At 44.3% G+C, this 134,667-nt stretch overlaps 2 protein-coding genes across 5 annotated transcripts; one reads left to right on the top strand and one right to left on the bottom strand.

Annotated features, from left to right (window-relative positions):
- Positions 1-13,115: 13,115 nt before the first annotated feature.
- On the bottom strand, positions 13,116-20,963 carry LOC134409126 (nuclear cap-binding protein subunit 2-like). Its single transcript, XM_063141707.1, has 4 exons — positions 20,842-20,963; positions 15,172-15,353; positions 14,274-14,412; positions 13,116-13,605 (listed from the first exon to the last, which is right to left on the bottom strand). Exons 1-4 carry the CDS (start codon positions 20,926-20,928, stop codon positions 13,507-13,509), a joined length of 507 nt encoding a protein of 168 aa, XP_062997777.1. The 5' UTR covers positions 20,929-20,963; the 3' UTR covers positions 13,116-13,506.
- Positions 20,964-24,387: 3,424 nt separating this feature from the next.
- On the top strand, positions 24,388-85,446 carry KLHL13 (kelch like family member 13). Of its 4 annotated transcripts, XM_063141610.1 has the most exons (10): positions 24,539-24,555; positions 33,391-33,449; positions 38,412-38,483; positions 54,858-54,992; positions 64,869-65,010; positions 67,728-67,860; positions 68,099-68,295; positions 74,501-75,296; positions 81,311-81,424; positions 84,240-85,445. In XM_063141610.1, the coding sequence occupies exons 2-10, from the start codon at positions 33,430-33,432 to the stop codon at positions 84,725-84,727; spliced, it is 2,097 nt and encodes a 698-aa protein (XP_062997680.1). In that variant the 5' UTR covers positions 24,539-24,555; positions 33,391-33,429; the 3' UTR covers positions 84,728-85,445. The 4 variants fall into 4 exon arrangements, with proteins under 4 accessions (XP_062997683.1, XP_062997680.1, XP_062997681.1 ...); XM_063141613.1 differs by lacking the exons at positions 24,539-24,555; positions 54,858-54,992 and adding an exon at positions 24,388-24,516; XM_063141611.1 differs by lacking the exons at positions 24,539-24,555; positions 33,391-33,449; positions 38,412-38,483; positions 54,858-54,992 and adding exons at positions 51,104-51,257; positions 51,838-51,951 and having other exon boundaries at positions 84,240-85,446.
- Positions 85,447-134,667: the final 49,221 nt, after the last annotated feature.

Genomic DNA, 134,667 nt, shown 5'->3' with positions numbered 1-134,667 from the left:
CGCCCCCCTGAGAACAGCGGCACCGGCTTCCGAGTTAACGTGCATGCACGTCTGCAAGTGTCGACGCACCAGGGAGTCAATCCTATTCATTCAACGCACCCCGGGGCTTGCTTGTGAGTAAAAAGCTGCACAACTTTCGCACGGCCTCCCCCAGCCTGGGCTGTAACACTGGGAATGATGGGAATTGTAGTCCAAGACCTTTGGAGGGCATCAGGTCTGGGGAATGATGCTAATTGTAGGACTTCTTTTCCGTCTAAACTAGGGTGACCCTATGAAAAGGAGGACAGGGCTCCTGTATCTTTAACAGTTGTATTGAAAAGGGGATTTCAGCAGGTGTCATTTGTATATATGGAGAACCTGGTGAAATCCCCTCTTCATCACCACAGTTAATGCTGCAGGTGCCCTGCCCTCTTTTAAATCTGGTCACTCTAGTATAGCTCCTGCAGCTTTAACTGTGGTGATGAAGAGGGAATTTCACCAGGTTCTCCATATACACAAATGACACCTGCTGAAATTCCCTTTTCTAGGCAACTGTTAAAGATACAGGAGCCCTGTCCTCCTTTTCATATCATCATCCTAGTCTAAACATGCCTAACATTGCACCCCAAATTTATTAGCCCTGAAGGAGCCGTAACACTCTTTGCCGGTTGTGCTGCAAAAGAAATGTCTCCTGTTCCTATATATAATATTTTAGGGGCACGGAAACCATCCAGTGGGCGCAAGTGTTAGTTCACCATTGAAGTGAATTGAGGTTTATTTCACTGGACTGGGCAGAGCAATTCTACACTCCCCAGCAGTGGCCATGCTGGCTGGGGATGATAGGGATTGCAGTCCACCTCTGGAAGGCATCTGGATGGGGAAGAGAGCCATTGTTCTGATATGCCAGGGCAAAAGCGATCCCAATGCGATACGAGTCTCTGTGTGCAGGTCCTTCCTAAACAAGGCAGGATGGGTTTCAGAGCATTGCTGATGGGAAACTTCTCCCATGAACTTCCTTACGTTATTTATTCATTACATTTATATATCCTGCCTTTTTCCTCTTTCAAGGAATCTAAGGCGGCATCACATGATCCTCCTCTCCGTTTTATCCTCCCAACGACAACCCTGTGAAGTAGGTTATGCTAAGAGTCAGCTACTAGTCCAAAGACACCTAAGTCAACTTCATGGCCCAGTGGGGAATAGAACCTGGATCTCCAAGTCCAATCTGACACTCTACACCACACTGACCCTCTATACCACAAATTAGGTTAACTTATTTTAGGATCCAAACCACAGGCTTTAAAATGGGCTCTACACAAGACCCCCAAAAGTAACATTTTAAAAAGTATGATTGCACATCATTACAGAATTGTATTTCAATTCGTTTATTTTTTATTTTAAAATACATTAAACTAAAAAAAGAAATAAAACTATACACATCAATGCTTATTCTACGGTATATCCCTCCCCACACTTCGCCGATTATAGAGTTTTCCTTCTCACATCTTTCATTCCATTTTCTTACCCAGGGTGGTATTTTAAGTTTCCATTTCATTTATTGATTATCTGGTTTTTATGAGTCCCACAGATTTCTATAGGCTTCTGCCAAAGTCATTCTGTTTTATTCCTTTTCATGTAGTCTATATATTTTTGCCAGTCCATCCTGAAATTATCTCTTTTCTTTATCCCTGTGTTCTTAACTTCTGTGTCAACTTTTCATTTATTGCTATGTCCCAGATTTTCTTTTTCCATAGTGATACTGTCAGCATCCAAGCTGTCTTCCAGATGCTTGCTATTAATTGCCTCGCAGATGTCAATATAAATCCAATTAACATTTTCCCTCTTATCTCTCTATTTTCTTTAACATACATATTCAGTAAAGCTAGCTCTGGTGTTTTACAAATGTCTTGTTCGGTATTTTTTCTTATTTCTTGAAAAACCTTGTCCCTAAATTTCCTACATTCCCACCAAATATGAATTTGTGTCCCATTGATTTTACATCCCCTCCAGCACAAAGGTGATATATTCTTATTGGTTTTTTGCCAATTTTATTGGTGTCAGAGACCACTTCTGTACTAATTTTAGTGCACCTTCTCTTATTCTTGTAGATGTTGTTTGAAAGAGGAATCTGTTGGGGTGGGGAATCCCCTTCCCCTATTTCCTCAAGGGCTCTTTCCCATCTATGTTTAACAGTTACATTCTCCCTTAACTTCTGCTTCATTAACATTGTATAGATTTGCGTTATTGTACTCTTATATCCTAACTAGCTGTACCCTGCCACGCGTTGCTGTGGCTCAGTCTGGTTAAATTGAAAAGAAAGAAAAGACAAAGCGGATGTTTCTAATATGCTTAATTTCACAATGCTTGTGGATATACAATATTTTTAGTTGTTCCATTGTCTGTGTAGATATAGAGATTGTCTGGTTTGCCGACTCTAGAACACGCAACATATAATTGTCCATGTGAGAAGCAAGCTGTGTCTAGATCTAAACCGAACAATTCTAAAGATTGGCCCTGAGCTTTGTTGATGGTGATTGCAAACGCCAATCGAATTGGGAATTGCAATCTCTTAAATTGAAATGGCATATCTGTTGGAATCATAGGAATGCGAGGAATGAGGACATCTTCACCTTTGAAAGGTCCTATCAAGATTGTTGCTTCTATGACCTATAAGAGCAAATAGGAGAGAACATGCAAATAGGAGAGGAGGCAGAGGCAGTGGATTGGCCTACTGTTTGGTTTTTAAAAAAGGATGTTTTTATGGTGAGGAGGTTAGTGGAAACTCCTGGCAGTTACCTTTCTTCAGAACATGTAACTGTCACAGGTGTGACATCTATATTCACTCAGCCAATTGTGAGAGAACATGCAAATAGGAGAGGAGGCAGAGGCAGTGGATTGGCCTACTGGTTGGCGATGTCACAATGACCTATAAGAGTAAATAGGAGAGAAGGCAGAGGCAGTGGATTGGCCTACTGGTTGGCGATGTCACAATGACCTATAAGAGCAAATAGAAGAGAACATGCAAATAGGAGAGGAGGCAGAGGCAGTGGATTGGCCTGCTGGTTGGCGATGTCACAATGATCAGCAGGACTGGTTTTGAGGAGGCCTATTTCTTTGATTATAAGACAAACTTTTGTCCCCATATAGAACATAGTTACATAACAACGCTCGCGTATTCGAATGCAACGTTGTGTCAAAATTTCAAAGCAATCGATGAAGAACTTTCGGAGATATAACGTCTGTTTCGAACGAACATTGACATTTTTATTTATATAGATTGATATTTATCTATGATTTCCCCCCATTCTGTTAACTCTCTTGTAGTTTGCCTTATTATCTTTCTAGTCCTTATAAATTTACTGATTTGCATCCATGCTATCTATGACATCCCCATATTTTGTATACGATGATTCCATATTTCTTGTGTTACTGCGTGCTGCTGTTAATAAAAAAATCTCATTTGTATCAATCCTATTCCTTTTAAATTGTTTTTTTCCTACGGCTTTCCTTTTGATATCAAAGTCCAGATGTGCCCAAATTGGTGTCACGGGTGAGATCCCTGGCATTAATTTCTCTTTCCTAAAATACCATGCTTTCAACAATCTTTTTATTGTGCCTCTTTTGTTTTTCATTTGTTGTTTAATTTTTTTATATATATAAAACACATCCTGTATTTCTTCTTCCTTCAATTCCATCAATTCTTGTTCTATTTCTATCCACTTATTCCTTTATTATTGTTAACAAATGTCTTGATGTCATAGGAGGTTTTTAAATGTCGTGTACCCCAACCTCCTTGTACCGATCTATATCTGAAGGTCTTTGCTATTTTTGGTCTTTTAATCTTAAAGATATTTTTTCTATCTTGTTTTGCCATGTTTTAAATCTTTTAAGTGGTATTCCTTGCGGTAATACATTAAATAAGTGGATTTTGGTAACAGCATCATTTTTATAGTCATTATCTGGTCCATGAGTGATAAGTTTATCCTTTCCCAACTGGCTATATCCTTCTTTAATTCTTTCCAAAGTTTTCCATAATTTAGTTTCAGTACATTCTTCTGTCTTGTAGGGATCTGAACTCCTAAATATCTACATGATTTTGTTAAAAGAATACCTATCATTTCTGAAATTTCTATTTGTTCTTAGGGTCATTACAAAATTGTATTTTATTTATTTATTAAAATCTGCAATTTGTTCCTATATTAGACTTTGCTTGGCTGATCACATGACAGTTTATACCCAAGGTAACCATATGTTTTAAGTTACATTTTTCAGACAAATTTTTCTTTGTTAATGGAGGCTTCAATGGCTGTCCAATAAAAACACACCAAAGGCAGAGAATGATCTCAGGATGCTATAAATGATTTTATTAATAAAAAGTCTGATGTATTTTGGCCTATTTCTTTACTGCTAGCCCTTCAAAGGGCTGTAACAATACATGTTTAGAACATAGAGGCGACAACAAATAAATACATAGTTTTTGAAAGGAATGTGCTCTTCTAATTTCAAAAAAATGCTTCTACTCAGAAGCTGCTTTGAGTGCCATTTTTTGGAGAAAGGCAGGGTACAAATAAAATAAATAAATTCTATTGAGTTTTGATGTATCTAAATGTTATTATTATTATTATTATTATTATTATTATTATTATTTATTTATTTATATAGCACCATCAATGTACATGGTGCTGTACAGAGTAAAACAGTAAATAGCAAGACCCTGCCGCATAGGCTCAATGTTTTTGATTTATTTGATTGATGTATCTAAATGGTTTTTTAAAAACATACTCTCTGGGTCAAGAGTAAGCAACTTTAGAGGCTCCAGATATTGGTGTACTGCAAACCCTGAAAACAGCAAGGGGGAAGGCACTTCGGTATCTCAAGACAGAAGAGAAAATATTCTTAGGTGTCTGAAAAAACTTTTATTGTGCCCAACACATTCCGGAAAGGTTTTTCCTTCCTCAGGGACTGTAACTAAAATATCCATTGCAAAACATTATTTACACTCCTAAAGTCGAGAAACATGACTAAAAGGTGACGACAAATACTATACCAAAATGCATTCACAATTTATTGCATTTATAAGACGTAACAGTTACGAAACTTTTTTTGCTTTGTTATTTTACACAAAACTTCCAGTCTTTATCTGTTGAATACGTTAAGTAGTTTAAAGGCAGTAACTTAGGGAGTCCACGTATTAGGAGTGTTTGAAACCATAAGTACTATTTTACAGTCCTTTCTGAAATGCATTGGGCATAATAACGTCTTTTCAGGCATTTTCTCTTCTGTTTTGGGATTGCCGCTCCCATGAGCCCCAGATAGCATAGCCAGTGGTGATGGGAACTGTAGTCCAACAGCATCTAGAAAGCCACATGTTGCTCACCTGTTCTAAGTGGAAAGATTGGTGACTACAAAATTCCTCTAAGTTGTGTGGCAGGTGCAGAAATTCATAGGAAGATTGCTTCCTCATACCGCTTGCTCATCGCCCCACTAGGGGGCGCTGCCCTTTTGCTTTTCAATTTCCATATGGAAATACGTGGTTGAACAGAAAGTCTGAGTGGACAAGTGACCCACAGAATTAGGGTAACCCAGGCACATAATGGCAAATAGAGGGAGAAAACGTGGAGGCAGTGACAGACTTTGTATTTCTGGGCGCAAAGATTACTGCAGACGCTGACTGCAGCCAGGAAATCAGAAGACGTTTACTTCTTGGGAGGAGAGCAATGACAAATCTTGATAAAATAGTTAAGAGCAGAGACACCACACTGACAACAAAGGTCCGCATAGTTAAAGCAATGATATTCCCCGTAGTAACCTATGGCTGCGAGAGCTGGACCATAAGGAAGGCTGAGAGAAGGAAGATAGGTGCTTTTGAACTGTGGTGTTGGAGGAAAATTCTGAGAGTGCCATGGACTGCAAGAAGATCAAACCAGTCCATACTCCAGGAAACAAAGCTAGACTGCTCACTTGAGGGAATGGTATTAAAGGCAAAACTTTGGCCACATAATGAGAAGACAGGATACGCTGGAGAAGAGGCTGATGCTAGGGAAAGTGGAAGGCAAAAGGAAGAAGGGCCGACCAAGGGCAAGATGGATGGATGATATTCTGGAGGTGACAGACTTGACCTTGGGGGAGCTAAGGGTGGCAACGGCCGACAGAAAGCTCTGGCGTGGGCTGGTCCATGAAGTCACGAAGAGTCGGAAACGACTGAACAAATAAACAAGGCACATAATCATGTGTAGTTTAGAATCACAGTGCCAGAGACGTGTTTCCAAACGTGTCCATCTTCCATGCAATCATTGCTGCCTTCCTGAACTCCACAACCAAATCCTGCTAGGCTGGCAATGTATCCTCTTTTATGGAGGGCAGCCCTCTATTTGAAGGTGTCCTCTATTTGCACGGTTGTCCGGGCCACATCTGACTTAAAGATAAAGACCCATCAAAAGGAAGGGCTGAACCGTCAAGATGTCTATCAGTAGTTAGCACCTTGACAGCAGATAACTCACCTGTTCACAGTCTTCCATGCTATGCTGAGATGTAGTGTATTTCTATTTAAATCAGAATAATAATTTCTAAATTTGCAGCTATACATATAAACTAGCACATGCGCATTTCATGCAACTTGGAACACCCTTTTTTCCTCTTTTTTGGCCGCTCTACTCAAGCCGTTTAGGATTCTGGCACCTGGTAAGCATGGAGCAATACCTCACAGAGGAGTGGATGGGTCAGGGATCGATAAGTTTTGTTGGAGAGTTGCAGGCCAAGCTGTCCGGGCCCTTTTAGTGGCCGCAACGCCTGTAGCACCTTGTGTTTAAAACATCACGATCAAACCTTGCTACTGGCACTCAAAATCCAGAGGGGTCCCATTTTGCTCTGACTCATCGCAAGCCAGGCCTGAGATGAAAGAAAGTTGGTGGAGGTTGGAGTTCCTTCATCCCTTGGACTGAAGCTGGCCGCCATCCCAGCTTGCTCATTTCAGCAGGTGTTAGGAAGGAAGTGTGAGCGATGATCGGGTTATAAGGATGCAGCTGGCTCTCTCAGCCTATTGAATTGCAAACCCCAAGGTCAACTCACCGGACATGCTATTCACCCAGTCCGGACTCTCCTGCTTCCTCCTTTTGTAAGTTCATAGACCTGGAGAATGATCTTCATGGGCTTTGCCCTTGGACTTAGCCTACACATGGGAAATGATTTAAAATGGATCTGGGGTACAACTCATCATGGGAATTTGCCTGGAAAAGACTCTGGATTGCACCCCGATGGTTATGGCTCCCTCCAACCTCTTCCCCAAATGTTGGCTCTCCTCTCACATGGTTGTTTTCACATGCCTCTAGCACTATTTACCAACGGGAGAAAAAGGTGTCTTTTATGGCATGCTGGCGGGGCATGGTGGGACTTGTAATCCAACCAGCCTGGGGGAAGGCTGGTTTAGAACAACCCCTCCTTGTCAATGCAGTAATAGAAATCCTCCTCAGGTAAATTGGTGTTGCTCAGAAATGAGGAGACATCGTGCCTCAAATTTGTCTGAACTGGAATTAGTTTTGAAAGATGCTCTCAGCACCTAAATGCTTCGTTTCATCACCCCATCTCCGGTGGTGCTGTGGAAAAAGATGCCCAGAAGATATACCTCAATGGGCTAAGGTAGGGTGACCATACAGAAAGAAGGACAGGGCTCCTATAACCTTAACAGTTGTATAGAAAAGGGAATTTCAGCAGGTGTCATTTGTATGCATGCAGCACCTGCTGAAGTTCTCTCTTCATCGCAATAGTTAAAACTGCAAGAACCCTGTCCTCTTTTGTATCTGGTCACTTTAGTATAGCTCCTGTAGCTTTAACTGCTGTGATGAAGAGGGAATTTCACCAGGTGCTGCATGCATACAAATGACACCTGCTGAAATTCACTTTTCTATCCAACTCTTAAAAGATACAGGAGCCCTGTCCTCCTTTCCGTATGGTCAGCCTAGCTAAGGATGCTTCCGGGCAAGACTGTTACTGTGCACTTGCCCTGCCTCATCTGCATAATTTTATGCAGGGGACGGGAGACAATGATGTCTCCAGTTTCTAACCTGTGTTTTCCTACTTTGCTTCCATCTTTATTCTTGCCAGAGGGGGAAAAAACACAAATGCCAGCATATCTGTACAATGCCTTTTGATTGTACGAATCCTCCACCAGAAGGGAGTTGTAGAGTAAAGCATCAAAGCTAAGTCCTTCCCCACCGCCGCAGTTGCTGGTGAAAAGCAGGCATTCTGTAATCTATTTATCTGCAATAGAAATGTAGATAAATTTGTCCTTGATGAGGTAGGGGTGTGTGTGGGGGGGAGAGAGAGTGAGAGTGAGAGCGAGCGAACACACCTAGATTCCAGCTCACCTTTATCCACCAAATACCAGTGACTTCCAGAATTCTGCTTCCGTCCGGACCCCGTCATTAGAAGGTCAACAAAACCAAAAAATCCACACATGGAAATAAGTCTTCAGCTCCATGTTCCATCTCTCCGACCTTATGCAAAGGTCACAAAATACCAACATTTGCAAAAGGGGTTGTGCTAATGATGACTTTGCACTCAGCCTGCCCAGCAGGGGTGTAGAAGAGCCACCTGGCTCCGCTGACTGCTCCAAAGCCGGAACAAGCGTCGCTCTGCGGCCAGCATGGAAAGGAAACGGGTTTCCCTTAGTGCAGCTTGTTGCAGAATGCAAGTGGCCGGGATGAGGGCCTCTGGGGGCATTTAACTAAAAGGCCAGGGGAATAGGAAGACCCTGAAAGAGACAGACAATGGCTCTTTGGGGCATTAGTTGCCCTTTTCTTCACTTTTTTCCAGCTCCGCAATATCTTTTCTTCAGTGTGATCAGAACCATGCCCGTTATCTATAAATCTATAGGTAGCCAAAATAAAATCAATAAAACAAGAGGGCATATCACTTCATGTCCTGACCGATATAGTAAGTGTGCTCAACTAGTTTCCCCAGGACCTCCACCTCTGAGAACTCCGTATGCTTGGACCTAGTTGCACAAACACCACCCTTGTTGACATCTGACACACACGGCAACGTTGATGTCGGGAGCACAGTGACGGTGCACGGAGGAGGAGAGTTCTGTGATCCGGCATGACAAGGCTGCTCCACCCTGAGTGATGGCGCTGTCGCTCTTCTCCTGGCATCACTGTCAGGAGAGGAAGTCTGGGACGGACGTCAAACGTCCACTGGAATAAAATAGCTCTGTGATGAGGGAACAATGCGCCAGGCTGCCTCCGTTGCAAAGCCTCAATAACTCAGCGCCACGAAGCGAAAACAAAACCGCCAGTCAGGAAAGATGCTCACAAGCAATCCCTTCGGGCCATGGGATGCAATTTTCCTCTGTGGGGGCAGGAGAGGCTATTTCAATGAGCTTCTGCCTAAAATGGGCCAAAGAGCAACAAGGGAACTGGCTGTTGTCTGTGCCACTTCCTTGACACGCTTCCCAACAAAAGGAAGTTGGCGTGGCCTTTGCAGAGTGGCCCCCGTCCCCCTTTCACTTACTTTCTAGCTGTTTAAATTGGCCATTGTTTGATGTATTTAAATCACCTTGCAAAGGTTGGAGCCATAAAAAGTAGGATATAAATCCAAACAACGAAAGGGGATGTTCCACCCTGGATCAACCTGGATTATGCGATGACTATTTAGATGGTGGAATTCATATTTATTTTGTGCATGCACTTGTGGATAAGTATTGGAGAAGGGTCAACTTGGAGGTGACGTTCCGACATCAAGGTGGACGGTGCAACCGACACACCCTCTCAATGGAAGGAAATACTGTCCTATTCTAGAAAAGAGCAGCACTTTTTAGTATATGTGGAGAGAAATACTACTCGCCCACGAGCATCGTCAGCTACTATGGTCACTGATAAAAGGCATATTGGACACACACAGAAATGGAGGCACCAGTGTGCGGCATCTAACCACACAGGAAGAAGGATGGCCAGGTTTCAGAATCTGTCCTGGCTGAGCAAAGCTTTGATGAGATACTGTCTGACTTCCTGCATCTGGCGTGGTCGGACGTGGTCTCAGATCCAGAGAGACCACGCAGATCCAGCAACAGCGCGTGGCTGGATCTGCAAAAAAGAACCTTGAAGGCTCCCTGTGGTTATTTTGCACATTCTTTTAAAAATGAAAGAAAGATGCATGTGCTTTTGGGGTGGGTGTCTCCCAAACCTATTCGGGGATAGCGCTGAACGCCCTGGATAGCTCCTTTAGAGTTCTTGCTGGTTTTGACTGAAACCCAGAGTGGATTTACAGCCCACTGAAATCAGCACCAACAGCCTCCACGGTGGGTGTGAATCCTGTTTGCTAAAGCCCCGGTATGCTTACCACCTTGGGCACTTGCTGTGGAAAAACAGCCTAAGAATGTTTGCAAAACCCAGATGAAATAAAATAGCACGTGGACTTCCTTTACGGCTGTGGAACTCCCCTCCACCAGATGCTAAAAGTCAGAATCATTTTGCCAGAAGAGTCCTACCGACCTTGAAACTTTTGCCTGCAGCTCTTTCTCTTTTGATTTCACCTGCCTCCCTGCACATCGGCAACAATCGCTTATCATTGCCTTCACCTTGGGACATCAGGAGTGATGGCAGCGCATGGATATTAAACTCCATCCCTGTTAGAGTGACAGAGCTGATTAATGGGATCTCGCAACGCCATGGCACTTCCTTTCCCCGGTGTGCTCAGCACCATTGATCTGTCTCTCTTCGGACCCAGGTTTGGGTAATGTGTTTGCAGGCGGTGATCAATAATTACTTCAGATTCTGTGCAATTCTTAACTGCAGGCACAGCCCAGGCACCAATTGCTCGGCTCTGGGAATTATTGATTGTTGACGAAAGGCACGTTTTGCAGTTAAAATTTCCAGGGTAGGTGAAGGAAACAGGAGGTTCCTTATCTGTGTTACTCTGTGTTGAGAATGGCTCCCTGGCTATGCCCGGCTGCCATGTAGAGCAAAGATGCATCAAACCTGACCTTATAGGATCAGGCCAGAGATCATTCTAGTCCACTGGGGACCCCTCAAGGAAGACATGGGGACAATAGCCATGTCTTGAGTGCTCATTGAGTGGAGCAGGCAATCCAGAAATATTCTGAATAAATATTCTAAATGAATTCCTACTTGTGTATACCCAGTAGGTACCCACCTTATACCAGGACAGGTTTTGATTGAATTAAGGCACAATCCTATACATGTTTAGATAGAAAAAAGGCCTGCAGCTTCCAGCATGGCTGACTGGGACATGCTGTGAACTTTAGGCCCTTTTTTCTTCCATTTAAGCAGGCAAAGGATTGTGCCCCTTTTTAGCTTGCTTTTCAAATTATTATTATTATTATTATTATTATTATTATTATTATTCTTCTTCTTCTTCTTCTTCTTCTCCTCCTCCTCCTCCTCCTCCTCCTCCTCCTCCTCCTCCTCCTGCCCAATGCTGGGCTTCAAGGTGGGATTACAAAATTTAAAACATATACATTAAAAACCTATATATACAAAAGTTAAAAGTATATAAAACATATTCCAATATTTAAACATTTAAAATGACAATTTTAAAAGTTCTTGGCACAGATGGAGTTTTGTGCCGCATCCTAAAGTGTGAAAACGACATGCCCTTAGGTGTTTTCTGGTGGATGAGAAAAATTTCACTCTCAGATCCACTCCAAACCGGTGCCAAAGTTTTGTGCTAGTTTTGTGCCATTTTGTGAAGCAAACCCCGAGTTTTGTGCCGCCACCAACAGCTGTGTATTGATACTTCAAGCGGGGGTTCATAGTTAACACACCAAAAAATGAACTTTGTCATAGAAACTCCAAACCGGTGCCAAAGTTTTGTGCTAGTTTTGTGCCGTTTTGTGCCACAAACCCTGAGTTTTGTGCCACATCCTAAAGTGTGAAAACGACATGCCCTTAGGTGTAGTCTGGTGGATGAGAAAAATTTCACATTCTCAGACAAACTCCAAACTGGTGCCAAAAATCAGTGCTAGTCTTGTGCTGTTTTGTGCCACCCCAAGAAGCCGGGAAACGACATACCCTTAGGTGTGGTCTGTTGGATGAGAAAAATTTCACATTCTCAGATCCACTCCAAAATTAGTGCTAGTTTTGTGCCACAAACCCCGAGTTTTGTGCCACATCCTACAGGAAAGAGCCTCAGAAGAGAGGGGAAAGTAAATTTTGGAGCCATCCAAATTGGTGTCCATTGTATGGTAGCAACTTCCATAGTTTCATTATGTGCAGTGTGATGAAGTATGTCATGTTATCTGCCCTGAATCTCTCAACAAACAGTTTCATGGGATAACCCCACTGGGTTCTAGAATTATGAGAGAGGGAGAGAAAACTCCCTTTCTACTTTCTCCACACCATGTATCATTTAGTAGACTTCTGTCATGTCTTCCCTTACTCATGGCTCCATCACACCAGCTATTTACCGCACACTCCCCCTTCCTGGTATGCAGTTTTGCAGCCCAGTACCCACGTGATGTCTTCCATGTCCTGCACTCATTTTGGATATTATCCTCTATGATTCATTTCTTTTTGGAGCACAGAAAGTCTGGATTAATCTAGACACAATGATGACATTATTTCCCTGTTAAGTCCCTTGGTTCCCATGCTGAAAGGGCTCTCCATGAGTCTGTAAATGGACTCTCCAGAATATGCCCATACAATCCTGGATGCTAATGAGCTTGCTAAATCACGCCCTTCCTTTGCGTGACATATGATTGGAGCCAGTCACAAGGAGGCTTGTGTTCATACATCCCCTATGGAGCTTCTATGGATCTCAGGTTATGTCTTATTCAGCAAAACAAAAAACAAAAAAAATTGTTTTGGGTCCATTGGATTCCACAACGCCTTTTCAATAAAATTTTGTCTAACTTGCGCAATTACTGGAAATATAACGCATCTAACGCTTCTTTAACTCCTATATTTTGGCAATGCCCTTTAGTTGCCCCTTTCTGGGAGGAGTAGGGTGACCATATGAAAAGACTGAGGGGGAGGAGTTCACGATCATCATATCGTGAGATCATCCCCCTCCACTCCCCTGGTCTAATTGGGTTTTTTTAAAATGCAGGGTGGGTGAGGCCCGTCTGGGATGGTGGGGAACTTCCCTCCTTATCCCCAGTCATGTTACTACAGACTACAGCAGATGTTAAAAGGACAGTTTATTCAGTTTTTTTAAAATAAAAAATGACATCAAACACACACCAATACATTGGCTTGTGACCACGCAGGAGAAGCAAACAACCCCTCTCCCAAATGCCACGTTCTCTTATTCCGACAGCACTTACTCTTCCTCTGATCTCCGCATCTGGACTGGGAAAACAGGCACAAGATTGCAGAACAGGCCACCCAAATTAGCCCAAATATGGTCGGGGACAAGCGCAAAAGGTCACTGGGGCATAAGGGGCCTGGAAGTCCAGGTTGCATAGAACCCTGCCAGGCAAACTTCTTGCTCTCTTTGACCCAACGATCCAAGGAGAACCCTGCCTTCCTACTATCCTCCGTTTCCCATCTCTCCCCTAAACTTAAGAAGCTATTAGTAGATCACTGTCTGTTGATTCGTCTTCTGCATCTGAATAACCTTGCCAAAGCCGCCTCTCCCCACATCATAGTCTGTCCGGTACTCATCTCGTAACTGGAAGGGAAAAGAAGAGACAAATCTATAGCAACCAAAATACAGGGATCAGCAGTTTTGTGCAAGTGAAGTCGAAAGGGAAAGGGGCATTGCGCTTGTCTTAAGAGACGTCTCTTCACCAAAGAAAAGACAAGGATCACCAGATGGACGATGACGTGGTATTTTTTTTGGTAGCGGTGGAGGGAGGTCAGGGTACTAGTTGGCTTTGCTTTATAAACCAGCACAATTTGGTCTCCATAGAGATGTTCCTGCAAAGCACAGGCTGAGCTATTTGGCCCGGAAGAAACAGGTAACACAACCACACAATTTTAGTTTTCTCATCTCTGCTGCAGCCTCCAACTCTGGTCTCAGACTATTCCGACAGAACCATTTCTGACAATAGCAGAGACTCACTCTGCTCTTGTAGGACACTAACCAGCCAAACCCATCCTGAGAACCAGCAGTGGGAGTGCAGAGACCATCTCTGCCTTCCCAGGACACTGGGCCCAGCACTCCCAGTTACTACAACCCAGCCTTCCCCAACCTCATACCCAGAATTCTGGGAGTTGTAGTCCAACACATCCAGAGGGCACCAGGTTGGGAAAGACTGGATTATATTACTTGTGTGGGTGGAGCTTTGGTGCTGATCCTCCACTTCATGCTGGATCCGCACAGCCCACGACCCCTACCTGGCCCCCTGTCTTTCCACGGCCAAACTGCCGCCCCTCCTTGAACCCTGCATCCCAGTCTGTTCGGATGATCCGGTCGTCCAGTCGGGTTCCATTGATGAACCGCATAGAATGCTCCGCTTCTGTTCTTGTGTAGTATCTGGAATGTTATTTTTAAGGAAAACTCATGGGATTGTTTGAGGGAAGCCTGTTCCCGGGCTGAGGAAGAGGCAACCGGGGATCTGAGGTCCAATAGCCCACCCCCACTCCAAGTTCAGTTAGTAGATAACATCTTAGTACTACCCAGAGAAGAGGGACAGGACCTTATGACTTGAGACATTGTTATAGTCAAGCAGATCTTTTTGCCTGCAAGGCCCACGCTCGAGGGACTGCAGCTCAGAGGCAGAGCACAACATCAGCATGAAAAATGTCATTGGCTTCATCTCCAGCACCTCAAGTTAAAAGGATCAGAAATGTGAAATACTTCTGGCTAAGACCTTGCAGAGCTCCTGCCAAGCAAGACAGACAACCCTGGGACAGGTGGACCAATGGTCTGACTCAGGATAAGGCAGCTTCATGTGTTCATAGGAGACACCCTGTTTCTTGAAAAGTGGGATACAACTGCAATAAATAAATAGATGTCAGCATAACAAAAGAGGCAAAATACACGATTAGGACAGCTATATGGCAGATTTCCCTTCTCCATTACTTGCTACTTGTATATATGCAGGGAGGTATTGTTTATTTGTTTCTAAATACAGGAGATAAGAGTGCACACATTCTGTCTCACAGCTCATACAATTCAGCAATACAGACATCCTGTGAGGCTGCTGACGGTGTAGCCCAGCTCTGTTATGCTACAATCCACAAGGCCACGTCCGGGACATTGCCTGCAACTGCAAACACAAGCCAAGGATACTCCACAAAGCAGAAGCCACAGGGGGTTTTCTTCACTTTGTCCAGCCCCATGACTATACGTTTGACGTCCCCACACTTAGAGAAGAGTTCATGGATCTGCTCCTCTGTGGTGTAGAAGGACAGGTTGCCCACATAAAGCGTGCAGGAGTACTTCAGGGCTTCCTCTTGCAGGTCAGGGCTCCCCTGGGAAAGGGATAGAGAAAAGGGGCGATGTAGTCAGTGTCACATGCCTATCCAGATATTCCTTTTGGTACCATTTGGCACTAGCAGGTGTTAGATGTTGTACAAACTGGAAGACTAACACAGGCCATACCCAAGGGCTTAAAGACTACAAAGACAACATAAAGGTGGAGGAAAACATCTAGGGATGATGATGATATTTATTTGTATCCCGCCTTTTGCCCAATTCTGGACCTCAAGGGGGCCTTACAAAATTTAAAACATCTATGTTTTAAACCTACTAAGAGAAATGTACAAAAAAAAATTTAAAACTTTTTTTTCAGTATTCAAACATTAAACGTTTAAAACACATGACAATTTTACAAGACCTTAAAATAGATGGAGGACCAGATTTTTCTCCAAAGGCCTGTCGGAACAAACAAGTTTTTGCCTGCTTCTGAAAGCAAGTCAAGGAGGGAGCCAGCCTAGCTTACCCGAGAAGAGAGTTCCAAAGCACAGGAGCAGCCACCGAGAAGGCCCTCTCCCATGTTCCCACCAAGCGCGCCTGTGAAGATGGTGGGACTGAAAGAAGGGCTTCTCCAGAAGATCTCAAAGCACGGGCAGGCTCATAAGGGAGAATACGGTCTTTCAAATATCCTGGACCCGAGCAATATAGCGCTTTATAGGTCATAACCAGCACTTTGAATTGTGCCCGGAAACAAACCGGAAGCCAGTGGAGCTCTTGTAACAGGGGAGTTGTCCGCTCCCTGTAACCAGCCCCGGTCAGCAATCTGGCTGCAGCTCTTTGAACCAGCTGAAGTTTCCAAACACTCTTTAAAGGCAGCCCCACGTAGAGCGCATTACAGTAATCCAATCGGGATGTAACTAAGGCATGTGTCACCGTGGCCAGGTCTGACATCTCTAGGAACGGGTGCAGCTGGCGCACTAGCTTTAACTGTGCAAATGCACTCCTGGCCACCGCCGAAACCTGGGCATCCAGGCTCAGGGCTGAATCCAGAAGTACACCCAAGCTGCGGACCGGTGTCTTCAGGGGGAGTGTAACTCTGGTGCTGGTTTTAACCTATAAAGCCCTACATGGCTTGGAACCACAATACCTGATGGAACGCCTCTCCCGACATGAACCTACCCGTACCCTGCGCTCAACATCTAAGGTCCTCCTCGAGTGCCTACTCCGAGGGAAGCTCGGAGGATGGCAACAAGGGAGAGGGCCTTCTCAGTGGTGGCCCCCTGACTGTGGAATGATCTTCCCGATGAGGCTCGCCTGGCGCCAACGTTGTTATCTTTTCGGCACCAGGTCAAGACCTTTCTCTTCTCCCAGGCATTTTAACAGCATTTAACAACGTTAAGTTTGTTTTTAATGGACCCCAGAACTGTTGTTTTTAAATGGATACTGTTGTTTTTATACTGTTTTTATGTTTTTTAATTTTTTTGTATACTTTTAATGTCTACTATTTTTAATTGTTGTAAACCGCCCAGAGAGCTTCGGCTGGGGGGCGGTATATAAATGTAATAAAATAAATAAATAAATAAATAAATAAATAAATAATAAACCCCATCCAGCACAAACTGAACCCCTATTCCCTGATCTGCCTTTCGACTGACCAGAAGCACCTCTGTCTTATCAGGATTAAGCTTCAATTTGTTTGCCCTCATCCAATCCATTACTGCCAACAGACACCGGTTTAGCACAGAAACTGCTTCCTTGGAATTGGGTGGAAAGGTTGTTTTATTATGGTTTTAATTTTTGTGAACCGCCCAGAGAGCTTCGGCTATTGGGTGGTATAAAAATGTAATAAATAAATAAATGAAGTAGTAGCGTTGGGTGTCATCAGCGTACTACTGGTGGAACCGCACCCCACAACTCCAGATAACCTCTCCCAACGGTTTCATGTATATGTTAAATAGCATGGGGGACAAAACAGAGCCCTGAGGGACTCCAAAGGCCAACGGCCAAGGAGTCGAACAGGAATCCCCCAGCACCACCTTCTGGGTCCGCCCATCCAGGAAGGAATGGAGCCACTGTAAAACAGTGCCTGCAAGTCCCATCCCAGCAAGGCGGCCCAGAAGGATACCATTGTTGATGTTACTGAACACCACTGAGAGGTCCAGCAGAACCAACAGGGACACACTCCCCCTGTCCAGTTCCCGGCCAAGGTCATCCACCAAGGCGACCAAAGCTGTTTCTGTCCCATAACCAGGCCTGAAGCCAGATTGAAATGGATCTAGATAATCCGTCTCATCCAGGAATCCCTGGCGTTGGGAGGCCACCACACGCTTTTTCAATGTAGTCTTACCACTGCCTCCTTCAAGCAGGTTGGCACTCTACCTTGGTGAAAGGAGGCATTGATCATTCCATCTACCCACTCAGCCAGTCCCCCTCTGGCTGCTTTTATAAGCCAGGAAGGACAAAGATCTAGTATACACGTGGTGGCTCTCACCAATCCAAGGACCCTGTCCACATCATCGGACTGTACAAACTGAAAGGTATCCAATAATACTGGACAAGCAGGTGCCAAAGTTACATCCAGTGGGTCTGTTTCAACAATAGCATCCAAGTCAGAGCGGATCCGAGTGATTTTGTCTGTAAAGTGCTGGGCAAATTAGTCACAGCGGTCTGTTGAAAGGTCTAAAACCTCCTCTTGGGGACCAGAGTGTAGAAGGCCCCTGACCACCCGAAACAGCTCTGCTGGATGGCTCTTTGCAGACGCAATAGTGGCAGAGAGAAAAAGAGTAGACCTTTGAATAGGCTCTAGCCCATGTTCGATCGGATTCACTCAGTTTTCTGCCAACGTCGTTCTAGCCTCTGTCTCACTCATTTCATTGTCGCCAGTTCCCTGGAAAACCAAGGGGCTGGTGTGGCTCCACAACGTGAGAGATTTCCACCGCCCTGGCCATTTCTCCATTCCAGATTGACCAGTTCTTCGACAGAATCACCTGCCGAGGCAACAAGAAAATCCCCAAGAGCCATCAGAAAACCATTCGGATCCATCAGCCTCCTGGGGTGGACCATCTTAATCGGCCCTCCACCCCTGCAGAGGTTCTGAGTGCCAGCAAGTCTAAACCCCACCAGGTAGTCATCTGTCCATGACAACGGAACTATAGAAAGTTCCTCTACTCGCAGATCCCTGTCACCCCATCCAGCACAGAAAACAAGGTCCAAAGTGTGCCCAGCAACATGGGTGGGGCCAGATACTAGTTGGGACAGACACATGGTTGTCATGGCAGACATGAAGTCCTGAGCCACTCCTGACAGGGCAGCCTCAGCATGGATATTGAAATCTCTCAGACCAACAAGCTGGGTGGACTCCAACACCAAATCCGAGACTATCCCGGCTAGCTCAGGAAGGGAGACTGTTGAACAGCGGGGTGGATGGTACACCAACAAAATCCCTATTCTATCCTGGGCACCCACCTTCAGATACACACATTCGAACCCTGCAGGCTGTGGGACAAGGCACCTGGTCAGGGGGATGGAATCCCGATAGACCACTGCCAGACCACCTCCCCGCCCTCCAGGCCTTGCCTGCTGCTGGACAGAGAACCCTGGTGGGCAAAGCTGAGAGAGATTAACTCCCCCCCCCCCCCCGCCGCACTTCATCCAACCAGGTCTCTGTGATACAGGCCAGGTCGGCATGCTTATTCAGGACCAAGTCCTGGATAGCCGTTTTCCCATTAACCGACCTGCGTTCACCAGCAGCAATTTCAACCCAGGAGGTCTGTTGCCAGGGCCATCCAGGTTATTTGAATTGGGGGAAAGTTTGGGGACAGCCAACACCCTGACGTTGCACCCTCTCTTTGTTTTGTTTATTCGTTCAGTCGCTTCCGACTCTTCATGACTTCATGGACCAGCCCACGCCAGAGCTTTCTGTTGGCCGTTGCCACCCTTAGCTCCCCCAAGGTCAAGTCTGTCACCTCCAGAATATCATCCCTCCATCTTGCCCTTGGTCGGCCCCTCTTCCTTTTGCCTTCCACTTTCCCTAGCATCAGCCTCTTCTCCAGGGTGTCCTGTCTTCTCATTACGTGGCCAAAGTACTTCAGTTTTGCCTTTAATACCATTCCCTCAAGTGAGCAATCTGGCTTTATTTCCTGGAGTATGGACTGGTTTGATCTTCTTGCAGTCCAAGGCACTCTCAGGATTTTCCTCCAACACCACAGTTCAAAAGCATCTATCTTCTTACTACAGTACAACTCCCCCACCCCGGTATCTCCCTCTGCCCTGTATAACTGTGATGGCTGCTCCTGGACTCCCATCACCTCCTCCACTCCCAGGAAAGCATATATTCATGACAGGCTGGCAGAACCCTCACACGATATTAAACGGAGGCAGGCCAGCAGGCCAAAATTGGGGGAAGGGGGAGAAAAGCAAATGAACAAAAACTATACCAAACAAACGAAGGAGGAGCCTGCCTCTTATGTTTCCAATCCCAAAAAAGTTGTTGCAGCTGAGGGTGAGATGGTTCTGTGCCGAGGTCCTGAGTCTGCTAGGAGGCAGTTGGAAGGTTCCGCAGAGTTTAAAGGTTTATATACTGCCCATCAGCTAGGGTGACCATATGAAAAGGAGGACTGGGCTCCTGTATCTTTAACAGTTGTATTGAAAAGGGAATTTCAGGCAGTGTCATTTGTATATATGGAGAACCTGGTGAAATTCCTCTTCATCACAACAGTTAAAGCTGCAGGTGCCCTGCCCTCTTTTAAATCTGGTCACTCTAGTATAGCTCCTGCAGCTTTAACTGTTGTGATTAACAGGGAACTTCACCAAGTTCCCCATATATACAAATGACACCGGCTGAAATTCCCTTTTCTATGAGCAAACCTTCCCTGTCCAGTTCCAGCAACATCCTGTAGGAGTAGATTGATCTAGATTAATATAGTTGTGCTGCTTTAATTAAACACCACACATAAACAACCTATATTATACAGATTCCAGCATAACCTACATAAAAGGCGCTCCAGCCACATTTAGCAGGGCTACCTGTACGCTTAAACCATGCATTGAGCCAATGTCTACCTGGCCTATGTCTCAGGGATAGCACACAGTCTTATTTTGGGGTTCAGGAGGTAGCTTTGCTCCTCCAGGTTATTTCCTCTACTCAGTAACGAAATACTTGCCCGGATTCACAGCACTCTCTCTCGCCTGGAAGACAGATCATGCGCCCCCCTTTCTGCTGAGGGCTTGTGGTGGTCAGGCTGGGGAGGAAAAGGATCCCCCACCCCCACCCCCTTCGCGTACCTCTTTCGCCCCAGCCCACCTCGAGGGCCCTCCCCACTCTAGCCAGGCCACCTCTTATTTTCGAACATTCTGGCTGGCCCAAAGAGCAAAAGGCCCTTGAGCATGGGCAGAGTGCTTTTCTGCTGAATGGAACAAATAGGCACAAGAGCCTCTGGGCCTATGCAGAGGGCCTTTGCATCTGGCAAGCAGCTCAACTGGGCTTCCAAAAACAACCCTGAGAAGCGGCAGGGCCTCTGAGCATGCACAGAGTGAGTCTCCAACCTTGAAGCGCTTGTCCCAATACTGGCCGATCTCGCAATACGAGTCGCTATTGAGGCCGCTCAACGTCGTACTCAGGATCCCCGACATCTTGGGCGGGCCGTGATGACGTCTCTGGCCTTTTACTAAACTCCAGAAGAGGTCCGGCAGAGCCAATTGGTTTCAATACTTGCCATTCAGAGTAAGCCCCACCTTTGTATCGCCAGGCATCTGGCAGCCTCATTGGACGCGCTTGCATACGCCTCTCCCGAGAGAAATGAACCAATCACTGGGCTGCCTTTGGTGTAGGGGCGGGCTAATCTGCCGCTGGGAATACTGGGAAGCGTAGTTTCCCCCCATCCCTGTCTTTTTCGTTTTCGTCAAGCCGCCTTAAAACAATAGATTCCCAGCTCGCACCGCGGGCGAAAATGAAAGAGGGCGGGGCGAGGTTTGGGCGGGAGATTTTAGCGCGGTCAGGGCGCCACGTAACCCCCTCCCAGTTTCCCTCAGGTGTCAGTATCTCTGCATCCCTGGAGAAGGGCTTTCATTCGATGTTGTTTTTAATTTAAAAGTATAATTTATCTTTACAAAATAATACCCTACGCTTCTTCTCAAAAAGCAAACGGAAACGGGTTAAATTATTTAAACACACACATAGAAAAGAAAGTTAGGTAAAATAATGGGCCTCTTCAGACAACACGCTAAGCCATGGTTAGGCTGCTAACCCTTTTACAGCAAATGGTCAGGGAGGGTGTTGAAACTGTGGTTAGGTAGCCATCATGGTTAGGAATGGTTCACACAACATGCTAATTCATGGTCTGCATGGCACATTAAGCCATAATGTTTAGCTCAAAATGTTTAACCACTGTGCCTTAGCATGGCATTTGAACAGGGTCATTGACGAACACCTAAAACCCCCCAATTAACCTTCAACATAAAAATTATTTCAGTCAGCAAACAGGAATTTATATAGTGTTCAAAAGTTCCCAAAGAGGCGCCTTACTGATGCTCCTGAAGAAGCATATGCTCAGACACTACTTTGGGGATTTTACTGAAATACTTCTGTCCTGCTTTTCACCTGCCCCAGGCAGTTCACAAAGGGAAAAGGATGCAATAAGAGTTTAGAGAGCAGCAGCTGAGGAATATTAAGCTAAGCTAAAACGCATTTATTTATTTATTACATTTTTATACCGCCCAATAGCTGAAGCTCTCTGGGCGGTTCACAAAAAATTAAAACCATGAAGAACATAATAAAACAACCAACAATCTAAAAGCACAAATACAAAATACAGTATAAAAAGCACAACCAGGATAAAACCATGCAGCAGAAATTGATATAAGGTTAAAATACAGGAGTAAAACAGTAAATTTAAATGTAAGTTAAAATTAGGTGTTAAAATACTGAGAGAATAAAAAGGTCTTCAGCTGGCGACAAAAGGAGTACACTGTAGGCACTGTAGGCACCAAGGCAGGTGGCTACCAGGAGGAGGGCCTTCTCTGCTGTGGCACCCCGGTTGTGGAATGAGCTCCCCAGAGCTGGGGAGCTCATTCCACAACCGGGGTGCCACAGCAGAGAAGGCCCTCCTCCTGGTAGCCACCTGCCTCACTTCCTTTGTTATTATTATTTATTTATATAGCACCATCAATGTACTTTGGCAGGGGCTCACGGAGAAGGACCCCTATGGATGATCTTAAGTAGGGTGACCATATGAAAAGGAGGACAGGGCTCCTGTATCTTTAACAGTTGTACTGAAAAGGGAATTTCAGCAGGTGTCATTTGTATATATGGAGAACCTGGTGAAATTTCCTCTTCATCACAACAGTTAAAGCTGCAGGTGCTCTGCCCTCTTTTAAATCTGGTCACAGTATAGCTGCAGTATAGCTCCTGCAGCTTTAACTGTTGTGATGAAGAGGAAATTTCACCAGGTGTGACATGCATACAAATGACACCTGCTGAAATTCCCTTTTCTATGCAACTGTTAAAGGTACAGGAGCCCTGTTCTCCTTTCCATATGGTCACCCTAATCTTAAGGTCTGGGTAGGTACATATGGGAGGAGGCGTTCCTTCAAATAACCTGGCCCCAAGCCGTTTAGGGCTTTGAATGTTATGTATGTTGCCCCTCAACCAGAGGTTAAAGGCTTGCTACCCCAGCGCGTTAGTAGCCAATCAAACACATGAGGCTGGAGAATGCTCTTAATCCATTTACTTCTGATACTGCAGTATGGGGGTGCTCTCCGGTTCTTCAAAATGGAGGCACCCAGAAGAAAGGAATCTTACAGTATATATACTCTGTTTACACAGGGGGTGTTAGTTTCTTTCTAACCCTTTGATTGGTCAGGACGGGGTTAGCAATTTAAGTTACATTCAATTTGCAAGTTAAGGTGGACAATCTCAATGAGTCATAGGTTACATTTGATGCTCCATTGGTTGAAAGTTTTTCCTTTTGTCTGCTAGCATGTGATGTCCACCATTAAGGAATGCAAATCTGGCATGTAGCCACCCTTTGGCAGAGAAGCCATCCTTAAGCCTTTGCACATTACATTGATCAGAGATGAAATCTCTCCCTGGCTCTACTGTTCCCACCAAGTGCGCCTGTGAAGATGGTGGGACTGAAAGAAGGGCTTCCCCAGAAGATCTCAAAGCACGGGCAGGCTCATAAGGGAGAATACGGTCTTCCTTACCCCATAACAGTTGAATTTTTCACAATGCAACTATCTTGACAAAGTTTGACCACTGACCATGCTTTCTAGAGATGATGAGAGTCATATTCCAAAACATCTGGAGAGCACCAGGTTAGGGAATGCTATTGTGCTACTGGTAGCTTGGGTTTTATTTTTCCTAATGGATATTGCCTGCAATTTTTGTTTAGTTCCAAAGTTTCAAACGCTCACAGGTCTAAATCCTCTTGTCCTGCAGCAATAATTCCACCCCTGTGAATTATTTACTTTAAAAAAAATAAAAAATCTCCTTTTGTTAGAGAGAGAGACTCACCTCACTGACACACCTATGTTGTGTTCTTTTCAGCACCGGGTAAAGATCTTATTTTCTCAAGCATTTTAGTCTTTTGATTTCTGTTGTTTTAAATCTGTTAAGGAGCAATTCTGTGTATGTATAGAGAGGAAAAATAAAATCCTACAAGTCAGCATTCCCCAGCCAGCTCTACTAGCTGGGGAACCTGGGAGTTGTAGAACTTTTCTGTCTAAACGTGTATAGGAATGACCCCTTACAATAGTTTAAATCTTTGCATTGCAGCTAGGTTTTATTTTGGTTTTTATTCTTAATTCTTATTGTAGTTTTAAACTTTTATATTTTCTTTTATCATGTTGTATTTTAGGGCTTTAATTGTTGTGAAACATCCAGAAAACTTCAGCTATTGGGCTGTCTGGAAATATAATAAATAAATAATAATTTAAAAAGTAATAATAATGGCAGTACTAGGATTCGAACTCGCGTCCCTCTCTGCCTTTTTCTGCGGCACGCCTCCTCCTGTGCTGCGCAGGCGCAGTAAAAGCACGCCGCGCCCGCCATCTTGGTGACGCAAGGGGGTGGGGCGACAGGGGGAAGGGGGCGGGACTCCCGATTCCGGACTCGGGAGGACTTTTGAAAAGCTCCCGCAGCCGCCGCTGAGGGAAAGAGAAGCAGCGGAGCGGCCTGGCCCCGCGGTCGTCCTGACGGCTGGACCTCGGGACGCCTCATCGGCGCGCGCGGGGGGGACTCGGCGGCAGCAACGGCCGCGGGTGAGGAAAAGGAAGCGCCGGGGGGGGGAGGGGGAAGAAGGACGCCCGTTGTGAGGAGAAAAGGGGAAGGGAGGGGGATTTTGTGTCCCCCTCGGCGATTGGCTAGGCGAAAGAGTGCGCTTGGGGCGGGGACTCGTGAGCCGCGCGGTGATTGGCCATGTGCCCTCCGAGGAGAGGAGGTGCGATGTGATTGGTCGGCGCGGTGGTCTCTAGGCGTGTGGGGGGTGGGGCGAAGAGAAGAGCGAGCTCTCTGAGAGAAACTCTGGCCCCTCCCCTTTGGTAGCATTATGGGGAGGGGGAATGGCCGCCCTCCCCTCTTGTCTAATGAAGGGTGGCCTGTTCAGAGTGTTTCCTAATGGCTGGCTTCCTTTTTGGGGGGTGGGGGGAGTGTGACCAAACACCCCCCTCCCTCCTCAGTCCCCTAAGTCTTGAATGATTGAGGAGGGGGTTTCTGCCAGCTTGGCCTGTGGTTTCCCTGGCCCTATAAATACTGAGTGATGGGTGGGGGTGGGGTGTGTCCGTTGCTTATCACACCCTTGCCCTCTTCATGGGACTGAAGTTACTGTTTTGCGGCCCGGGGGGGGGGGGTGGAGGATCTTCCAGCCTGGAATCTAACCCTTCTCTCCTCTTCCTCGTAAACTCCGAATTACCATGGTGGGTGGGGGGAGGCTCTGCCAAGTTTGATTGTGCCAGGAAGTGGTAGTGAGGCTGCTGTTTTAAATGGTGTGTGTGTGTGTGTGTGTGCAAATTGGTTGTGTGATCTACTTGCACAGTTGCTGAGAGTTACTGACATGAGGAGAGATTAATGATAATGTTACGCCACTAATGAATAAGCTGCTTTACAGAGTTAATATAAACAAACGATGACAAGTCTCTGCCCCAGGGAGCTTGCAATTTAAACTTCTTGCAGGAGGCAGTGGAGGGAAAGGGGAAGCGCTGGTAAGGAGGGATGCCTGACTATTTTGTGCTGTCCTGGTTGTTTTAAATTATTATTAGTATTTCTATGCAGGCTTCAGGGCAAAACCCCTCCCGCAGCAGCTTGCGTACAAAGTTAGAATACAACACAAGGCTAAAAATCAGTTTATTTAAGATTGCAAAGCTTAAAAAAGCTGTCTAAAAGCACTCCACAGTCCAGCACAGTAAATCCAATAAAACAATGTAAAACTGATTCATTAACAGTGTAAAGCAAACTTTTAGGCTGCTCCAGTGTATGTTTGGCAAGAGTATTCTGAGTAATTGTGTGTGTGTGTGTGTGTGTGTGTGTGTGAGAGAGAGAGAGAGAGAGAGAGAGAGAGAGAGAGAGAGAGAGTATATATGCATTAACTTCACAATTCTCTGTGTGCTTAGCTTGGAGTTAGTCCTATTGAAATCAGTGGCACTTCTCAGTAGACATGCATGGGATTGTACTGTAAGCATGCTAACTATTGCTATTCATCTACCTTACTGTGCAGTCTCTATATTCCAAATTTGGAATGAACTCCACTCAAGGAGTTCATTGCTGAAATTTCAACTGGAATTTCCCCTTTTCATAACATATTCTCTAAGTTGATCAGAAAACAAAACCACTCGTAGTTTTGTAGAGATTAACAAAACAAACTAAGAGGAAACCTTGTGTGTGTTGGGGAATAAGTTTTCCTCTTAGTTTGTTTTGTTAAACCCTAGAAAATTATGAGTTTTTAAAAAATAAATAAATCATATAATACACAGTAAAGCAATTACTTAAAAAAATCATGAATAGTGCTCAGGGCTTTTCAAAAACTCTGCAATTTTACTCGGCAACTTTCCTTTTAGTGAGCAGGGGTTGGGGAAATGGGGACTGTGGACTGGGTAGTGGAAACACATCTCATGAGTGTAGTTACTTTCTGGCATTCTTGGGATGCCTGCTTACCTGTCTGGAGAGAAAGCTGTTTCTTCGTAAGCAGAAGACATTCCAGAATACCGAAAAGCAGGATGCGCTGTGCAACCCTTAGTGCTCTAAGATTCCTTTATGGGTGGCACTTCAGCACGTGTCTCCTTGTGCAGTGGGAAAATGAGACTCTATTTCATTTGCCACATACTTCGTGTATGGTTTTGGAACTGGGTGTGAGGTTGTGTTAGTAGGTGTTGTGTTGAATTCTTTATTTATTTAAGCATTTTTATCCCGCCCTTCAGCCAAAAAAGGCTCAATGGGCTGGTTTAGAATATGTCTATTCAGTATGTTTGGAAGCTTTTTAGGCCTGTGAATCTATTGCGCTGTTCACGGCATGGCTATCTGAAATGCTGCCACCTGTACTATTTTGGACTTTCGGACCCTTTCATTCTGAACGTAATCAAAGCCCTGTTGAGGTCCTGTTTTCAATGAAAGTTGAGGAGCCAGTGGTTTGAATTAAGGACTTCTACATGTGTTGAATAGTATGTAAAAGTAACATTAAAAATGGCAGTTTCCAAACAATGCCAGAATTGACATTTTCATGTAGTCAAGCTTTTAAAAAAAGTATTTGTTGCCTTATTTGCAAAATCAAGGTGAATGTCTTTCTGTTAATAATACAGATTAGTATGCAGTATTTCCAAAATAACAATGCTTAAACAGAAGCTATTGGTTTGAGATTAATTGGAAAGGATGAGTGTGTTGTCTCATGATTTCCCAGTAGATTTTGTAAGTTTTGTAATAGCTTTTTAATATCAAAAGTTCCTTTTCCCAAGAAGGTTTGGATGATTAAAAGGGGAGGTCTCCATTCCCCTTTGCCAAAGGGTACGTGCAGACAGATCAACATACCTCATGGATTTTTAATTGGAAACCTCTGAGAGGGTGCATGAGTTTGGTTCCTTTGGCAGAGGAAGAATTTAGGTGACTACGCCCAGTATTCCTTCATTTCTGAAACAGTGATCCATCAGCTCTTTCTGGTAGCAGCCATTCAGTTGGCACTGGTGCTAGGAGTGATCTTTGTGCCAGTTGTATAAAACTCACAGGTGTCCCTAGGGCTTGTCTGACTGAGCTGGTTTGCATGACATAACATCCCTGCATGGGTTAATTTTCCCATTGGGAGCTGGGGTGTCGTGTGTTGGGTGACTGTGGGTGCCCGAGCCAGCCCAGCTGGGAAATACCAGTATTGGGTTCCAGCAGTCAGAGAAGTGGTTTTGCAGTATTGTCGTTCAGTAAGTTCTACAGTCTTCCCCTGTCTTGAAAAACCATAGTCTCGTGCCAAAAATGTGGTTTCCCTCTATAGCAATCCCTTGAGGGCAGAGCTACACCTAAAGCTAACATGTTGTTGCACTGTATTTCCAGGTGTGCCAATTCCAGTAAGCAGGGGACGATTGACATACTCAATAATAGTGACTGAGTGATCAGCCACTCTCCCTCATTTGATAAAATGGGCTCTAGCCCACAAAATCTAAGCTATGATAAACCTGTTTAGTCTTTTAAGTCACTGCAAAACTTCATTTTTGTTGCAATAGATTAATGTGGATACCCCTCTGGAAGTTGTCCCCGTTCCGTAGTTGCGCTGCTCACTAGTTGTGTTTTCTCCTTCATTACCACCCCTTCGCACTCCCCACTATGGCTGGGGAACTAGACTATATACCAACTGTTTCTGAAAGCTCAGATTGGGTAGGGTTTATATATAAAAAGAGGGGATACCACATAAAAGGCGAACTGTCAACCATACATATTCAATTGAAGCAAGTCCCTACTGGATTAACTCCCAGCTTCCAATTACCAGCCTAAACAGAAGTGTGTTGGGTTGTATCTTAAAATTACACATGCTCCTGTTTTTACAAACCATCTGAGGAAGGCAATTGCTAGTATAGCAGCAGCCACTGAAAAGTACGATTGCTGCTACTTAACATCAATTTAGCTCTCATTATTTATTTATTCAAAGCATTTTTATCCCACCTCTCAGCCAAGGCTCCCAGAGTGGCTTACAAAGATTAGAAATAAGACACAATAACTATATGCTAGGAGCTGTACAGAGTAGAATGCCTCTCAGCAGTAGAACTATTAGGAGTTGCCCTCAATTGGTTTCGGGGCATAGGTTGGCTCCTCGTGCATCTATATGTTACTGAAATACTGCTTGTATGTTAGCTCCAGTTCAGCTGGAGAATGTTTAGTTCTGTCAAAAATTGACCATTGCTTCTAGGGCTCACAAATAATCTTTAAATTGGTGCAGAATGCAGAGAGCAAAAGGGTTTCGGTTTGCAGTATTTCATGTGGCGGTTGCCCATTTCCACCAGCAAACTGCTCCGAGGCCAGTAATGTCCGGTGACAGTTTGAATGTTGCTCATAGCACAGGATGGAAGTGGAGGAGGGCTGTGTTGGAGGCTCGGGAAGAAGGCAGATCACACTGGGGTGGGGGGAAAGAAATTGGAGAGAAGACTTGGGATCTTTGTATGGCATTTCATTGCCTTGCACGATATGTGTGACAAGGCTTGGCATTGTGTTAGCTATTTTGCACAGACTGCCTTTCATGAAGACTTGACCATAAAGCCAGCATGGCGGAGGGGAACGTTGACATTAGATCTGCCACCTGCAGAGCCTGCTTCGAACAGGGTGAAAAGGAGTTCACTGCTTCTGCCTTGTTGCTCCAGGCAGTTTCTTGCCAGGGGAAATGACTTGGCGAGTTCCCGCCCCGTTTGCATCGCTGTAGTATTCTTGCCTTTGCTGCCTGTATCGAGGGCATCTGTTTGATAGCGAAACCATCTGTAATGGGATATCTCTAATGCATGAAACTCTAATGTGGAGTGGCACCTCTGGAAAGAAACGTAACTTGCCGTAAGCATGTGTCATGCTTGAGGACTTAATTTCTGTCGAGAGCACAATAAGGCGCTGTTGATGATGGGCTACTACATCTCTCCTTGGCTGTTAAAGCATTACACCAACACCCAAACCTTTTGTCCAAAGCCAGTTTGCAAATGCTAAAAGCACAAGGGCTCCTTTGGCTGGAGCTCTTTGCAGCACTGTCATTCGGAGGTCCCTCTTCCCTTGTAGTGCCTGGTCTTGGCGTTGTTGCAAACCGTGCAGTGGCGTTGGCATGCTGGACGCAGAGCTGGTTGGGGAATGCAGGCAGGACTGCATCAGAAGGGTGATCTTGATTCAATTGTAAGGAGGCTTTCAGTTGCCTGCTTTCTGAGGCAAATGTGATAGGGCTAGCGTGCAAGCTAGACATCAGCTGTGCCAATCCCCAGGCTGAGCGTTGCTACTTGAGACATACTAACAGGATTGGTATGGATGAGGGTGAGGCTCCGTTGGGCTGTGCATTGTGGGCAGGGCTTAAATAACTAACCAGACTTGTGTGCTTTGTAAGAATTGCCCAGTTTTTAATAGGCAGTTGAGGAATAGAGCATATTTTCAATTTTATACTTTAGAAGTCCTGGTGCATTTTTTGTTTGCTGAGAAGGAAGGATGGTTTAAATTAACATTGCTTCCTGTGTGTATCCTGTTGAGTGATAGTTTTTTTTAATCCCCATCTTCAAGTCTAAACTCACAGTGCTGTGGCAAAGCCTGAAAACAATGCAGTCTTTGAGCACTAACCAATACTTTGGTCATGGACAAATGTGCCACACACCCATAGGCAGGACATTGTGTTGGCTCATATAAGAATTGAGCATTGGGTTCATACTCACCACCCCTGCTGATGTGGGGAGACCTACCAGTGCATTTGAGCAACAGAGAGGGGAATACCACAAGGCCCAGGGAGTTGTAGTCTGACACAACTGGTGGGCCCCAGATTGGGGGAAGCTGATTTAGTTTGTGGGGAAATATGGGGAAGATGCTGCTGTGCCATAAAATTGAATTAATCTGCTCGCCATTCTTTGAATTTTTAAAGTAGTTAGACGGGTGCAATAATAGTGCCCAAGTGTGTACCCTGAACGTAGAACTGATATTACAGTGAGCTTTTGCTTCAGGTCATGGCAAGGTTTCATTGCTGTCTTCCAAGTGGAGCTATGGCTTGTATAATGGCAAGAATCAAGAATCGACTCCACTGGAAATGTTGTACCCTGCAGTCCTTTAAATAGCAGCTTACAGGCCTCTTTGGCTATGTAGATAGATAGAGGGGTGTGTGTGTGTGTGTGTGTATTAACAAGATAGACTAACAAAGAATATTTTTTTAAAAAACGAGTTAAACATTTTGACTTCTGACAATGGCAGAAGCCAAAATGTTTGGCTCAAAATAAATATTTTTTTAAAATACTCCCTTGTTAATATATATATACACACACATCTAGTTTTTCTATCTTTCTTATATATTTTACCTTAAGACTGACTGAATCCATAGTGGGTCCAGAACGTCCTTGTCGCTTTGCTGTTGTGCTGCTTTACACACACCCCTCTCTTTCTTCACTTCCCTGAGTTCTGTTCAGTGTATTGGCATTAAGCTGGGCTTCTGGGAATGATATTGTCTGGTACAGTGAGCCTATAATAATCCTCTGTACTAGCATGAAGATGGCTGACCAGTTGTGGGTATAAAAATTCTTACACTGTTACAGGCAAATGTGAACTATTGGGTTCTTTGCTTGTGAGTGATTAATATTCCTTTTTTCTCTTATGGTATGACTTTTGATTCTGTGTGATAGAGATTAGCCTGAAACCTGTTCTTGTGAATGGTGTACCTGGCTAGCCTACTACCATACTTATGTGTACTTGGCTAAAGAATAAAACTTAGCCATTGTGTGGTAGCGAGGGGGCATAGGGCGCCCACACAGCAGAAGCACAAAGAATGACCAAAAACCTCTTTATGGTGGTAAAGCAGAGAGCTTGCCCTTTGATTATATTTTTAAAAGGTTGATTCTGTTATGATCATGGTTTACAAACCATATTCTGGGGGACTAGGGGTTCATTGAAAACCTGCTGGAAAGATCTATCATGGTGCAACTGGCTTCCCTGAACAATATTTTGCTCACCACTGCCAATGTTCCCCTGCCACACATGGCTTCAGGAGAGTGTTGGGCACATTTTGGGGGCAACACTTTTGATTTAAGTGGATCCCACATATAGTGAGTGCACTTTAGAACATGCCTGAGAGCCCTTTGCAATGTTCTGGGGATCTGTGACAGATGTGCAGGGGATCCTCAGTAAATGACTCTGCAGAATGGGTTCCTAGAAGATAAAAAGTCTTAAAACTACTGGACTAAGTGTTGGATAGATCCAAACAACAAGATTATGTTTATATTGTTACTGATGAAATAGAATTTTCAAGTGGTGGGGTCTGGAACCTGGCTGCCTCTGACATACAAGCACAGTCAAGCTTCATGAAACTGAATTGCCCTGTTCTGTCCTAGAGGCCTGTTTTATAATTTTCCCTAGCAGTGTATGATGGATAAATAAATAATACTTTTGCATCCTGAGAACCTGTTTCTCTCCTTTGTGACCTATTGCGGATAAATTAACAACCATGTAAAAAGGCCAGTAAGCCATTTTGGGTAAATGAAAGTCGCTCAGAGCCTCTCATTGTCAAGATGTGATGTATGTTTGCAAACCCGGCATGGCTCTTGTCATGTGTTAACTCCATTTATCAAGGTGCCTGCAGTTAACTTGTTTCAGGTACAAGCATTTGTGAAATAATTAAAACGGTTGGCTACAGATTGAGTTTAAAACTGTTCAGACCCGTTTTCTCTTGCCCTTGTTTTTTGCTGTAGCAACTTGCTGGGAGCGGAACTGTTTGCTTCAGCCTTGTTAAGTTTGAGACGGGGCGTCTGGCGCCCTTACAAGCAAGGCTGTGCCAGTTAACCCAGCCTTGCAAAAAAGTCTGCAAAGGTTGCTAGTACAGCTGCCCATACACAAGCAAGGTTAGGAATAGCTTTGTGAAAGGTGCCATGCCATAGTTCAGACTTCCCAAACTTGGATGCTGGGACTTGCAGTCCAATACGTCTTCACCAGATTGGTGAAGGCTGCCATCGTTAATGTCTCATGTGGTGCCTTGAGAGCCTGCTCTCTGACTGCTGGTCCACCTGGGAAGCCTAGGAATTGTTACAAACCGTAGAACTCTGGCTATTGTCCTTCCATCTCTGATAATGGCTCCGCCATTGTCAAGTCTAAATTGATGGCATGGTGGCAGGAGATTTGGGAAGGGCAGAACAACTAGAAACTCTCTGAGCTCAACACAGTACTCCAGTTGTGGTCATATCTATCTCTCAAGATCTCTGGACAGGAAGTTCTGGCTTGGTTAAGAATTAGAATAGGGGTCCATTTTTGTCAGCACTTACTGGCAAATATGGGGGAGGCCCCACCGGTATGTCCCCCTTTCAGTGTTCCCTCTCAGTGTTAAATGTTTGTGGCTTGTGTATCCATGGTTTCCAGCTGCTCACCAAATGTTTATGTAAAGTCATCCACCTGTTCTGTGACATGTGCTAGCTAGGTTTCTGGCCGAGTCTTTAATCTGCATACTTTCTTCCTGTTTATCAAAACAGTTGGCCCTCTCTTTAAGATTTCCCCCCTGTAATTGTTATGGTTTTATTGCATTTTACTGTATTGTTTTAATCAATTTAAATTGGTTCTATAAGCTGTTCTGTGCTGGGGTGGGGTGGGGGGTGGAGTTTGTTAGAAAGGCAGGGTACAAATTAAATAAGTAGTAAATAAGATCTTGGGAATCAATACGGTGGTTACTGACAAAAGAAAATCGTATGCAAGTACTGAATAGAAACTCAGAAAACTGGGGTTTGGTGCAATATGCCATAGATGTTGCTGGTGCAATCCCCATGCTCCACAAATCTACCATTTAGAAAGGGCGATGAAGAACTACTGAAGAAGTGAAGCCTGGTTCCGATATCACATGCAGAGCTTTCTGTGTTTTGTGAAACCCTGTGAGAGAGCCTTCTTCCTCCTTTTGAGAGTGTCTGTTTTTGTTTTTGTTCAACTTGCAGGTGTGCAAACAGCCCAGGAGGCATATCAGAGTGTCGGAGATGATGTGGAGAGACACTTTGTGAGTAACTAAAGATTTGTGTGTTACATAAAACAGAGACCTATTAGGAATAGAAATGAAGCTCAAATTCTCACCCTGATCCTATGTCCTTGATGAATTGTGTGAGAGAGAGTTGATTTGGTTATGGAAAATAGTGAATCGTAGGTGTGGCTGATGCAATACATTGCAGCCTGCTTTGATTGACATGGGATAGACTATTTTAGATTTAGATTCAATTAATGTTATATTGTCCTGTGCAGCAAGGTACTTAAAGTAGCTCATAATACAGGGATCAAAACAGTACAATTCAATCAAAATATTTCAGTTCAACTGTAAGAAAAAAATGCACCGAACAACCCTACAAAGGCTGTTCAGTGTATGAGCATTGATAGGGTGTGGGACATCAACAGAAGCCCTGAACCACTTATTTATGTCACATTCATTAAGATGGGCAGTTGGCTTCAGAAATGAGTGGGAGACTCATGGATAATTTTTGTGTATCTTCAATGTCTGTAACTGTCACAATGGGGCAATATTTATTTCTATTTTTATTCTTTATTTTCAGCATCTATATCCCATCTTTCTAATAAATATTTAAGGTAGCTTGCCATCAAAATAAAATAAGACCCAATGATAAAACCCAAACATATAAATAAAAGAACAGTAATCTTAAAGACTGAAGAAGTAAAAAAAGGCAGTAGCAGCTAGGATGACCATATGAAAGGGAGGACAGGGCTCCTGTATCTTTAATAGTTGTATTGAACAGGGAATTTCAGCAGGTGTCATTTGTATGCATGCAGCATCTGATGAAATTCCCTCTTCATCACAACAGTTAAAACTGCAGAAGCCCTAGCCTCTTTTGTATCTGGTCAAGAGGGCAGGACTCCTGCAGCTTTAACTGTTGTGATGAAGAGGTAATTGCAGCATAAAACAATCTATGGACGATAGTCTTGCAAAAGCAGATTTTTATAGCTGTATCCCACCTTGCAACCCACAAGATAGAAGCCAATGCACATTATGTATGGGTCTTTGGAAAATATTGTATTTTAATTCAGATAGACCTCTAATATCCAGGTTTGTGGTGCAACAGCCTGTTGTCTCTCGACATTTTAGCTGTGGACGTTTCTCCCAAAGTGAATGAAAAATGCAATGAAACTGGCTGGGCTCAAGCTTAAGTAATCTAAGGCTGCAATTCTGTACCAACCTCTGACCCATTGAACTCAATGGGATGTATTTCTAAATTGACCTATATAGGATTGCACTGCAAATAAATTATTATTTGAAAGGTGGAATTCAAAGCTCATTGCTCTGTTGCTTCTCCTTTATTATCAAGTGGGCAGTTTCTGTTTTCTCAAAATGCCATTTTAGAATTTGCTTGTAGAAGCAGATCAAATGCTTAGTTTAGCTTTTCTGTCATGGACTTAATGTCGTAAGATCTGTGACTGAGACATGCTGAAAAACCTAGATCCTTTAGGGTGCAGATGCTTGTGTACTTAAACAGTGAAATAATCCAATTTTAGCTCAGCACCAAAGGAGAGTGTTGTGCCAGACCAAATGCAAATTGCTCTACAGCAGCTGGGTTTGTCAAGAGCAATTTTGAGCTTAGGGGGTTCCAAGTGCAGGGGGAAAGTGTCCTCTTTCCCCCTCTTGTACTTGTTAAAAGCTTCTGAATATTTGCTTTAGCTGGAAGCATAAGCTTGCTTTACATTTACAGCTGCTGGAGTTGCCATGAAATGTAAATCTTAGATTCTAAATCATGAAATACATTATTTTGTAACAACTCATCAATATAGTAGAAGCACAGTAACAACTCTCAAGAGGGTTGTTAAACGCTAATTTCCGGCTTCCATTTTCCATCCTGGTTATAACACTATGGTTGCAATCCTGCACTCATTTACCTTGGAATAAGATTCATTGAACTCAGTGGGTCTTACTTCTGAGGAGACATGCATAGGATTGAGCATATTTATTGCTTTTCATGGCTGTGGATACCAAGTGTCTCTTGTTATATTAAAGTTGTGCCAGAATTGCTCTACAGTTTTTCCCCCTAAGGACAATGGATTTTATGGCTTTATTTTGCATCAATAAAAGAGTGCAAGTATGGTGTAGCTGTTAGAGTGTTGGACTGGGACTTGAAGAGTGTTGGACTTGGTCTAGAATCTAGTCCCAACTTGACCATGAAGCTCATTGGGTGACTTTGGGCCATTCACTGACTCTTAGCCTAACCTACCACACAAGGTTGTTGTGATGATAAAATCGAGGAGGTGTATTATGAAAGCTGCTTTGGATTCTTTGAAGGTGGAAAAGCAGGATATAAATGTATAAACAAATAAAAATATCTGAATTTTTACAAGTATTTTATGCATAGTCAATTCTCTTCTTTTTATGAAGACACATTACAAAAGTTTTAACATATGTGCCATGTCTGTAACTTGGTTTATACATATGAAGATAATAGTGAATATTATAATACGTTGCTAAACAGAATTTAAGTATGGAGGCAACATATTTGCATGAGCACTATAAAGCAAAATTGGTACATATTTGTGTTTTAGAATGCATCGACAGTGTTAATTGATTAAATAAATAAATAAAACAGTCTCTGCACAGCAATAACCAGCTTCATATTTTAAAGATTTCTTTTAAGTGCCAGTATTTGTCAAGGCTGCCTTTTTATAAGACATGTCTGAGTGAGCCATATGTTTTATGGTAAAGCTGAGTACACAGGTTTGCAACATGCAAATTGTGAATGTGGAGCACTGAACAATATTAACATTGCTGAGCAGGTGTGCATTTTATTATACTTTTTGTTTGTACTTGTGATTGTTTTAACTTGTTCTCTGGACAGCTGACAAGAGCAGCTCCTATAGGGCAAGCCTATACATCAGGGGTGGGGAATTGCTGGCCTTCCGGATGTTGGAATACAATCCCCATCATCCCTGGTTGTTGGCCGTGTTGGCTTGGGTTGATGGGAGTTGGGAGTCCAACATGGTCTGGAAAGCCACAGGTTCCCCAGATCTGCTATAAATAAATAAATGTGGCAGGCTTGTGTTTTCAGCATGATAGGGTGGTAGTGATACTGTGAAGATAATTTACTTTGTAGCTTTCATTTCGGTATCTGAGCAGTGATATTCTAAAGGGGGTAATTTCTTGAGAGCTTGTTTGCCTGAAGAAAGGAAACACACTATAGAGACAGTTTTGTGGAAGACAGTTCGACTAGGGCTGGGGATAACTGGGTTCAAACCCTTACTCAGTGCTGAAACTCATTTGGTGATCTTGGGTCAGTTACACTCTCTCAGCCTAACCTACTTCAAAGGGTGTTTGTGAGGATAAAAAGGGGAAACGCCAGGAACACTGTCCTGAGCTCCTTAAAGGAAGGGTAGAGGGTGAGTAAAAATAAGTAAAATAAGTAATAAGTAAAAATCCAACCTAATGCTGTACATACCAGGCAGAATTGGGATGGCTCAGCTTATGTCACAACAAAGTATGATTGAGGTATGATGGGCAGGCTGTGTGTGTGTGCTTGGCCATGTCCTGCTGCATTCCCTCTCCTCTCTGTGTCCCCTATCCAGTTTCCCAGTTCATATTCTTGCGCAGCATAAAACAATTCTGCTTTGCGTCGGTTTTCTTGCTTCCCCCCCCCCCCCCATGTGGGAATCGAAGTCTTCTCATTTGCCTATAGGAATTCACCCATTGATCTTGTGTGGTATGCCAATGAAAGGCAGCTGATTATTGAGGCAGGCTTTTGCACTTGCCCAGACCGCTGCAAAAGGAGTAAAGAAGTTTTATCTCCAAGCATGTTAAATCCAGGATGGGTTCCAAGCTATTGAAGGGAGAGAAACAAAAGCTTTCTGCTTGCTAAGATCTGTGTTCTTTGGTATGTCTCTTGTTGAAATCTGATCTCTGCTAACGAGAGGAGGAGGAGTTTCTTACAGTATTTTCTGCAGTTCATATAGACGGGAAGTAGCTTTTTATGACTGGCTCCTTTTTGTAACTACTTCTCCTTCCTGATAAGCGTGGAGGGAAAAAGGTGGAGACAGCAATGGCCTATTTTACCTCCACTTTGAACTTCAGATCCATTCACAAGATGGATGTTTACTTGCCAAATACATTAGCAGCAGACAAGAAAAGCAGTTTGAGATAAGCAGAAACTTACTCAGACTTTCCATGGAATATAACTTGGCTTTGGTCCTTCTGGGTTGTATGTAAAACTCCATTTGCAGCAAACTGGAGAAGGGATGTACTGCGTATGGGAAGGAAAGGGTTGTAAGGAACCAATACAGTGTCTAAAGTGAGGCTGGAAAAGACCTGTACACAAAGCTCTTTTAATAACAAAGTCAGTGATACATCAGGAGGGTCGCCACAGGTCTGCTTTGGCAGTAGAAAGGAAACCTGATCAAAGCTCCTTAAGCTGCTTTATCATGTGGATTCTCAGTGCAGCCCAGGGAGCTTTCTTTCTTCAAGGATGACATTCTCTGATCCCGAGTGTTGACTCTTTGCCTGACAGTTATTCTGCTAAATGCTTTTTTTCCCCCAAGGGGATTTTTGTTCTTGGAATAATCTTAATGTGCTAGGCCCTTTTGAGGCAAGAAGAACACTTATTATTTCAGCAGGTCCTCACTTCTAGACCCTCTTGAGAGGAGAAGGCTAATACAAGCACTTGTGTTTTTAAAAAGAAGAAGAAAGGGAGTGGTCTGGAGACATTTTGCTTGGCTTCACCATGTACTCTAGTAGCAAATCTATTAGAATAGCAGTGAAAAGCAAGTCTTTTGTCCAGTGTTTCCTTGTGTAGGGACAAAGGGCTCTTTTTCACAATGAAACAGTGAATTGTCTTGGCAGTGTGACTGACTTCATCTGTAATTTACCCCCCCCCTTCCAGTGGGCTATGCTCACATGATTTGTTAAGATATCATGGCACATTAGGGTACCACACTACCCTTTTAAAAAACAGAACATTAAAGTTTTATCTCGTTTGATTAACAGGGGAGTTACTAACATTGACGGTATGGATCATTCTGTGCTCAGAAGGGAGGTGCCATCAGTGCTTCATGACAGGTATGTGTTTGCCACAAAATGATTTGAGTTTAAAAACCTTAATTCCATTGTCTCAATGCTAACTGATCTTTCTTCCAAGACAAATCTGTGGAGTTGTTCTTTCTGGAGGAAATGAAGTCTCAAGAGCTAAAATCGTTTTCTTTTAAAGTGAACAAACACTGGCTTGACACCTGGTCACCCACTTGTCAGGGTACTAGACCTTACTGCTGAAGGTTGGTGTTTCAGGCATGTCATGTGGTCTTAATGCAGCTGGTCTAAATGGAAAGTGGATCATTGGTTTAGGATATGGGAATTGGTTTGCCTTAGGTGCATGGTTTCAGGTGGCCTGCCACTTGTTTCCCAACCTCTGGTGGATGGAGATAGCTAGTAGAGAAACTCACCCGTAATTTGGATCTGTGCTCTGTACGCCAACTTGTTTTGACTGACTTGTTGTCATTTTTAGCATGTAGTCTATTGTGATGTTCCGGCCAAATCAATTACATTATGTACAAGTGTGTTTGGACTTAAAACAGGATGTGAAACTTGATGAGCTGATGAGAGAATCATGAGTTTGGTGGAAGAACTGTGGCACACGTTTGTAATTTATAGGTCAGGAAGGGCTGAAGGTTATACTTCTATCATTTTAACATCTTTCTGTTGCCGTGTTCAAGTGTTGCCATAGTATTTAATATCAGTAATTTGGGCAGCATCATTGGGAAAGATTCCACCTTTCCCCTTGATTGCATTTTGATTGTCTTTGTTGAAGATGCAGCTCTTATTTGCCAATTATTTCAAGTTAGAATGTCACTGAAATTGCAGCTGTCTGCTGTTTATAAAATGGCGAAAGCCCTCCAAATAGCCTCATTTGTTTTAATCATACCCTTTGCAGGCACATGTCTCTACTCCTTTCATCTTGATCTTTTGCTGATCCACCATTCATTCTTATGGCATCAAGTTCTTGGCTTCCATTTCTCGGCTTCAAGTCACATTGCCATGAAGCTGCTTCTGTCTACACAAGAATTTCCATGTGCGCTCTGGAAGTGTGTGGCGAGTTATTCCTATCTTTTCCTTAACTGGGGAAAAACTGATCTTGACCTAAAATATGGGATAGGAATCATATAACTGACTGAGGAATACCTCATTTGAATATGTTTTAATGGCAAAACTGCAATTTACACGTTATACGGTAGATGCTAAGTTGTAGTTTTTAGCCTTGCAGCATTGTTCCTGTGCTACAGGTGTAATTTCACAATGGCATGAGTAATGGATAGATTGTTCAGAACATGTATTTTTGAAGCATCATCAGTTAGACTTGTTATTTTAACATTATTTTTGTGGTGGTGTTAAGCCAACTTTATTTAATAGAAAGGCTGTATATAAACATTTTAAGTAAATGGAATTCTTGTAAGGGTTAACATGATTAAATTGTATACCTCATATGTATTAATATTTCTTTTGCTGAGATTTTTAATTTACAGAATATTGTCAAAGGTATTACCTCCTTTTCAGTGGGACTTGTGTGCAAAGTTTGTATTGAACCTGATTCACGCGTTAATATTTTAATTGTACATTTAAAATATTAGGTGTACACCTAAAAAGTAATGAGACAAACACATATATAGAAAATGGGTACATTCATAACACCTGGGTTTAGCTGCAGATCCCAGTCAAATGTATATTCATTGCAAACCGAGGTTTGCTGCTGCATGTGGAAAGATTCTTAATGTGTACAGGTAAATAGTGACTTTCTCAGCTGGCTCTTGTATAAAAAGAAGGATGAGATATTTTCTAAGATGCGTCAGAGGATGATCTTAATTCACGTGATGCAGTAATATTGTTAAAGCTATGCAATAGCTATGCAACTGCCCGTGAGCTACACAGGGTATTATTTATTTATTTATTTATTTATTTATTTATATAGCACCATCAGTGTACATGGTGCTGTACAGCGTAAAACAGTAAATAGCAAGGCCCTGCCGCATAGGCTTACATTCTACTAAAATCATAGTAAAGCAATAAGGAGGGGAAGGGAATGCAAACAGGCACTGGGAAGGGCAAACAGGCACAGGGTAGGGTAAAACGAACAGTATAAAGTCCGAGCAACATCAAGTTTTATGTTTTGAGTGGGGATATTGGATGATAAAGGAGGAAATGAAGGATCATTCTATATCTTATGGAGTTCTCTTTGTTCTGTGCTTCAGAAAGCAAGAAGAAGGGAGGCACAGGCATTCTAGCTTTTGCTCTGGTCTTTACTTTTGTTTTATTCTGTTTTTAAAACAGAATAAAACTAGAGGAAAAGCTAGAAAACCTGTTTCTTCCTTCTTGCTTTTAAAGGCTTTTCTATTATGTTTTACTATATTGTTGTATTTTATGATTTTGCGTTTTGTGAACATCCCACAGAGCTTTGGCTATTGAGCAGTATAGAAATGTAATAAATCAATCAAATATGCTTAAAATTCATGTATTGAAATTGATTGCAAATGAATGTGTGTGTTACCATGTAAGTTTGTCAGCCTTTATCATTGTAAATTGTTTGACTCCATCTGTGCTGTTGAAAACAGCCAATTGGTAAAAGCATACCTATATCACGCTTCACAATTTTAATGGAGATAAACATCCTTCAAATCCAATTTTGTGTTTTACCACAGATTTTAATCCAGATTTATATATGTGTGATAGTTAGGAACCTGGAGGGATAGCGGTTAGCGATTAGTGAGGAACTTGATGGCTGGCATTGCTGGCTGAGACATGCTGGGTGTTTAGACAGAAAATAAGTCTTACATGTATAGAATCGCACTTTTAATTTCAATTAAATAGGGTATTTCCATCTTTGCAATGACTTGACAAACTTAATAAGGAAAGTAATGCAGTGATGTCTGCCTGTGCTCTGTTTTGGCATACATTAAGCCTCAATTTATACGGCATATCAAAGCACAGTTTGTGCTAGCCATGGCTTGGAACTTCTTGTTTGCTTTTGTTCCTCATCTGCTCAGTGTTCTGGTATCTAGCTGCAATGGCCTCTGGAGGCAGAACAATTGCTGTGACTGATTTGTCAGTTCAGATGTCCTGCCAAGCTGTAGGGCTAGTTCAGACATCACAATTTCAGCTTAATACGAGCACTGGGTCCACACATTTCCTCCCCTCACATTTCTGAACCAGGAAACTAGCTTAATCTTGGTTTATTAACTTGGTTTATTAATCTTGGTTTGTTTTAGACTACAAATCCCAACATTTCTGACCATCGGCCATGGGAGTTAAAGTTCAAAATATCTGGAGAGCACCAGTTCAGTGAAGGGTGGTGCTATGAAACCAGGTTTAGATTAAGCCATGGTTTTTCTTGGTTCAGATTTAATGACGCATTGTGGTTTGAACTAACCAGGATAGAAGTGCTGAAGGTGGCACATGAGAGGATAAGAGAGAGGAGAGTTGCATGGACCCAATTCTCGTTCTGAGTTTAATAAACTTTTATTCATCAAGCCAAGATTGTTGTATTTGACATGGCCCATAATTATTTAATTAGTTATACTTCCTTAACCATGGCTTGATAGGATATCTGAATGGAGCCTAAGAATTCAGAATTGAGTTGGGCTCCTAAACGATTTGCAGTTAATATTAAGCATTTAAAAAGTAGCTTTCTGGTTTCTGAGGCCCTCGGTGCATGGAAATAGCCTTTAGGGCTGCAAAGGGAAGCTTCAAATACTAACAACTTTTTGAAATATGAGATTATATAAGATAAGTTTCAATGCAGGAACAGAAACATGCCAAACATGAGTTGGCAATGGGGAGAATTTGATCCTCCTGCATGGTTAGGAATGCAAACTTTAAGTTTAGACCTAAATCCCCAGAAAGGCATAAAGTGCAAAACAGATGTGTTCTGAATGTTTCACCAACCAGGGCTTTGATCTCCAATCTGTAGCACCACAGTTGACAAAATAGTAACTTAAACTCACTACTATAGTTTACACTTGAGAATGTTTTTGTTACAATAAGATTTCTCATGCTTATATCTGTTGTTAATGAGGAAATCATCTGTTGACTTATTAATTTATTTATAGTGTTTATGTCTCACCTTTCTATCAGATACTATCATAGCAGGTTACTACACAATTTTTCAAACATTAAAAGTGTTTGTGAAATGGCCAAAATAAAATTTGAGGAGCAGCCAATAAAAGCAATTCAAGTCAAAAGCTTTCTTAAGCCACATTCTAGCTGCTTGCTGAAAGGTGAACACTAAAGTAGTCATTCGGGCCTCCCTGGGCACCACAATTGAAAAAGTCTTGTCTTGCTTTCCCTCTGACCCCCAAATATCAACAGGGCTTATTCTGTTTTTCTATAGACATGCATTCGCTATCTTGAAAGCTATCAAAACTGCTCTAAAACTGATTGCTCTGACCCTGAGAGGTTCCCTTTCCTATGTCTCCCGTCTATACCATTTTGTCTAAAAACGATGGGTGTTCCAGCTCCGTTCTAGTTCTAGAAGAATGACAGATCTTGTGAAATCTTAGCATGCTTCTTCCTAGACTGACTGCCAATTAATTTTTCCAATCGCTTCAACTGCCTGGCTTTATAGTGAGTAAGTAAATAAACTTACTGCCCCACTGAAGATTCCTCTTAAAAGATCAGGCTACAGGATGAAAGAGGAATGTGTGCACTTGTCGCAGGTAAAGGTTCGCATTCATGATGCACGATTGCACACATCTGGAATAGCCATTCCACAGGTATCATTCTAAGTGGTCCCGTTTCTGCTTTCTGGCACAGTGAAGAAAGCCTTGAAATTTGAGAAACATTTACCATGCTTTTATTTCCTCTTTGTTGCGTGGCTTTCCTACAACCCTGCCTTGAGAAAGTGGAACGTTTCAAAAATAGACCTCAAATCTCTACCTTGGGTAGCCCAACTTAATACTCTGCATAGGCTTGAATAATTATGAAACCTTTTTAATTAGCCTCCTACTCCTTAATTTACCTGTCAAATTGATGTTCAGATCTCGAGAGATCTGACTTCCCTGCTAACTGGATAACATCGTGTAACCTAAAGCATTTTCTGGGGGAACAGCTGTTCGTTAGCGGGAAAATGAGTTGTTTTTTGGGGAAAAGAGAGAACAGAATTGTGGTTGGTTGCTAGATGTCATCTTAGTTTTTAATAACTTTAATTTTAGCTTTCAGCATGTCAGAATTGCATGTTTCTGAAGGGTATATTCCCCCATCAGTTCAATTTGAGGTGGTTGAGCTCCTGAAAGAAGGATGGGATACACCCTTGTGTGTGAGAGAAAACCTTCTGTTTCACAATAATCCAGAACTGAATGATGATTTCTCAATCTTCTTATTGTACTTGGAGTACAAATGGAAAGGACCCCCTGAATCTTGCAAGTGCCCATCTAGTCCTGTCCTTAAAGCAGGAATGGCGATGATCCATTTTTCTGTTGAGGGATGAATTGCTTCAGGGCCTAACTGTGGGGAACCTCATGCTGATGGCTGGCAGGACTAGGGCTACTCACTTTTCTCTCTCAATTTATTCCATCCCACGTAGTGGAATGTGAGGAAGGGGCAGATTGTTTTTGTCAGAGGTCTGAACTGATCACATGCAGAGGGCTTCTGAAACTAGGTCAGGGGGCTGCAAGTTGCCCACTTTTGCTTTAAAGGCTCCAATGAAAGAGATTTCTGCAACTCCTTTCAGGAAACATTCTGTTATTAAAACTAGTGTGTGTTTCTGTGCCTGATTCAAAGTGCAGATGGTGACCTTTAAAACCTTGCATATGTTTGTGACTAGCATACCTGAGGGACTGCCTATCCCCATATGAGCCTGTCATCTTATTAAGGTCATTGGCAGAGGCCCTGTGCCCCATCAACACCAGAAGCACATCTGGTTGGGACCAGGAAGAGGGCCTTTTCCCAGGCCATGGGGCGGAACTCCCTCTTGAGGGAAGCTTGGGCTGTCTTTCTTCAATAGTGGTTTTCTGCATGGCAGAAACCTTCCTTTTCAGCATTATTTATTATTATTATTATTTATTTATATAGCACCATCAATGTACATGTCTGCATTATAAAGTGTTTTAAGCTGGTTGGTCTTTTTCTGTTGTAGGCCTTATAGAGATGATATTTTTATATATTTGTGTTAGTAATGATAGGGACTAATTTGGCGCTACTTTAAATTATTTATTTTTATTATTACATTATTTATTTTACTTAGTTATTACATTTATATCCCACCCTTTTTCCTCCAAGGAACTCAAGGTGGCGTACATAATCCTCCTCCATTTATCCTCACAACAACAACCCTGTGAGGTAGGCTGGGCTGAGAGTCTGTGACTGCCCCAGAGTCACCCAGTGAGCTTCCATGGCCGAGTGGGGACTAGAACCCGGATCTCCCCGACTCCCAGTCCATCACTCTAGCCACTGTACCACACTGGCCCTCTGCACCAAATTATGGTGCATCCTGACATATTTTTGTGTTTGGTATTGTTGTATTGGTCTATTGGGTGTGGTTTTTTTTTTTAAAGACTAAGCAAAATGTATATGAAAATAAAAAATTAAATCTACCTGTATGCAGTTTTGAAACCACTGCTACTTACCTCACTGTTCATCTGGACATTTTCTCAAGTCACCATATGCACTCAAGCATGCCTAGTCAAATGTCTGAAGGAGAACTTCCATATTCCCCTTTTTCTCATAGAATTCAATTGGCATTCAACTGCTGCGTGTTGCACATTGCCTATTAAAACAGGAGTCATAAACCACAGTTTAAGCACATACTGTTAATCTGTTCACATAATCGCCAGAAGGTGGCATTACTGATTTTGAGTGAACATTACCTCACTTACTGGGTCTTTTAAAACTTCATTGTGTAATAAATGTTGCCCTTGAGTGCTACAATGTGTGCTACTGAAATACTTCAATGTAGAGGGAGCTGTTGTATTGATTTATTTTTAGTTAAGTTGTTGTCTAATTCCAGTAATCTGGACAAGGCAAAATTTCACATTTTTCCAAATGTGAAATGTTTATAGCTGGGTTAAGAAGGGGATGGACTAAAACACTTTGTTTCCTTTGGAAAGCTGAACTCCTTTAAGGTGACCATATGAAAAGGAGGACAGGGCTCCTGTATCTTTAACAGTTGTATTGAAAAGGAAATTTCAGCAGGAGTCATTTGTATATATGGAGAACCTGGTGAAATTTCCTCTTCATCACACAAGTTAAAGCTGCAGGTGCCCTGCCCTCTTTTGAATCTGATCACTCTAGTATAGCTCCTGCACTTTAACTGTTCTGATGAAGAGGGGATTTCACCAAGTTCTCCATATATACAAATGACACCTGCTGAAATTCCCTTTTCTATGCAACTGTTAAAGATACAGGAGCCCTGTCCTCCTTTTCATATGGTCACCCTAAACTCCTTGCAACTTGTCCACAAATGTGTTTATTTTAGAGAAATCCCCATTGAATGCTGTGGAACATCTTTCTTGATAATACAGTTTATGATTTTAGTATAAACATATAAAGAGAACTTGAAGCTAACCAAAGTAGTAACACCCATTGTGGCTACGCTGGGTTTGGAGGGGCCCTTAATTTGAGGTGTTGACACCATGACCCTCCAGTTCCTTAATAGTAGAAACTGTAAAACTGAGATTCCCTTACATTTTGTTTTGTTTCATTTGTATATGAAATTTATTGCTGTCTTTTTATTACAAAATAGTCCCAAAGAGGGATACAACCAATAAAGCGCAATAAAATGAAACAATTTTGACCAAAAAACCAAAACTACTACTACTAGTATGCTACTTTCATCAGAGTTGTCCTGAAGTACATCAAGGAAATTATACTGTTAAGATTTTTTAAAAATATATATACTGGCATTCCACTCCGATGGGGCTTTGAGCAGTTTTCATTCAGATTTTATGTTTGTGATAGCATTTAATGACATTTGAAACGACAAATGTACCCCGGAAGACTGAAAGGACAGTGATGATCTTTTGCTCAAGAAACGTGATGCTAACTTAACATACATTTCTTGTTCTGATATCCCTGAATAGCAGTGACATGTCCTGAAAAGCAAACTAATGTAATTCTGCCTGGTGTATGTGGGCAAATGAATTGAACAATTTTGTTAATTAATGATTGCCTTATTGAGCAGATTCTGTATTTTGTTATTGCTCATGTTAGACTTAAGTGGTAATTGTGTGATTTTTCAGATATTGCGTATCTGTCTTATTGTTCATGAGGAAGGCTTTTTGGAAGCGAGAACTCAGTAGGTGTATAGTGGCATTTGTTGACAGTGGATATTGCCAGATCTGAGAAGATGATGAATGTAGTTCTTTGGTCCTTAACCATGGCAGGAGCAGCTTAAAATGTCATAAGCCTCTCCCTTTCCAAGCTTTGTCATATGAGAAATTTGAGGAATAAAATATGAGACAAGAAGAGTAAGATATAAGAATAAAGACAAGGGAGCTTCAAGATTGAAACATCTGCACTTTGCAACCAGTTTTTAGGGTTGTGTTTATTTCTGTTTATGTTCTTAGTTCTCTAAGCAGGTCTAGATGGAAAATATAGATTTAGGTGAGCCCAAGGCATCATTGTGTAGAATGGAAAGGAGGTTGTAACTTGGTTATACACAGGCATTGTGCAAATACAATTGCCTTGAGTCACTTTAGTCTGCTTTGAACCTAGCACCGCATTACGGAATGTGTTCTTGGTCTGCAGTGAGGGTACAAATTTTAATTCCCAAGCAAGTATTTTAATACTACAGTATCTTAGTTTTAGGTCAAGGAGTGAAAAATCACAGGTTCAGCCAGAAGTGCTTAAACTGTTTTTAAAATAAAAATGTATGGGTATATCTGCATGGGAACACCCTGCTGCTTCTTTGGTGCCTTGGCATACAAATGCCCAGTGTTAACAAACTAGTTCTGAAAAGAAGACATAGGATGGCTAGGGATTGGGAACCAATCTCTTATCAGCTCTCCATGTATGCACCACATGGCTCATAACATCTGGCATGTTGAAAAGCAAGGAAATCTGTAGGCAATGCATGGGTCGCCAGTGCACTGGCTGTTGATGAGCTTTAGATGACTGTATTCCACTTCAGCCATTATTCTTTTTGGTTGGATCCCCTCTCCCACCATGAGAGTTGCTGAACTTTCCCCTTCTTGAGTAGTCTGTGGCCCTGCGTTTCAAGCATTTCAGCTGTTAGACACTGGAAATAAATGTGCGTCAGTTTGGCATCAAAGTGTGCCACTTGCAGATCTGCTGTGAACTGTTCATTTGTTCAGAGTACAGTACTGCTGTCTGCAACCCCAGTTAAGTATGTGCGTGTGTCTATGTGTTCATTTTAGAAGGATGTGGCGCCATGTAGAAAATGCAGCCCACCATCTGTTCAGACTGCCTCCCAGGAGAAAGATGAGCTAGCAGCTGTCCAAGTTGATGTATCAAAGGCTTTTGTCTCTATTTTGGGCTGTAGGGTTGAAAGGGAGATGGGAGATCATCTAGTCTGATCTTGTGCCACAAGGCAGGGTCATATAATGAAGTTACCTTTCCACACACTATTACCACACTATGGTAATTGCTGTAGCTAAGTGGCAGAACATGGTTTGCATGCAGAAGGTCCTAGGTTTAATACCAGCCGTCTCCAGGTTGGCCTGGAAGTGACTCCCGCCTGAAACACTGGAGAGCGAAGTGAAGACAATATGGAGCACTTTACTGGTAAACTTAATTCTCTAACATTTTTCCACATCTCAACAACAACCTTACATGGAATGTTAGGCTGAGCAAGCATGCTTTGATCCAATGAGCTTCATAACTGAGTGAGGATTTGAACCAGGGTGCTACGCTGTAGTGGCCTTGCCTTGTTTGTTAATAACTTACCATGATATGATACATTCAAATATGTTAGCAGAATTATGCAAAATATATTTTGATCAAGTAGATAGTACAAACCACCCTGTAGGCGGTTTGTATGCCACTAATTGCCTAGTAAAACAGCTCGAGTGTGACAGACAAGTGAGCCAAATCTCATGCTGAGCCAAAGAGTCACTGATGGTCTCATTTGAGCAATACCCTTCAACCTCACAGTTCCCAAGTTGCTTATCAGTTAGAACAAAACCCACCTGCTTAGTCTCCCTAAGAGGGACTGTTCTTGGTGATTATTCAGTATTACTAGCTCCTTTCTCACTGGAAAATGCAATAGAAATGTAACTTCCAGAAGATGCTAAAGAAATGTATTTCCTTGACCTCTTCTACAAGTGGAAAGGGGTCTCATTGCTTCTTCTCCAAGATCAGATTTACGTTTGGTTCAGAAATAGCTTTCTTTTTAGCCTCTGCTTTAGTTGACTGTACAACTTTATTCTTCCTACACACTAGTTGTGCGTTCTGAGGGTAAAGGTCTATAAAGAAAGGGAAGTAGAATTGATGGCTTACTTTGGAGCTAATGGATCTCTAGTACTACTATTGGTCAGCTTGGTGAAATAGCAGTTGTTTTATTCAGAGAAATAGATGAGGATTGTAAGCCTGCAAAGGAAAGAAACAAAGCTAAGCTGTGTTGCTGATTGAGTGAGTGATGGCTTTCTGTGCTGCAGTGCCTTCAAGAGGTTTGGGGATCTCAGTATAGGCTTGGCAATAGGTAACTCTCATTGTGCCCACCGTAGCTGTTGGCCTTTTTCCAGGGGTTGGCTCTTATGGCAGTTTCTAGTGGCTTAACCAGATTCTGACACTAATGGAAGTTTGAAAATTTACTGATTTACCTCCTCACACCCCCATGCTGAACTCTGTACTGATACTTGGTAGAATTAGCAAGTTCTTTCATTCAATAAGTAGAAAATATTGCATCTGCTTGTAAGAATCAGGTTTAGCTTGAACAGCAGATGTCCTCATTGCCCTTCAACTTCTTGGGTGTGGGACAGGGGCAGAAATGGGAGGCATCCTTCTATTATTTTAAGGTTGTTCATTAATCTTGATTTTTAACTTTTTTATGCATGAAACACACTGGCAGAGAGGCAATGAAAATTACATAATGTATGCAGCGTAAGTTTAGCCAATGTCTCTTGGGTGCATAATGCAAAAGATTCACGGAAGGTGGTGAGGTCCAGTCCGTTGAGTTATCTATGTAAATTAGAACAGTTCATGCATAGTTGGTAGTGCACGCTTTAAAAGTAGGCATCACTCAGTATGTAAATGCGTGACTGCAATCCAATTTAGTGGAGACAGCCTATGGTGTTGGCTACATGCTTCAGTGAATCTGCTTTTATCAGCAATAAATCTGAACTGATTTTATCAGCAAAACCAGATCGCTGAAGTTCTGCAGGATTTCAAGCCTTTTAAAAAGTTATAGTGAAAGATCAGAGATGAATTAGCTCATGGCCCATACCGCCTGTGTGTATCTGATTTCTCTTTCCTCTCCACCCCCACCCCTGTTGGAGAACAATAGCCTAAAATATATATCTATTTTTAAGCAATGCGCTTGCAATAGTAACATATCAATTCACCCTTGCTGTGAGAGGGGACGTCTCAGTTGCTTAACATATAGGTGTCTGTCCTCCCTGAGGTAAGATTATTGGATGAGCAGTTGAGCATCTTTCAGTTCAGTGCTGTATGTTGGTATATTATATGGACATTGGCCTACAACTAGAGTTTTCAGTGCAGTTGGTGACTTGATAACAAAAGACTTAGAGGGCACCACTTCTGCTAGAGTAAACCCCGCTCTCCCAAACTGTAAATGAAAATGAGCAGAAATAGCAATAATTAAATAAAAAGCACTCTGGCTATTGTTGCCTTTCCATTAAATAAAAAGCACTCTGGCTATTGTTGCCTTTTCCATTATATTTAGATTATTCTCTGAGGAGACATTCAGCCATGCTGCTGAACAGAAGTCTGCTCTGGTGGCATCCTGCCACAATGAGAGAAGCATACTCTGAAGTCCATAAAAATCAATATTGGAGGCCACTCGGAGACCTACCATTCCAGTATGTTAGCATTTGTGAGTCGACATAGGAGCTACTTTGGATGCACCTTCACATCAATTGAGCCGCCTTGTGGTTTGGGGTAAAATTCCTTGTTCGCCTATGTCATCCATCCAACCGCTCCTGCTTAAGGTCTCCTTCATAAAGTGGATCAATTGTGTGTTTCTTTAAGCGTGCTTTTAAAATGCACACACACACATCCCTGATAGCTGCCTGCCCCTGGAGGTCACCAGCCAACAGACCACAGAAGGGGTGGGGTGGGGGCTGTGACGGACACCTGCGTGCCGGGCTGCTTCGTCAGGACTTAAGGCAATTTGGGAGCTCTTGGGGAGTGGGGGCTGCTCTATTTGATTGTTGATCGTGTCCCTGCAAGGACGGTTATTAGCTGCACATTGCTCTCCATTTCCCTGCTGCAGACAGAAGACGGAGAGCAATATTCATGTTCCCAGAGCGTATTGTAAAATGCATGAGATTTTTCCTCATCTCATCTGGAAGTCGAGGGTAGGAAAAATGAGAGCGCCTTGAATCCAAAGCTGTCTGGAAGGACATGCAGGAATCCGCAGAAATGTATCCTTGCGCTTTCGTTGGGTCTCTCTGACTATGGATTAGAAAAGACTGTCCTTTTCTCTCTCTTTTTTCCCCCTTTAGAAAAAAAAAATCATTTGCTTTTGCAATAGGCTTTTTCCATAATGGCATTCTTGCATTGTTTGGCTTGCACAGAAGGAAAACAGGCTGCTGTATTTGGTCACTGATCTCTCTTAGCTGTGTGGCCCAAGGCTATGCTGAGATTTCTCTCCCACTTGTATTGTTGCAGCTCAAACGAAGAATGTTCAGAGGATGACAAGTGTATTCTGAGTCGGTATGTGGCTTCATTTTCATTATGGAACCCATCTTTCCCCCCCCTTCCTCTTTTTTTCTTTTCTTTTCCTGCTAGTATTGGTCAGAAATCAGGTTAATAGGTACAGAATGTAGAACAGTGCTGCAGTGTGACTGAAGGTAGAACAATAGCAGTACAAGCTCGTTCTTGGGGTGGGGTAGTGGAAAAAAGAGGCGATCTTTTTATAGAATAAAGCTGCATTGTGGTAGCTTGTACAGTGCAGCCTCTCCCTCCCCCTTCTCTCTCTCTTTCTCTCCCCCTCTTTTTTGAACATACACTGCAGTCAACACTTCTCTAATGAGGTGGCACTATTTGTGAGTTGGAACGATAGAATCGCCTTATTGCTTTAGGGGACGGCAGGGTTTAAAAGGAGATGCCTCTCAGCCCCCTTTTCCGATTGGAGGCCTTGTTTTAAGGTCATTGGCAAGCTGGCTTGGCTTGTTCCCAGAAGCAGCAGCAGCCGCCGCCGCCGCCGCCGCCACCGTTGTGCCAGTAGTGTGTGTCTGGAATGGAAGTCCAAGTTGGTAGTCTGTTATGGAAACGCTGTTTGCTGTTATTGTAGTATCGTGGTGACCAACATGCCATTGAAATGGAAAACGAGTTCTCCTGCTATCTGGAAATTCCCAGTTCCTGTGCTTAAAACATCCAGGTCATCGCCACTTTCTCCAGCATACATGTAAGTGAGAGAACTGAGGATATCTTAAGGTGGGCTTTCTTTTGCGAGATTACAACCCCTTCACGGGCTTTTGTTTTGTGAGATTTTTTAAAAAAACCTTTTTCTGGTGATGTATTCTCTGATGTGACATTGGTCTCAGAATTTTTTACTTTTAACCTTGCATTACTCTTCTTTATAGGATCTCCAAATTTTATCCCTCCTTTCGTTGTCAGTTTCCCATTTCCTCCTCCCCCCCCCCCCCCCGCCCCATGATGGATGTTGTGTTGAGTCGTTCCTTTGTTGGAAAAAGCAGAGAAATGGCCGGATTTGGCCACATTCATGATTCTTTTTCAGTGCCCATTGTTAAAGTTTTGTGTGGTCATCTTTAATGCAGATCTTAGATGAGCAAGTCAGAGCCACTGGTATACAGCCTTTCCTTTTTTTTATAGCTTATGTTTCACAAAAACAATCCATTTGTAATGCTTACCGGGGGTGATCTTTCCATATTGTGCCTGGTTCCCATTGTGAAGTAATGGGATTTAGGTTTGCTTTTATTGCAATTTTTCACTCAAATCACTGTTCCTTGGTTATTCTGGAAAAATCTCAAAGCAGAAGTCAAAAATTAAACATTGCCATGAAGTCACGAAGAGTCGGAAACGACTGAACGAATAAACAACAACAACATCAACAGAACTGCTTGATTTGGCTTAGTATTTCCTATTTTTAAAGGGCACCGTAGCTATGTTTCTGGCTGACATTGAGCACAGCACATGGCACTCCAAAAATGAATGCAAAAAGAGAAGTTAACTTGGTTCTGGTAATGCTCATTAGTGAATGAGCTATGATATGAACAGCTTCCATGAGTCTTATTTCTGTAAAACATGAAATATCCCCTCAAGTCTAGATTCATACTTTCCTTTAGGTGTTAATGAAATATTGCATCTTGATGCTTTCGGCTTATATTTATTGGCTTCATTGAGGGTCAAATCCTCCCTAAACTAAAATTTTGGCAGAAGTGTCACATGTGCATTTTGCTCTGTTTTTTTTAAAATCCATGTATTGAAGAAATTAATGTTATCAGAGTAATTTCTCAATCTGCTGAAAACTTATTTTTTTAAAACAAAGCTTTTCCCAAACTTTGAACTTGTAAAAATTACAGTATCATTCATAAACCTGAAGCTCAAAAGGAAATTGCAGACTAGCATGATGAAGCATAAGAGATGAGTGGGGGATCTTTGTGTTGAAGAGTTTTGGTATTGTTAAATTTTGGAGAAATCCAAAAGACCGTTGCCTAGTAATCAGTATAGTGGATTTTAAAAATGTCTGGACAAAACCAAGCTGTGCTCTGTTCTAATCTGGTGTACTTGCCGCTTACACAATCAGTGAGCGCTGCCGTTGCTTTCTGTGGCCAGCAGCAAGTTAAAAATATGTTTGTGTTAACAACAGAGTGCTCTGTGCCTGGTGCATTATCCCGGTCTCATATAGCAGCACATGAAGCAGCCTGAACAGTAGAGTAGGCGGGGAAATCGTATGTTTTTGTGCCAAAACTGGCTTGTATACATCGGTGCGTCAACCTTAGATTGTAAAAGCATGTCACTTTAAGTGAAGTTTTAATATTATATGAGAATCATATAGACACACATGTCTGTTGTTCTTTGCTGTCTGTGCTGTGTGCTTAGAGCTCAGTTATAAGTGACTTTGTCTTCCTTTTTTGCAAAACGGTTGGGGTTGCCATTGCAATGCTGGCTGTTAAACTCCCATTTTGTCATACATACCTTTTAGATTGGCATATCCTGTTTACAGTTGCTACCCACCTTGAGCCCTTGAGGTAGGGTGGGCTATAATTCAGAATATATTGAGATGCCAAATGCAAGGACCATTCAGATAATCAAAATACATTTTATAAAGACTCATGCAATTGCAGAGCTGAAATGTATTTGCCAAGTTATTTATTTTTTAGAAGAATATGTTCCATAATAGGATTTCAGAACACGTCAGATTTATAAATATTTATTTATTTATTTTGATACACAGGGGGACTATAGTGATGTCTACAGTCTGGTGCAGTGTGCTATTAGGAATATGCAAAAGCACACTGCTCATTCTGGGGGTAAAATAGTAATGCTGTAAGATACACCTTACCTCATGAATTTCATTCCCTGTTGCATACCTGCTAGTCTTTTAATATTTTAGAAATGAGAAAACAAGGAATGTCAACTCCTGTTTTTATGCCACCTCTCTTGGCAACAATATTATGGATAAGGGCTATAACTTGGCTGCCTAATTGAGATAACTGCGCCTCCAATTTTCTTTGCCTATGTGCCTTGAGGTGAAGGGGTTAATGCAGGTGGTAAAGGACTGCTGTTGATTATTAAGGCCAAGAGTAAGTCCATGTCAACTCCTTTGTCAAAAGACTAATTTCAGTTAGGCTGATAGGAGTCTACTAAGGCTGAAAAATTTTCTTTGCTATCTCTGCATATGGTTAGTGTCCAGAAGGAAATATTTGTTCCACATGGAATCTGTTGGGTGTGTTGTATTAGTCTAGGGTCTTTAGAGGCCCCTCTAGCCTAGTTCTAGTTCAGTTCTAGTTCATATGGAAAGGAAAAGAGCTGTTGCTGTTCTGAACTTTCTGCTTGCCAGGTGACTTGAGGGATAGGGAGAAGACAGCTTGAGCACAATCATCATATATGACTCCATATATATGTGTTGCCTGTTTTTTTTTTTTTTTTTCATGTTTGGAAGCCCTATTGAAAGGAAAGCACTTATCACTTTCGTTGGAGGAAGGAATAAACAGTTCACAGCCTTTCTTTGCATCTGACCATAGCGATGTGGGCTTGTTCAAGTCTCCAAATCTTTTAACCGGGGCAAACAGAACATACACAGCTCTCTGGAACTCTTCTTGTGAAACTCCTGTATTTAATCCGCAGCCCTCTGCAAATGAAGGAAAACCATGCATCTTTCCCAAGCTTTCTGTGTGCATTCAAGGAGGTTGGATGTGGATGTGGTGGTAACCGCAAACAATGGCTAGGTAATAAATCAAGCCAGCACTTGTGGGACCCCAGGTGAGCATTCCCTCAGAATAATTCATTTCAAATTTCATCAAACAGCGGAGGGGCTTTCAAGTCTTGGGTATGCAAGAAGGGTCTTCAGACTAGTTTATTCCCTAAAGTTCCAGTGATATAGGCAAAGTGGGATTCACCACTTAGATCTCCTTCTAGAATCGATAATTGCATCCTGGGATGCACTTTTCCCCCCTCCACCCCGAGAATGCAGTGCTTCTCTCTCCACCTACAGTGCACAGTACTGCAGCAGCCAGAGATGGTTGTCCCCCCATGGAAGGTGATGCAGCCCCTTGGGCAAACCATAGCTAAGAACAGTTTCTGCACTCAAGGCTTTGAGACATCTGCTATAGTTTTAAGACTTCCATAGCTGACTCCTATTTTTGTCAAGACCTTGCTATCCAAGCTACAGCAGCTAAAAGTAGAGTCTCGGGAAGAGGAGAACCTTATTATTTATTTAAAGCTTGCTTACCTCACTATTTAGTCAAAAAGGCTCCCAGGGTGGCTTACAAAGATCAGTAGCAATTTCCATGATTGCTAAGCAAACCTTCTCTCTCACTTATCTAGCTGCTGCTACTGTGGATTCAGTGAGGCCCTCTAGCTCCCCCCCCCCCCGCAGAAGAAAATGGGTTAGATGGGCAGCCAAGGAACCTGTGAAATGATTGGATGAACAAGGTTGACTCTAGTGAAACAGCAGTTTTATGACTGGAAACATTAATCCCAGCAGGTCTCCATATCAAACAGAGGTCCAGGAGACATCCAAGGGATTTGAGCATGTACCAAATTCTCTGGAATTTGGGCATGTGTGAAAGATCACATTTTTGAAGGCCTCCCTTCATTAGGACCTGTTTGGATTTCTGAAAGAGGCAACTTTGCATTTCTTTCAGGAGCAGGCACCAATTCTCAGGCAAAGTCTTGGGAGTTTCGTCAATTCCACCCCCAGTTGTGAATATGAGTAGGGGCAGCATGTTGGTTATAGCCCTGGAGACTATAAACGGTTACATGGACCTCAAGTCTTTAATGATTTATTGCTGCCTGCCAGTGTCGCTGCATTATGTCAAGAAGGTTACAGATGTTTAAAGGTCACATGCCTGAAGACCCTGGCAGCTGGTTCCGGGTGCTGTGCTCCTAATACTACCGAGGCAGCTGGCCAGAAAATGGAGCCTGGAGCATCTTAAGTCATTCCTGCTGTCTTGGGCTCCATGAAAGAGACCAACAAAAGGTATTTTCTCTCAGACTGCCTTGCATCTTAGGCAGTCTCTCATGGGCAAATACTGCAACTTTATGTTTTCTTGCAACTTTATGCAGCATTGCACTATGTCAAAGACAGTTCCAGTCACATTAGCAATGTAATGGTTTCTTCTCTTCAAGCTAAGATAAGCATTTTCTTTCCAGTAAATACAGATCTTGGCACGGAGTCTTGAATAGTGCATTCGTTTTTGTTTCTATTCTTAGATGTTGGTTCAACCCTATCCCCAAAGACTAAGGCTGCCAGTCAGCATGTTTAAGACCACAACACAATCTCATCTAAAATGCCAAAAAGTGGCCACCTCACCCACCCACCCTCGATCTCTGCATGTGTTTTTCTTGTAGTCTCCTTTAAAACTGATTTTACCTCCCTTCATATACCAACTGAAATCACATGTTGGGCTTTGGTAAACCTTTGGATGTGGAAGGAGATGAGCTTGGCCACTGACTGTTTAGTACCTATTCTCATGCTGTGGTTTGACTTGTCTGGCAAAGTGTTAAGTACACATTTGCTTACATGTTTTTTGACGTCTTGATGAGAAATAGGCAGTTTCTGGGCCTTGGATCAGAATTCAGTATCTTGGAACCCCCTATTAAGTAGAGCAGCAGGGTATTGAATCCAGGGTATTGAATGAACAATTGGCTCGATTATGAACGGACCTATCTGGTTTTTAAGATCCGCAGGGAGGTTAAATGGAGAGTAGTTTGTTTTCGTCTGCTCCTGTTTGTTTTGTATGGTATTTATGATGATTGTATATGTTTCAATGTTTTATTATTTTTAATCTTGTAAGCTGCTTTGTGTATTTACAGACTGAAAAGGGGGCTAAAATAAGAAATCAAGTCCAGGGGAGACTGCTCTTCATGCCCCCACCAATTGCGCCCCATCTATTAATGAAATGTGAGGTGGGGAGCCTTTAAGTGGTCACTTAGGAAGGCTTCACTTGCTCCCTCCCTGATGGTCTTTCATCATCTACTGAAGACATACCTTCTTTTGCTGGGTTTTGGCCTGCTCAGCTGAAAATCTTGACTTTATGTCTTTTTCTATTTGCTGTAACCCATGTTTCAACTCTATTTTTGAGATTGTGTTTAGATTCAGATGCTGCTCTTTTTTAAAAAAAGATGTGTAGAGTGGTCTTTAAAGTGGAAAGGTGGCACATTACTAGATAAATGGACAGGTAGCTAGTAATTCAGAGCTCCTTCAGATGTTTCATAGAAGCAGTGATTGTGGATGTACACGTGACTTGTGAATGTGCTTCTCAGTCTTCACATCCTAAGTGGAAACATGGACATCTTTCTAGAGTGAGATGTGTGAGCACTAGGTGCACTCCTAGCTCTCTTATCTTTCTGAGGAGATGTGCAAGGTTGCACGGGAAGCATGGAAAGCAGACAAATATGACAGCGGGTGTTCAAATGACGTGACTTCTGAATAGTGTCTAGTAACTGTCTGTGTATATGATGGAGGTATAAGCCAAGGTAGGTCACACCAGATCTGCTTCTGGATGGGCTGAAGAAAATTAAAGAGAGATGACATGTTGGTGGGCGGGTGGGAAGCCTGTAGGAGAGAGACATCATGTACATCTCGCCTGCACATAGCAGGCAATGGGAAAGAGCCTTCTTTTCCAGAGACCCTGGAGAGCCACAACTAGTTAGAGTAAATCATACTGAGCTAGTAGGATGAGTAACCTGACCTGATATAAAACTGCTTCCCATGTTCCCTGTGCTGAAGGAAAAGCACTTTTTGTTTGGCCGTTGTGTGTCCCGTACATTGCTTTTAGAATCACCTGGGCTTTATTGCTTCTCCCTCTCATGTTCCACGTTCACTGAGACAAAGGTGAGCATAAGAAAGGCGTAGGGTAACAGAGATGGACATATCCTATATGTGGAGTTGAGTGAAGCATGCAAAGGGGTTGATTCTGCTGCCTAAGTTTATATCCCCACCTAAATGCCTAGTGAGCTCCTTGTGGGACAGCAAAAAGGTAAAAAGGGCTCTGAGCTGTTAATGCAGTGATAAACCATGGCAGAGAAGGCATATTTGAAGCAACCCTCTTCAATTCTGCTCTCCCCTTTCATTCATAGTCCACATTTTTCAACTGCTTCCTGACATTTTCTGTGCATTCAGCCACTTTTATTTGTATGCATCATCTGGACCTAAGTTCATTTCTGGGCAAAGGCACACATTTTTGGATGCCTTTATCAAAACAGTTATCTGGCTGCTCTCCTTTAAGACCTTGGGACATGTGTGCTTATGGAAGAAAGTTTGATGCATAACCTAAATGGAACCTTAATTGATCATTACAGCATAATTAGTGCAGCCTTCCCCAATTTGGCGCCCTCCAGATGTGTTGGGCTGCAACCCCCATCACTGCAGCCACCATAGTCATTGTAGCCAATACAACCATGTTGGCAAAGGCTATTCTAGTATAATACAGCCAATATAGTTGCCGTGGCAAAAAAAAAGTTCTTATCTGCCTTCATACCTACTGACCGGTTTGCAGCTTCGTGAAACCTTTGAGTGTTACTTTCCTGCATCTATTTGGGTTGGATTGTTTTCCCTTGGCAACAGTGATATTGCTGCTGGGGCCTGCTGGATCTCTCCAATTTTCGCACATGAATGTGAGCATTCTGGAGGCAGAGGGGCTGTGACCCCAGGAGGCGATAAGGAGGAGGTGTGCTAGCCCCGAAGAGCTGTCCTCGCTTTGCCCGTGGCAAGGTTAAAAGAACAGAGTTCTGTTCTGTTAGCTCTGCAGGCAAGTGCTGTGCTGTAATTGCTCTTGGGTTTAGCACAAGCAGTATTTCCTGGCTGGGACTGTGAGTCATCCTCGTTTTCCAGGGAGAGAAGCACAGCAAATGCCCAATTAAGAAAGTAGCTTAGGAAATGCTGATATGAGCTTTTCCCCACGTAATCTTGTTGGTCTCCCTTCTGTCTTGTCAAAGCAGTCCAAGGAAGTCTTGACTTTTGTCAGTTATTTAAAAAGACACTGTGTTATCTTTTTAAATCCTCCATAGTTTAATATCATAATCAATCGCCAATAGATTTGCATCACTGCTTCTCTCCTCTTCAGAATCCTTTCTTGTAATAAACAGTTATTATTCCTTTTGGAAAGGACAAGAGTGTGTGTGTGTGTGTATTTTCCTGTTCCCTGGAGAGACTCTACCTACCACAGTCATGCAGTGTGAAGCTAGAATTAACATCAGCCTTTTTCAATCTGACCCTCCAACTTGCTGCACCAGCAAACAAATGTTTACGATGCACCAGCTGCTGTATTGCAAATTTTGGTGCTGTGCTTGACTTGCAAGCAGATGCGCCTGCATGCTTTGATAGGGTAGCTTTATTTGAATGCAAAGTTCATAAATTATAGAAGGCTTGCAAAAGAACTCAACCCAAATTACTTTCCAGCCTACTCACTCATCTAGTCATTTCTGGCTAAAATTGGGAATACAGCGTTTTTATCAAGACTCTCCACTTGATCATGTAGAGGTGGTTCTTATAGGTTGTAGGCAGGCAGCCTAGCAGCATTTTGCAAGCGGAAATTCAATAGCTATGCACCATAGCTGGCATGCTGGAAGAGACTAGAATTCATTGTCCAGGGAGCAACCCAAGGTGTGTGATATGTGCCCTCCCCCCGAAAAATCAACGCAATCCAGGCTGCAGCATGCCAAAAGCAAGACAGACATCATGGTGGCTGACAAATTAGTGCCAGATACTTGAATGAGGGAGGAAAAGCAGGCTGTTCACTCCACTTCTGATCACACAATCTGTGTCTTGTGTAGGAATGACTTGTTAGGATTGCACCTGACCTCTGGATTCTAGGTTTGCTTTTAAATTCAGCAACTAGCCTTGCTGTTTGCATACCTTTGCTAGAATAGTTGTTGCAGTTCATTAGAAAACCATTGCTAGAAATCTTAACATAATACAGTGGAAGAGATATTTGCTGCCCAAGAATAGTGAGTTGAGAAGCAGAAGTTTTATTTATTTATTTAAGGATTTTTATGCCGCCATTCAGCCAAAAAAGGCTCTCACGGCGGCTTACAAAAGTATTTCTTGACAGTCCCTGCCCACAGGCTTACAATCTAAAAGACATGACACAAAAGGAAAGGGGATTGGGAGGGAGAGGGAGGAGGAGGAGGGGGGAAAGGAAAGGAAATTCAGGCACTACAATCTTAGTTGCAAAGTTCAGCAGTGACAGTTGGTGGCAGGAGGGAGGGGGCTCTCAGCTGGAGCTGGACCCAGGCATGGTGGAGAGGTGCCTGGCTGCTGCTTCCTCCCTCACTGGTGGCCTCTGCAGTGACAGTTGGTGGCAGGAGGGAGGGGGCTCTCAGCTGGAGCTGGACCCAGGCATGGTGGAGAGGTGCCTGGCTGCTGCTTCCTCCCTCACTGGTGGCCTCTGCAGTGACAGTTGGTGGCAGGAGGGAGGGGGCTCTCAGCTGGAGCTGGACCCAGGCATGGTGGAGAGGTGCCTGGCTGCTGCTTCCTCCCTCACTGGTGGCCTCTGCAGTGACAGTTGGTGGCAGGAGGGAGGGGGCTCTCAGCTGGAGCTGGACCCAGGCACGGTGGAGAGGTGCCTGGCTGCTGCTTCCTCCCTCACTGGTGGCCTCTGCAGTGACAGTTGGTGGCAGGAGGGAGGGGGCTCTCAGCTGGAGCTGGACCCAGGCATGGTGGAGAGGTGCCTGAAGATTAATTTTTTAAGTTTAAGTTTTACTTCTGTCCATGTAGTGTCCCTAGTTGGATTGGGTATGAGCATCTATAAAATCATGTGGTTAAAACTGAACTGAATTCAGGCTGGGGATATCAGCTAAAGATCCTTCAATTCTTCCAAATTCCTGTATAAAATGACCTGATCCATCCACCCCTCTTAGACTAATGTGTAAATTGGAACTTAGATAACCACCAAATTTTGTACATCTCTGAATGTTGAGTTACTTTTACTATAGGTAAAAACATGTGGAAGAGACACGGATTAGGCATAAATAGCATCACCCATTCTTAGTAACAGCTGACCAATTGGCTCAGTTGCCTCTTCCAAAGTGGAAGTGCCATCTCTTTTCCCAAAGTTGTTGCATTTTGGTGATCAAGGCAATTGCTTCATTTGCCTCTAAGCCTGGGCTTACTCAAGCGCTACCTTCCATGGCATTCATGGCTTGCTGCCTTATCCCAGGTTGAAAAAAGCAGGTTTTGAAATAAGTATGTAGTTTATAGTTTAACTTAAAATATTCTCTTCCTTTTTTGTGCTTCAGTGTTACTGTAAACTGGGGTCAATTCTCCTCTAGTTCTTGTCAAAGTGCAAGTAGTACATAAAAAATATTCAAGCTTTTCAGGGTTGTATAAGGATGGGCAGAGAGGGGTCAAACGGGATTTCAATAGCAAAAGCTGTACTTTAAAAAAAATTCTGACAGGATAAATTAGAACCCAGTTGTTAAAACAATGTGATTGCCCAATGAGTTAGAAAGAAAATTGTGTCCACACTTCCATATTGCCAAAGGGGTGTTGGGTTTAACGCTAGTCCTTCATGCATGTGACAAAACGCTTTTGAAATGAAGAGATCTTCTGTGTGTGCGTGCTTGGGATGGGAGTGGGTTGTTTTTTTAAAAAAGAAAACCAATAAGGTTTGTTTGATAAATGTTGGCTCCCCCCGCCTGCTTTCCCTCGTAGAATTTTGGATCCTGGCCACTGTGCTCCGCTTACTGAATTGTTTTGTTAAAGTGGCACCTGTTGTGAACTGTTGTCAACAACTGCAGACCTTGCTTATTTTATTATTGTAGAAACCCTGCCTTTAACAGACATTTATGTTGATTAAAAATCCAGCTGGCTGCCTTTAAAAATAATGTAATGACATCTATTGATCACAGCAATGGAATTAATTAGAAAGTGAATTAACTGTCCTCATTTCTAGAATTTCTGGTAGTGCTATAACTTGCTCACTAGAAAATACTAATCAATATATTTACATTCATTATTACCTAATTAATTGTAGTGCTTGGCATGCCAGCATTAATGAGTACAAATAAAAGGCCTTTGGTGACTATGCCTAAACTACATATCCTTCCTGTGGATTCATTAGAATTTTTCTTGGATGTAAAGTTGACCTAATCTGATAGCTGGTGGGGGAATAAAAGAAAATGAGCTGTTAAAGGTCCGATGTTTTGGATCTGCAGTTGTTCAAATATGAGCTGCTGGTCATCAAGGCACCTGTTGACAATTAATCTTTTTGTGCCCTGGCTCTGACATTGAATACATTGTGGAATGTAATTTTTAAAATGTATTTAAAAACTCAAATACATCCTGCAGTTGGAAGAACATTTTGGTGATAACATGGGGAGATTCCTTAGACTCCATAGGAAGAAAGTTTGTAATCTAGTTCCTGAAAGCCAAGATTCTGTTTGTGTGTTCATTTATAAATAAATAAATAAAAGAAAGGAGAGAGGAAGGAGGATTTCCATCTCATTTATCAGTGTTGAAAACATAATCTAGAAGAGTTCGCAGTGTCATGCCAAGGCAGCTTTCTTCCTCTGCTTCATGCTCTCCTCTTGAGGTGCCTGCTTTAATCTTGCTCTGCTCTCCCCTCCTATTCTCTCTCTTGTCCTGTCCTGTGCCTTGCACCTATTGCACTTTATTCACAGCTTGATGATTTGGAGGTGGTTCTGGTATTTTAAGCTTGGCTTAGCAAATTGACCTCTGTGGTCTAAAGTTCTACACTCTTGGGCCTTCCATACTTGGAGGGACATGTAGAGACCACTACGCTTGGCAAGTCAGTTTTGGCCGAGAGCTCCTTGTGCTGTCATGGCTATATATCCATGCCATCGCTGCTCCTCTTTTTCTGCTGAAAATCACTGCAACTGCTAATCTCCTTGAAGTTATAGTTCAATAATCTATGCTTTAGTGCACCTGCCAACTATGTAAAATTCTTCTCACTAGCTGAGATTTCGCTAGAATTTTGCCTGGAAACTTGAGTTTCCACAGGTGGCTCCTTCAGCTTCCTCCCAATGGAGCAAGAAACTGAATGGTGAGAATATATTTTGGAGGCTCCCACCATCGAAAACTCCCTGCATATGCAAAGCTAGAATCTTGGGGAGAAGGCTAGTCTAGATCACTTCTTCCAGACATGTTAGTTTTGCATATGCTTGAGGGGGGGATCCTCAAAACATCCCCCCTGCATGCAAATTTATAGTCTAAAGGGTTTCAGTCATTATATGTGTGTCAAGTCATTGATGAAGTTTGTTCATTCTTCCACTAAAAGGCGTGGTTCTTTTGTTTCTGAAGGATTACCTTTAAGGTCTTTTTGCAGGAACAACATTTGATTTGGCAAGGAAGCCTTAACTGCTTCCTCCTCTACTCCTTCAGCTCAAATTATTGTTTATGCATAATTTTTCTGTTAGGTACTCTTTATTTGCTGCTGATAGGAAAGACAAATCTGGTATGACCTTCAAGATCACTGAATGCCTTTATAAAATACAGGGGTACTTCCAGAGCAATTTATTATACAAATCTTCCTGCCATTGTATCAACATCTGCTTTTTTGGACTTGTTTAAAATAAGTCTTTTCCAACAGTTTTTTCCTGGCACAACTACAGCGAGGGGAGCAAATCCTTGGATTAGTGTTGTAGAAATGTTTTATGCAATTATGCAAGATGTGACATGAGATTTGTCAGGTTACTTCTCACATATTAATTGTAATTCACAGCACTGCATGCTAAAAGAAGCATCACTTTTCACGTGTTCTCTTGTGCAGATAACTGGGTGGTCACATTTTAAATGGAGACTTACTACATGCATTCTGCATTTCTATGCTTTGTGTTACATGTATTCCGCACTGTGTTTCAAACCTGTGTTCACTGTGTGGTCCAAGTTGCTTGTTTAGAGTTTCTTATGGCTAATCCCTCTCCAAACTATCCATGGTTTTGACTAATGCTTGAAAAATTCTCAAGTTTCAGAAATTGCTTTAAATAGATGTGGATTCAAATGTATGTTCACAAGATTTCTTTAAAAATTGGGATTTCTCAAATCAGGTTACAAAAAGTATTTGGATTTAAAATTCACTTGGATTTTTAGAGCAGTTATGCTATTGAAGTAATTTCTGAAACTGATTTTGAGGCCAATGTTTTACCTGTATGTTAACAGTCTGGATATTTCTCAATGAGACTAGTAGAGACTCATTGGCGTGTTATAAATTTAGTGGATAGTTATATACATCTGAGTATGCATGGAGTAATATGTACCCAATCCACCATACATTAGGGGGCACCAGGTGCGTCTTTTCCACTGGAGGCTGTAATGGGTGCTAGCGCTCAATATACAACTTAAATTATGGAAAGCATTTCTTGTCAAAACGTTCATGGTTTCCTGTCCAGCTGCACCTTGGTAGGAACGTATATTTGCAAGTAAAGTTAACTACAGTAAGATTAGTACAGTTGTAGTTGTTAGCTTCTTGCAGCAAAAACTGAAATAAACACTAAAAATTGCCATGTCACATTTTAAGCTTTAAAATGGTATCTTATTTAGCTTGCACTCTAGATCCACCCACAAGTCTGTGGTTGCACTCCAAAATGAACTTTCAGCAGTGGCTGTCATTCATGTGCTGTGTGGGGAAAAGCAGGCTTTGGCTTAAGGTTGCTCTCTTCTGCTTGACCTTTTAGATCTCTGGTTGAAGAGGAAGACCCTCACATGAAAGTATCTCTTGGGAGCAGCGATATGGGTGTGTCTGCCCATCTGCAGTCATCAAAGGCAGGGACCACAAGATTTTTCACCAGCAACACTCATAGTTCCGTAGTATTGCAGGTAAGTTAAACCTTGAACTGAGCTGCCTGGCATATCTTCATTTTGAGAGTTCCATTTATTTCAGTGGGATTTCTCTGGGATGTCCTCAGTGGGATTGCATCACTTGTCTCTATGTTAAATCCATTGCTTTGGCAATGTCATTCCAGACCAGGCAACCTAGCTGTTTCAAAGATGCTACTTCCAGTATCCAAAGCAGTAAGCCTGTGTGCATCAGTTGCTGGGGAACATGTGTGTGAGGGTGCTGTGTACCATGTCCTGCTTTGTTGGCCCCTGGTCAACAGCTGGGTGACCACTGTGTGAACAGAGTGCTGGGCTAGATGGACCCTCGGTCTGATCCAGCAGGGCTCTTCTTATGTTCTTATGAAGACCGCAAGTGGGTGCATTTGTTAGCTTCTGAAATTCCTTCTCCTATTCCCCCTCCTCCTTTTTGCCAATTAAACATTCTGATCAGATTGGCAACAGTGTCAAGAAACCTGGCCTTTCTCTGTAATTGAAGGAGACCGCATTGCGAGTTCGACATTGTGCAAGCAGAGAGAGCCATTTGCTGAAGGATCACATTTGAATACCTACAAGGGAATTTGCCAGGAAAAGCTGTCTTTCGATGTTAATATTTTGCTCTTCCTACCTTTTTGTTCTCTTAGCTCAGAGCATGTTTCGACGGGCAGTTCAATTTCATTATCTATCAGTGCACTGTGGTGGAGTCCAGATGTGTCCTGTGCGCATGGTTACAATAACCATCTGCTGCCTCTACTGGGTGGTGCGCTGATCTGTGACTTGCAATTGGAATCGCTATGAAATGAGGCTAAGTTGCACACCTTGGTTACGGTGCAATGTTCTCCTCTTGATTGTGTAGCGGAGGAGAATTGGTGCCATGATAATAATGACGCCTGTATTCTGGGTACTTCCTTCAACCTAACTTTCAGTATGTGCTCTGATGATTTTGTATTGGAAGTGGAATATTGCAGAGATGGCCCAAAGCTTTTGTAGGCTCCCAGAATGTCTTAAACGGAATGAAAAGAATCCCTTAGTGTGCATGGTGCACTGGCTTCAGGCTGAATAGCATCCCTTCTCCTTTCCTTTGTCTATGCTCTCACATAGATGCCCAGGAGGAGGTAGAGTTGATGAGGTCCAACGTACGAAAGGAGGTGGCAGGGAAAAGTTCCTGATGGGAAGGAAAAATAAGCAGCTGGTGGGAGAGTGGAACAGCACTACTTACAAAGTGCTTCAGAGTGTTCAAAGTGCATCAAATCCATTGTCTCCGTAATTCTTACAGCAGCCTATTGGAAGCATTAGTATTATAATTTCCCCATATTGCAGAGGGGTATGCTGAGGCTGAAAGAGAACAGCTTGCCTAAGTCCATCTAGTGAATTCATGGCAGAGGCAAAATTTAGCTTGGTATCGAACGCTACGATCTGTCTCTTGTCCCCACTTGGATTAACATAAATAGTGAAGTAATATAGCTGACGCTTATGAGGCCTGACCAGTTTTAAAAGCTATGGCTACAATACTGTTCAGTTTTCATTATTTCAGCCGATTCCATAGCTTTCCCCATTGTATATCTGTTTCTTTTGATATATTTGAGTTTCATGGTCTGAATGTTTATGTTCTTTATGGCTTTTTAGGCCAGTCATAATTTTAAAAAGTCTACTTTAAATGGGTTGCACATGCATCAGCAGAATTTACCAAGGAGTGTAATAATGGACTTCTAACATTACAGTTTTTATCATTAATATTTCAATGTACGTTAATGAATTGTTACCAAACCATTTTTGATTAATGGTTACCAGCAGGGCATCACTTGCAAGGTGATGACAGTGGATAATTTTAGATTGTAAATTCAGCTTACAGGAGCTGGGTGGATATCCCCAATGATATATCCAGGTTTGCGCTCTCTGTAGAACAGAAGTGTTGTGGTCTTCAAGTGTTTTAGCCTACAACTCCCATCAGCCCTAGCCATTATAGCTAGTGGTGAAAGATAAGTGGCCTACCAGATGTTTTGGCCTACAAGTTATCTACCATTGGTACAGAAGAAGAGAGCAGATTTAGATAGGCTCCATACAATTGAGGAAACCTTGTCCTATGCTTTCTTCAAGGGTCTTAGTGTTTCACATCCTTAATCTTCTGTATGTCAGTGGCTTAATTATTACTGTTCTTTCCTCATATTTCCAACGTCCTTTTTAAATGTCAGGGAAGCTGTCGTTTCATGTAGAGTGTGACTCTGCAGCAAATAGAAAACTCAGCCTGTTCTTGCAGATCGTTGAATGACCAAAACAACCCTTCCTTGCTGTATGGATAAGCAGTTCTGTGCATTTGGAACTTGTTCCAGTCCTTTACTTTGTGTTCAGAAGGGAAGTGGTCTGTAGAAACTTTCGTCCTTCAGTGAAATAACAGACCGGCCTTTCAGTGTCCTTCAAATGAAGAGCTTTTGAGGAATGATGGTTATAGTTAAATTTGGCATGAGGTGATTCTAAAGAGATCATGAACCCTGGACTCCTGCAGGAACCCTGGATTCCTGCATTGAGCAAGGGGTTGGACTCGATGGCCTTGTAGGCCCCTTCCAACTCTGCTGTTCTATGATTCTATGACTTTCGGATTCCTGTAATTAGCAAAAAGTGTGGGGCTGCTTGAATGATCATGAAGTGGCTTTTATTTTGCAGTAAATAGATCTTGCTCTCGCAGCTGAGGGGAGCCGTTCATGCAGTCTTTTCTCTTGTAGGGTTTTGACCAGCTCCGAATAGAAGGTTTGCTTTGTGATGTGACGCTAGTGCCAGGCGATGGTGATGAAGTGTTTCCTGTTCATAGGGCAATGATGGCGTCGGCTAGTGATTACTTCAAGGCCATGTTTACAGGTACAGTTAATGGGGATGAGGCACACCTCTGTGTTTGCTAAGTCCTGTCATATTGGAGCATGCGTATTCAGCATGAAATATTCTTGTGGGGTGTGTGTGTCTGCCTGCATCCAGTATTTTTCTATCTGTTTAGCTAATGCTCATGTATGAAGCATTTCTTCCTCTGGGCCAAGAGATTTTTTTTACAGGGGAAGCTCTTTCCAGCTTTAACCATATTTTATCTAAATTTTGTTCTCAGGTGGGATGAAAGAACAAGACTTAATGTGCATTAAGCTCCATGGCGTGAACAAAATAGGTTTAAAGAAGATCATTGATTTTATTTATACTGCAAAACTTTCTCTCAACATGGACAACCTTCAGGATACTCTAGAAGCTGCCAGCTTTTTACAGATATTGCCTGTGTTGGACTTCTGTAAGGTGTTTCTTATATCTGGGGTAAGACATCTTAGGTTATTGCTCAGTTTGTCTCTCTTGTTTTCGTGTGTGAAATCACAGTGAGTTGATAGCCTGATAGATTCCTCTATCAATTCTGTTAAATGCCTCTTAAGCTGGTGTGGATATTGAAATAGCTGTGGCAGGGAGTTCCGCAGGTTAATTATTTCTACTGTAATAGAGATGGATGAGACCAGCTCAGACTGCTGATGAGTTAGGTGATTTTTTGGTGAAATCTGCATAGGTTTGACACACTGGTCAATTCACTGCTAGTTATTTGTGGTCAAATATTCCAGGAATGCCATGATGTGAATGACAGATTCTTTTATTTCATTACAGTGTCCTTGGTTTGCAAGGGCACAGAAGTGAGGCTTGCTTTTCCCCACAAGTCCTGCTGCAGTCAGGGACAAACCTAGCAGCAAAGCAAAGATCCACTTCCTAGAACCACAGACCTCTCCAAAGAGGAACACACAGTTGCTTCATGACTCCCTCTTGCTTGTTGCTGTAACCCCCTCCATGCAACGTGGTTGTCTGCTCTCTAAAGGTCTTGTGGGGGATGGGACACAGGTCCAGACACACAGTAGCTGTTGAAAGACTTTAAAGCTACCCGTTTAAGTTTTTTGTTTTGTTTTTAAATGTGCAAAATGCTGCCTTGAGTGAAACATTAAACTATGGAGGATCTTGTTCTAATATAGTATATAAATTGAAAACCCGTGACCATTATTTCACACTGTTTCATCGGTTATTTGGCAGTCATTTGCCATAGTGTTTTAGACTGGTCAAATACCCAACCTGAGATGTGCATTAGTAATTTCCAGTGCATATCTTGGCACACAAAACAGTTTTCAGACGAGTTTAAGCCTAAAGATTATAGTCTCAGTCTCTCTCTCTCTCTCTCTCTCTCTCTCTCTCTCTCTCTCTCTCTCATGAACTGCATAAACAGGACCAAATAATGCACATGTTTCCTCTGCACAATGTTTGGGTGAAAGGATGAGGGTCTCTTCACATATAATGCATCTTAGGTGTACACCTAGAGGAGTAAAGCAGGAATGAGACACGTGCATATTTTCCTACAGCTTCCAGAAGTGTAACCATGTTATGTCTGCTGCAGTAAAAACAGTCTTCTGGCACTTTAAAGGCTAAAGGTGGTGCAAAACTCTTAGTTTTTTTAACCTAATAATCAGGGTGCCTGGGCTTGTTGGTGTTTCCTCTTGAGTGTATACTTGGTTGTGAATCCAGGGTTTCCTTGGGGAATGCCTGGACCATCCTGATGCCCATTACATGTGAACGGGGTGTTCTTGCTTCTTCCCTTTTTTATTCAGGATTCCAAACTCTTGGGCATTCTGTCATATATTCCGAGGCAGGCTTCATGCTCAAGGCGAATGGTTGAGTTTCCACACCATTTGAGAGGTTCTTGGATGAGAGGGAACTGAAAGTCCAGATTGCAAACTGTCCTTTTGTACTAAGACAGACATTTTCTGTATGTAACAGCTGGGCTCTGCATCGAGAGGCACTATGCAGGTTTTGTTTGCTCTGTGGTTTGGACGACAGCATCTTGTGGTTACATAAGGTCCATTATCTCTGATTTATGTGTGTGTTTTGGTCAGGGCAGAAGGGCTTAGAGTCGTGCTTAAAAAGCCAGAGACATCTATGGCATTTTTTTCAGATTGCGTGCAAAAAATAGTGCCCTCAGAAAAACTGACATGGCATTGATTAACATGCAACTATTAAAAAATGACACTTGTGGATTTTAAAACATGTTTGGAGAGTAATTAGCTGTGTAAGAAGAAGATTCTAAAACACTTTGTGTGCTGAAGGTTGGAGAGCAGCCTTCCCCAGCCTGATGTCCTTCAGGCATGTTGGACTACAATTTCCATTATTTCTAGCCATGGGCCATGGTGGCTGGGAATAATGGGATTTGCAGTCCAACACATCTGGAGGGCACCAGACTAGGGAAGGGTACTCTACCGGAGTGCATGATTTTCTGCTTGAGTTGCATAATCCTTGAGCATGTGTTTTAAGTTTCTGAATAGTCAGCCAATACTATATGGAACAAGTAGAATTCCCATTCTGGAGCCAGTCTGGAATCTCTGATAAAGGAAGCTATGTCTAAATTCTGGATGTCTGGGCGTTGGGGTCCAGAGGACAGTCAGGAGGCAAAGGAAGATCCACGTACTTTATCCCTGGGTTTAGCAATGAGGATATAGGATTATCTGTGTGTCAGTTACGCTTGCAAACCCCATTAACTGCTGGCATCTCCTAAATCCTCTCCTTTTTCATTTCTGTTTCTGCCGCTCCCAATTTATTTCTCACAATTTTCAGGCTTCAGCTGTGTTATTTGGAGCTGCTGTCATCAGCTACTCCTATCTCTGGCTTTTCATTTTAGTGGCAGTAGGTGTATATACACTTCTTGCTACTCTTCTCTGTGTTTCCAAGCTATGCAACCAAGGGGTTTCAGCTACATTACAAGAAAGAGATTTAAGTTTTCTAGCTTCCTTTTTTGGCTTGCTTTTCCATAAGAGTGAGTGAAGACAGCAGAACATAAATCCTGTGGCTGCAACCTCCTTCCAGATTCTTTGTGGGTCCTGGAGGAATTCTGGACATTTCATAGTTCGCAGTTTGTATCCACCTCTTTGTGGAGAATTACAGGCTTATCAATGATGGGGATGGGAGATGGTTGCTCTCCGTGGATAGGAAGGCATGTGTTGGAGTTTGCACCAGTTTCTCCAGCCTGTTGTAGCCAACTAACTATGATCCACCTTATATGCTGTTGCTGCCAGACTCTGTTAACAGGAGTAGCAATACGAAGGTTTAGATGGGGAGAGAGAAATAGAGAAAAGCAAAAGAGAGCAAATGGATGGATAAAGGGGACAAAGACAAAGGGGTCCAGAGACATGGATGAATGGACAGTGGGGTTGGGTGACAGAGATGACCAGTGAGGATGCAGCAACCTGTGATTATGTTCAGCATGGTATGAAGCAGCAGTTGGAGTGCAGAGATTCCCACGGGTGGAAGTAGCATGGCATGCAGTGAGCCAGTGTGGCGTAGTGGGTAAGGTGTTTGACTGTGAGTCAGGAGATCCGGGTTCTAGTCCCCACTCAGCCATGGAAACCCACTGGGTGACTTTGGGCCAGTCACATACTCTCAGTGCAACCTACCTCACAGGGTTGTTGTTGTGAGGATAACATGGAGAGGAGGAGGATTATGTACGCCGCCTTGGGTTCCTTGGAGGAAAAAAGGCGGGAGATAAATTAAATAAATAAATGCAGAAAAGAGAACAGGTGCCTGGGAGAGATGCAGAAAGAGGATGATCAAAAATGGGGATGCAGTGAGATTCATGGTTGTGCATAGAGTGATTGATGGAGGGACAGAGAGAAAGGGGGTGTTAATAGAGAATAGATTAAAAAAGGAAACAATAACCAGGTTCATGTGATCACCGCAACCCGTTGTGAATTATATAAGCCATGGTGGGTTGTGGTGTGGCGTGGCGTGGCAGCCATTTTGATTATTCAGCCCCTGGTGGGAGATTGCCATGTCATCCAAACCCAGGCAGCAGGGGTTGTTTGAGGGTTAAAATTGAGGGGCTGAATATCCAAAATGGCCACTGGCATGCACCCTGACCAGCCATGGCTTAAATAAACCATGGTGGTCACTAGTGATCATGTGAACCGGCCCAATGAATTAAGTGAGATAAACAAGGATGGATTTCTCCAGTTAACAGTGTTGCTCTCTTAAGAGACTTAAATTGTAAAAGTGGTCCTTGGAATGATTCCAGTTGTGAATGTTGCCTTTCATGCTGTATAGATTCTTCTGGCTGAGCTGTTACAATCAGGTCAAGCCGTACTCATGAACCCATCAGCTGCCTAGAGAAAGCCACTCTCCCTTAGAAGAATTACTGACCCATTCAGCTATTGTTTCTCTGTAGAAAGTGAAGGAGTGAATCATTTCTACAATTCTTGGAACATTAAAAGCCTTTTTTTTAAAAAAAAAAAAGTCCTCAAAACAACCATACGTTATTCAGATGTTTTTTTTTGGTACACAGCTGAGGCTGGGTTACTTCTTTCCCCTCCTGCAGCCACACAGTGCTTCTCATTGAATTCTGCCAGTAGGGCTGCACATATGCAAGATTCTGACAGTCTTGAACTTTAACCTTTGTCCAGTATGCAAATGCCTCACTAATAGTGCAATCTTATACATGACTACTCAGAAGTAAAGCCCATTCAGTGAGACATACTCCCAAATAAGTGTCCATAGGATTGCAGTCTAAAGTTCTTGATAAAATTTCCTGCTGTGGATCAGTTGTCACCATCTGAAAACTGGGTGTTAATTTTAAAACAAAACAGAACACTGCTACCTGCCACTCAAGTTAAGTTTATAACATGCTATAAAAGATAGCCTGATAATTTGATCACATTGTACTTCTTAAGAAATGTTGTTTCTGCCTATACTGTAATACAAGGAGTTACAACTATATGGCTGCAAAATTAAGCAGTTGCTTGAAAGGATATCTTATCGAATTTTGGAATCTTCTAAGCAAACATGTTTTAAGATTGGAGTTTAAGCTCAGGGTCTTCATAAAAAGAGCTTGAAGTTGGCTAGAACACAAAACCATGTAGCTAGCTAAGATAATAAGATAATTCAAATAATAAATGCTTTAGAGTTAAGGAGAAACTTGTGCCTTAGCCGTCTGTTTTGTGTATCTCATGAGCAATGGCCAATAGTAATACAGTAATTTATTGGGAATCTGTCATTTGGGAATGAGAAACCTAATAGTGTGGTGTAATACATAAATGCTTCAGAAAATTCACCATACAACTTGGGTTCAGTACAATTGGTATCTTAATCATATTGGGTTTTTTAAAGCACACACACAAAATGAGTTCCTTGTAATCGAGATAATTTTGGGGCTGATCATAGGGTGGATGGGGGCCGGGGGGAGGAATTAGAGTAACACTTATTTTCTAGTACAAGGATGAGTACTGTCTGGGAAGGCAGAGGAAAATATGTGAAAGTTGTGCCTCCTCCTCACCCACATAGGAGGACAAGGGGACCCCAATTGTACTAGCTATTAACGATGCTGTCCCTCCAAGGACCCTCAGTCCTTGACCTTCTAAGTCCCCGCAAGGCTTGCACAGGTTAGGGAAGGGTGGTGTTTCAAGATGTAAAATTGACAGCAGCGCATGACAGACAGCACACACTAGTAAGCTAAATTCACAGATTTGGGAGGTAATGTGAACTATTTCCAGTGAGCAGGGTACTAGCACTGAGAAGGAGGGGGAGAGAGAAGCTTTATTTTAGGAGAAATTTTGGGGCTCACCAGAATCTTGACCTTGGATGCTACCCAAAGGGGGCCTCTAGTGATGTCAGTCATCTTGAGTAAAACTAAGCTAAAGCATTAAGGGTTTTGATGCCCCCAGAGATTTGCTATTGGGAGCAGGGTTGCTGTCCCCTTCCCCTTCATTGTTGGGTCTTCCTACTTGCTTGGCATCCCCTTGCTATTGGAAGCATTCTTCTCCACCCCTCACCTATCTAATAATTGTTGGGCCTTCCTGCCTGTTTTGTGTCCTCTGTTTCTGATGTCTGGATTCAAAACATGGGAAGACCATTGTTCTCCTATCCAGTTCATGATAGGAGAATATGATTGGAAATAGGATTCTGGCTTAGAAGAAGCTTTAGTCTGATACAGCGAGGCAGTTCTGACATTTGAGTACCTGTCCATACATTTGGGCTCTGCCCTTGGAGATTAATGTCCCTAAATATGCATGCTATTACAAAGGGAGGGGCAGTAGCTTAGTGGTAGAGTCCATTCTTTGCTCCTGGAAGGTCTCATGTTCAGTTCCTGGTATCTCCATGTTTGGTTGTGAAAGATCCTGCCTGAGACACTGGAGAGTCTCTGCCAGTCAGTGTAGACAGTGCTGAGCTAGATGGACCAATGGTCTGACTCAGTAGAAGGCATTTTCCCGTGTTTCTATAACGTGGAACACTTTATCTGGACCGTCTGTTTGCACACGTCTCTTCAAAATCTGGCTAGATTTGCTCTTGCCCACATGAGTTTGAGGAGATGTTCCATCAGCTGGTGTCAAATCATCTTGAGTGTAAGTGTGTCCTCATCCCTAGTTAGTCATGCGTTACTCTAATGTACTTCAACGGACAACAGGTCGGAGCTTAAAATGAGTCTGATTCTTCATTTCTCTTATTTCCTTAAAAGGTTTCCTTGGAGAACTGTGTTGAGGTGGGGCGGATCGCCAATACGTACAACCTCTCAGAAGTGGATAAATATGTGAACAATTTTATCCTCAAGAACTTCCCAGCATTACTAAGTACTGGCGAATTTGTGAAACTCCCCTTTGAGCGCCTTGCCTTTGTCCTTTCAAGCAATAGCCTTAAGCACTGTACGGAGCTGGAACTCTTCAAGGCTGCCTGTCGCTGGCTACGGTACGAGGAGCTGCGGATGGAATGCGCGGCCAAGCTCATGAAGAACATCCGGTTCCCTCTGATGACGCCACAGGATCTTATCAACTATGTCCAAACAGTGGATTTCATGAGGACTGACAACACTTGTGTCAACTTGCTCTTGGAAGCCAGCAATTACCAAATGATGCCCTATATGCAGCCAGTGATGCAGTCGGAAAGGACAGCCATCCGTTCAGACAGCACTCACCTGGTTACGCTGGGCGGAGTGCTCCGGCAGCAGCTGGTTGTGAGCAAGGAGCTGAGGATGTACGATGAAAAAGCGCATGAGTGGAGGTCTTTGGCCCCCATGGATGCTCCTCGTTACCAGCATGGCATAGCTGTGATTGGGAACTTCCTTTATGTTGTTGGTGGGCAGAGCAATTACGACACAAAAGGAAAGACAGCGGTTGACACAGTGTTTAGGTTTGATCCTCGATATAATAAATGGATGCAAGTGGCTTCTTTAAATGAAAAGCGAACCTTCTTCCACCTAAGTGCCCTCAAAGGACATCTGTATGCAGTCGGTGGTCGAAATGCAGCTGGTGAGTTAGGTAAGTGTTCACCTGGGCCAGAGAAGTCCTTTTTTCCTGATCTTCTAACAAATTCCATTCTGTTAGACAAAACATTTTTAAAGAAGTGAATTTCTGGAGCTTGTTCTTGAATTACCTCATCTCGGCATACTGGAGTGAAGTTATGTTTACCTCTCTGTTGTCCTTGTGAGTAAGATGGTGAATACAATATGAGTGTGAAATACTCTGCCTGCTAATTTTGGGTTTTCTGTACAACATGGGAGGTATTGTGCATCACGTACAAGCAGATTCCTGCTTCTGGTCATTTAGCATCTGCCTCTTCATAATTGTGGGATTCAGGCAGCCATTTTCTTATTGAAATTCTGTAAGTGAGCATCACTCACCTCTACTGGTAATGAACCTCGCTTAATTCCTTCTTCCTTGATGTGTTCTGACCCTTTTCAGTTCCTGTCTTAAGCAGTTACCTCGAGCATTCTATGGGCTGTTAAATAGTTGCATTGATTTTCATAAAGAGTTCAATCCATTTGTATGAAAATCAGTGGCTGGCTGGCTGGCTGCTTATGATTTGGGGGTGAAATATTTTGTCTCCCTTTTCATTAAATGCATTGCAAGTCATTTTTCACTTTTATTGCAATCTTATAAATACTTGCAGCAAAGGGTGAAGAATTAACATAAGCATCCCTTTTCTGTCATAAAAGAAATAATTAAGATGGCGAGTTTTCATTCCACTAGGTTGCAAGAGAGCAGTGGGCTAGTTTTCACTTTCTTGGGGCAAAAGCACAGCAAGCAAACGACCAGTATGATTCTCCTTGACTTGCTAGAATGCAACTGAGAACTTTACGAAGAATCATACTTTGTATTGTTCTATTAGTAAAAGATTCTGGCTGAGTTTGCAGGATATGACAACCCATCTAGCAAAATAAGCCATGCACTATGGGTTTTTGTCCAAACTGCCCATGATGAGCCTAACATGATCAGGTTCACTGTGGGTTGTTTGCCGGTTCCTACCGCCTTGGTCCTCCAGTCAGCTCCGACTTGTATCCCAGGGGACTTGAGGGCAGAACCTGTCTTCTCTGCCACCTTCTTCCCTATCCCTGCTCTAATCATGACCCCCTTTTTTGTGTGTGCACGAAATGGTGCCCAAATAATAGTTTTCGTATTTTTCGGCCCCAGGGAAATATGCGCAAATGGCCTTGTTTTAATTCTTTTTTAAAAAATTAGGATTTCAGAGTTAAAATATACAAGCTTGCCTTGTATATTTCAAAAATATACAAGCTTGCCTTGGGTGGAACCTTGTATGTTTGAGCTGTCATACATACAAGGTAACAGGAAAGGCTAGACCGTATACAGGCTAGTTTGACAGCCTTTGACTGGTGAGGCAACAGGGTTGCAATCAGAGCAGAGACAGGGGGCTCGTGGCAGCCAGGGGGAGCCAGTGGCAGCCCCTCCAAAGTGCCATTTGAACACAGCTGGGGGGGGGGCTGTTACTGGAAGTGGGTGGGTGGGCACTGGAAGTGGCTTGGCATGTTCGGGAAGAGCGGAAGGGAGTTCTGTTGCTTCTGCTGAGCAACTAGACGCCCGCAACCCATGTTGGGTTGGCCTGTCTAGATTCGGGGGACACATCAACCCACTGTGGGTACAGCAATCCTAAGAACAAGCTATGGGTTGTTGGGTTGATTTGTTGCCCATGCACATGGTACCCTGTGGGGATTGGTCTGGGTTCAGTCTACACGACAACCCACCATGGTTTGTCACCCATAATGGGTTATTGTGTTGTGCAAACCCAGTTATTTCAAGGGCTCCAGTCTACTTTCCAAGAGAAGCTGTACTTCATGAGGTACGTTTGATTTAGAATGAAGTTGTTACATGTTGTTGTTGTTTTTTTAAAAAAGCCACATGGGTCCAGCTGTGACTGAAATCTAATAAAGCTGGGAATTTTGAACAATATTGTCCTCTGAACACGTCAAGGAAGAATGGGTCTTCTGGCCTTGCCGTCCTTGGATTAGGCTGGAGGTGGCTGCAGGCAGGAAGGTATTAAGGGCTGTTTTATGCCTGAATGCCTATATACTGTGGTGGAGTTGGAATTGGAGAAGCAGCTGTGCATATCTGGAGCTCTTTTCTAGAGGAGCCCCAGAAAGACTGTGGAACATTAAATGGCTGTGTTAGCCTGGTGCAACAGAGAAGGCGGTGGCCTGGTTCACATGCCAACCATCATCATGACCTGTGGAAATAGGCATGTATCCCTCTCTTCCACCACACACGCATTTCGCTGGCAAGGCAGATGTTCTGATAGTCACCTGATCCTCTGCGTAGAGTCTTTCTCATATGTTGAGAGAGGGGCATTGTGGGTGCGAGGGCAGTGCCAGCTCCACCTCTACATAAAAAGGAACGCTGGCACAGCAAAGGGTGTGAACTGAGCGCCTGCGTCTTGTGGTGGCTTCTTAAAGGCTGGCTAATTGATTGCAGAATAGACTTTTGTATGCACATGCTTATTTCATCAGAGGTACAGAGCAGCTTGGTGATACATGGGCATATGTTCTGTGTGTGTGTGTGTGTGTGAGAATTGGTTTGTTCCAGTCATTTGAAGTTGTCAAGCCTGCTGCCGTAGAGGTGCTCAGGCACCTCCAAACCTTGTCACGTCTGTGGTAATTAGCGGGCCCTGTGAATGAACTACCTATAGTTCTTATTTAAATGAAGAGATGAGAATTGCATTGCAAAAACAATAGCGTTGGCGTATATGAAAAGGCTAGCAGGTTTATTATGTTATTTGCTTTGAACACAAAAAAGCTGTAAAGTTTTTAAGGTGCCACAAGCCCTTTCGTTGTGTTTGTTGCAACAGACTCACACAGCTGCCCCTCTGGAAGTGTCATTTGATGGCAACCTCAGCGCTACATTCTCTCTACCCTTTACAAGTGTGTTATGCAAGTATGGTGACCTTGTGAGAAGCACTGGCTTCTTTATATGGCTGCTGCATTATAAAACAGAAATGTTATTATTATCATAACATAATCAGACACCACAAATAGGACTACCGAAACAACGCAGTAGCAATTACATATATTTAAAGTGTCTGTTTGAATAAGAATATTTTAACCTGACGTTTAAAGGCCAGTATGCCTTCTTAGGGAGGGTCTTCCTGTGCCAGGACACCACCACTGAAAACCCTCTCTCCTTTATAGTTATATGGCACACTTCCAATAAGGAAAGTACTTGGAGCTGGACGTCAGCAGAGGACTTTTAAAGCACAAGCGGGCAAATATGGAAAGAGATGCTCCTTCGGATATTTGGGTCCCAAGCTATTGAAAGGACCAGCACGATGAATTGGGCTCAGAAGCAAATAGGAAACCAGTGCAGCCCTTTTAAAATTGGAGACATATGAAGAAACCTGGCTGTATCCATTAAAATTATGGCAGCCAAATTCTGTACACGTTGAAGCTTCTGTGTCACCCTCAAGCACAGAATGTGAGCCAAGAGATGGGCAAAAGCAACAAAAATACAGTGCTTAAGTCCAGCTTAAGTCCAATGTACAGGATCTTTTTTTCAAAGAAAAAGGTAAAACTGTGAGCAGATTATCTGCCGTTGCACATGGCTCTTCGTTAAGGATGGACAATCTCACAATGACGTAACATAACTTGGCGTGAGTTGTTATAGTTTCCAGCCTTGTAATTCAAGTTAAAGCATTTTAGAGGACGCTTCAGTACTTATAAGTGTAATTTTTTGTGTAGGGTGTGTTAAGCCTTACCTTTTACTAGATAAAGAAAAAACTTGTGAAAAATAGGATAGAGTGTTCCGCTGCCGTTTGGGTCCAGTTCTCTTGATTGCTCCCTCATTTCAGGTGAATGAGTTCTGACAGAGCTGCTGTGCAGCTCTCATTAATGCCCATGGAGTTTATGTCCGGGTGTGTGTGTGTCCAACACAACCTTCCCTGTGTTGGGTTTGGCTGCTGATGCCCCTTGACTTGTGAGTCAAGGCCTTTGTGGCCTTTACATCATGACTGTGTGGGCTGATTCACTTGCGCACATAAACTGCTCAAAGTGTCATCGTTTGGCGACTCACAGCCAAATGTGGGAAGTTGCTGCATTTGGAGAAGGGAATGTGACTCTGACTGTAGTGATCGATCTTGGTGGCTCCTGCGCATGTGCAAGTGATAAATGCTCACATGCGGAATTACTAACCCCACGATAGTTTGGCAGTTCTGTTGTTGTTCAACAACCATAAAACACCTAATTTTTTAAGCGCTGTTCAGACATTAAAAGATAAGGCAGTCCCTTCTCACGCTCTGACGGACCTGAATGCGCAAGCGAGCACCGGAGCAGCATCCAATCATTGATAAGGCCAAGTTGGTCTCCCCCTTGCAAGGGGGCGGGGTGCAGCCTCCCAGTGGCTCTTGGTCTCCTGGTTGACAGAAGGCACGGGGCGGGGGAGAGTTGTCTACATTCAGTTCTGCTGAAGTTATGCCTTGTAGTTATGTCCTTTTAAGGTAGCCCAGGCTCTTTTGAAACGTTGATAGCAAGACTTCAACTCAGGACCACTTATTTGCTCACCTTGCAAGTTTGGTGTCTGTGTGTGTTTGTGGTGGAGGAAGGGTGTGTGTTGGGGGACGGAGTGTTTTTCTGCACAGAAGCTGGAAGGAACAGAGTCATGCTGTATGACCATGGAAAAGGCTTCAAGTCAGTTGTAGCGTATGGTGGGATGGAAATATTAGTGAACAAGCAGATCAAAGCAAGCAGAGAAATATTACTGACAGCCTGCAATGTGGTGGGGCCGGTGGAGATGAACAGTAAAATCGTTATGTGCTTCTACCAGGCATTAAAAGAAAAGTCTGTCTATACATTCAAAATAATTGCATGATATAGCCCTGTTGGGACTATACCACTTGGAGCTGAAGACTGGGAATTGTATATTTGAAAAGCAACACACGCCCATGCTTTTAAAAAGAGGAATCCTGAAGTTATTACACTGACATGTAAGAAGAGGGCTAGTCTAGAACTTTGCTTCCTAATGTGCGGGGTTTTGTTTATTTTAAGCATCTAACATCACAGAATCATGGTGTTTTCTACTATGAAATCCCGCTAGTGTAGAACCTTGTACTATGCATTTGAACATCGTAGCCCAGCTAATGGTGTATGCAAAAGCCAGGGTTATTACACGTGATTTTGCTTTTGTAACTTTAATTTTTGGCCTCTGTCAAGCAGATGTAACTGCAGGAAAGCTAGGGAGAAGGTCACATGCGCTGTGTATGTGCAAGTGCTTTTGTTAGCTAGAAGCAGAAATAAAAAGAACGTTTCTGCATGTCCATTTTCACATCACTAGGCTAAAAAAAATAGACTTGAGTGGGCAGACAGAAATAACGGTAGTTCTGAAAGGCAATGAGAGATGGCATTTTCTATTTTTGCAGCAGTGGTTGCGAGCGGAGACTTCTGCAGGGAGCCCCAGAAGTTGCAAAATTGTTTGTGTTCCATAGTTTGTATAAATAAACGCATAAAACCACAGGACCAGTTCACATGTCTTCTTCTGATGACTGGAAGGTCTTTCCCTTACCAGGTGAAATTGACAGCAGCTGGTGCCTTTACCTTGGAGAACGACGTAGAACATATCTAGCTCTAGCTTAAGTGTCCGTCTAGTTTTGGCCACCTATTGCTGGAAGAGTAACAGTTAAAACTCTTTATTAGACCTCCCCACCCCACGGCCCAAGATTGCTCTTCTGGTAAAGTTGTTGTTGGAATAATTTGTCATGATGAATACTAATTGCAATATGGAATTACTGTTCCAATACTGCTCAGCAGCATTGTGCAAAGTTGCGATTTGTGCGTGTTCTTTTCTCTTCCCTGAACCTTCGGTATGGGGAGTAAGAATACACAGAACTGTGTAAAGGCTACTTGTGTATCTGAAGCAAAGAGCTATAAACGCAACTCCCTCCTCCATTTTATATGGCTTAACTTGCTTGAGTAATATGGGGGGGAGGAGAGAGAGAGAGAAATTGTAATATAGTAGATAGTATCACAGCTTTTATGCTTGCTTGTTTTTCTTAACAGCCACAGTAGAGTGCTACAATCCAAGGATGAACGAATGGAGCTACGTGGCAAAAATGAATGAGCCCCACTATGGCCATGCTGGCACAGTGTACGGGGGGCTGATGTATATTTCAGGTGAGCAATTTTACTTCTGAGATAATTCTCCTCCCCCCCAAAAAATACCCCTGAACTCCCATAGCCTAAAAAACAATTCCTGTGATCTTCTGTTCCAAGGTTGACCTCTGTTGCATTTTGCAAGCAGCAATTCCTGTCATTTCCCCGCAAACAGTTCAAACAGGACATGCTGTTAAATCTCCAACATTCATTTTAGGTACAATTATCCCGGTTAGTAGGTTACCATCTTCTTTTGAAATACCGCCTTTAAGAACTGATTTTTGGCTGCTTTCTTTTAAACCTTCAGAGATGAGTCTCTTAAGGAATCAAAAACACAGGTTCCACGCTGCCTCTAATCCTATAGATGTCCCTATTGTAAAATGGGCTCATTTTGTCTGGGATAAGTTGTACCTCAGGGAGGCCTAGCAAATCCAATGAACGCTATGATAAATACTGCATCTTTAGGCTAGAATGGGAGAACTTTGAAGTCTAACCAGAGTGTGTAAATTGTGGTGCATCTCAAATACACCATCAAAGAGGCGAACGGGCGGGGAGAGATCCGTCTGCAGAGTCAGCTTGGCTCCATTTTGCCTGATTTGCATCAAAACACTCCGCTTTAAAACCTCTTCGTTGAGAGCCACAGTTACCCTGAGAAACTACGCTGTCAAGTCACTGAACAATTGTCCTCTCTAGGGAGGGCTGGATGCCAGAGCGGCAAATGGCCGTGCCCCCTCATCAGTACTCTGACAGTGTGCCTGTGTTGGGAGTGGAATGTGCAGGGCGGGTTGCCCAAACGCCTCCTGCTTCCCTGTGCTAAACGCCTCGGCTTGGATCAGAACTCCCATGAGAGCAGCGTCTCCTTCACGTAGGAGAGTGTGCACATGCTGCTTCTGACATTCAGATGGCAGGGCGAGGCCATAGCACAGGAGAAGAGCACATACTTCTCAAGCAGAAGGCCCTACGTTCAATCCCTGGCATCTCCCTGCTAAAGGCGATCTAGTAGCAAGTGCAGGGAAAGGCCCTTCTCTGTCTGAAACCCTTGAGAGCGGCCGCCATTCAATCTGGACTAGAGGGACCAGTGTCTGACCCTGTAGAAGGCAGTGCAATATGTTCAAAGATGGTTGCTTTGACTTAGCTTGCACATGGCTCTTGCTCACTGTCATGTCCGTGGGTTCATCTGATCCTCCCTTTTTCTAGCAGCATCTTCCATGGGGCAAACTCAAGAAGAATAGACATGTTGTAAAAGCAGAAAAGATGCCACAGAGCCCTTCATTGTTTTGGCAGCAATGCTCACTGCGCGCACAACAGTCAATGCTTATGCAAAGCCCTTTTTATCCAGGTTTCTCACTTTTCACCACAGGGAGCTGGCAACAGGCTCCCAACATATGGACACCTGGTAGATTTGATGCTTATGCCATTTTCAAATGTGACTTCATATAAATTTGATATTTATGGGCTATTAGTTATTGTATTTATATACTACTTTTAAAAATTGAAGATACACAAAGCAGATTGCAGTTTTAAAAATACACAAGAGCACGAGAATATGCCATACAAAACTCATCAGAATGAAAACAAAACTGTCTAAAACTAGCAGCCGAACAAAACTCATCAGAATGAAAACAAAGCTGTCTAAAACTAGCAGCCGAACAAAACTCATCAGAATGAAAACAAAACTGTCTAAAACTAGCAGCCGAACTAAAAACAGAGCAGCTATTGAAGTCTAAAATTAAATGTTAATAGCATCCGGAAATCAAAAATATTATTTTGCAAACGCAGATTAAAAGAGAAAAGGGATGCAGTAGCTCTCTGGGGTGTGTGTATGTGAGGAATTATTCCACAATCATTTCACCACCACTGAAGAGGCTCTGTTTTAGGTACCTTGCCTGTTGGATCTCACTCATTTAAACATTTCCCCACTAGGTAGGAGGTAGTACTTACATAGGGGGAAATTTTATGTGTGCAGTGGCCCTTGAGAAACATCCCCAAAAGTTAAAGAACGGAAAGGAACTTCATTCCTTTCCAATTTGAATGGGCATGATCACATGCCAATGCCATATTAGACACAGGACTAACAGCTACATGGTGTTCACACTTAATGCGGGGCATGGGGGAGTCTAAATTTAACATAGAAAGGAGACTGGGCGACGGGATCAGAATCTTTCCCCAACTTAATTCCCCCGTGGGCCATCACGTGAATTCAATTCTCCTCACCCACAACCTCCTTTTGATATTAAAATTGGGGAAACAGATATTTCTCTTCACATGTCTGCCCCATTCGTGTATGAACAGCAAACATGGCTTCCTAATGGTAGTTAATCCCCAGATGTATTGTTGCCTGCATGGAATCCTGGGAATTGTAATTCTGCAAGTGTGCTATTGAGAGTTATTAGAGGTCTGAGCAGCTCTACAAAACCCCGGGAAGCAAAAACTCCATGAAAGTAAGAAATGCAGGTTGCCCCGTTGGCCCCAATGCTGTAAAGCAGCACAACATTGATGACGTGGCCTCGGTCCCCAATTTTGGTGAGAGTGCACAAATTAGGCTCAGAAAAAGAGGTCCAGGCATGTGTACACTGTCACATGTAAAGATGGTGTAGCTGTCTCCTTTGCTTAATGCCCATCTGTTGGAGATCTGTCACTGCTGAAAACTTACCTAAAGTAGTTTTTGTGCTTGGAGAACTTGTAAGTATTACTGGTAAAATGAAGAGTCATGTAGCATCCTTGTTGCTTTGGCTTACGATGGATGCACCTCAAATCTTGTTCTGCAGTTGTTGATCTCATTAGCATTTGTTTTATGTTGGGTGTTTGGTTTCCCCCCCTCCCCACCCCACCCCAGGAGGCATCACGCATGACACTTTCCAAAAGGAACTCATGTGCTTTGACCCCGACACGGACAAATGGACTCAGAAGGCGCCAATGACAACGGTACGGGGCCTTCACTGCATGTGTACTGTTGGCGACAAGCTTTATGTCATTGGCGGAAACCATTTTAGAGGAACCAGCGATTATGACGATGTTCTAAGCTGTGAATATTACTCGCCAACCCTCGACCAGTGGACACCAATCGCTGCTATGCTACGCGGGCAGAGTGATGTCGGGGTGGCTGTATTTGAAAATAAAATATATGTTGTTGGAGGATATTCATGGAATAACCGTTGTATGGTGGAAATAGTCCAGAAGTATGACCCGGAAAAGGACGAGTGGCATAAAGTCTTTGACCTCCCAGAATCCCTTGGGGGCATCCGTGCCTGCACACTGACAGTCTTCCCTCCCGAGGACAATACAGGGTCGCCTTCTAGAGAATCGCCTCTTTCGGCACCTTGAGAAGCATCCCGTTGGACTCGCCATGTCGTCGTTCCAATACCGTTGCGCTGCATCATGGGTTTCCCTCTTATTTGTCTTCAGTAGTATCTATTAAAGCTGACCCTGAAGCACTTGATACAAAAACAGGATAGGGGTTGGGGATGGGCCGCAAAAGGAAGTCCAGCACGTCTTGTGCTGGTTGGTCTAGAATATTTATGGAGTGGACAACGGAATATTCTGAACAAAATGTCTTTTTTTTAGAGCCAAACGCTTAACAAATGAGGAAAAATAAGGTGTCTTAAAACAATATATCTTTGCATTAGGTACATCAGTGTTGTGTATTAGGTGCGAGGATTATGTGCAGCAGTAAGTCAGGCCAGCAGGAGAAACGCAACGAACGGGGGAGCCTTGCGTGTGAAGCCTTGGAATTGCAGGGTTCACTTTCCCTCACTTCACCTTTTGGGAGAGAGGCAGCCTCTACCGATGCAAATGTCAGCAGCTATCTGGACACAGCTACCTCCAGGGTGTTAGACCTGTTTACCAACTTGACTCTGGGGGTGCTTTTCAGAGGATATGGCAGACAGGAGAAACCCGGCAGTTTTGAAACAATAAAGAGCAGACCCTGAATCTATAAACCAGGGTGTTTTTTAAAATAACATATTAAGGCTTTTTTTTCTGGTCCACCACACAAAAAACCGAGACGTATCTGAGGTTTTCAGTTTTCTTTCCCTTCTCCTTTCCTCTCTCCCCCCCCCACCTCTCCAATTCCCCCCCCCCCCGCCCCGATTCAGCTTTAGTCATGGGAACCTGAGCTCTTCATACAGGAGATGCAGTTCAGTTATGCTGCAACCCAATTGAATGCCTACACTGGATTTTAGGTTGACAAGGGCTAGAAACTCTTTACTTGTTAAGCCACTAAAACCTTGATGAAATGGTTCCCTTCGGATGAAATTTAATCGACCTTTCCCTCCACCCTCACTGCCTGCCCAGAAACATCCTTTTGTTGGTAAGAGAACTTGTTTCTTACACCTCTGTATAAAATCTCAGTTAATACGGTTATTTAGCACAAAATGCAGCTTTGACAGAAAGCTGCTTTTGCTCAGAGAATTCAGACTACCGTGTTTCTTTTGTTCAATAAAATCTTTAACTGCAATTAGTTCAGTGTTTGGTTGGATATTTTTTTCTAAAAAGGAGGTCTCATTAATGTTCACTTTCTTCTTCCAACTCCCTGTTGCCAGGTAACGTCTGTATATATCTTTGTGTGTGGGTTGCACAACCTGCTGGGAAAACAGTTCTGGAAGAGCTTCCAAAATGGGGAACTTGACCTCCTTTTCCAGAAGCTCCCTTGGGAAGCCCAGGCTGAGCCCATTGTGAATTCCGGGCCTGTAAGGGGGTGGGTATCCTGGCTGAACAGTTCTTTGCAAAGAGCCAGCCTGGCTGAGCTGAAGAAGCCTTCCCTTGAGCATTCCTGGGGCCTGCTGCAAATACCTTTGTCCCCTCTGGATTAGGAGTGAGGCTTTGAGGCAGGGAAATGGGGATACGTTCATAAGCAGGGTTGTGAGTGTGACACTATATGGTGAGGTTGCTTGGTTAGAGAGGTTGCTTAGCCAGAGAGACCCAGGTTCAAATCCCTGATCAGCCACACACACACCCTCTCTCAACTCAGGTCCACTCCATTCCACAGGATTTTTGTGAGGATAAAATGTGTGAGAGGGATCATGTATGTCTGAGCCCTTGGATGGGATAAAATAAAACAAAATTTTCACTGGAGCAGAGAAAAAGCACAGTGTGTTATATTGGGCACATAATTTTAGCTCCCTCAGAATCCGTTTTTCTTTTCTTTTTTTTTAAAAAAGAAGTTGCTAGTCCTTCTGATCCTTATAATCATAAGGACTAGCAAGTCCTTTTTGAAAAATGAAAAGGTAATGCTTGAAAGTGTGCAGGCAAAGCTTGCTGACATCCCAGAAGCCAGAGAGGTGGCTTAATAAGCTTTCCAGTCTCTGGGCAGAGCTCTGCTGTGTTTCCCAGGCCGTCTCAACCTGGTGTCAATTATGCAAGCTTCCCCACGCTTGTCACTTCTACAGGTTTCAGGAATGCAGCATTCCTCAGCGCAGGATTTCAGCTGAGTTCGGTTTGAAGGGCTCTCCAGGTCTGGGGGTAGGATAGGTTCTCAGATGCAAGACCATGGCAGGATTCAGGAGCTGTACATCTGCAGGAAGTGAATAGATAGACTTTGGTAGCGGTCCAGGATGCCCTACGGAAGGTCATTATCACCTCCTCTCTTTGTGGGGTGGGGTAGCAGTATTCCTAGAACATTCATGTCATCTTGAAACTGCTCTACTTGGAATGGAAAAAGCCAGGCTTATCAAGAGCTGACAAGTCTGTTGTCATTTCTGCTTTTGGAAGCTGGCACCTGGGATATCGGAGACCACCCTCTGGCCTCCATCCTTAATGAGAGTCTTGACACTGCATAAGCGGATAGCTTCAAGCTTAGCACCCAGACTCCATTTAGAAAGCCTTACCGAGAATCCTAATAAAGACAGCGAAAATGATCAGCTGGGACCTCTTGTGACTTCTACTTCCCTTCCTAGCAAGGTTTCTCCTCCTCTCTCCCCTCACCCCCCCTCAAGTCCACAATTTAATTTCTCTTCTATGCTTGCTTTGCTGAAATGAACAACACAGGGCACTTTTAAGGAGCAATGCAGAAATGGATTTGCTGGAGCAATAATTCCTAAGTGATGCTCCCGGGTGTACTGTAGGAGGTCTTGCTAGCATGCCGTGAGGATTAAATGAAGTCTCCTGTGAGTTTAAAAGGCCAACTCTCAAAGCAGCCTGTCCGTTCTCTCTCTGCAGGAGTAACTGATCTGAGGTTTTCAGTGAGGCAGACCCAGGAGAGTAACCAACGCAAGAACATAATATGGCTATGCACTTTTAATTTATTTATTTATTTATTTATTTATTGCATTTCTATACCGCCCAATAGCCAAAGCTCTCTGGGCGGTTCACAAAAATTCACTCTAGAATTCCGTTGCCTTGTAGGAACCAGGCCAAGGTGCACCAAGTCCAGCAGTCTTTGCAAGAATGCCAGTAAAGAATGCCGCCCAGAGAGCTTCGGCTGTGGGGCAGTATATACATGTAATAAAATAAATAAATAATAAACACTAGGTGCTGGCTGCAGGATGCTGTGATGTTGTAGTCCAACACAGCTGGAGGGCACAAGGTTGGAGAAGGCTGTACTAGGAGGCCCACTGGAAGTGGTCGTGCTCCCCCAGTCAACTGCAACCTATCTTCTCCCCACCCCTGCTTTAAACTGTGCTCTCACCAAAAGGCTTCGGTTAAGCTTGATTAGGAACGGGAGATCAACCTGTTCAGTTTGCATTTTAGTACAAATGTACCTTATGCTGCAGTTTTGAATCCATGCACGCACTGAAATTCAGTTATCCTTTGAAATCCACACTTCTCTGAATTTTGCGATGGACTTCTCCAATCCAAAGTGTATACAAGAATGCATATGTTAGGGGAAGGTGCATGTGAAAATGAATACTTTAGCGAAAATGACATTAAAAATGCGTTGTGTATAGCTAAAAAGGCTTGCAAAATTCTAGGAGGCAAAGTCGCGTGCAAAAATGTGCGCAAGAGGTGAACTGGACACACAAATGTTTGCGATTTTTCTTGCAAACTTTTTTTTTTTAAAAAAAAATTCTAATGGATGGAGAAAAGGGACGAACTCAACTTAAGTTTGGAAAAATGAGAAACTGAGAGCCAGTGTGGTATAGTGGTTAGAGTGTTGGGGTGGGATGAAGTGATCCAGGTTTTACTCCTAAATCGGTCATGAAGCTCATTGGGTGACTTTGGGCTAGTTACTGATTCTGAGCCTAATCTGCCTCTCAGTGTTGTTGTGAGGCTAAAACGGAGGTTCATGTGCCCTCATTAGGCTCCTTTCAAGAGGAAATCGGCAGAATATATAGTGGTGGCCAACATTGTCGACACTTTTTCATGTTTTGCAACTTTGCATACTTATAGAAAATGTTCTGTTTCTCAGAATTCAAATGTTTGTATATCATTTGAAAGAGAATTTAATGCTGAATTCAATACAAAAATCACAATGTAAATATCTGCAGTACAAAAAAAGTTACGCTTACTTTAGTCTAAAAACAAACACAGGTGTGATTGAGTGAAGAAGCGGATTGGAATTGCAAACCCTACTGGCCAATCACAGTCCTTGTTCCGGGAACCAATCACACGGCAGTATCTGCGATACATCATGTTTCAAGTTGGGGAAAGTCAGTTTTGCTGTTTGTTCTGCAGGCAGCTGGCTCGGGTCGACTCAGCCTTCCATCCTCCCGAGGTCGGTAAAATGAGTACCCAGTTAGCTGGGGGAAAGATAATAACGGCCGGGGAAGGCAACGGCAAACCACCCCGCTATAAGGCCTGACAAGAAAACATCAGCGAAAGCTGGCGCCCCTCCAAGAGTCAGTAATGACTCAGTGCTTGCACAAGAGGGTCCTTTCCTTTCCTTCTGTAACTGAAGCGCAATGGGAGATGGTGTGAATATTTGAAGCATTTCTCAAAAGTGTGCGTACGTACATCATAAATAGTGCAATGGCACCAAAAAACAGAGTTGATTGGACACCCAGGAAAAGAAGCAGGATTGTTGTATTACGTGAATCAGGTCTTTCAGTTGATATATAAACATTTGAATTTCATGAAACAGAACATTTTCTGTAAGCATACGAAGTTGCAAAACATGAACATTTCAAAAAGTGTCCACAATTGTGGCCATGAACAACAAAAAAGGCATTGCCTGATTGTTCTGATTCTAGGCTTAACCACATTCTTTTCTCTCTGCATGCCCCAGGGGCTGGAAGGAAAGCTAGCTTTTCACAGCCTGCTTGTGGGTCCTCAAACGGAACCGGAGTGTCTCTTCTCCTTCCCCTGTTCCTCTTCATTTCTTACATACCCAGCTGTTCTGGAAGCATTCTCTGTTGGGGAGGGGGCTTCTTCAGCCCTGTACGCCTAATATTTTAAAGTTGCAGCTGTTTCGTGGGTGGTGCTGAGCGCAGCTGAAGGAAGCAGCTTGGGCGGCCGTCGACACCTGATCTGTTGCTGCTGCAGGATGGAAGGGAGCTTGCTTTTTCTCTCCATGTCCGTGTGTCTACTTCCTGTTTTAAGTATATTTCATTTTGTATTTTCTTTCCCTCCTGTGTAGAACGTTTCTCCTGCTTTCATTTGTGACTGACAGATTTGTATGGGAAGCCCAAGAGAACCTTGATCACCTATTATTATTATTACTATTATTATTATTATTATTATTACTATTATTATTATTATTATTATTATTATTATTATTACTATTATTATTATATTTATATCCCGCCTTTTCCCCAGTACTGGGACTCAAGGCGGTTTACAAGATTAAAACATGTACAATTAAAACATATAAATATAAATTACAAACGTTAAAATAGAATTAAACCTACAGTAAAATTAAAAACCTGTTAATTTTTTTAAAAACTGTAACAGGTTAAAAGAGGAGGGGGGATCCAATGCATTAACACAGGTCCAGTATAGTTCCAAAAGCCTGCTGAAACAAAACAGGTTTTGCCTGCCTCCGAAACTGAAGCATAGAGGGAGCCAGCCTAGCTTCCCTGGGAAGGGAGTTCTAGAGCCTTGGAGCAGCCACTGAGAAGGCCCTCTCCCGCATACCCATCAGGCGTGCCTGGGATGTTGGTGGACTGAGAGAAAGGCCTCCCCAGAAGATCTCAGAGCACTGGCAAGCTCATATGGGAGAATGCGGTCTTTCAGAGAACCTGGACCCGAGCCGTAGAGGGCTTTACAGGTCATAACCAGCACTTTGAATTGTGCCTGGAAACAGCCAGTGAAGTTGTTTTAACAGGGGAGTTGTCTGCTCCCTGTAACCAGCCCCGGTCAACAATCTGGCTGCAGCTCTTTGAACCAGCTGAAGTTTCCGAACAGTCTTCAAAGGCAGTCTCACGTAGAGTGTGTTACAGTAATCCAATCGGGATGTAACTAAGGCGTGTGTCACCGTGGCCAACTCCGACATCTCAAGGAATGGGCGCAGCTGGCGCACTAGCTTTAATTGTGCAAATGCACTGCTGGCCACTGCCGAAACCTGGGCATCCAGGCTCAGAGCTGAATCCACTCAAGCTGTGAACTTGTGTCTTCAGGGGGAGTGTAACCCTATCCAGCACAGGCTGAATCCCATTCCCTGATCTGCCTTTTGACTGACCAGGAGCACGCATAGCATCAAGGCTAATATTGTTGATACACCAGGGTGGGGGAAGCTGGCAGAATATATATTGCTCAACTTAACATACCTGGATGCTTCCTCATTTGTCATCTTGTTAACCATTTCCCTAGTTTGGAAGTAGCCTATTGAGCTCTTCATTCTGTTTTGAGAGTTCACTATGCTGAATGCTTTGGTGTTATCTTCGTACCTGGCTACGCTGTTGTGCACCTGGCTCTGGAATGCCTGGGTATGCTAATAGCACCACTGTAATACAGATCTGTAGGCGATTCTACTGTTTGGCCTTCTCCCTCAATAGCAGAAGCAAAATAAATCATGCAGAAGTAGCAGCTATATGCAAATGAAATAAGTTTAATCCTTGGACTGAAGGTTGTTTTGCCTTGGGGCAGAATTGTGAGCGTTTTTAAACTTTATTGAAAAACATTTTATCCTGCTTTTAAACTCTGGATTTCAATGAACAGCCCGGCTGGTCCTGTAGAGATACCACAACGTACAGGAAATGGTTCACTCTTCTTTTGTTGAAATTACTAAGAGGGGCATATTAAGAGGGAAATACATAACATTCTCTGAATTCGAAGGTATCAACAGGTTCTGCCCGTCTTCCTCAAATGTCGGTGTGGTGTATTTCTCTCCCTACTGTTCTAGCAAAGTGTTTCTTCTTCTTGGAAATGGTCTTTGGCAGGTGAAATCGTGCTTACAGCATTTTGCTCCGAGTGTGCATGATGTCTGTCTCCATAACAACTCCAACTGATGACTTTTCTGTCAATACATACTCTTGACGACCATCTTCTCTGAAATATATTGGATGCCTCTGTGGTTGGTAATAATGCAGCTGATGTTTCTGTTTTTCTGGACCATTCTCCAGCCTGCTATTCTGTGTAGAGGCCGTTGGGTGGTCGCTAGATTTTAGAATCCTGAATAAGTGATACAACATTTCAACATTTTTATTAATGATTTGGATGAGGAGGTGCAGGGAACGCTGATCACATTTGCAGATGACACAAAATTGGGTGGGATAGCTAATACCCTGGAAGACAGAAACAAACTTCAAAGTGATCTTGATAGGCTGGAGTGCTGGGCTGAAAACAACAGGATGAAATTTTATAGGGATAAATGCCAAGTTCTACATCTAGGAAATAGAAACCAAATGCACAGTTACAAGATGGGGGATACTTGGCTCAGCAATACTACAAACGAAAAGGATCTTGGAATTGTTGTAGATCGCAAGCTGAATATGAGCCAACGGTACGATATGGCTGCAAGAAAGGCCAATGGTATTTTGGGCTGCATTAATAGAAGTATAGCTTCCAAATCGTGTGAGGTACTGGTTCCTCTCTATTCGGCCCTGGTTAGGCCTCATCTAGAGTATTGCGTCCAGTTCTGGGCTCCAAGATTCAAGAAGGACGCAGACAAGCTGGAGCGTGTTCAGAGGAGGGCAACCAGGATGATCAGGGGTCTGGAAACAAAGCCCTATGAAGAGAGACTGAAAGAACTGGGCATGTTTAGCCTGGAGAAGAGAAGATCGAGGGGAGACATGATAGCACTCTTCAAATACTTAAAAGTTTGTCACACAGAGGAGTGCCAGGATCTCTTCTCGATTGTCCCAGAATGCAGGACACGGAATAACGGGCTCAAGTTAAAGGAAGCCAGATTCCAGCTGGACATCAGGAAAAACTTCCTGACTGTTAGAGCAGTACGACAATGGAATCAGCTACCTAGGGAGGTTGTGGGCTCTCCCACACTAGAGGCCTTCAAGAGGCAGCTGGACAAGCATCTGTCAGGGATGCTTTAGGGTGGATTCCTGCATTGAGCATGGGGTTGGACTCGATGGCCTTGTAGGCCCCTTCCAACTCTGCTATTCTATGATTCTATGATCAAAAGAAATTTGATTTTCCATATGCTGAGTTGCTGAGCTATACTTCCATATTGGTAGTTGGGCAGAATGAGGGAGTGTCTCACTCAGGTTGTGATGAATGTCTTACACATTTCTCTCTTGCCTTTTTTACTGGGGCCATTCAAGGTAGCTTACAACAGACACAATACCAGTTACCCAATGGGGTTGTTCACTTGCACACTTTACCCCTTTTCATGTATATCGTACAAGTAGTGGCAGAAGTGTTTAGAGAAATTTTTGGAGATGGCCAGCGGTATATAAAACTATTAAGTAAAGAACATACTGTTCCCACGGGTCCCCTATGAGGAAAGCTTACAACATCTGGGGCGATTTTGCTTAGAAAGGTGAGTAAGAGGAGTCATGATAGAGGTATACAAAATTATGCATAGTGTATAAAATGTGGATAGGGATACATCTTTCTCCTCTCAAAATACTAGAACTTGAGGTCATCTCATGGAGCTGGTTGGTGGGAGATTCAAGACAGATAAAAGGAAGGACTTCTTCTGAGCCTCGTGTGGCGCAGAGTGGTAAGCAGCAGTTGCTGCAGCCGAAACTTTCCCCATGGCATGAGTTCGATCCCAGTGGAAGCTGGTTCTCAGGCAGCCGGCTTAGGTCGACTCAGCCTTCCGTCCTTCCAAGGTCGGTAAAATGAGTACCCAGCTAGCTGGGGGAAAGGTAACTGCGACTGGGGAAGGCAATGGCAAACCACCCCACTACAAAGTCTGCCAAGGAAACGTCAGCGAAAGCAGGCGTCCCTCTAGGAGTCAGCAATGACTCAAGTGCTGGCACGAGAGGTTCCTTTCCTTTTCTTCTTCACACAGGGCATAATTAAACTATGGAATTCACTTCCACAAATTGTAGTGATAGCCACCAATTTGGATGGCTTTAAGAGAGGATTGCACAAATTCATGGAAGAGGATATGGCTACCAGGCCTCCTGATGGCAGCCTCCAGCATCAGCACCAGTATGCCTACGTACACCAATTGCTGGGAACATGGCAGGAGGGACCTGTTGCACTCAAGTCCTACTTCTGCTTTTCCTACGAGCAGCTAGTTGACCACTGTGTGAACAGGATGCTGGACTAGATGGACCTTGGTCTGATCCGCCATGGCTCTTACGTTCATAGCCATTCTCCATGGTTCTTCTGACTGCAACCCTGGTGGCTGTGCATTCAGTGGAATGCCAGAAAGGAGCGTTTGCCAGGGTTAAGTCCAGGGTTATTTGCTGCCTGAGCCAAACGAGAAGTTGGTGTACAGAAGCTAACTTAGAGGGGTGAGTAAATCTTTCTTCAACCCACAATGGAGTAGCTTCCACTGGGTTTGAGGACACCAGGAAGGCCCACATGGCACACAATCCCCTCCTCCATCATCATCATCATCATCATTTGCTGCCTGAGGCAACCACCTCACTCTATTTTATGATAGAGCCAACCCTGTGTACAGCTCTCCACCTAACTAGGAACCCAGAACATGCACAGTTCCTGCTTGAGTAGACACTTTCCTTTCCAATATCCCACTCCATGCATGGATGCTGGAGAGAGAACTGGAGGGTGCACTCCTGCCCACCAACCCCAACTCCATGCTGTTTAACTTCCCACTTATTGCCTTCTGGCTTGCTCTCTGAAGTCAGCCAGGAGAAAACCAACTTTGCCTTTTTAATAGGGAGACCCCCCTACTTGTGATGGCAGCTTAAGTTCCGATGCTTAATTCTTGCCGGTGTGTGGGTTGGTTCTATTCATCGCAGATTCATCCATGCCCAAAAAAGCTTCCTCCGCCTGCTCTGTTGCGCAACTGCTGACCATAACCTGTCACTGTGCGGGGTGTGAAAGAGAAAACAAAAGTGTTAAGGCACACCATGCTCCATCTCGCCTCCTCACCACTTTTTTCCCCTAAGAGCTCGGTGAAACTTCAGCCCCAGCGTGTGTTTCTGGAAATGTGATTCAGCCCCCAGTCCACTGGCACCCACCCCAACTCTGCGGAGTACCAGAATGCTGCTTTTATTAACCAAAAGTTCTCTGTTGCATGATGTCAGAGCCTGAATGGGATAGAACAGCCTTTTCCTATCTGATGCCCTCCAGATGGTTTGGACTACAACTCCCAACATGCCTGACCATTGGCTGAGCTGGCTGGGACTGATGGGAGTTGAAGTCCCAAAGATCAGGAGGCCCTAAGCTTCAGGAAGATTGGGATAGAAGTATCAATCCCGCAATCGCTGGTTTGAAATTTTCCAGTTCATGACGGGTTTATCAATATGCCAAGTTAAGTAGGCACACAAAGGTTTGGATCTGATTAACAGGGTCAGATCTCCAGGAATTCTTACCTGTGAGGAGCCTTGTTGCTCTGTTTAGAGGGAGATGCAACTGATATGAATATTTTGGCATCCAGGGGGCCGCCTTAATAGGTAGATTTTTTTAAACTTGGACACAGGCTTGGTAGACCAAGGTGGGTATGTTTTTCTAGTCAAGATGGCTAGAACATTTCTGTACAAAGCAGGCATCACTGTTTCTCCAAAGTTATGAATCTACCTGCCTATTGTTTATGGAACCATTTTTCCTGGGATGAGAGGGGGAGTTGAGCCCTTAATCTCAAAAGATTATATGTATAATAAACAGAAAAAATCCCGCCACTGCCAGCATTCCCCAGTTCTCTATCTACAAGGCTGGGGGTTGGACTTGATGGCCTTTAGGCCCCTTCCAACTCTACTATTCTATGATTCTATCTGTTTGCAGGTCACTTGATTGCCTTGAGCCATCCTAGGCAACCGCCTGGTTCATCCCAACCAACACAGTATGTGACTTTGCCTTTGACTATCTGAAGGCTGTGAATATCTCCAAAGCTGCAGCTTTCTGGCTAGTTAGGACTACAAGGGATGATGTCCAAAGCTCAACAGGGGCCAGAACATGGTAATCGGTTGTCGCTGGCAAACGGGGGAGCTTGATCCAGACGCCCACGCCAGGCTGTGTTGAGCACAGCCATTGACGCAGCCAGGGCTGGTGCCAGACTATTTTGCACCCTAGGCAGGTGAGCTGCTTTCACCCACCCCCACCCCAGCGTACCTGGGCGTGGGGCACCATCTCGCCCGCCCAGCCGAAGCGAAGCCAGGATGCTGGGGTGGGGCGGTGCCTTCGGAATGGTGTGCCCGGCCGGAAGCTGCTCTGGGAGAGTGACTTCCAGGCGCACCGTTCCGAAGCCGCCCGTCGGCCCCCCCCCCACCCCAGCGTTCTGGCTTTACTTCGGCTGGGTGCCCCCCCCAGCTGAAGCGAAGCCAGGACGCTGGGGTGGGAGGGGCTGGCGGCTTTGGAACGGTGCGCCCGGCCAGAAGCCGCTCTGGGAGTGTGACTTCCGGGTGTGCCGTTCCGAAGCCGCCCACCCGCCCCAGTGCCCTGGCTTCGCTTCGGCTGGGTGCCCACTCAGCCGAAGCGAAGCCAGGACGCTGGACTGGGGGGATGGACATGGCTTTGCTTTGGCTGGGTGCCCCCCCAGCTGAAGTGAAGCCAGGACGCTGGGGTGGGGGGGCTGGCGGCTTTGGAACGGTGCACCCAGCCAGAAGCCGCTCTGGGAGTGTGACTTCCGGGTGTGCCGTTCCGAAGCCGCCCACCCGCCCCAGCGCCCTGGCTTCGCTTCGGCTGGGTGCCCACTCAGCCGAAGCCAGGACGCTGGACTGTGGGGATGGACGTGGCTTCCCTTCGGCTGGGTGGGCGCCCAGCCGAAGCGAAGCCAGCATGCTGGGGCATGCGGGCGGCTTCGGAACGGCGCACCCGGAAGCCGCCCTCTCAGAGCAGCTGTGGGAAAGCGGCGTTTGGTGTCCCCTTACCTTGGCGCTCTAGGCTGTCGCCTGAGTGGCCTCTATGGGAGCACTGGCCCTGGACGTAGCTGTGCTTGGGAGGCTGCTTATGCCTCTGCCCTTTCAGCTGGGATAGGTTTTTGGGGTACCCTTCTTTGGAGCTGCATCGATTCCAGCCAGACTGCAGCCAGCAAGCTACAGTGGCAGTAGCTCAGGGTGTGTGTTTCGGGTGGAGGTGGTGACTTCGCTGCTGGTGCTGCTGTCTCTTCTGCTTATTATTATTATTATTATTATTATTATTATTTATTTATATAGCACCATCAATGTACATTGTGCTGTACAGAGTAAAACAGTAAATAGCAAGACCCTGCCGCATAGGCTTACATTCTAATGAAATCATGCTTAAACCATTGGGCTATTTGCTAGGTACCTGCCTTACATTGGCTTACTGATAGCCTCTGTTCTACATCCAGAATGCTGGTAGGATATCGATATATGCCTTGCCCCCAAAGAGGAATACATCACACACACACACACAGGATAAGGAACATAGCTTTGCATAGCATTTGCATATGCTGATTTATACATCTATATGCAAGCCATTACAATCCTGGGGACGTAGGATTGTCTTCTCCCGGGGCCTAAAAGGTGGCAAAGATGCACCTGGACCGTATGCCTGTGCATAGGATTCTACAATTTGGGTGCCATCACTGGGAAGCCCCCCCCCCCGCAATTGCCAGCTGGCTACTCACTAAAGACCGGGCCATGGAGCAATTAAAACAGAGAAAACTGTCAGGGAAAAGATGGCTAATTCTAAGTTTCATCCCTGTTAACTGTTATGATGTTTGTTTGTTTTTTGGATGAATAGCGATCTAGAAGAATAAAAATAAAAAATGATGCTCATCAGACAGATCAGGCGTGGGCTGAGACCGTCTCATAATGGCAGGGGTACACTTTTCCCTCCGGGGGAGATCTGCAGGAATTAATTTAGCTTCACATTGCCTAGTTTGGGCCAACGGCCAATTGCAGCTCCCTTAAAAGAATCTGGAGAACAGATTTTACAAATGCAAAAATAACATGTCGGAAGCCACATCTGTTCAGAAAGAGTATGCAGCTGCTTGGCCTCTGAAACACGAACCCCGCTGCTTCTGCATTCCTAATTAAGGCTTGCAGCTAATTCTGAGCTTACTTTTGGGCAGAAGCTCTATGCTGAGTTTGAGACAGCAGTTACATTTGTAAGGGGTGAAGCTTCAGGCGTTAAGCCTGCTTAAAGTCATACCTTCCCTCCTGCCCCAAGTCCAATCTGACCTAAGTAGGGCTGGTTGTGCTTATTCGATTAGGAAGAGGAAAGCAGCTCTAAACATTCAGTAGTGGTAGTTGGTCTCTCTGCCCTGTCATATGTGTGTGCTGCCTTTTAGCAGCTGCATACTGGCAGTTTTCCCCATGGTTCCATGCAAAAAGCTGCACCTCTTGCACTTTTGGCATGCCTTGGAGAAGTTAAAGGCACAGAACCACTCTTGAAAGCCCCAATCCCACCTGAGTTCCGGGGCTGGACTCTGGTATGAAAGGGGGGTTTAGAGACAGAGTTAAAAACTGACCAAGTGGCGAACCCTTACAAGAAGGAGAGAAAAGGCTATGGATGAGTTTTTAGAGTAATTCAACACCGTTCAGTGGTGCAGCTAGAGTTGTACATTGGGGCCACAATCCCAAATGACCACTCAAAGAATGGCAAGCGCAGAAGTAAATGACATTTTATTGCTGTCACCATGATGGTGGTATGGCTGAAACTGCACAAAACTCAGTTTTTTTGATTGGCAAATAGTTGTTGCAACATCAGAAATGTAGAGCCCATTTTAAAGCATGGAACAGTAGCTGTAGGAAAGAGAATGACAGTCATGTGCCCATGCTCATAGAATCATAGAATAGTAGAGTTGGAAGGGGCCTATAAGGCCATCGAGTCCAACCCCCTGCTCAATGCAGGAATCCACCCTAAAGCATCCCTGACAGATGCTTGTCCAGCTGCCTCTTGAAGGCCTCTAGTGTGGGAGAGCCCACAACCTCCCTAGGTAACTGGGTAACCTAGGTAACACTGTTGTACTGCTCTAACAGTCAGGAAGTTTTTCCTGATGTCCAGCCGGAATCTGGCTTCCTGTAACTTGAGCCCATTATTCCGTGTCCTGCACTCTGGGAGGATCAAGAAGAGATCCTGGCCCTCATTTGTGTGACAACCTTTCAAGTATTTGAAGAGGTGTACACACGCCCATCTATAGTTCTAAAATGACTTAGCTGCACTACTGTTCAAAACTCATTCTGAACATGGTTTGCAGGTGAGCCCTGCCCGCAATTTGAGACTTTCATTAGAGTTGCTGTTGCATGTCCCACCACCAACAGAAGTTAGGTTGGTGGGTACACAAGACAGGGCCTTTTTAGTCTTGGCACCCCAACTGTGGAACTCACTCTGCATAGGGAAGGCTAGGCTGATTCCACCCCTGCTGAGATTTTGACAGGCAGTAAAAATGGTATTGTTTCTCCAGGCCTTTGGCTTTTAAAATTGTCTGTCTGTCTTTCTTTCTTTCTTTCTTTCTTTCTTTCTTTCTTTCTTTCTTTCTTTCTTTCTTTCTTTCTTTCTTTCTAATATTCTGTTCTTGTTTTTAGTTTTTATGTTATTGTGATTTTATGGGATTTTATTGTACATCTCTTTGAGGGCTCTAGTGGGCAGAAAAGCAATATAAAGATACTTCTAGTTAAATAACTAGGCGCTGTACGCATAGTAGCAAGCAATAGGAAGAGAAAGGAACACACATCCTTGGCTGCATTTTCTGTCTCCTCACCAACCTTTGCAAAATCCAGCTCCTCTTAATGCACAATTTTGACATGTGGGCCGCCAAAGACACTCAGCCCTTGTTCAATCAGGACAGCTAATGGGCCTTAGCGCTACCCGCTTCATCGAAAAGACAATCCTAGCAAAGGAACTTTAATCTTGCATTGTTCTACCGAAGAACAGCTTATCTCCCACATGTGTCTGCGAAAGGCCGCTTGATTGTTCTGGAGAAGTGCAGGCTAGTCTCGCTTGGGACATTGAATTTAACGAAGCTGCTGGAAATCCTGTCCTGTTATCATAATTAATACTTTTACTGTACAGGGAGTTGCACCAGCACTAACGGCTCTAATAAGATGGATGTTGGCCCTCTGCTCGCCACTCAGTTCCCCAATGTTTCCGGGGGGGGGGGGGCACAGGCACTTCGGAAGGTTCCCGGCTGCTGCAGCATGGCCGATAAGGACAGGAAACTAATTAAGATCTTAGCTGTTTCTTTGGGGAGTTTGTTACCGGGACGGGGCGGGTGGAGGGGGGGAGAAGGTTGGTGTGTCGATTTTAAATGGGAGTGTCACCACCTCCTCCTTCGCTGCTGCGTTTGTTTCTTTGCTCTAGCGACTCCATCTTTAATTGCGGTGAATTTCTTTCCAACCAAAAAGTTTGCCATTTTGTCTCTCCTTCTGGGCATGTTTCATGTACTTTCCGTCTCCTATTGCATTCAGCAGGAACAAAGTCTTTGCCTTTTCATGCTGTCGCAGCCTTCCTCTCTCCTCTTTTTTCTTCTATAGTATAAATGTCTAAATACATCAAAAACTAGCATTATAACCTCTGCAATATCACCATAATGGATTTCTTTTGAAATTCCTACAGTACAAATAAAGAGCATAAATTGAAAACCACCAACATACATAATTATCAAACCGTATCGTTTTTACAATTGGCACTGTGCCGTGCAACCCACTGCATGTCTACTCAGATGTAAGTCCTATTGAGTTCAATGGGACTTAGGGGGTATCTACATGGAGCTTTTACTCTGCTTCTACTCCACCCTCATGTCTGATGACGCACATCCCCTCCCTATAGCTAGTGCAGGGTTTCTTGCCCTAAATCTGTTTTTTCCCAAACTCATTTTGTGACAGATTCTCCTGTCGTTTTGGATTCAGTGCAGTTTGGGGGACTGTGTGACCTCAGCCGGCTTTGGTGCAGGCAGATGGAAGTGGTGGTGATTGGTCGAAAGGAAATTTGTATGGGGCGGAAGGCTAACACATGGCTAGCTGGAAGTAATTCATGGCCTTCCATTGCCAGGGCTGGTGCTACCATAGAGGCCACTCAGGCGGCCGCCTAGAGCACCAAGCGAAGAGGGGCACTGAGCACAGTGCAGCACTGTGAGCCGGCTTGGCCTGAGGATTCAGCTGGGCCTGGGCGTGCGAGATGGTGCCCTGCGCCCGCCCAGCCAAAATGAAGCCAGGGGCGCTGGGGTGGAGTTGGGGCAGCTCCACGTTTGGACTTCTGGAACACGCCTGGAAGAGAGAGAGAGAGAGAGAGAGAGAATGTATGGGTGAATGGGGTGCATGGGGTCTTTGCGTGAATGCATGTGTTCATGCGTGTGTTTGTTTGGAGTGAGTGATGCTGAGTGTGTGCGCGCGCGTGCACGTGTGAGTTGGGGGGAATGATTTGGAGGTAATATTCCTATTAAAGAATGCATTTTAGAGCCATAGACGTTCCTTTCCAATTTGTTTGCTATAATTGGCATGACGTATTTCTTGCACTTTAAAATAAATTTAGCAGTTTCAAGTTTTGTGCTGCTTCTTTTTTCCAGGAAACGTATGTTCTTAAAAATCAAAGTTGGCATTTTTGGGTGGTGGTGGTGAAAGTAGCTCACCTTGCCTAGGGCGCAAAATAGTCTGGCACCGGCCCTGTCCATTGCGCTTTGCCGAGTACAGGAGTGGGGAGGGGACTCAGCCCTGCTGTGTGAAACTGCGCTGCTGCGAACGTAGGCTCAATCCTTGCCTTTCTACTCTTTATTGCTGTACTATTTCCGCAGCTTTGCAGTTGTCGAAGCCTGTTGTTTTACAGCTTCACGACTAGGAAGGAGCACGGCTGAGAGAGGGTGGCCGCCTGTTCTTTCGAAGCTGCATAGGTGCGTGGAAGCATCCTTTCACTGCTACAGAGTTGAGCAGAAGAAAAAGAAAATACTCCCAGAGCCCCAGCGCTATTTGCTATTTGCTGCGCGTTACAGATGCGTAACCAATCCTGCAAAGTTTCGGAGCAGGATGTTCCACGTTCAATCCACCCATGTATCACAGTGATTGTTGCTAACCGTGATGCTGTAGGGTTTGGGGGGGGGGACAGCAGTGAAAGCGGCACTGTGTAGATGGCTCCTTACTCCCAAGTAGGGCCAGATCTACACCAAGCAGGATATGACACTTTGAAAACGGTTTGAAAACTGTGTAAGTAGTATGTCTTGGTCCCCAACAGTTGTCACTACTGCTATAAACCATTTTAAAGCAGTAGTGCAGATCCTAGAATCATGGAATAGTAGAGTTGGAAGGGGCCTAGGGTGCAATGCTATGCATGCTTAGGCAGAAATAAATACTACAACTCCCAGCATTCAAGCTGGCTGGGGAATGCTGTAGGACTTCTGTCGAAACATGCATGGGATTGCACTCTTAGTTACGGTTTTCAACCCCAGCAACTAACAGAAGCACCCCAATTAACATAGAAATCATCCTTACTTACTACCTGCATCCTCTCGTTCAGTGATCTCGCTCTCTAGGACAGCCACTGACGAATCACCCAAAAAGAAATGCATCACCAAGAAAGAGGACAAAAGAGCCAAAAGATTGGGAATGCTGGGATATGTAGTGTGAAGTATCTGGAGGGCACCAGGTTGGGGAAGCCTGTTCTATTCCATTCAGGATGCTCCCAGGTACCACAACACACTAATATCACCATATAAATAAGTCTTTCATGCTGGAGTTCATCATCAGACACTATTTCAGCCTCCTGAAATCTGAGTTAAATTAAAATGCACTAGGGTTTAGGGTGACCATATGACCGGATTTGCCCAGATTTGCCCGGATTTTGATGGCAAATCCAGGAGGGGAAGGGGAAATCCGGATTTCCCCCCCCAAAGAGCAGCTCTAATGGGAATTAACAAAAATGCTTATAACTCCGTCATTTTTTAAGATAAAGACATGAAACCTGGCACAATGGTAGCTCTTAGGAAGGGCTTTAGTCATACCAAATTTGAAACAGATCCGTTCATCCATTGATTTTTTAGGATTTTTTTAAAAATTGAGGTTTTAAAATTATTATTTTAAAAATCATTTTTAAAGATAAAGAGATGAAACTTTGTACCTTGATAGGATTTAGGTAGAGCTTTAGCCACACCAAATTTGAAACAGATCCGTTCATCCATTGATTTTTTAGGAATTTTTTAAAAAAAGGTTTTAAAATTATTATTTTTTAAACTGTCATTTTTAAAGATAAAGAGCTGAAAGTTGGCACCATGATAGCTTTTAGGTATTTTAGCCATACCAAATTTGAAACAGATCTGGGGCCAGTAGCAAATCCTGTTAACAACAGCAGCTTGCAATAAGTGAAGATACAGTCAGAAAAGATATTTGAGGGAAGGGGAGAATGTAACACACAGAGTATAGCAAAAGCTTCCAAGTACAGCAAAACCTACAAAAGTAGGAGTGAGTGAAGTTAATTTCAGATACATTGAATCTCTCACTTGTTCTTTATTTCAGTGATTTTAACATTAAGATGTTATGTAGAACAGATTTGTCTTAAATGTGTGCTGTAAAATCAGACATGTGAGCAAGGCTATGTTCGGGTGGGCACACCCCCTTGGTACAGGACACGCCCCCTTGGGGGTGACCACGTTGTCCTCCTTTTTGGTTTCCAAAATATGCTCACCCTAGGTTTAACAGACTCAATTGCCATCTTTGTACTTTCCCCCTTCACCATAATTCCACTGATGTTTCCTTGCCTGCCCCCCTTTTTTATTTTACAAAAGTCAACACAGAGAAAATCTTCTTTGTTCATAGCTGTCAAGCCCAATGCAACGTCAATAGTTTATGGGGGTTAATTTCGATGCCTACAAACCTTGCAGCCATCCTCTTTGTGAATCTCAGAGCCCTTTCTGGTTGTCAATCAGCGGAAGAAGCCGGGTGCAGCAGGGAGCGAGAGTTCTGCAGCCCACCCAGCGGACAGGAGCCGGGGTCGTTAGCGAACCCGTATCAAGGCTGAGTTCATTCGTATGTAATTTAAACACGGGGCTGGAGGTGGGGAATCTGGGAACAAGCGTTCGGTTCTTTGAAATGTCACTGTAATTTTCTGCTTCGTGGGAGCAGACCATCGGCTTGTGTGAAAAACAGTTTTCTTTTTTTCCTGCAGTAAATGTAGCAAATGCTTCGCCCCCCCCCCCCATCCTTTGGGAGCTGTTTACTGTTCTACCTCTCTCGCACACACGATGAGCCAAGGGAGCCCTGGATTCCCTTGTGAGAAGATGCTCAGTAATGGTGTGGGCAAATGGCCCTGAAAAACAGCTTGAGCACCACTATGCCTTTACCCCTGCAATGTGCAGCCTCAAGGATGCATGATGTGTGTGTGCATAAGAGAGAGAGACAGTGAGAGAATGAACCATTGAGCAGTAGAGACTAGTGACTCCGATGTCCTCCCATATGTACCTGCCCGGACCCTAAGGTCATCCTCAGGGGTCCTTCTCCATGAGCCCCTGCCAAAGGGAGTGAGGCAGGTGGCTACCAGGAGGAGGGCCTTCTCTGCTGTGGCACCCCGGCTGTGGAATGAGCTCCCTAAGGAGGTTCTTCTGGCACCTACACTATATTCTTTCAGACACCAGGTGAGGACCTTTTTATTCTCTCAGCATTTTAACTGTCTAACTTTGCTGTTTTAAATTTGTATTTTAAATTCATATTTCTGCGCTGCCGATGGTTTTATCCGGGTTGTGCTTTTATATTGCATTTTAGATCATGTTTTTATACGGTTTGTTTTATACTTTGAATGGTTTTAATTTTTGTGAACCGCCCAGGGAGCTTTGGTTATTGGGCGGTATAAAAATGCAATAAATGAATAAATAATGTCAGTGGTGGTGGGTGAATCAGTTCTGGCTTTCAGTCAGAACCAGACAGAATTCTAAGGGAGCTATCCAAGGCCCCTTAGATAGTACCTTTAGAGTTCTGACTTAAACCCGGAGCATATTCACTGCCTCACTGACATTGGAGCCACCAACTCCACTGACATTGAGTTTCCATGGACACCCCCCCCCCCCAAATGCACACTGGGCCAGTATCCTGCATGAACCGAAACCTCATTTAAACCTGATGCCTGCCATGCATCTTAGCTGTGCAGCATTCCATGCACCTGAGCCAGATCTACACCAAGCAGGCTATGACACTTTGAAAATGGTTTGACAACTGTATATGGAGTGTGCCTTGGTCCCCAACAGTTGTCACTACGATTCTAAACCATACGCCAGCTGCACCCCTTCCTAGAGTCGGAAGACCTAAAGATGGTAGTGCATGTGCTGGTAACTTCAAGGCTCGACTTTTGCAATGATCTCTACATAGGGCTACCTTTGTGCTTGGTCCGGAAACTTCAACTAGTCCAAAATATGGCACAAAGGTTGGTCACCGGTGCACCTAGGGGGAACCACATTACACCAGTTTTAAAATCTCTTCACTGGCTGCCAATTAGTTTCCGGGCGAAGTATAAAGTGTTCGTTATCACCTTTAAAGCCCTCCATGGTTTGGGTCCAGGCTACCTGCGGGATCGCCTTCTCCCGTACAACCTGCCCCGCACACTCAGGTCCTCTAGGAAGAATCTACTTCAGTCTGCCAAAGTTAGGCTTATGGGTATTACCCAGAGGACCTTCTCTTCTGCTGCTCCCAGACTGTGGAATGGCCCGTTGGAGGAGACTCGTCAACTCGACAGTCTATAAACATTCAAGGAAGCTATAAAGGCTGATCTCTTCCGGCAGGCCTATCCAGTGGAATTTTAGGATGTTTTTAGAATGTATATTATGTAGGGTGACCATATTTGGGAAACCAAAAAAGAGGACACCTAGTGTGTGTGTGTGTGTGTGGAAGCAGCTTTCTGAGTCCTGCAGAAAGTACGTTATTCCCCCGCCACCTTAAAGAACCCGATTGGAGTGGAGGAGGGGAAAGGATTTCATTCTGCACCACCACCATCCACTCCAATTGGGGCCTTTTCTATAATGTCCACCAATGACCCACTTTCCCCTTTAAGACCTCAATTGGAGCTCGGGGTGGGGGAATGCTGTGCCTCAAGAAAGCATGTCACTCCCTCCTGCCATGCTAATGGCAGCCTTAAAGGGGAAGGTGTGTCATTCCAGGACATTATTGAAAATGATAGAAAATCCCCCCTGACACCATGGAAAGAACAAAAACCAGGACAAATCCGGGGAAATCCTGACAGTTGGTCACCCTAATATTATGTTTTAATTCAGTTTTATGTATTCTCTATTTACTGTTGTTCCCTGCCTCGATCAAAATGAAGAGGCGAGTAAGAAATAAATCATTATTATTTTAAAGCAGTCGTGTAGCTCCTGCCCTGGCTTCACAGTTAAACCAGGTCCTCATTTGATGCAAATGCACAGCATTGGCCCACAAGCATCATGACGCCTACCATGGTTACCAGCAGGACCTGGTGTTAATGATGTGTTATGCGTAGAATGCCACAGCAGTATGTTCTGGGTTTTTAATTTTTTGTTTTGGTAAATAACTGACACCTTTAAATCTGGCCTGTATGTGTACCCCAGAAAAAAATCCCCAATCCCCAAAATCCTCTTCAGTGGATAGGAGGAGTTTTGGCAGATCACTGGGGAATTTTCGGTTGCAGTCCCCTTTATCTGGGTTTTCCTTCTCAAGGAAGGTTGTTTATGGCCAAAGTTGACATCTTTTTGAACTTCTGGAGGATATCTTTTTATTTGCCTGAGACGTCCAGCATGTATCAGGGCTGGTTTTTAACCCTGTGGACAATTTTACTGACAATCCTATTTGCCTCTGTTCTTTCACTCCACTGCTTCTTATGTGTGTGTTTTTCTCTCCCCGCCCCTCCAATCATTTTTTTAAAAATTGTTTTTATGAGGCTGTGTGCCACCCTGGGAGTTTTTTTTTAACAGAAAAGCAATGAAAAATATTCTAAATAATAGATGTGAAACAGGTTCTCTGGAGGCAGAATGAAAACCAATGAGTTTTTGGATCCAGTTCAAAGTGCTGATTTTTTTCTTACCGTTTTTTAGAGCCTCAGGTAAATCTGATCCCAATTATCTCAGGAAATAACCCCGTGACAGCTGCCCTGCTGGTACTTAAGATTTTCTGATAAGGCCCCACTCTGAATTTCATCCTATGAAGTGACTGGGATTGTCTCTGGTAGGAGCAGGGATTTTTCTGTAGCGCCCCCCCCCCCGAAACTGTGGGACTTTTTTACTTTGGAAAATGAACTACCCACTTTCCTGCAGCCCTTACATGGACTACACTGCTGTGTTGTTGTTGTTTAAATGTACCCCACACCTGCTAATGAAGGAAGGGGAGGCAGCTGTGATTAGGGTTGCCATTTTCTGAATCCACAAAACCGGGATTTTTGGCGGGGGGGCTAGATTTTTTTTTTAAAAAAAACTGAGCAATATGTAGAAATCTAGGGAAAGAAAGAAAGCTTTCTGAGCTTTAGTTACCTAACACTGCAATCCTATGTGTGTCTACTCAGAAACAAATCCTATTAAGTTAAATAGGACTTATTCCCAGGTAAGTATGCATAGGATTGCCGCCTAAAGTACTTAGGAAAGGAAAGGAGCCTCTCGTGCAAGCACTGAGTCATTACTGACTCTTGGAGGGACGCCAGCTTTCGCTGACGTTTTCTTGGCAGGCCTTATAGCGGGGTGGTTTGCCGTTGCCTTCCCTGGCCATTATTACCTTTCCCCCAGCTAACTGGGTACTCATTTTACCGACCTCGGGAGGATGGAAGGCTGAGTCGACCCAAGCCGGCTGCCTGAAACCAGCTTCCGCTGGGATCGAACTCAGGCCATGGGGAGAATTTCAGCTGCAGAAACTGCTGCTTTACCGCTCTGCACCACACAAGGCTCTAAAAAAAAATCCTTAAATAAATAATAATAAATAAGTAATAGGCAAAGAATAGTTTAAGCAAACAAACAGAAAAAAATGACACTAAATTACATTTCTCCACTAGTTTTCAAAGGCTAGAGGAGACTTCAGTATGGAGTCTTACACTCCACTGAGCAGGCTCAAGGCACCATTTTGGAGGTTTGAATTTCTCCGGCCAGCTGGAACAGGAATCCGGGATTCTTGACTGGGACATTTTGGAAATGCTTGGAAACCGTGACATTCCCAGTTTTCCAGGACGTATGGCAACCCTTGATTGGCATGGCAAGTGGAGAGGCAAGTAGAAGAAGCTGGAAGAAGTAGGACTCTAGAAGCTGCAGGAGTGTTGTGCATTCAGCTGATGACGCTCTCTGCACGATTAAGCTGTCAGGTCAGTTTGGAGAAGCGCTCTCGAATTGTGACCAGCCATGAACGCAGCTGAACAGGACTTTCAAACAAGGACAAATGTTTTCCTGTGATGGCTTGTGCAAAGTTGACAGTGCAGATGCGATGGCTGGCATCCTTTCCCCTTTGCAGCTCTGTAGAAGAGAGAGAGAGAAAAAAGTTGATTCCTGAAGACTGGCATTTGGGATTATTGCTAAAGCCACTTTGCAACCAATGGCTTTGGGTTACAGGGAAGCAATCTACTAGAATTCTTTGAGAGTGTCAACAAACATGTAGACAGGGGTTATCCGGTGGACATTGTTTTCTTGGATTTCCAAAAGGCTTTTGATAAAGCCCCCCCCCCAAGACTCCTGAATAAACTTAGTATATGGAATAGGAGCAAAGGTCCTCTTATGGAACAGTAACTGGTTAAAGAACAGAAAGCAGAGTTTTGGAATAAATGGTCAATTCTCCCGATGGAGGGAAGTAAATAGTGGGGTCCCACAGGGATCGGTATTGGGACCAATTCTTTTCAACTTGTTCATAAATGATCTGGAATTAGGAGTGAGCAGTGAAGTGGCCAAGTTTGCCGACGACACCAAATTATTTAAGGTTGTTAAAACACAAAGGGATTGTGAAGAGCTCCAAAAGGACCTCTCTAAGCTGGGAGAGTGGGCATCCAAAATGGCAGGTGCGGTTCAATGTAAGCAAGCGTAAGGTGATGCATGTTGGGGCAAAAAAACCCAACTTCAAGTATAACATAACGGAATCTGAGCTGGCAGTGACTGAACAAGGAAGAGATCTTGGGATTGTGGTGGACAGCTCCATGAAAATGTCCACCCAGTGTGCGGCCGCTGTAAAGAAGGCAAACTCCATGTTAGGCATGATAAGAAAAGGAATTGAGAATAAAATGGCCAGTATCGTACTGCCCTTATACAAATCGATGGTGCGACTACACTTAGAATACTGTGTACCGTTCTGGTGACCACACCTAAAAAAGAATATTATAAAGCTGGAAAAAGTGCCGAAAAGGGTTACTAAAATGATTAAGGGGCTGGGGCATCTCCCCTATGAAGGAAGGTTACATCAACTGGGATTGTTTGGCCTAGAAAAAAGGAGGCTAAGGGGAGACATGATAGAGGTGTACAAAATTAGGCATGGTATGGAGACCGTGGATAGGGAGACATTTTTCTCCCTCTCTCAAAATACTAGAACCCAATGGGGTCATCCCATGAAACTGATTGGTGGGAGATCCAGGACAAACAAAAGGAAGGACTTCTTCACACAGCGCATAGTTAAATTATGGAACTCACTACCACAAGATATAGTGATGGCCACCAATCTGGATGGCTTTAAAAGGGGGTTGGATAAATTCCTGGAGGCAAAGGCTATCCATGGCTACTAGCCCTGATGGTTGTGTGCTATCTCCAGTATTCGAGGCAGTAAGCCTGTGTGCACCAGTTGCTGGGGAACATGGGCGGGAGGGTGCTGTTGCACCATGTCCTGCTTGTTCATCCCTGGCCGATGGCTGGTTGGCCACTGTGTGAACAGAGTGCTGGACTAGATGGACCCTCGGTCTGATCCAGCAGGGTGCTTCTGATGTCCTTATGAGCATCCGCTGTTGCTCAGGATCTATAGAACAAACCCTTGATTTACTGACTCCTTATGAAAACTGTGATCCATTTGTTTATGGGAAATGATAAATGGATTACTCTGATTTGTGAGAGAATGTAGGAAACTGCCTTATACTGAGTCAGATCCTGTGTCCATCTAGCTCAGTATTGTCAACATTGACTGGCAGCAGCAGCAGCAGCTCTCCAGAGTTTCAGCAGGATTTTATCCCAGCCCTACCTGGGGACCACTTGGAGACTGAACATGGGAATATGCAAAGCAGGGCTCTACCTCTGAGATGATCCTTCCCTCTGAAGGGGGAAAGAGACATATTTCCGCATGTTTCAACCCTAAGAATGAGAGGATGGCTTTATTTTCAGCTTACATCCAAGGGTTTCCTCTTCTTTTGCAGTAGGGTGGCCATGTCACCTCTTTCACAGTCCTCTATTTGAAGGACAGCTGGAGGATCATTATCTGTTTTGAAGATGTCCTCTATTCGAAGGAACTGACTCCAGTTCAAGTCTGGTTCAAAGACAAGGAGCCATCTGAAGGAAGAGCTAAAGGGCCTCGAAGTTGTCCATCAATAGCACCTGGGCAGAAGAATGAGCAAGTCACACAAGTCCCCTGGTTGCAGTCCTTGCCATTATAGTGAGATGTACTGTATTTCTATTTAAGATATCACACTTATTTCTCAATTCGCATCTATATGTATGAATTAGCATAGGCAAATCGGTGGCCTCTTTCATCCCTCTTTTCAGAGATTTGTAAGTGGCCGTGCTATTTTGCTGTCCTCTGGGTCACTTACTATTTATAGCCCTTTACAAATTGAAAAGTGCTTTCTGCAGTCATGATTGGGCTCATACTCACAACCACCCTGTCAGGTGGGCCATTGCTAATCCCAGTTGGGGATCGGAGGCTGAGAAAACCACTCCTTCTGGTTGCTTTTGTTTTGCATTTGAACCGGAGGTTTACAGCCAACTTGATAGGCACACGGTACGCCAGGGCTGGCTCAGTGGAGTGAAACGCTGGGATGAGCGTTAAAATTAATGTCATTTGTTGAGACAATCAGCGGGCAATTAAGGTGAACACTTTCCTAACAGTTTGTTGCCTTTTCGTCTCTCATTTTGGCATCCATCATTGAAAACAAGTTCTGCCCACGGGAATCAGTTCCTCTGGATGAAGCTGCCTGGGACGTTTGCACCAGGAACCACAAATTCTAAAACTGGAATCCTTTACCCAAGGTTTAAATCTTTAAAATAAATAAAGAATGAAAATGAGACGCATTTCTGTACAATGACTTACCCTGCGTGCTTTATTTCATCAGAGAGGATTTTTACCTGTCAATATCCATAAAGTTACAGGAAGCCAGATTCCGGCTGGACATCAGGAAAAACTTCCCGACTGTTAGAGCAGTACAGAAAAAGAGAGAGGTCGCTTAACCAGAACAAAAGAAGCCAATGATACATGCCTTGGTTTTTCTACCTGACCTAGCTGGGGGAGATTTGATGATCATTAGAGGTAATACACAAAAGCAGTGTACTTTTGTTCAACTGAAGCTGAATCCAGACAAGACGGAGGTGCTCGCTGTCAAAGGCCACAACCTGGGTTTGGAGGTGTGTCAACCAGTTCTGGATGGGGTTACACTCCCCCTGAATGACCGTGTTTGCAGGTTGGGGGTGCTTCTGGATCCGTCACTCCAAATGACAGCCCCGATAGATGCGACGGCCAGGAGTGCCTACTATGAGTTTTGGTTGATATGCCAGCTGCGCCCCATCCTAGAGTCGGAAGACCTAAAGATGGTCGTGCACGCGCTGGTAACTTTGAATGCGCTCTACATAGGGCTACCTTTGTGCCTAGTCCGGAAACTTCAATTAGTTCAAAATATGGCAGCCAGGTTGGTCACCGGTACCAAAGGGGGACCACATTACACCAGTTTTAAAATCTCTTCACTGGCTGCCAATTAGTTTCCAGGCAAAGTATAAAGTGTTGGTTATCACCTTTAAAGCCCTACATGGTTTGCGTCCAGGCTACCTGCGGGATCGCCTTCTCCCGTAAATCCGCCCCACACGCTCAGGTCCTCTGGGAAGAATCTACTTCAGCCTGCCAAAATTAGGCTGACAAGTATTACCCAGAAGACCTTCTCTTCTGCTGCTCCCAGACTGTGGAATGGCCTGCCGGGGGAGACTCGTCAATCAACTTAACAGTCTTTTAGCATTTAAGAAAGCTATCAAGACTGATCTCTTCTGGCAGGCCTACCCAGTGGAATTTTAGGATGTTTTTAGGATGTTTTAATAATGCGTACTATGTTTTTAATCAATTTTATGTATTTATATTTATTGTTGTTCCTCCACCTCGATCCAAACGGAGAGGCGGGTAAGAAATGATGATGATGATGATGATGTCATCACCCAGTGGATGTTCAAGACCAGCTGCCTGCAATTAAAGAGTTAAGAGTGATCTGATGAAGAAATGAAACAGCTATAAATATCAGGAGTAACTGTTGTTTTAACGCTGTTGGGTACATCATTTGGACTTTTTGGCATTCATTATTTTATCTATATGTTCACAGTAATTGTTCAGTGTGTCATAAATAGTTGTCACTTGCCATAACAGTTTTTTCATGTATCATTGGCATCTTTTGATTCGTTTGTTCTGGTGAAGTGACTTCTCTCTTTTTCTGTACGGAGTGGAACTCTTCTCTTTTGTCCTGGTTTTGCTAGAGCAGTATGACAATGGAACCGATTACCTAGGGAGGTTGGGGGCTCTCCCACACTAGAGGCCTTAAAGAGGCAGCTGGACATTCATCTGTTAGGGATGCTTTAAGGTGGATTCCTGCATTGAGCAGGGGGTTGGACTTAATGACCTTATATGCCCCTTCCAACTCTACTTTTCTAGGATTATATGATGTGCCGCCTTGAGTTCCTTAAGGAGGAAAATGCAGAATATAAATGCAATAAATAAATAGCCCCTGGCTGCTACCTTACTGCCCCTAAAGCTACATTTGCACTAAGTGGCCAACTGGGATGCTTGTGCCATTGAGTCGGCCCCGCCCGGCACTCTGTGTGTGTGTGTGTGCACGCGTGTGAAGCAATTAGCCTTGCCAAGTGAAAGAGTAACCCAAGTTCAGCTTGCACCATTGGCTAGCAACAGCCAACTTGACAAGGTAATTTTCCTGCTTGCAGGGCTGGTGCTGTCATAGAGGCCAGTCAGGCGGCCGACTAGAACGCCAAAGTAACGGGGGTGCCGAACGCTGCACCCGGAAGTCACCCTCCCACTCCCAGAGCCGCTCTAGCCAAGTGAGGGCAGCTTCCAGACACGCCGTTCCGAAGCCGCCCTTCCGCCCTACCACCCCAGTGTCCCTGGCTTGGCTTCAGCTGGGCACCGAGCCGGGACGCTGGGGTGGGTGGATGGATGGCTCCACATTCTGACTTCCAGCGGCCGGACATCAGAACGTGGAGCCGTCCACCCCCCCGCCAGCATCTCGTCCATCCGAAGCCAAGCCGGGACGCACGTTCTGACTTTGGGTGAGGGAAAGGTAACGTGGCCTCCATCCCCGCCTGTCTCCGCCTACCTGGGGTGGGGGTGGGGGGGTACGCTGGGGGTTGGGTGGTGAAAGCAGCTCACCTTGCCTAGGGCACAAAATATCCTGCCTGCTTGGGCCATGTTCAGTAGGATTTTGCTCCATCGGAAGATGATTGCAAATTCCATGAAATATTCAGGCTATAAATCCGACTTGATTACAGAACCACTTAGCACGAAAACAGCCCAGCCTTTTGCGTAAAAGGTAATCGCTCTCAGTGCTGTGCATGGATTAGGTGTGTGAAACAGTTTCAGCAGCGCTCCGCAACGCAGGCCATTTGTTTTCTAAGCTCCCAAAGATCAAGTCCTGGACGAGCGGCTGGAGGGAGATGAGCACCATGATGGCTTCTGTGCACGCCGGCAAAGGATGTGAAATGATACAACAACGTTCAGTTCTCTTAGAAATAATGACCCCGCTGGACTGGAACCAGGAAAGGCAACTAAAAAGCCCATTCAATTTCCTTTCAAGCTCGAGAAAAGAAAACCGGAGAGTTTGCAGACGAACACAATTCAGAAGCATCTCCTTGAAACCTACGTCCTGAAGCTATGAAGTGAATGTATGCATGTTTTGGACGGCAACTCCCGGAATCCCCTTGACAGCTAAAGCCAATTTTGTGGACAGCTTCTGAAGTGGCATGTGGAAACGCCCGTCTCAAAACCCAGGACTTCGCATTTGGAGATTCCGGCATGATTTTAAATGTATGCAAAAAAATTACTTCCACTTCAATCCAAGCAGTTTCTGCCATTGTTTACCAACAAAAGAAGGACAGGAATGTGTTTTTTATTTTTTTTTGCCCTACTAGCCTTCGTCTGTGGCAGTGGCCTTGTTTAGTTTTGCTTGAGAACATTGTACGGTGATTGTTTCAGGTCTGTGGCTGAGGTGACAATTTCTATAACTAATTATTCATAAAACAAGGGCAGGCATTTAAACACACACACACATAAACATGCATGCACGCACGCACATACGCACAGCCTTTGAAGTTTTCATAACGGTGTTTCAAACCCAAGATAATAAGGAAATGTATTCTTTCTTTGATGTTCTGAAAGCCCTCGTCTAATTACAGCATGATGAAAGTTACGAATCACTGTTTTCCTCTCTTCTCCACTGCCCCTTTCAAATAAAATGAGCAATCAAAAATGCTAAATGAGAATCCACAACCCCAAAACATGTAGCTGCTCAGGGTGCAAATTGTTTTTTTTACAGGCGCTCTCACACACATACATACATGTAGCCTGTTCTGTGCATGGATAGATTAAGCAGAGAAGGCAGTTCCTTCAGGCTGCAGAGTTTTTTCTTTCTTTTCATTTTACATAATTTTCTGTGATTAAATTTGTGTAAAATTCCAGAAAGTTAAAACACACACACACACACGTCCACAAGTCCACTGAATCTATTCAACCAGTGAATCTATTCAACGGAAAAGCCGGTCTCCTGTGGAATCTGCAGGTTGGATTTATAGAAACTGGAACTCATTTGATTCCATTGTGGATTTTTCCACCATCCCTACTTTGATCCTGATCCCTCCCTATGGCTCATTCCTGACCGTCCGAAGGCAGAGCAAAATCCCACCAGCCCCTCCTCCTGTGGGCAGATGCCAAAGTGTGAGCTCAGACTACCAAGGAAAAATCAATGTGGAAGAGCCATTTGAGTAATAATTTTTATTGCCTGAAGCCTTTATTTATGCCTCGAAGGGTTAGAAGGCGACACACTCCGTTAAAGTGACTTCTCCGGGACGGTGCCAAGCCAAGCTGTGTATCTATTTGCATAGTGATTTATGCCCACTTATTATTAAAAGCCTGGAACAGTTAGTGATTAAAGTTTAGCCAGGACAATGGAATAATTTAATACACTTAATGGAGTCTCATCTCTCTCCCCCCACCAACTGCCACCAGTTTTCAGCACTGATTGGTCAAATGTGACGGCTGGATCTCAGTAAGCACAACTTGCAAGAGGCTTGTGAGATTAAATCCACATAGGACGTTGTGGGTAAGCAGGGGTAAGCTTGATGTGAACTAGATCAGGTAAAGTGTTATTGGGAGGACGGGGAAGCAAGGGTGTCTTTTGGTTTCGGGTGCTGGTGGGGAAGTTACTTGCCCTGGAAAGGCCTTTTTAGGGCTGTGCTCTGCTCTGATTCGGATCGCGAATCTGGAGCTAACCGACCCGATCCGCCTCCGCCAAAGGCGGATCTGGATCAGGTCGGGGGAGCTGCGGATCGAGGCGAAGCAGTTCGCCTCCATCCGGAGCTCCGAACACAGGTAAGGGAGGGAGGGGGGCTCACTTGGTGCTGCTGCCGCTGCAGTCCATGGTAAGAGAGCAGGGGGGCTTACCTGTGTCAGTTGCAGGCTTCAACTGAGGCCCAGGCCTGTGCAGGTGGCAGGTAAGTGGGGGGGAGGGGGATTTACCTGTCTCCGCTGTTGCCACAGTCCGTGCGGCGATGGTGGCGGAGCCAGGTAAGGCGGCAGGGTCGAGGGGGGCTTACCTGCCTCCAGTGCGGTCTGGTGCCCACTTCAACTGAGGGCCAGGCCTCAAGCCGGAAGAGCAGGCCGCGGCCTGCTCTTCCGGTTTGAGGCCTGGCCCTCAGTTGAAGCCCACGACGGAGGCAGGTAAGTGGGGGGGAAAGGGTGCATACCTGGCTCCGCCGCCACCACAGTCCATGTGGTGATGGTGGCAGAGCCAGGTCAGGGGGGAGGGGGGCTTATTCGGCCCCCATTTCCCCCTTCCCCCCTTTCCTGCCTCTGCTGTCCGCCACGGAGGCAAGTAAGTAGGGAAGGGGGGGCCAAAATCTCGATCTGCTCCTCCAGATCTCGGTCTGCAGAGCAGAGCGGGGGAGGGTCGAATCGACCCGAAGTGGATCAGCCCGATCCAAAATTTGCGGATCGGGCCATGAAGCGGTTCGGGGTGTGTGTGTCCATGCACAGCCCTAGTCCTTTTGACTTTGATTGAAAGTCTTTTTCATTTCCATTTTTCTTTTCAAGTTTTATTCAGTTGGGGGTAAGGGCGCTCTCCGAATTTTTAGCAGGAGGAGTATTTTAACGGCACAGAGAAGAGAGACAGTAACAGAACGTACCTTGTCTTTTGCTCCAGGACAGTGTGAGCAGCTTTACACAACACAAACTCTCGCTTTCCCCCCACACCTATCTCCTCATGTGGACATCACTTCTGGCCAGAGATGCTCAAGCTGGGTGTAACGGGGCTAGGGTGGTCATGTGTCCTTTTTTTAAACACAAGACCATTCTCTATTTGAAGTTATCCTGTGTTTGAAGGATCATCCAATCCAAACCCAATTTAAAGGTAAAAACCCATCAGGTGGAAGAGCTAAAGAGCCACAAAGTTGCTCATCCACAGCACCATGGACAGCAGATGGAGCAAAGCACACAGCTCGTCTGGTCACATAGTCTTCCACACCATGGTGAGATGTACTGTATTGTTGTTTAAATTCTAATAACTACTTCTAATTAGCATACGAGCATATATATATATTAGCGTATGCACATAGGTTTCTTTCTTTGTCCTCTTTTTGAATGATTCACATGTGGCCACCCTAAGTGGGGAGTTAGGGACAACAGCAGCAAGCCAGCTTTGGTGGTCCAGGACGGTTTTGCTTTGAAAAAAAGAGAATGAGAAGAGAGGGGCAGGTGTGTATATTGATACACGGGGTGCTTGTGTGTCCTTAGCAACTAGCCATGCCTTCCACGGCTGCCAATTTGTGGTGGTGCCCAGGACAGTTTCTCAAATTGCCAAATGGGCCCATGACACCAAAAGGGGATGATCCATTTTGAGCGACCACCAGGACCCTGTGTTGGATACATTGGGCCCATTCAGAAGACCCTTTAAACCATGGCGGTTAATCCAGAAAGCCAGGCTGGGTTCAGAAGACACCTTAAACCATGATGAATAAGGCTTTTTTTTTGCTTTATTCACCATGGTTAAAGCTGTGGTTTAAGGTGTCTTCTGAACACAGCCTGGCTTTCTGGCTTAATCACCATAGTTAAAGCCATGGTTTAAGGTGTCTTCTGAACGGGGCCATAGTTGTTTAATCTGTTGATTAAACAATTGATCAGTTAATATCCCCCACCCCACCTCCTTTGCCATCCCACCTCCAGCAATCACATCCCAGCTGCTTCTATCTGGAGAGGCTGGCTCTTACAGTGGGTAATACCTCCCCTTCAATGAGTAGGATGGGCACGGTTTGGGGCCTACAGAGGTGGTATCCTAGGTGAAAGTGGTCCTCTGTCTCCTTGGTCACCGGCTGAGAAGTGCCCCCTAGCGCTTGGGTCATAAAGTGACCCTGTTTCTTCACTGGGAAGTGTCCCCTGCTTCTTGTATACCCTGGGCCCCACCACAGCATCAGAAGTCAAGCAGGTGGAGGTCCAAAGACCATAACGAACCCAAACGTGAGAAAGGTCAGGCCGTGGAAGGAAGGGAGAGACGGGCGTGGGTTTTGCTATAAAAAAGAGTTTTCTGGTGTTTTCTTCCAACTCCTCTCCCTGGCTGCTGCTGCAGTAGTTCAGAGATGTCACGCAGCTGAGCGAGAGAGAGCGCACGCAATGTTCACGCCCTGCAGATTAGAACGATGAACAAATCACATCAAATTGTTTCAGGGTCATGGGTTAATAGGATCACAAATCTTGGCGTAATTCCCCATCAAGCCACAATAAAAGTTGCAATCTCCCATTTAAAATGTCAGCTTTACGGCTGCGGTGGCATTTGTCGGCAGAGGCGAAAGAGAGAGGGGCAGACAAGGTGGGGGGGCGGCGAGGGAATGACTTGCGGCCAACTGGCGGCTTGCGAGGAAAGGCTAACCATTTCCGTAACGGCTTTGTTGGGATTTGCTTACGTCCGCTTAGCAAAATTAATAAAAAGCCCCATTTGATGCCAGTTCGGCGTCGTCATCCCTGCTGCACACACGAGGCTTTGTCTTGGCTGGCCCACGCTGCCACGAGAGATGGTTTCTTCGCGCCTCCCCTCCCGAGAGGTTTAGTGTGTGGGATGTCTCAGATTTATGGCGATATGGATGGAGGCGACTGCCAGCCGCAATCTCCCCTTCGGAAGTGAAGGCCGCCTCGTTCCCTGACATTGCCTCAACGCTGTCGCCATGGAAGCACAACAGTCCACACTCTCCGCGCACTGATAAAAGCTGATAGAGAATGAATGATTAATACAGAAACTCAAGGCAGTGTCATCTCATTAAATGTGCGAAGACAGCTGTGCCATCAAAACACCGTGGCCAGGAAAACAAGCCACGTCACTGATCTCCTTCGCTTAAGCCTGGCATTATTGCGAAGTATTTTTCCCTCCTTTTCACACCAGTTAATTACTGAAAAATCAGGGTCTCTCTCTCTCCCTCCCTCCCTCCCTCCCTCTTCCTTCTTGGGCTTTTTCCATAACTTTCTCATGACAGCTAAATGAAAATTAGCATCACAGATTCTTTAGCATCTTGCACGGCAATTAATTTGGCTCCACGTGGTTTGCGAGCAGCGTGCGCCCGTTTTTGTGTTGTGACTCGTCCGGGAAAGAGCTGCAAATTGGGATGTGGAAAACGTTGCTCTTTTATTTTTACCTCCCATGGTGCTGATCTGGGTTGTGTGGAAAGTCAGGCTAGACCAAGAGTCAAAGCACTGTTTACAATTTCACCTCTGCCCCAAACTATCTATATTCCTGCAATTTAGGATAACACTTTATGTATCTGACGTAGGAAGGCGTATCCTGTAATATATTTGTAAGTCTTTAAGATCCCACAAGATTTTTTTGATGTTTATGCTGGAAATAGTAATACTGTTTTTTTTATTATTTAATAGTTTTTATTCTTTTCAATACTTAAACATTTGTTGTTTATTCGTTCAGTCGCTTCCGACTCTTCGTGACTTCATGGACCAGCCCACGCCAGAGCTTTCTGTCGGCTGTCGCCACCCCCAGCTCCCCCAAGGTCAAGTCTGTCACCTCCAGAATATCATCCATCCATCTTGCCCTTGGTCGGCCCCTCTTCCTTTTGCCTTCCACTTTCCCTAGCATCAGCCTCTTCTCCAGGGTATCCTGTCTTCTCATTATGTGGCCAAAGTACTTCAGTTTTGCCTTTAATGCCATTCCCTCAAGTGAGCAGTCTGGCTTTATTTCCTGGAGTATGGACTGGTTTGATCTTCTTGCAGTCCAAGGCACTCTCAGCATTTTCCTCCAACACCACAGTTCAAAAGCATCTATCTTCCTTCGCTCAGCTTTCCTTATGGTCCAGCTCTCGCAGCCATAGGTTACTACGGGGAATACCATTGCTTTAACTATGCGGACCTTTGTTGTCAGTGTGGTGTCTCTGCTCTTAACTATTTTATCGAGCTTTGTCATTGCTCTCCTCCCAAGAAGTCAACGTCTTCTGATTTCCTGGCTGCAGTCAGCGTCTGCAGTAATCTTTGCGCCCAGAAATACAAAGTCTGTCACTGCCTCCACGTTTTCTCCCTCTATTTGCCAGTTATCAATCAAGCTGGTTGCCATAATCTTGGTTTTTTTTGAGGTTTAACTGCAACCCAGCTTTTGCACTTTCTTCTTTCACCTTCGTCATAAGGCTCCTCAACTCCACCTCGCTTTCAGCCATCAAATCAATTCAATAACAAAAAACCCCAACATAATACATAAATGCTGAGTAACCTTAGTAGCATATTTTCTAATTTAATATGTTGACATAATCATACTTAACATAAAAGTGCACATACACCCCCCACCCCGGGATCTATTCCTGTTTCCAAAATCTCATTGTTTCTTCTGGAGGTGGTTTAGTAATACTGTAAGGTAGCCGGATTTCCTAGTCAATTTTTCTTTTGAAGGATATCCCAGCTAGCAAGACCTGACATTTACTGCATCCTGGTAAATTTACTTTCTGATCAGCATTTACCATGTGATAGAGACCTAGCTCACCACACGGATGGGGTACATTCAAAATAAAGGCTTATCATGTGAAAGTGACAGAAGCACATAATCCTGTATCTTTGTGCAATAGCCAAATGGGGTTGGAAAACTTGTTAACGTCTACTCCTTCTGTTATGTCTGAATCTCCCCATCTTTCTATGTTTAAATGAAAAAGCCACAAATACCTTTTGTCAATCTGTTTCCCGCATTGAGCTAGTTTTCTGTACGAAATGCAGAAATAAATATCTTTCCCTCAATGGCAATCAAGGAGGTTATTGCTGTGGTCCATCAAATATGACCCTTTTGCAAATTTGTCACTCGTTTTGGTAACCACTTTCTCAGAGTCTCATTATTTTAGACCCTTTGGTTATTGTTCATCCCTCCCAAACATTGTTGGGGTAGCTTTGCATCAGAACAAGCACACCCTCCCTCGGCGATCTCATTTGACATAGCTGACATCATGATCGAGTCCGGAGGAGGTATACTCAAACATCACAGAACACTCCAAGCTTCCTCTGCTTGGTGCTCAGTCTTGGAAAAAAGGAAATGTTCAGTAGGACTGAAGAATAAGGAAGATTTGTGTATATGTTACAAAAAATCTTGGGAAAGAACACTAGAAATATTTATTTATTTATTACATTTTTATACCACCCAATAGCCGAAGCTCTCTGGGTGGTTCTCAAAAATTAAAACCATAATAAAACAACCAACAGGTTAAAAACACAATTACAAAATACAGTATCAAAAGCACAACCAGGATAAAACCACACAGCAAAATTGCTATAAGATTAAAATACAGAGTTAGAACAGTACAATTTAAATTTAAGTTAAAATTAAGTGTTAAAATACTGAGAGAATAAAAAGGTCTTCGGCTGGCGATGGAAAGAGTACAGTGTAGGCACCAGGCGGACCTCTCTGGGGAGCTCATTCCACAGCCGGGGTGCCACAGCGGAGAAAGCCCTCCTCCTGGTAGCCACCTGCCTCACTTCCTTTGGCAGGGGCTCGCGGAGAAGGGCCCCCGTAGATGATCTTAAGGTCTGGGCAGGTACATATGGGAGGAGGCGTTCCTTCAAATAACCTGGCCCCAAGCCGTTTAGGGCTTTGAATGTCAATACCAGCACTTTGAATTGGGCCTGGACCTGGACTGGCAGTCAATGAAGTTGTAAAAGGACTGGCGTAATGTGGTCTCGCAGGCCAGTCCCTGTTAATAAACGGGCTGCCCTGTTTTGTACCAGCTGAAGTTTCCGGCTGAAGAATATGACTATTCTTTGGTGAATCCACTAAAAGGCCAATGCGTTTTGGAAACAATTTAATATGTTTTCAAAAGCGAAGGTGCCAGCTAAATTGCAGATTCCTTGGGGCCTGATTAAACTGCAGCAATCCAAGAGCGAGACCACCAGGACTCAAAATGATGATGGTGATGATAATCCCGCAAGGGTTAACTGTTTACGCAGTTACATGGGCATGGCATACCCACGGACCCTGGCCAACTACCACTAGTCAGGGCTAACCACCCTGTTAGTGTAAAACAATGGTTACAAAAATTAGAAGAAAAGATTATGCAACACCCGTCCTCACATACTCATTCAGAATCATACAACTGGTCACAAACTTGATACTGTTTTATGAGGTTTTTTTTTTTACTGTTCTGCTTAAAATGGTTTATAAATTTTATGAACATGTTTGTTTTTTTAGCCACCCAAAGAAAACCCTGGTGGGGCTGAAATGCACTGGGTTTAAAATTAATTAATTAATTAAAAAACAGCGTCTTGTGATGTGGCCTCTCCTTTTGGGGTGTTTTCCCAGGTGAATGCTTTCTTCTGTTTTGTTTGCATTTACTGTCTAAAGCAGCCTTCCACAACCTGGGGCGCTCCAGATGTGTTGGACTGCATCTCCCAGAATGCCTGGTTGGGGCATTCTGGGAGTTGTAGTCCAACACATCTGGAGCGCCCCAGGTTGGGGAAGGCTGGTCTAAAGGAAAACAAGGAAGGAGTCAAACTCATCTCCTTTGGGAGGGAATTCCACAATCGGAATGTTTAAGAAGCAAGATAGTATTGTAACAGTTTTAGGGTTATGTTCTCAGTGCTGTGCAGAAGTCGTTCAGAAAAGGCAATGGGAAGGGATAATAGATCAGAGGCATGCAGAAGGCCCCAGGTTCAGCTCCCAGTATCCCCAGTTAAAAAGAGCTCAGTGGTAATAGGGCTAGTGGAGAGAAGAAGAACCACCATCAGTGGACAAATCAAGGCAAGCTGAACAAATAGTTCTGGAAAAATAAGGCCACTTCCTATATGTGAGTGCCGACAGAAAGCCAATGTAGACACCAGGCTGGGACAAAGTTGTGAGAGTCTTGTGCTAAACAGAGATTTGATGTGCAGTTTATATAAATGCCAAGGAAAGGGGAGGCTAAGGGGAGACATGACAGAGGTGTACAAAATTAGGCATGGCGTGGAGAATATTAATACGCTCATAGTGCTAGAACAAAAAGGGGTCACCCCATGAAGCTGATCAGTGGAAGATTCAGGACAAAGAAAAGGAAGGACTTCTTCACACTATGAAATTCATTATCATGTAGTGATGACCACCAGCTCTTTGCTCTGCCTCCAATGAAGCCAGTTCCCCAGTGTTCCTCCAGTGTCCCCCAGTTTCTCGGGAACATGGACAGGAGGCTGTTGTTGCACCCGTGTCCTGCTTGTGGGTTCCTGGTCAACAACTGGTTGCCCTTTGTGTGAACAGAGTGCTGGGCTAGATGAACTCTTCGTCTGATCCAGCAGGGCTCTTCTGATGTTCTTATGAATAACGGTGCTGTGCTGGCTTCATTTGCTCTCTCTTGGCAGTCAGCACTTCTAAAGTTGCAACCTGGCCATCGGATCTTGTGTCCTTGGACCTTTCCAAAGGCCTCCAGCGTTCAGTTCCTCAGCATTTCTCCCCCTCTCCTGGTGTACGGTTGGCTTGAAATCTAATTCCACCCCAAGCCCATTGCCTGGGTGATTCCACAATCGTTAGAGACTAATTGCGATGGAGCTGCGGAATTTGCAGACAGAAAATCAATGTTAATGCCGTCTCTCTTGCACCTGGAGGTTCTGCTTGTGTGGCCTCTCCACGGCCGTACTCTATCGACTGCCTTCCTGAGCTGCTTTCAAAGGGATAATCACCGCCATCTCCTGCCCACCAAAAAAACCTTGCACAAGAGGAGCCCCAATCTACCCTCCATGGGGAAGCTTTCAAATACAGGCGCCTCTGCAGCTGGGCACTGCTTTATTACTCTAGCAATAAACACATTTAAACAATGCACAAAAATGGGAAAGGCTTTTGCGCCTTGAAGAGCAGTTCAGAAGTTCATCAGAATTATTTTAAATGTGCTAGAACTTGAATATACTTTCCTGGGTGCTGAGCAGATCCAGAGACAGTTGTATCCAGAGATACAACTTCAGAGCCAACGGGAAGGAATGTGATTTCCCCCCATCTGAAGGAGCTCTATTATTTATTTGTTTATTTATTTATTTACAATATTGAATGAATGAAATCTTTACAATCTTTACAATATTTATATACCGCTCCCCATTGAAAATTTCAGAGTGGTGTACAAGATAAAATAAAATAAAAAACTGAATAAAGCACTTTAAAATAGATTTTAAAAGAAGCAAAATGTACAGTGAACCGTGGCTGGTCATTAGGGAAAGGCTTCCTGGAATAATGACGTTTTCAAGAGGCGCTGAAAGGAATGCAAAGTCTGAGCTCCAGAGGCAGGGAATTCCATAGGAGGGGGGCCACCACTCTGAAGGCTCTTCCCCTGGTGGACTTCAATTGGAGGGTATGAAAGCGGTATGTGGAATGGTGGACTGTGCCCCAACAGTTATCAGTGCACTTCAATCTATCTCTCTATAAAACGCTTAGGTATGTTTCCGTAAAGGCTTCAGCTGATACAGGTTGCTAAGCAACAGTAACGTGTAACGTCAGCTGATACAGGTTGCTAAGCCTCTTGCCCGACTCCTCCGGGCTTTCCAAGGTAATCCTACCCCCTTTCTGCCTCTTTGCTCCCCACCCCCACGAAGGGGGCAGTGCCACGGTTGGGAGCATGAACGAGGCACGGCCGGGGCCCTTGGTGGCTGGGTAGGGGACCACTCGCCTGCTGCAAGCCCAGGCCCCAGCCTAATCTCATGCGAGCTGGGCCCAAGGCTGACAGGAACCCTGGGGAGAACCTGCTCCCCCTCCCCCGACCTCCCTGCCCCCCTGGTCTGTCATACAGCGCTGTATCGGCGGCCTCCAAGCACCCTGCGATGATATTTAATTAATAAACTTTAGGATATGCTACAACGGCATCTGTTACGCCGGGTACAGCGAGTACCACTATAAAGCAGCAGTGTAGACCTGGTTGGATATGGCTGAAGCAGGCCATCTGTGGAGGCAAAGAGCCTGTGCTCCTGTAAGGCAGCCGACCTTCGCCCTCACATAAAATCTGCCAAGCAGAGGTGAGGAACCTCCTTCAGCCCAAAGGGGCAAGTTCCATTTCAGAGACGCTCTAGGATTTGTAGCCAAGTGCCGTCAGCATGCTGAAGACACACAGCTCTGTCTCCCTGTGACATCTGAATCAGGTGTGGCTGTGTCAGATAGCACTAAGGAGTTATTCTGAAGGTGGAAAGAGAGGTGTGGCTGTGTAAATCCTGGAGCAGTGCCTCAACTTGATGATGAGCTGGATGAGGGCCAATAAACTGAAGCGGAGTCCTGGCAAGAGGGAAGCCCTGTGAGTGAGCGGTTCCCGAGTTCAGGAGTCAGGCTCATTTCGTGATCTGGATGGGGTCGTACTTCCTCTGAAAGATCAGGTATGTACAGGGCCGGCACTGCCATAGAGGCAACTCAGGCGGTGACCTAGAACGCCAATCAAAGGGGGGGGGGTGCTGAACGGCGCACCCGGAAGCCGCTCTCCTGCAGCGGCTCTGAGAGGGCGGCTTCTGGGCGTGCCGTTCCAAAGCTGCCCCCAACCCCAGTGTCCTGGCTTCGAAGCTCAGAGTGCCTTTTATCTGCTCCAACTGGCTCGCCAGCTATGGCCTCTCCTGGACAGGGATAGCTTGCCTGCAGTGGTAAAGGCATTCGTAACCTCAAGGCTGGATTACTGCAATGTACTCTATGTGGGGCTGCCCTGGAAGCTGGAACTAGTGCAGAAGTCAGCAGCTTGGCTGTTGTCAGGAGTTGCCCCTTTTCAGTATTCAACTCCTTGGCAGAGGGAACTGCACCGGCTGCTTATTTGCTACCAGACCAGGTTTAAGGTTTTGCTACTAGTGTATAAAACCCTAAATAACATGGGGCCAGGATACTTGAGAAAGCGCCTTCTCCCTTACCATCCTGCCTGGTCACTGTGAGGTCATCAGATGGCATGCTCCTCCTGGTTCCTCCTGGACCTATAGCCAGATTGGAGACCAGCTGGAGAAAAGCCTTCAGTGTGGTGGCCCCCGTACTGTGGAACTCCCTGCCTCTAGAGGTCAGGCAGGCACCAACTTTGTATAGTTTTTAGCACCTGCCGAAGAATCTTTATTTCAAGAAGCCTTTCTTGATTGACTAGCCACAGGTTTTATTTGTATTCTGTTTAGAAAACAAAACAAAAAAAGCTTTTACTATGGTGCTTTATTCTCTTTATCTTTCTGTCTTTTATTGTTCGCCATTCCAGAACCTGTTTAGATGTGAATTGGTACATAAATATTGTAAATAAATAAATAAATAAATGCCACATACCTGATCTGTATCATAAAAGAGTCTTTTATGACACAGAACAAGAAGAACAGAGCATGAACAAGAAACCCTGCATGAGCATTTTGCTCTGCTCTTCTTAAGTGTGTGTGTCCACCACCCACATATTAATCTCTAGATTTCTCCTTCGTGTTGGCAGGATGCTTAATGGAGGCGCACACAAATTGGTTTTATAATCCTTGCTAAATCCACATTACCAAGATGCATCTTTCTTTCTGCCTTTCCTAAGACACACCTGCTGCTTCCTTTCTGCCATTTGAAAAGTGCAGCTGGTGGAAACTGAGCCAGAGGTCTGGTCTGGAGGAGATGGGTAATAATAATAATAATAATAATAATAATAATAATAATGATGATGATGATGATGATGATGATGATGATGGATCACTGCAACAGAGACAGGGAGTGCTGGATAGTTATCCATGTTGTAAAAATAGGAATAATACGAACCAATTTGTGATTTAAATCCAATAAAAGCAATCCGGATGCAGAAGATTTGGTTTCAAAGAAAAATATTTTATTCCAACAGTGCAGGTAAAATAGGAGACCTTTGCACAAAGGGTTCTCCCCTCCACACCAAAATGGAGAGAGACCCCAAACGGATGTAAACCTTGAATTTTATACAGAGGGCGAACTTTAAACAATTGTAATTGGCTAGCAGCCCAATTCATCACAATTGCTGTCACTTCCAGAATTCTTGACATGCTCAGATAGGGAGGAAATCGGTTAGCTTTGCATATTCTCCATTATCACGTGATCCCTCCTGCAATGCACCTTGGGACATTCCTATCTCAAATTACTCAAGTCCCCCATTGTCTGGAGAGATTTTCCCTTTCCTGCTTCCCTTAGCCAATCCCAATTCAACATTCCCTCCATGATTCCTGCCAAACCGTGGGAAAAGAGAAGAAGGGAGAAGAAGATTCTGAAGACGACATTAATGGCTACCAGAACAAAGCCTTCCCCAGAACATGGTGCTAGACCAAGTTTCATTACTACTTCTAAGTGAACCGGCCCTTTATCTCTATATTTCTAATGGGTAGACCGGGCCCTCCATTCTATTCACTTAATGGACAATCTGGTCTCAATACAAGTTCCCTTAGTTTTCTATCAGTAGACCAAGCATCTTTAGTGGTTGAGGCTCCCGCTTTACACAAGAGTAAGCGGACTTACTCTATTAAGTAAATGGGGTTTTCCTCTCAACCTGGGAGTAAAGGGTCTACTCTATCTATCTAAAACTAAAAGATTGTGATTCAAAGTAGGGAAGCGGAAAATCTGAGAAGGAAAAAGGAGAAGGGAAAACGGACGAAGGGAATCATAAGAAATCAGCTAAAATTTACATATCATCCATGGAGCATGCCCCTGTGGATTCAGCAGACCCATGGGAAAAAGTAACATCTGACCCACTGTGCCTGTGTTTATCTGCCCAGAGTCCTGGCATATGAGGCAGAGTAGGCGGCTACAAGAGGGAGGGCCTTTTCAGTGGTGGCACCCCCTCTATATCAGCATTAGATGTGTGTCTTCCAAAGGCACCTTCTCTGCTACTTACCTTTCTCCTATATGTGACATTACTAACAATGCATATTTGTCCAACATTATTAACATGTATATTTGTGATTTCTTTTCCTGGCTGCTTCATTATCCATGTTTCCAAAACTCAGCCCAGGAAGTGGATCCTAGTGAACTCCAGAAGCCATTTTGAAACTAACAGAAGTTTTGAAGGTTGCAGAGTTTGCTTCATTAGAAGCAAGGAGATGCATCCAAGGTCACGTTTGACTTTGGCAGGAGCCGGGAAAGAAAGCACTTCCATTACCAACTCTCTGCTCCATACTTCAGAAATGAGAGAGTGCTGGGGAACATGGGTGGGAGGGTGCTGTTGCACAACGTCCTACTTTGTTGGTCCCTGGCTGACAGCTGGTCGGCCACTGTGTGAACAGAGTGCTGGACTAGATGGACCCTTGGTCTGATCCAGCATCAGGGCTCTTCTGATGTTCTATGACTTTCCAAGGGGGTGAGTGTGTTCGAACTATAACTCAAGAATAAAGCACAACGTCCCAGACAAAGCCCTGGCAATCTGAGTTAAAACAGGGGTGGGCAACACGTGGCCACAATCCACAGGCACCCACAACCTTTTTGGTCACCCTCCAAGTTGGCGCTGCCACCAAATTTGTACCAAGTTTTGGCGGCAGCAGTGCCAAACAGGCGTTTCACTTTAAAACAAGGGTGCAGGAAGCACACATCTTGTTTTCATGGGAATTACATATTTTTAAAAAGGGGCACGTTCCCCACACACCTTGTTTTAATGTGAAAATGCATCTCTTTTTCTGCCTCTGAATTGCTGGATGTTGGCCACAACCCGGCCTACGTATGGCCCATGGTAAGTTCTGGGGGTGTGAAATTGCCCCTCATCCCTTCTGAAGTTGTCCCTCCCCTCTCCCCCCCCCCGAGTTAAAAGGATCTCAAATGGAATGATGGAGAAAGATCCTGCCTTGGCCTCCAGCAGCTTGGAGAGCTCTTTTAGAGTTCTGATTGTTTCTGACTGAAACCCAGGCCTGATGTACACCAAGCAGGATATAACACTTTAAAAACGTTATGAAAACGGTATATGTAATGTGTCCTGGGCCTGAACAGTTGTCATAACCATTATAAACCGTTATAAGCAGTAGTGTAGATCCTGCCCCAGAGAGGATTCACTGCCCCCGCCCTGATATTAGAGCTACCAGTCCCCACTCTTCCTATGGATGATATTATTTCAACGTCTATGTAACCCAACTGACCGACCAACATCCATCATGGTCCACCATCCCACAGAGCGCCCTGCCTTTGGAGGGTTCTTCTTCATAACTCTCTCTCGTTGGGTCATCACTTGAGTAACTTGTGGCTCAGGTCCAGGTTATCTGAAAGACCGTATTCTCCCTTGTGAGCCTGCCCGTGCTTTAAGATCTTCTGGAGAAGCCCTTCTTTCAGTCCCACCCTCTTCACAGGCGCGCTTGGTAGGAACATGGGAGAGGGCCTTCTCGGTGGCTGCTCCGGTGCTCTGGAACTCTCTTCCCGGGGAAGCTAGGCTGGCTCCCTCCTTGATGAGCTTTCGGAAGCAGGCTAAAACTTTTTTGTTCAAGCAGGCCTTTGGAGAATAATCCAGCCCTCCATCTATGTTAATGTCTTATAATTTTGTTGTGTATTTTAACTTTTTTTCTTTCTTTTTTTACATTTCTTTTCCTAGGTTTTACAATGTATGTTTTAAACTTTGTAGGACCGCCTTGAGGCCCAGTATTGGGCAAAAGGCGGGATACAAATAAAATATCATCATCATCATCATCATCATCTTCATCATCATCATCAACAACTTTCAAGGGCGACATGTTACATCCCCTTCTTGCTGCCAGTGGTGGCGGCATTCAAAGTCAAGCTAACGAGTGCGTTTCCTCCCCAATTTTCCTTCCTGCTTATTAAGTGACAGCAAAGCAAACACAGCTCTAACGTTCTCCTTCATCCCAGCCTCTTTCTGTTCCTCACGTCGACTCCTGTTTCTTGCCTTTGCTCCACCGCCTGCCTCACGCTCCCTCGGAATGATGGGTCTGTTTACTGCATGCAAATGATGCTTAAATTATGCATGGGTAATTATGAATGTGCACATCCATTTCTTGCCTTGGCAGAAGGCCATGTAGAATTAGCCTTGTTTGAACAGGAGCGCAAGGCGCATGGATGAGGGACAAGGGAGAGAGCTCTTTTTGGGATAGGGGGAGAGGCGCGTGGGTCACTACAAAAGACTCCCGTTTGCCAGAGGTGCCCTCGGCGAATGAATTCTTTATGGCCACCTTCCTGCGGCTGGAATGTTGTGTCAAGTTGCTAAATGTCAGGTGTTGTCAAACGTAGTCCCTCAAGTCAGCCTGGTGCAGAAATAGTGTTTTCAGGAGCCAAAGCAACAGAGGATCCTACAGTCCTCTCTGGGTTGGCAGCCCACATCAAGCACATGGCAGTGGAGGCTGGTGACTCCGATGTCCGTGGGGCAGTGCATCTGCTCCTGGTTTCAACCAGAACCAGTCAGAACTTGAAAGGAGCTCTCCAAGGTGAAGAGCTGTGCCAGCTATGGCTGTCAGCTCACCCTAATACATTGAGCATAGTGCTATGTAATGCTGCTTTTGGGGGGCAGGGGTGTACAGCACACGGCCTGTTCAGACAACATGCTAAGCCACCAACCCTTTTGCAGCAAGTGATTGGCGTTTAAACTCTGGTTATGTAGACACCATGGTTAGGGATGGTGCACATGGCACCCTAAGTCATGGTTCACATGACACGCTAAACCATGCCTTTTGCAGCGAGTGGTTAGTGAGTGTGTTTAAACCGTGATTATGTAGCCACCATGGTTAGGAATGGTTCACACAACACACTGAGCCATAATGTAACGTAACCATCATGGTTTAGAATGTTGTCTGAACAGGCGCGCACACATGGATCAACACAGCTGCCTGAAACCCGGAGTGGATACACCAACCCATGGCAAGTGGGGGTACGTCTCAGGCCTCCTCACAGACGAGGCCCAATTTGAGGTTTGCCAGTTAGAAACAGATGCAAATTTCCAAAGTCTATGACAGTCTTGCGTTACTGTCATAGGGAGCATGTAAGGAGCTCCGGAGCTGAGGAATGAGCCTGCAGGACCTTCAGCGCCCTTCGGACTCAAAGAAGAACAGGGACTCGCATTGTTGGCAATACTGATAAGCAGGCAGGGTGGCCAAACATCCTTCCTTACAGTCCTCTATTTGAAGGCGTCCTCTGTTTTTGAAGGGCACATCAGGTTTCAAGAGAGAGAGAGATGGGCCTTGACATTGCACATCCACAGTGAGCACCTGGACAGCGGACAGGTCACCTGCTTCAGGCTTCTTCACTATGGTGAGATGTATTGTCTCTCTATTGAAATTATAGCATTTCTACATATAAAATAGCACATGCCATTTTCATGCGTCCCGGTGTTCTCTTTTGCCTCCCCACCTCTTTTTTCTTTCTTTTTTTGCCATTGCGTACCTGGCCATTGGCCACCCTATAAGCAGGTAATAGGAGGTCTCTGGACTGACCTAATCACAGAGCTTTGGACTTTGTCTGGTCAACAAAACAGGTGTCTGCACTAGTTCCTCCCACCTCCCCAAAGGGCCATAGCTCAGGGGGTAGAGTCCCTTGCTTTGATGGCAAAAGGTCTTGGGTTCGAACCCCAGCAAATCCAGGTAGCGCTAGGAAAGACAGAGAGCTGTGAGTAGCCTCGCTAGCCATGGAGCCAGATGGACTGATAGCCTGACTTGGTGTAAGGTAGCTTCCTATGCTCCCAGATTCTGTGCCAGAGACCCCAATTCCTTGGGAAGAATGTCCTCCTTGCTCCAAAGGCACTTGTTCCATTCTTCTAGTATCGCTAACTGGTAAGAATTGCTGGTAGGTCCAGGAGAGGTTGTTAAACTGGCCCTGGCACCCAGGAAAGTCACAGGTGTGCAGAGAAATCTGGCCTCCAACCGGCTTTGGCCGTGCCACCCCACACCTCATGCGCCCTCACTTGCTCTGGTCTTCAGAATCAGAAGATATTGAGTCAGCACCCAAAGAGGACATTGAGAGGGATGCCAAAGGGCACAGCGGCATATTTTCTAGCTCTGCCTTCATTACCACGCACTCCATTGTTTCTCGGTTCCAGCGCTAAATGTTATGGCTTGGCAACATGGCCAGGGTCTTTCCCCTTTCATCTGCTCCTTGCTCATTTGCAAATCATTGTACAAAAGCTTTGAGGGGCGTGTTGGGACATTTCACATTTTACGTGCGAGACATGGGTGTGGCATGTCACTTACATGCCACAGCATTGGGGAGCGTGATATTTGATATGTGTGCATTGCTAGGTGCACAGTGTGCAGAATTAGGCACTAGGCACAGCGAAGGAGCTGTGGGCAATTCAGCCTCCTGGAAACTTGACTGTCCTGCATTTACAGATTAACTCTGGGCTCGGAGGTGCTGATATGAGGAGTAACCACATTGTCAGTCATCTCCTCTTACATGCAGCTATTAAAGGCACAGGAACAAAAAGCTGATTGGTGGGAGATCCAGGACAAATAAAAGGAAGGACTTCTTCACACAGCGCATAGTTAAACTATGGAACTCACTGCCACAAGATATAGTGATGACCACCAATTTGGATGGATTTAAAAGGGGGTTGGATAAATTCCTGGAGGCAAAGGCTATCCATGGCTACTAGCCCTGATGGTTGTGTGCTACCTCCAGTATTCGAGGCAGTAAGCCTGTGTGTACCAGTTGCTGGGGAACATGGGTGGGAGGGTGCTGTTGCAACATGTCCTGCTTGTTCATCCCTGGCCGATGGCTGGTTGGCCACTGTGTGAACAGAGTGCTGGACTAGATGGACCCTTGGTCTGATCCAGCATCAGGACTCTTCTTATGTTCTTAGAAAAAAAGGAAAGGAACCTCTCATGCAAGCACTGAGTCATTACTGACTCTTGGAGGGATGCCAGCTTTCGCTGACGTTTTCTTGGCAGGCCTTATAGCGGGGTGGTTTGCCGTTGCCTTCCCTGGCCATTATTACCTTTCCCCCAGCTAACTGCATACTCATTTTTCCAACCTCGGGAGGATGGAAGGCTGAGTTGACCCGAGCCGGCTGCCTGAAACCAGCTTCTACTGGGATCGAATTCAGGCCGTGGGGAGAGTTTCAGCTGCAGAAACTGCTGCTTTACCGCTCCGCGCCACACGAGGCTCTAATCTTATGTTCTTAACCAGGCCCCCAAACCCCGCTCACTGGCAATTCACTGACCCCTTATTTGAAGTGTGGCCCACATGACTTCATAAATATGAGTGAGTGTGTCCCTCCTTTTGATGGCAACACACTCTGGCGGAGCTGAAACGGTTCTGCCAAGTGTTCAGTCTCTTTTCCCCTGCACCATTTCTGTGCTATTTTTCTGGTGACAATGCAAGTCAAAAGATACAAAGCAAGATTGGTTGGCTGTGCTGTTGTGAGAACGCGAGAGATAAAGAACAGGGAGCAAGGAAATGAAAGCCATAATCGCTCGGCAGCCAGAGGTACCATTAGACAGAAGTGCTTTCCCTTGGCGGCTGAAAAAAAATGGCTTCTATGAAATTTAATTAGACACTTGCTGAATGTTGCGTGGCAAAAGGTGAACTGGGGTGTGTAGGCTGAGAGAGGGGGATATTTTAAATGGAATCATCCATAGATAAAGATGTGGTGCTCTGGACCCAAGGCTAGGGATGTACGGATTTTGTGAAATCCGTTTTGTCCGTGCTTCACGGATTGCCAGGTGTCTTCATTCCATCATTCACTCATAGATTTATTTATTTATTTATTGCATTTTTATTTATTTATTGCATTTATTCATTGCATGGAATTGGATTTTTTTTTTTTAACCAAGATTTTGTTCTACTTGCACCGATTTACATAAGTGCTAACTCACCTTCACATTTCCGTTAGCACTATCATGCACTTGCACTAATTTATAGATGCCAATTCAGAAATAATTGCTCTAATTTAAATAGAAATACTATACATCGCACCAGAAGACTAACTAGGGGTACATCTTGATGAGCGGTTTGCCCTGGGGTGGATTCGGAATGGCGGCAGGTTATCTATATGATGCAGCCGCCATCCCGAAGCCATCCAGGGGAAACACCCCGAAACTCTGCTTAAAAAAAGTTGGGCGCTTATCCCAACTTTTTTTATTTGGAGCAAGGTGACGATGACATCTGCTGTCTGTCACCTTGCTCCAGAGCTGTGGTGGAGGTGTGCCTCAGCCAATGGTCACCCTAGGGCAGCCTTCCTCAACCTGGGGCACTCCAGATGCGTTGGACTACATCTCCCAGAATGCCCCAGCCGCTGGGGCATTCTGGGAGTTGTAGTCCAACACATCTGGAGCGCCCCAGGTTGAGGAAGGCTGACCTAGGGTGACCATATGAAAAGATGACAGGGCTCTTGTATCTTTAACAGTTGCATAGAAAAGGGAATTTCAGCAGGGATCATTTGTATATATGGAGAACCTGGTGAAATTCCCTCTTCATCACAACCGTTAAAGCTGCAGGAGCTATACTAGAGTGACCAGATTTAAAAGAGGGCAGGGCACCTGCAGCTTTAACTGTTGTGATGAAGAGGGGATTTCACCAGGTTCTCCATATATACAAATCACACCTGCTGAAATGTCCTTTTCAATACAACTGTTAAAGATACAAGAGCCCTGTCTTCCTTTTCAAATCGTCACCCTAGTGACCCCTGACTTTTTGCCTCCACAGGTAGTTAAACACAAGAGGCTCTTGAACGACTGTCACCCACTGTCACATAACAGTGACATTTCCTGGACATGAATTGGAAGTTTAGTTGCACGGAAAGTGATTACTGGCGCCTATTGGCATATTGACATTTCTGGGCTGGGAAGCCTTCCTATCATCCACCCTAACCATGTTCATATCGAGTCTCCCCTTTTGCCAGCGTTCATCCAAAGGTTGGCATGGTGAGAGAAACTGGAGCTCCTTCTGTATATGCCCCCCCCCCCCGGTCCCCTAGCTGGCCTCCAACTTCAAGTTGTAGCAAACTGGCTTAAAATCATTCACAAGGACTCTTTTTCCTGAAACCTCCTGCATAGGTGTAATGGTAGTAGGGCGCCATATGACCAAGTTTTGCTTGGATGAGGTCACAGATTTATTTATATTTATTTATTTAAGCATTTTTTATCCTGCCATTCAGCCAAAAAAGGCTCTCACAGCGGCTTACAAAAATATTTCTTGGCTGCTGCTTCCTCCCTCACTGGTGGCCTCTGCAGAGACATTTGGTAGCAGGTGGGAGGGGGCTCTCAGCTGGAGCT

The sequence above is a fragment of the Elgaria multicarinata genome, chromosome 15 (genome assembly GCF_023053635.1).
Source record: "Elgaria multicarinata webbii isolate HBS135686 ecotype San Diego chromosome 15, rElgMul1.1.pri, whole genome shotgun sequence".
Lineage (NCBI taxonomy): Eukaryota > Metazoa > Chordata > Lepidosauria > Squamata > Anguidae > Elgaria > Elgaria multicarinata.
This window is presented reverse-complemented; position numbering and strand designations above follow the sequence as displayed.

Coding starts and splice junctions, on each gene's coding strand:
- KLHL13 (XM_063141610.1), top strand. CDS start 33,430: ATGATGTGGAGAGACACTTT. Junction 33,450..38,411: donor ATGATGTGGAGAGACACTTT/GTGAGTAACTAA, acceptor TTTGATTAACAG/GGGAGTTACTAACATTGACG. Junction 67,861..68,098: donor CTTCAAGGCCATGTTTACAG/GTACAGTTAATG, acceptor TTTTGTTCTCAG/GTGGGATGAAAGAACAAGAC.
- LOC134409126 (XM_063141707.1), bottom strand. CDS start 20,928: ATGTCGGGGATCCTGAGTACGACGTTGAGCGGCCTCAATAGCGACTCG. Junction 15,354..20,841: donor ATTGGGACAAGCGCTTCAAG/GTTGGAGACTCA, acceptor TCCCTTTCCCAG/GGGAGCCCTGACCTGCAAGA. Junction 13,606..14,273: donor GTGGAAAGACAGGGGGCCAG/GTAGGGGTCGTG, acceptor TTTCCCTTCCAG/TTACGAGATGAGTACCGGAC.